The 122,924-nt window shown below is 38.8% G+C and overlaps 1 protein-coding gene, 2 long non-coding RNA genes and 4 pseudogenes across 9 annotated transcripts; 4 read left to right on the top strand and 3 right to left on the bottom strand.

Moving 5' to 3' along the window:
• The first annotated feature begins 25,574 nt into the window (after nt 1-25,574).
• ZFP30 (ZFP30 zinc finger protein) lies at nt 25,575-48,236 on the top strand. Of its 6 annotated transcripts, XM_029212592.1 has the most exons (7): nt 25,806-25,974; nt 26,415-26,485; nt 28,383-28,458; nt 31,298-31,385; nt 34,641-34,767; nt 35,767-35,865; nt 41,758-48,236. In XM_029212592.1, exons 4-7 carry the CDS (start codon nt 31,377-31,379, stop codon nt 43,125-43,127), a joined length of 1,605 nt encoding a protein of 534 aa, XP_029068425.1. In that variant the 5' UTR covers nt 25,806-25,974; nt 26,415-26,485; nt 28,383-28,458; nt 31,298-31,376; the 3' UTR covers nt 43,128-48,236. The 6 variants fall into 6 exon arrangements, with proteins under 6 accessions (XP_029068398.1, XP_029068425.1, XP_029068416.1 ...); XM_029212565.1 differs by lacking the exon at nt 25,806-25,974 and adding an exon at nt 25,575-25,616 and having other exon boundaries at nt 26,324-28,458; XM_029212583.1 differs by lacking the exon at nt 28,383-28,458.
• Nucleotides 48,237-51,088: 2,852 nt separating this feature from the next.
• On the bottom strand, nt 51,089-52,554 carry LOC114889474 (annotated as a pseudogene).
• Nucleotides 52,555-54,348: 1,794 nt separating this feature from the next.
• LOC114889488 lies at nt 54,349-57,402 on the top strand (annotated as a pseudogene).
• Nucleotides 57,403-57,573: 171 nt separating this feature from the next.
• On the top strand, nt 57,574-84,751 carry LOC114889546. The gene is made up of 3 exons (XR_003792055.1): nt 57,574-57,591; nt 58,597-58,705; nt 84,611-84,751. It is a non-coding gene; the product is annotated as an uncharacterized LOC114889546 (long non-coding RNA).
• LOC114889520 lies at nt 75,014-113,652 on the bottom strand. 2 transcript variants are annotated; one of them, XR_003792050.1, is made up of 4 exons: nt 111,913-113,652; nt 82,059-82,199; nt 81,316-81,503; nt 75,014-80,403 (listed from the first exon to the last, which is right to left on the bottom strand). It is a non-coding gene; the product is annotated as an uncharacterized LOC114889520 (long non-coding RNA). The 2 variants fall into 2 exon arrangements; XR_003792051.1 differs by lacking the exon at nt 111,913-113,652 and adding an exon at nt 83,319-83,940.
• Nucleotides 108,849-109,448, bottom strand: LOC114889458 (annotated as a pseudogene).
• Nucleotides 113,653-119,141: 5,489 nt separating the features above from the next.
• On the top strand, nt 119,142-119,694 carry LOC114889482 (annotated as a pseudogene).
• Nucleotides 119,695-122,924: the final 3,230 nt, after the last annotated feature.

Raw genomic sequence — 122,924 nt, 5'->3', positions numbered from 1 at the left:
TCATGGGGATGTAATATACAGAATGGTGATTATAGTTAATAATGCTGTATTACATACTTGAAAGTTGCTAAGAGAGATCTTTTTTTTTTTTTAACAAGTCATCTTTTATTGGGTGTTAGTTATCCATTAGGTTATGAAAGGATTCAGGGGTGCCCGGCAAAGGTCATGGTCAGGAATGCAGAGTGCACCCTCTTCAGTGGCACTCGCTTGGCCGATCATGTTCTGAAGTTAGAAAGGTAAAACGGCAAGTTTCTTCAAAGGTATGGTGAAAGCACAGGATGCCGCGGAAAGCAACCGGCTAAGATCCCATGAAGCCATCCTGAAAATTCCTTTCAGGAGATGATCCAGAACCCGCTTGAGGAATTAGGAGCTGATCTGCCACCTGGCCAGCTTCTTCCTTCCCTGAAGGAACACCCAACTCAGAAAAACAGCACCCAAGAGCCCATCTTTCATTGCTCTGGATGCAACAGACTAGCAAGGGGCTGAATGCTGTCAGAAAGGGCCCATGAAACCCAGCCAGTGGCCACCACTGAAACTGTTCCCAGCATCTCCCACCGGACAAACTCCCCTCAGGTCTCAGAACCAGGAATAGCCAGGCTTTTCCAGAGCACTATACAGACACCGGACTGTAGCACTGACCTATTTCCCTCTTCACACTGGCTGCTAGGAAGATAAAGCCAAGTTTTCCACCAACCTTTGATAGAGCCTACAGTATCTTATAGAATGCTTCCTAAGTATTACCTTTATCCCAGCTTCATCTTATTTTTCCTATCTTTGTCTTTGCCACAATTTTCTCACTTAAAATATGCTGTATTCTGATAAGTCCTTCCAATTCTTCAGTTGTCAGGAGAATGAAGGACTTGTAAATTTGACAGGGGAACCAATACCACCCTGTCAAGGGAAACCCCACCAAAGACAAAGCAACCCAAGAGACTCACTAAGTTCCTTGTAAGAATGGCAGTAGTTGAAAAGCACATAAGCTGCCGGCACCATAGAAAGCCCAGCAACGCTCCCTTTCTTCATGTTGAAATACTTGTTGTAATACCAGTAATAACCTGCAAACAAGAAAGAAGTCACTTCTCTGAGGGCACACTCTACACATTCTAATATGAGAGGGCAAAGCTGAGGAAAGGCCTCAGGGAAGGAGGAAACAGTATGCAAGAGAGAGCCACAGGGTGGCCAAAATTAGAAAGAAAAACACAGAAGGAGGGGGGCCCCTGAGGAGGCTGGCGACCACGCAGGCCCCTAAAGGATGATGACGTGGGTTCCACAGGACTGATCTGACTAGTCCTGCACTTTAAAATGCACAGAGCTGAAGGACAGACCATTTCAAATATTCATCTCAGTTTTGTCTGGCAGGGAGATAGAATGATGTCTCCTTATGTTTCAAACTCATTTTCCCCAAGTCTCATGACATTTCTTTAAGAGGGATGGAGGCAGTGGTACCGATTCCAAGCAACAGAAAACATTTCCTTGTCTGAAATACCTCAGAGCCAGCCTTTGATAGGACCCATCAAACATGGAAATTCAAGAGCTAACAATCTCACCCTGTCCTTCTCTACATAACTTACTGGTCTGAGAAGGCTTTTACTGGCCAGATTAATTCAGGGCAAAAAGAGACATGAAAGACCCAGAGATTTGCTTTTATTTACACATGCCCATAAGGCTCTGGCCTCTTTGAATGCTCCAGCAATGCCTTTAGGGATGAAATCCTGCATTAGTATCCAGCTTGGCAGCTCCCTTAATTTGACATCCTGGAGCTTCTTCAGTGGTACAACTGATGCCATCTTGGAGTCCTGGCTGTCTGCTCCTAAGAGAGATCTTAAAAGTTCTCATCACAAGAAAAAAAATTGTAACTATGAACGATGACCCATGTTAACTAGACTTATGGTGTTGATTGTTTCACAATGTACGCAAGAATCATTATGCTGTACACTTGGAACGAATATAGTGTTACATGTTAATTCTATCAGTTATAAAAAAAGAAAAAGAAAACAAATGGATTAAAAAATGGGCAAAACACCTGGAAACATTACCAAAGATATACAGATGCCAAATAAGCATATGTTAAGGTATTCACCATCATATGTCATTAGGGAAGTACAAATTAAAACATGGAAATACCACCACACACTTATTAGAATGGTCAAATTCCAAAATACTGACAACACCAAAAACTGGTGAGGAGGTGGATTACCAGGAACTGTCATCCACTGCTAATGGGAATGGAAAATGCTACAACTACTTTGGAAGACATTTTGAAGTTTCTTACAAAACTAAACATACTCTTTGCATACAGTCCAGCAATTGCACTCCTTGGTACTTACCCAAAATAGTTGAAAACTATGTCAACACAAAAACCTGCACACAAATGATTATACCAGCTTTAATCATAATTGCTCAAACTTGGATGCAACCAAGATGTCCTTCAGTAGGTGAATGGATAAATACATTGTGAAACATCCAGATAATGGAATATTATTCAGCACTAAGTAGAAATTATCTATCACACCATAAAAAGACATGGAGGAACCTTAAAGGCATATTGCTAAGTCAAAGAATCCAAGTTTTAAAAGCCATATACTGCTGTGATTTCAACTATGAGATATTCTGGAAAAGGACACAATAAAAAGATTAGTGGTTGCCAAAGAAGGAGACAGATGAATAGGGAAAGCACAAAGGATTTTTTAAAAAAATAAATTTATTTATTTTTGTCTGCTTTGGGTCTTCGTTGCTATGCACGGGCTTTCTCTAGTTGCGGCAAGCAGGGGCTACTCTTCATTGTGGTGCGTGGGCTTCTTGTTGTGGTGGCTTCTCTTGTTGCAGTGCATGGGCTCTAGGCATGTGGGCTTCAGTAGTTGTGGCTCGCAGGCTCAGTAGTTGTGGCTCACAGACACTAGAGCACAGGCTCAGTAGTTATGGCACACCAGCTTATTTGCTCCGCAACATGTGGGATCTTCCTGGACCAGGGATTGAACCCGTGTCCGCTGCATTGGCAGGCGGATTCTTAACCACTGCACCACCAAGGAAGTCCCAACACAAAGGATTTAGAAGGCAGTGACTATCCTCTGTATATTGTATTTGTGTGTGTATGTACACACACACACACACACACACACGTTAAACTTTTGTATTATAATATATGTATGTATAATGTATGTATATCGTTATGCATTTATTCAAATCCATAGAATGTGCAACACCAAGAGTGATCCCTAAGATAAGCTTATGGACTTTAGGTGATTATGATGTGTTCATCCTTGGTAAAAAATGTACTGCTCTGGTGAATGATGTTGATAATGTGTGAAGCCATGCATGTGTGGGGGCAGTGACTCTATGGGAAATCTCTGTACCTCCCACTCAAATTTGTTCTAAAACTTAAACTGCTTTTAAGAAATAAAATTAGGCAAAATAAAAAAAGATTAATAATGAATGTGGTTCCCATTTTTGGAACTTACCAAAAAAACAGTGCTGTGAACATTCTCGTGTATGTATCCTGGTTACTATCTTCAGCTTCACTAGATGTTGCTCTATTTCCCCCAAAGTACATAAATTATTCACAGTCCCAAAATATATCGTAATTCACAAAACATCACTTTCTTTTAACAGTTAATACTGTCAAATTTTAAAATTAGCCTCTGGTGTGTGTGGTGATGATTGAGGTATTAATTTGCCCAGGTTCTCCTTTTGTTTTTATTCCCTAAGTATGCCCCATGTCAGGATTTGTGAATGTGGAAGGGTAGGAGGCTGCCTCTCAATTCCAACAACTTACTCTACTCATAGTACTTGAGGCCACTGATTTGGTCAGGGCTTGGAACCACTTCTCAAGACCTCACAACCTAACCCTCTTACTTCCATTTGAGATATGCTCTTTCCTCAATATGACTGAACAACCTCATCTTCTTGTGAGAGAGCACAAAGTCCTCACTCTGCCTAACCATACGTCAGGTATTTCCAACTTATCGTTGTGCCTCCATGCTCATTACATTTGAAAACTGAAAGGAAGAGTTCAGATTTTGTTTTCTTTTTTGTTTAACCTGACTAAAGTATAATGGATACCTCCTGGACTGTTGCTAGGTGCAGGAGTTTCTTCATTAATGGGAAGAACTGAAGGGAAGCTTCATTGATAATTTATCATTTTACTGTCATCACACATATGGAATTCACTAAAGATGCTAATGAGGAGACTGCGTGACTTATTAAAAAGTATAGAGAATGTAGGCAATGTCTCAGCTGAGGAGAAAGAAGCTACAGAAAGTAATTATGAAAAACAATGAGGGACTTCCCTGGTGGCACAGTGGTTAAGAATCCGCCCGCCAATGCAGGGGACATGGGTTCGAGCCCTGGTCCGGGAAGATCCCACATGCCGCAGAGCAACTAAGCCCGTGCACCACAACTACTGAGCCTGCGCTCTAGAGCCTGCAAGCCACAACTACGGAGCCTGCCTGCCACAATTACTGAAGCCCACATGCCTAGAGCCCGTGCTCCACAACAAGAGAAGCCACCACAGTGAGAAGCCCACGCATTGCAATGAAGAGTAGCCCCCGCTCACCGCAACTAGAGAAAGCCCGCGCAACAACGAAGACCAAATGCAGCCAAGAATAAATAAATAAATTTATAAAATGCTCAAAAAAATAGAACATGAAAATTCATCTATTGATTCAGGAGCATGAAGTGAGTTGAGGAAAAAGAAGTCATTAACATTTTACAAGTTACTCATTATGGAGAGCAGGATGAACCTAAATGGTTAGTTTTGACACTGATATATACCTTGATAATTTGTATTTCTAGTGTTTTAAATAGTGAACTTATCCTCATTCCCTATTCTTAGACTATTCACCATTATCTCATTGCATGAAAAAAATTAAAATTATCTGTGTGTTCATTTTAATTGTTAAAAATAAGTATCAAATTTTGTCTAACATTTATGTTAAGTCAAATCACAATTTTTATTTTATTTATTTTTTATTGGAGTATAGTTGCTTTACATTATTGTGTTAGCTTATACTGTACAGCAAAGTAAATCATCTATACATATACATATATCCCCTCTTTTTTGGATTTCCTTCTCATTTAGGTCACCACAGAGCATTGAGTAGAGTTCCCTGTGCTATACAGTAGGTTCTCATTAGGTATCTATTTTATACATAATATCAATAGTGTATATATGTCGATTTCAATCTCCCAGTTCAACCCACCCCCACCCCCTGTTTCCCCATTGGTATCCATACATTTGTTCTCTACATCTGTCTCTATTTCTGCTTTGTAAATAAGATCGTCTATACCAATTATTTCAGATTCCACATATATGTGTTAATATGCTATATCAAATCACAATTTTTAAAGGCATTTCTCTCTCTGGTTATGCTTGGGAAATCAATCCCTAAATCGGTATTACAAAATATACACAAAATTTTCACCAGGCCACTTTTTTTTTTTTTTTGCGGTACGCAGGCCTCTCACTGTTGTGGCCTCTCCCGTTGTGGAGCACAGGCTCCGGACACGCAGGCTCAGTGGCCATGGCTCACGGGCCCAGCCGCTCCGCGGCATGTGGGATCTTCCCGGACCGGGGCACGAGCCCGCGTCCCCTGCATCGGCAGGCGGACTCTCAACCACTGTGCCACCAGGGAAGCCCCACCACCAGGCCACTTTTACATTTGTTCACTGTGTGTTGAACATATCTTAATGTGAAGTATTAATATTACTTCACTACTACAGTTATTAAATGTAGCCAATACAATTTACTGAATAAACCAGCTCATTCCCAGTGGTAAAAGTGACTTTTCCCATATATTATCACTAGGTCGCAGCTACCTTAGGGGACAGTAGCCTGGAGTCCCCGCTGTCAGGAGATCACACCCAGTCATGCCCCCTCAGCTACCCCAGTGACCCTACTGTGGGTCTTGAGGCTTGGTGAAGCCCCGACTTCTGGATTGCCCTTCTCAGTCTTCTTGGCACAGTGACCTCCTCTGGACGTGGAGGACACCAGCATCACTGGAGATAACCATCCCAGGAAGAAAGCATAGGCAGTAAGCCCATTGACATACATCTTGGCAATGATTTTTTGCCTGTGACACCAAAAGCAAAAGCAACAAAAGCAAAAATGAATAAGTGGGACTATTTTTTTTTGACTTTCAGGTGGTGCAAAAGTGATATGCAATCAGAAGTTGCAGCTCTCAGCCAGCCAGGAGATCACAAAGGTAAACAATTCATACTCTACAGTCAGTGTATGGTGTTACCAGCTTTGTTTGGTTGTTGTGTTTTGTGTTTTCGAATTCCCATCTGTGTCTCTTGCTCCTGTTGAGGAGGAGGAGGAGAATACTTTTTTTTTTTTTTTCAATTACTCTTGAGATGAAATCCACCATGAAGGAGGAAAGCCAGTAATGGCAAATGCCCATGAGTTAAAACTTTCACAATCAACAATCTTGACCACCTTAAAAAATAAGAAGCGCTAAGTGATGCAGTGAAATCGACAGCTTTGGTTAAGTTCACCATCATCACGAAGAAAAGAGCGGGCTGATTCATGGTATGGAGAAATTATTTCTCATATGGATGGAGGGCCAGGAAACAGAAGTGCATACCAGGTAGCCTGCTGATGATCCAGGCTAAGGCAAGCAGTCTTTTCCATTTGCTAAAAGATGGTGCCGATGATCCTACCTACATGTACGCAAATGTTTATAGCATCTTCTTTATCCATTCATCTGTCAACGGACAAAGAAGATGCTATAAACATTTGCATAAAGAAGATGTGGCACATATATACAATGGAATATTACTCAGCCATAAAAATAAACGAAACTGAGTTATTTGTAGTGAGGTGGATGGACCTGGAGTCTGTCATACAGAGTGAAGTAAGTCAGAAAGAGAAAAACAAATACTGTATGCTAACACATATATATGGAATCTTAAAAAAAAAAAAAAAGGTTCTCACGAACCTAGGGACAGGACAGGAATAAAGACGCAAACGTAGAGAATGGACTTGAGGACACAAGGAGGGGGAAGGGACTACCAAATGTAAAATAGATAGCTAGTGGGAAGCAGCTGCATAGCACAGGGAGATCAGCTCGGTGCTTTGTGACCCCCTAGAGGGCTGGGATAGGGGTGGGAGAGAGATGTAAGAGGGAGGAGATATGGAGATATATGTATATCTATAGCTGATTCACTTTGTTATATAACAAAAACTAGCACAGCATTGTAAAGCAATTATACTCCAATAAAGATATAAGAAAAAAATGTTTACAGAAAGTCATGGGTTCTTCCAACACTTCAAAAAGCATCATAATTTTCATAATGTGAAAGTCAGTGATGAGGCAGAAAGGGCCAATACTGAAGGTGCTAAAGCTTTTCAGGAAGTGTTGCTTAGGATAACTGTGGATGAAAATATTTGTCAGAACAAATATTTTTTTTTAAATTGGGGTATAGTTGTTTTACAATGTTGTGTTAGTTTCTACTGTACAGCGAAGTGAAGTAGGGTTCCCTGTGCTATATAGCAGGTTCTCATTAGTTATCTATTTTATACCAGAACAAATACTTAATGTCAATGAAACGAGCTTGTCCTGGAAGTGGATGCTGGAGCATAAACAAATTCATCAAGAGTCCAAGACAATGCCAAAACCAAAGGCAATCGAAGACTGTGTAATGATGCTTTGGGGTGGAAATGTTGCAGGGGTCAAATTAAAGCCTTTCCTAACCTACCTCTTGGAGAACCCCAGAGCATTCAAGAATATGAGCAAGCATAAGCTTCCCATTTATTATTGCCATAACAAGAAAGGCTGGATGACATTGGCATTGTCTGAAGACTGGTTTTTTAACTGTTTTATTCCACAGGCAAGAGAATACTGCAGGCAAAACAAGATCCTATTCAAGAGCCTTCTGATCTTAGACAGTTTTCCAGGGCATCCACAGCATCTTCTGTGACATGTATCCTGATGTAAAGGTTGTGTATTTGCTGCCAAACACAACTGCACTCATTCAACCAATGGACTAAGTTGCAGTAGCTATGTTCAAAGCATACTGTACCTCAAACATTGCCCATACTACTGAAGTGACTAGAAATGTGGCTGAAAGCTCCAAGAGTTTTGGAGAGGTTTTAACATGGGAATAAGTCACACAGCAATGCATGCATGAACAGCATTTGGAAGAAAGCTTAGAAGACATGTGGACACATTCAAAGGCTCTAACAAAGATTCTGCTGTCGATGAAACAGTTAAGTAAAAAGATATTAGTGCTTGGGAAGAAAGTGGAATGAGATTGTTGAAGAGGATATTCCTGAGTTGGTTCTCATTGAGGCTGAAGAGCTTTCCAATGAGGAACTCATCAAAGTGGAGAAAGAAAAATTAAAACGTTGAGGAAGAGGAAGAAGATGTTATACCCAAAGTATTATGATAACAGAGATGTACGTTGAGGGCATTATGGTCGGACAGAAAGATGAATGCTGCATGATCCAAAAAAGCCAAACTCATAGAAACAAGGCATTAGGTTGGACAGAAAGATAAATGCTGCATGATCCAAAAAAGCCAAACTCATAGAAACAGAGAGAAGGGTGGTTGCCATTGGATGGGGAATGGGGAAACAGATGTCAATCAAAGGGAACAAACCTCCAGTTTTAAGTTGAATAAGTTTTGGGGATGTAATGTACAATGGACTTATATACATGAAAGTTGCAAAGAGATTAGGTATAAAATGTTCTCACCACAGAAAAGAAACAGTAATTATGACAGGTGATGAAGGTGTTAACTAACCCTACTGTGGTAATCATTTTGCAAAATGTAAGAGTATACTCCTTAAGCTTACACGACATCATGTCAGTTTATATCTCTACAAAGCGGGAAAATAAGAAAAAAATTAAGTCAAATGATTCCATGACCTTCATGCAAGATGTAAAGCTAAAAAAATCTTAGAAGAGAACATGGGGCAAAAGATTCACTACATTGAATTTGGCAATGATTTTTTGGCAATGACATAAAAGACACAAAAAAGAAACAAAAGAAAACAGACAAATGGGACTTCATGAACATTAAGAAATTTTGTACATAAAAACAATATCAACACACCAAAATGGAGGATTTTGAGGATGTTAAATTGAGGATTTTCTCAACACACAATATCAGTCTACAAAATGGTAGAAATAATTGCAAGTATTTACATTTATAAATGTTTATCAAAGGGATTACTATCAAGAATATATATAGAAATCCAAAAAAGGTAACAATTAAAATTTTCAAACCCATTTAATGAATAAATGGGCAAAGGACTTTGGATAGATATGGCCAGTAAGTACATGAAAAGCTGTTTAACATCAAAAATCATTAGAAAAGTGTAAATCAAAACTATGAGGTATCATCTCATACCCGGTAGGATGGTTACTATTAAAACAAAACAAAAACAGAATAACAAGTATTGAGGAAGATGTGGAGAAACCATAACCCATCTGCACTGTTGGCGGGAGTGAAAGAAGGTACAGCTCCTATGGAAAACAGCATAGTTTTCTTCAAAAGAAGAAATGTGGTTCCTCAAAAATATTAAAGATAGACTGACATATGATCCAGCAATTCTACTTCTTGTTATATACTCAAAATACTTGAAAGAAGGCTCTTGAAGAGATATTTGTACGTCTGTGTACATAGCAGCTTTTTTCACAATAGCTAAAATATGGAAGCAACACAAGTGTCAATAGATGAATGAAAGGACAAGCAAAATGTGGTATACACATAGAATGGTCTATTATTATTCACCCTTCAAAAGAGGGAAACTCTGACATACACTACATGGATGAACCTTGAGAAAATTATGCTAAGGGAAATAAGCCAGTCACAAAAGGACAAATACTGTAGGATTCCATTAATATGATGTGTACTTCAGAGATGTCAAAATCATCAAGATGGAAAGTAGAATGATTGTTGCCAGGAGCCAGGGGGAAAGGGGAATGAATGGTGATTTATTGTGTAATGAATACTGAGTTTCAGTTTTATAAGATGAAAAAAGTTCTGGGCACAGATAGTGGTGATGGCTACACATAATATTAATGTACTTAATGCCACTGAACTGAACCACTTAAAAATAGTAAAGACAGTAAATTGTATTCTATTTGGTATTTCATCAAAGTTTTCAAAATTGAAGTAAAGGAAGGAGACAACTTAAAAGAAGCCAGTCATGAAAAACAGTAGACACGTGGTAAATGGCGAGTTGGCCAACTCTTTCATGACATGTCAGAGAGTAAATATTGTAGGTTTTTTTGGCCATACTTATGTGTCCCAACTCTTCAACTTCGTTATAGGAGCAAGAAAGCAGCTGTAGAAAACATAAACAGGGACTTCCCTGGTGGCGCAGTGGTTAAGAATCCTCCTGCCAATGCAGGGGACACGGGTTCGAGCCCTGGTCCAGGAAGATCCTACGTGCTGCAGAGCACTTAAGCCCATGCGCCACAACTACTGAGCCTGCACTCTAGAGCCCGTGAGCCACAACTACTGAGCCCATGTGCCACAAACACTGAAGCCCGTGCGCCTAGAGCCCGTGCTCCACAAGAGAAGCCACTGCAAGGAGAAGCCCGTGCACTGCAACGAAGAGTAGCCCCCACTCGCCGCAACTAGAGAAAGCCTGCACGCAGCAACAGAGACCCAATGCAGCCAAAAATAAATAAATTAATTAATTAAAAAAGAAAATGTAAACAAATGAGGGTAGCAGTGTTGCAATAAAACATTACAAAAAAGAGTGTGGGATGCGGTTTGTCATCCACTGTTCTACAATAAAAGCAAATAGTCACAATAATCTAATAAACCTAGACTGAATATAATTTTGGAAATTACTTATAAAAGACATACCTGGTGAAATTTTTAAAATTTGAATATGGATTAAATACTGGAAGAGAAAATTATTATTTTCTTATGTGTGATTGATTATATGGGGATTTGAGTAAGGAAATTGGATTTTTATGGGATGCATTGATATATTTAGGGATGAAACATCATAACGTTCATAACACTGAAATTATTCAGCCAGAATATAGGAAAGAAAATGATGCAATGCATTAAAATACATTTGCTTCAGTGTTCTTATAAAAATGTTTATATGCTTAAAATTATCCATAATTAAAAGATAGAGATGATTACAAAATGGATATCCTTTTTAAAATTCCTAATCAATTCTGATTTGTGCAAAAGGAATATAAATTCCTGTCTATTTTCAATATTCCACATTTTCTAAACCTATATGTCTGAATTTAATTCCAAGATTAAATGTTTGATGCACTTTAAGAGACCTGAATGAAGATCCTCTAATGTCTTTTTAATCACATTTTAACTTTATCCAGAATGAATTAAAATTCAATAAGGGATAAGTAGTTACATAGAGCTTTTCTTAATTCATTAAACCTCTGGGTCTTTATATCAAAGAAGTCACTAAGAATACTATAAATAATGATTACATTAGAAATAGTGCCTTATTTTTTTAATATAAAGTATATAGCAAATATTTTCCCAAGTTTTTTACATGTACTACTTCATGTAATTCTAAGAACAGCAGTATACTGGAGGTACTACCATCATCATTTAAAAATGAGGCCAAAGGGAATTCCCTGGTGGTCCAGTGGTTAGGGCTCCACGCTTTCACTGCTGAGGGCCCGGGTTCAATCCCTAGTTGGGGAACTAAGATCCCACAAGCCTTGATGCAGACACACACACACAAAAAGCTCAAAACGGAAAAGTACACCTTACTGAATGTCACACAGTTCATAAGAAGCACAAAAGCAATTGTGATCATTAAGATAGGTACAATGGCTAAAGGCTTTCCCACATCTGTTACATTAATAGATGTTTTGTGTATTACAACTTTTCCCAAATTTAATACTTGGTGCTAGAAAAGTTTTGTACATAAAGAGTAAAGAAAAAGGGTTTCCTACAGACACTAAATTTTCCTCAGTATGAATATTCCGATAACTCATAAATAGGGGAATGTCCAAAAAGACTTTCTTATGATATATACACTATAAGTTCTCTGAATTGAGCAACATATGGGTCAAAACAAACAAACAAAAAAATCAAGCATTATTTACATTCCAAGCTGTTCATACAAGTATAAATTGGTACCTTATAGGAATGGAACCCTATCTAAAAGCCTTCTATTGTCTTCATTCAAACTGTTTCTCAGTTATATAAATCCATCCATGTACAGTACATCATCTAGTGTGTATATATATATACCATAAAGTCTCTATCCACTATGAATTCTCTGATGTACTTCAAGGATTGAACTAAGCCTGAAGGACATATGTTACATTGAAAGTATGAAGTCTATTATGTACAGTAAGTTGATGGCTATTACTAAAAACTTGCCCACACTCTTGACATACATAGGATTTCTCACCAGTATGAATCTTCTCATGTGTAAGAAGATATGAAGCACAATGAAAGGCTTTCCAACATTTCTTCACATTCGTAGGGTTTATCACCAGTATGAATTCTCTCATGACTAACAAGATGTCTCACCAAAAGCCTCTCCACATTCATTATGATGATAGGACTTTTCACCAGTATGAATTCTGTCATGTGTTACAAGGGTTGAGGCTAGATGAAAGCTTTTTCCACATTCCTTACATTCATAGTGTTTCTCACCAGTGTGAATACTCTGATATTTTTTAAGGCTTGCAATGCATGTAAAAGCCTTCCCGCATTTGTTACATTCAAAGCGTTTCTTACAACTATGAGTAGTTTGATGCCTGGTGAGTCTTCCACACAGACCAAAGGTCTTCCCACATTCCTTACATTCATAAGATTTCTCACCACTATGAACTCCATAATGTATAGTAAGTTGATAGCTGTAACTAAAAGCTTTCCAAAGCTCCTGACACACAAAAGTTTTTTCACCAGAATGAATTCTCTTATATATAACAAGGTATGAGGCAGTGTGAAAGGCTTTCCCACATTCCTTACATTCATAAGGTTTCTCACAAGTATGAATCCTCTGAGGTACTTAAGGGTTGAACTGGCACTAAAGGACTTCCCACACTTGTTACATTTATAGGGCTTCTCACCAGTATGAACACTATTATGTCAAATAAGTCCTTCACACCTTCTAAAGACATTTCCACATTTCTTATGGTCATAGGGTTTCTCACCAGTATGAATCCTCTTATGTATTTTAACGGTTGAACTTGCACTAAAGAACTTCCCACACGTTTTACATTCATGGGGTTTCTCATCAGTACAAATACTAATGCTGAGTAAGTCCATATACACTGAAGGTCTTCCCACATTCCTTACATTCATAGGGTTGTCTCACCAGTATGAATTCTCAGGTGTGCTTTAAGGCTTGAAATGTACTTAAGATTTCCCACACTTGTCACATTCAAAAGGTTTCGCACCACTATGAATTCTATGATGTAATCTAAGAATTGGAGCATCACTAAAGGCCTTACCACATTCCTTACATACACAGGATTTCTCACCAATATGAACTCTTCCATGTTGAGCAAGGTTTGAGGCACAACTAAAGGCCTTCCCACATTCTTCATCTTCATAGGGCTTCTAACCACTATGAATTATCTGATACAGAAAAAGAGATGAATGTTTTTCATATATAAACGTTTTTCTATGGCTGATTATTATATAACTTGAATCCAAATCTAAACTAAATGAGAAAAAAAATATTACCATTCCATGGCAAGAAAAAGGAAATGTTCTATAGTACAATTAATAGAAATTTCAAAATCTTCCCCAGTAGAGATGGGTCAGAGAACAGTTATAAAATTTGAAATACTGAAAGGAGAGCTCAAAAAAAAACATGATTTTATGGAGTGAAGTGCTGTTAAGTATTTAACAACCAGCTCTACACACACAGAGAGAGACACCCCTGTTTTGTAGTGTTTACCAGTGTTCACAGTGTAAATACTCCTACCATGGCCAATAGCAATGTACTGATATAATTCAGTGAACATAGAGTTAGGGAGAGATGTGCATGGTTGGCCCTGGCATGACATTACTGCCCAGCTCTAACACACCACTCCCATATACAATGTAGGTATATACAAATGTATAAATAATAAAAGGTGAATATCTATGCCTGGTGATTCTATAATTACAATGCCACTAAAAATTACAAATGTCTCCCCCACTGTGGTTCACCCCCTCTTATGCACAGCCATGTGTTCTTTTCAAATGAGATACTGAGTTTTTATTTACTTAACTCCCCTTGAGAGTTCACATCAAATACAAAGGTTGAAATCTTTTTTCAAAGTTAATGATGGTCTTCCCTGGTGGTGCAGTGGTTAAGAATCCGCCTGCCAATGCAGGGGACATGGGTTCGAGCCCTGGTCTGGGAAGATCCCAAATGCCGTGGAGCAACTAAGCCCATGTGCCACAACTACTGAGCCTGTGCTCTAGAGCCCGCCAGCCACAACTACTGAAGCCCACGTGCCTAGACCCTGTGCTCTGCAACAAGAGAAGCCACCGCAATGAGAAGCCTGCACACTGCAACGAAGAGTAACCCCCCTCACCACAACTAGAGAAAGCTCACACACAGCAACAAAGACCCAAAGCAGTCAAAAATTTAAAAAATAATAAAATTAAAGGAAAAAAAAGAGAAGCTATTTAAAAAAAAAGAAACACTCTGTGGGAAGGCCTTTGTAAGGGTTAATTTCTTATTGAAGCATGGAAAAATATTTCCTGGTGAGAAATGATCACAAGAAGCACAAGAAGGCCTTTAAACTTAGTTCAAACCTTAATGCACATAAAATAATTCATGATGATATAAAACCTTGTAAATATAGGAAATGTGAAAAGAAATACAGAATGCATGAAAAACTTACCCAACACAAAAATTCATAGTGGTGTGAAAATCGAAACATGAGGAATGTAGGAAAGCATTACATATGCCTCTCAACCTGTTTGACATAGGTGAATTCATGTTGGTGGAAGACCCTATAAATTTAAGAAATGTGGAAAGGCTTTTATAAGTGACTGTCAAGTTCCTGAATATGAGAATATTCATACTGATCTGAAATATTTTGAATGTTGGAAGATTTTTGCATTTACTTCAACCCTTATTATACAAAAGAGAATTAAAATTATGTAAAATTCCAGAAATGTAAGGAATGTGGAAAGGTGCTTAGAGTACACGGGAGCCTTAACATCAAAAAGTTATACTGGTGGGAAACCCTATGAATGAAAGGAATGAAGGAAGGCCTTTCGTCATGTCTCATATCTTGTTCAACATGAGAAATTCATATTAGTGATAAAACCTATAGGTGAAGGAAATGTGGGTTGGCCATTAGAGATGGTTCAGCCCTTAAAGCACATCGAGTTATTCATATTGGTCTGAATTGATTAGAATATAAGGAATATAGGAATTCCTTTAAGCATAGCCAATCTCTGCTTAGCATCAGATAATTCCTACTACTGGGAAATTTCTGATTATGAATTATATTGATAGGCCTTCAGCAAATATTCCAACTCTTCTCTTAGCAAATACTCCAAATTTTCTTATATCAAAGAATTGATAATATAATCTACTCAACATAAAAGAGCTTTCAATTGTCACTCATGTATTAATTGAATATCAGACAATTTGAAATAGAGATAAATTCACAAAAGATAGGAATTCTTGCTTGTTTATGCCTGCAACATTCACACCATGAGATCTGTTGGATATTTTAATTTAATTAACACGTTCTGTAATATCTACTCCTGAGCAACACCGGTAACATTTGTTATCTCTCATCATTTTTACAGGTCAGAATTTTGGGAATAGGTGGCTGGGCAATTATGGCTTGGGGTTTCCCACGAGGCTGCAGTTTTCTCAAGTCTCGAGAGCAGCTGGATGGTCCTCTTTATGAGCCTAATAAGTTGATACTGTTGGAGTCCACTGTATGGAAAAAGGGGGGTGGCTTGGAATCTGGCGCCTGGTGAGGCGGGAAGCGGCATGAAGATTCCCCATGTTCCCGCTCAAAATGACGGTCACGTTGCCGGGAAATCCACTGACCTGGAGAGAGAGCGGTAACTTCCTCTAGACTTGGGCAGAGGCCGCCCGTGCCCTGCCATCACACTGGGCGGGTTCTCTGCCTCTTCCATTGCTTTGCAGGAAACTGTGGAAAGCCCCTTTTTTCCGCCATTCTTCCACACTAGGCCCCCAACCTCTCCCCGCCTCCTTCTCCCCTCCCATCCAGTCCCCTCTCTTCTCCCTGCCCCTTGCCGCCCCTCGGCAGGGCTTTCCTCCACTCTGCGAGGCCCCAACAGTCGGTCCGTATATTCCTCCAACCTTCCATTGAGCCGTGGATCCGTCCATCCTTTCTTCCGTCTATCGATCTGCTAGACCACTGGAAGACTTAGGCCCCAGGCCCTTCCTAGAGCACTGGACACGGCCCGAGCCAGCCAGCCAGCCGGCCCCAGGGCCAGCCAGCCAGTCAGCCTTCTTCCTTTCTTCCTTCCCTCTTCCCTCCCTCCCTTTCTTCCTTCCTCCCTCCCTCCCTCCCTTCCTTCCTTGCCTGCTTCCATCCGCTCATTTATCCTTGCTTCCATCCATGTGCCAAAGGCACAGGGGCCGCAGGCGGCGCCTGCTCCTAGGCCGGCCAGCCGCCAGAGGGCGCGCCCTTATCACGCAGAGCCCCGCCCCCGTTTACTGAGTAACCCGGCAGTGCAACAAACGGGAAACCCGGGGCAACGAAGGCGTTTGACTGCGCCTGCATGGTTCGAGGGCAGGCTTCCACCAGCAGAATGCTGGTTGTCAGAGCCCAGGGAGGGGAGAGAGGAGGACGGAGGGCAGCGAGGGATGCAGGGAGGGTGCGCCAGCCCTCCTGTCTTCAGGTTCTGGACATCCTAGATCTCTTGGTCTCTGCCACCGTCTCCGCCAGTGGCTGCCAAAGCTGGTGGGCAGACCAAAGCATGCCGGGTACCTCTGTGTATCCAAATCTGGATCGGCATGGGTGGGAATGGTGTCAAATGGGAAGAGGGTGTGTGATCTCATCTGGTGAGGCGGGGGCGAGGAACATCCCAGAGTCCCGGCTCGAAATGTGAACTGTGGTCGTGTCACCAGAAAATCCACTGACCCCGAAAGTGGTACCTCCCCTAGACGTGGGCAGAGGAGGCCCATGCCCTGGTGCCACACTGGTTTGGGGTGGCGGGTGAGACGGGGGTCCCTGCCTCTGCCTCTCCCAGTGCCTCGCAGGGATGTGATGCAAGGCCCTACTCCGCGCAGTTCTTCCCAACTAGCCCCCACCTTCTACGCCCCCCCGCGCCCCTCCCACTCCATCCTGCTTGGTAAGCCTGGGCTGGCCCTTGCCGGCCTTTCCTCCACTCTTGGGAGCCCCAACCATCCGTCCATCTACTCATCCGTCAGTCCTTCTTGCCTTGTGAACCATAGATCCATCTCATGATGATCATCATCAAGAAACAATCCATTATTGGAGCTAAACTCATTTGTTTGGAGCCAAAGTGAGCACACGATTTTCCTGGCACCTTCCTCTGTCAACAGGGGTTATAATCAATGCTTCATTTATTTATTCATTCATTCATTTACTTATTTATTTATGGCTCCGTTTGCTCTTCTTACTGCGAGGGTGTCTCTCTATTTGCATCAAGCTGGGGTACTCTTCTTTGTGGTGCACGGGTTTCTCATTGCAGTGGCTTCTCTTGTTGCGGAGCATGGGGTCTAGGTTCGCAGGTTCAGTATTTGTGGCTTCCAGGGCTCTACAGCGCAGTCTCAGTAGTTGTGTCATATGGGTTTTGTTGTTCCCCTGCATGTGAGATCTTCCCAGAGTAGGGTTCGTACCCGTTTCCCCTGCATTGGCAGGTGGATTCTTAACCATTGCACCACCAGGGAAGTCCCTCTATTTCTTTCTTAGATTGAGTATTAATTTATTTTTCATTGACAAAATATACTCTGAGAGAGTGGTAAGATGAAATTAATAGAGATGTAAGTGGAAATTAATGAAATGAATAAGGAAAGCAGTAGCTAAAAGAACAAATGTGGTATAAGAGAAAAAATTTCTAGTAAAAAAGCAAAATCTTTTTATTTAAGAAGAGTAAGAGAGGCTTCCCCATAAATAGGACAAGTGGATGCATTTATTTCCCATTTTTCCTTTACAAAAAAAAAAAAGGATTAAAGTGAGTTCATTTAGTTGAGAAATACAAAATGTATTAACATGTGAGAACCAAAGAAAATGAGGATGACAGCAAATGGGAACTGTTGAAGAACTCTGGTGTCAAAGGCCCTACACAGTTAGACATCTATTTGTAAGGCAATTTAACTATATAAAACCTCTGAAGGCTCAGGTATGAAAGTGATGCTGAGAGATCAGAGATTATGTTGCTTCTGTAAATAAAAATAGAAAGCTATGAAGAAGGAAAAATTAGGCACAACTCATGAAAAATTCTTCTAGCAAATACTAATTCCAGGAAGAGAACAAAAAACTTGAAATAGAGAAGACTGTCAAAAAGCAAAAATACAAGAAACACCCACAGAACTAGATCCTATAGACTGAAAGTGCTCACTTATACCTAGCATAAAAAATGTTTAAAAATCCACAACATAAATCATGAAATTTCAGTATATTGAGGATATAAATAGCAGTAAGTATTGGGAGGTGAACGAGAAGGAGTCATAAGATTACACACAAAGGAAGAGAAAACAATTGGCATTAGACTTGACAACATGAGCTACCAGAAAACTTTGAAGTAATGTTTCCAAATTGTGAATACTGGCGAAGTGTGAGGTAGAATAAAGACATTTTCAAACACGAAACACTCAAAAATTTATCTGTAACACACGCATCTTTTTTTTTTTTTTTTTTGGCAGCGTGGCTTGTGGGATCTTACTGTCCCGAAACTCGGGCCCTCGGAAGGGCAGAGTATTAACCACTGGACCACCAGAGAATTCCCTCTAACACATGCATCTTAAGGAAGCTGTTGGAAAAAGAACTTGAGCAGAAATGAAAAATTAGCAAAAATTAACTTAATTCCAGGAAACAGGAATCCAATTCAGGAAGACAATGGAAGTAAGTTTCATGGTAAGTGTACAGTCTTGAAATGAGAGCCACAGAATGGAAGCCTGAGAGATTCTAATTGGATATTTGAACAACTGAAAAAAAAATCAGTGGACACTTAACATATCCACTGGAACATCTCTAAAAACTAGCAACAGGTACAAAGGAAGCTAACTAAATCCTTAATAAACAAAAATGTATCTTTGAAAAAATATACTTGGTTTTGAATTTAAAATAATTTACATAATTAGTATATTGACATAACCAATAATTGAGATATAACCATATTTGAAGGTGATCAAGGAGAAACAAGAAGGTAGAAGTTGTTTTGCTTTAAATGAAGTACTGATTGTTACACTGTACATTTTTATTGCTAAGGTGGACAAAAAAATGTTGCCTGCCATTTCAGTAAACAGAAAATATTGCCCACCATCAAGCCATCTGCCATTGCAGCCACACCCGAAGGTGAGACCTGTGGAGAATTCAGGATACTGGCCCTAGATAGTTAAGATGCATATCAAAGGAATAATCTCAATGAACCCAGACTCTTGCATCTTCCCATACACAGAAAAGCACTAAAATCATTAACTTGAGATATCTGGTTTTTGTGATTAGCAGTAATATATATATATCTATTTTCTGCGGTACGCGGGCCTCTCACTGCTGTGGCCTCTCCCGTTGCGGAGCAGACTCCGGACGCGCAGGCTCAGCGGCCATGGCTCACGGGCCCAGCCGCTCCGCGGTATGTGGGATCTTCCCGGACCGGGCACGAACCCGTGTCCCCTGCATCGGCAGGCGGACTCTCAACCACTGCGCCACCAGAGAAGCCCTAGCAGTAATATTTTGATGTTTGACTCCTTTTATTGTTTTTGTTTTTTTGCTTTTTTTCAGCAAAAAACTCTTATACCTCCTGGCTCCTCCCTTACCTCTTTGGGACAATTCCTCAGAGCTACCTGAGAGGCTGTATCCCAGGCTATCTTCCTCAGTAATGTCCTGAATAAAATTCTCAACATTTAGGTTGTACATATTTTTTTTCAGTTGACACTAAGGATATTTTTAACTACTAAAATGAGACTGATCTTTTAACTTAAAACTGCTCAAAGAGGGCTTCCCTGGTGGCGCAGTGGTTGAGAGTCCGCCTGCCAACACGGCAGGGAACACGGGTTCGTGCCCCGGTCCGGGAAGATCCCACATGCCGCGGAATGGCTAGGCCCGTGAGCCATGACCACTGAGCTTGTGCGTTCGGAGCCTGTGCTCTGCAACGGGAGAGGCCACAACAGTGAGAGGCCTGCGTACCACAAACAAACAAACAAAAACTGTTCAAAGAAACTTTTATTATCCAATGAAGACATTGAATTCATCCAAGATTTCGTCTAGGAGCAGGGGGAAAAATACCCCTCAACCACAGAGGAATATTGTAAGTGCAATTATGAGAGAAAATAAAGTGCCCCTCTCTTTTGTTTTATGAAGTCCTATTAATTTCAACTTTACTTTCTGATTAATTGTCCACAAAAATGATGAATAAACTATAATAGGAACAGAAAAGAATTTTATTTGAGCCAAACTGAGGACTATATTCTTGAAGACAGCCTCTCAGATAACTTGGAGGAACTGCTCTGGAGAAGCATGGTTTTCAGCACAGTTTTATATCTTGTCAGAACAAAGAACACCAAACAAGTCAGGGATACATTCCTTCAAGGTTTCAAGAAAACAAAACAAAAACAGATCAGCATGTACACAGTGAGTCAGTATGGCCTTGGCACCAAGGAAGTGAGTCTTATTGTCAAAGAAGTACCAGCATTGGCGTCTCAGGAAGGGAGGCATTTAATATTTATCTTTAAAACAGACATTCTTCTGATCATTGCACCTTTTTCTTTAATAACTGAAGCAGATGTACAATGTATGTTTGATAGGCCACAAACAGCCTGTTTTAGTTAGCATAAAATTTGAGTTAAATCATGTATAAGCCAGAATAATTTCCCCATACCTCAATGTGTGAAAATCTCTTTCATCAGTATACTCCTACAATTCTAGGTCTCAGCAATAATGATAACCTTGCCTCTTCTTTTCCAATGTTGCCTGTGCTTGTAATTACTCATCCAACTGCCAAAGCACCACATTCCTGAGGGTACACTTAAGACACTGATCATCAAAAATCTAACACCCAGTAACACAGTGACCCTCAAACACAGTGCCCATGGAAAGCAAGAACCAGAAGTGCTGGCCTGTCAAAACCATCCCAGAAATAACACACAATAGGGCTATAAGAGAAGAAAAATCTTACCTCTAGCCATCTTACGTTCTCAGCAGGGGCCCTTTAAAAAAGATTAACAGGAGAAAAACAATTTATTAATTTGTGTTCACATGTCATATGGGAAAGCCTTAACAAGAGCAATTCAAAGTATGGCTTAGAACTCCATCTTTTATAGCATCTTCAACAAAGAACATAAATTTATAGAGAAATGACAGGATAAAGAAAAGCAGTTTTCAGCTTCCAAGGGTAGCAAACTGTGGGAGGAAACTAATGGAGTAAAGTTTATTTGTAGATTCCTTTGGTGCCATCTATGGGCTAAGAATCTAGAGTTGTCTCCAGTAAAGGAGAATTTATATCCTGCTTTTAGGCAGAAATGGGGGAGGGTAGAGAGAGCTTTTCCTGCATTTGACGCTTCTAAATTGCCCTTGGCTCAAAACTGTTCTTTTTTTAAATTTTTATTTATTAATTTATTTTTATTTTTGGCTGCGTTTGGTCTTCATTGCTGCGTGTGGGCTTTCTCTAGTTGAGGTGAGCGGGAGCTACTCTTCGTTGTGGTGCGTGGGCTTCTCATTGCGGTGGCTTCTCTTGTTGCAGAGCACGGGCTCTAGGCATGCGGGCTTCAGTAGTTGTGGCTCGCGGGCTCTAGAGCGCAGGCTCAGTAGTTGTGGCGCATGGGCTTAGTTGCTCTGTGGCATCTTCCTGGACCAGGGCTCGAACCCTTGTCTCCTGTATTGGCAGGCGGATCCTTAACCACTGCGCCACCAGGGAAGCCCTTAAAACTATTTTTATGTCAAAGAGGCATATGTTGGGGTGACATAATGTGGTTTCCTTCAGGGCACAGTCTTCATACATACACATAATCTCAGGCACTTCACAAGGAAGCAACTGTAGGGCAGCGAACTTTGCCACGCCAAAATGTGTATCTTTGGCATGAGGATTAATTTAGGCAGATTATTTTTAAGAAACAGAAGACTCGGGAAGTTTTTCTTTTTACCTCCTCCTGAGCTGCCTAAAGAGTTTAGATAAAGGGCTGTTCCCAGAATAGAGCAGATATCTCACGAGGTATCTGCAAAGAACAGGGGCTAAGTGTGGTGGGGAAACTCTTGGCAGGGGCTGGAGATGAGTCTACTACAAGTCCCATTGTTTCTGAGTAGCTCAGCAAACATTTGCTTACCAAATGTTTGCTTTTCCGTGTGAATTGCCTTCTTTCCCTTTGAAGTCCCAAACCACTACCCCCAACATCCTCTTTTGTCTTTAGCTGAAGGGCTTCAGCTATTTTGGCAAGTTACTTAGTTTTCCTGGATCTCTCCCAAGTATACATGTTATTAAAATTTTGTTTGATTTTATTCTGTTAACGTGTCTCATGTCAACTTAACTCTTAGACTGTAAGCAGATAGGGTAAGGGGTCCCTGGAGAAAGAGAACCAGGAATGGCTTTCTTGACATAAGAGGGGCAATTTTGGCCTAAGCCATTTTGTGATCTGAGCCTGGCCACAATACTTGCTCTTGAACAGGCTAAGTAATAAATGATCTTAAGGGAACAAAGGAATGTAGGAACAGAGAAAAGGCAGTCAAACAATAGTGTAGTGATAAAACAGAGTCCTAGTTCCTCCTCAAGGGATATGATATTGGAGAGGCAGCAGCAGTGAGCGGTGGCGTGAAGCAAGATCTTAGTTCCCTGCCCAGGAATTGAACCTGGGTAGCCTGGATGAAAACCAGGAATCCTAGCCACTAAACCAGCAAGGGCTAGAGGCTAGAAGCAAAATTTCCCTGGCTCTTACCTCCATTGAAAAATGCATTTCTCGAGGCAAAAACTGTAAAAACCGGTACAAAGTTTATTATTAGAGACACAGCACAACAAGTGGGACAGCACACAGAGAAACAGTTTGTTTAGCTAAGACAGAAGCAGGGCAGAGATACACACCCAGAGAGAAAGGATGTGGTCATCCTCTCTAATGAAGAGAGCAGTAAAGAGGCGGTTAAATCATTTATATATGGCACTTCTTCTGGGTCCTTGTTTACCTTTGGCCAACTATATGGTTTCTTTTTCCACACCTGACCTGCCCTAGGACCCTCCCCAACATATGTGTGCAACTTTTTTCCAAGATGGATTCCAGCCCAGAGGCCTGTGGGAGGCCTTGGCACCACCTATTCTGGGGTGGTGACCACTCCTTTTTGACCCTGAGGAGCCTTTCTGTGCATGTGCAATGTCTCTGTTGCCCCAAGGATGGGAGATCTATGACCTCTTGATCCTTTATTCAGACAGGGTTTAGCCCCTCTCTGTTCCTGCCATGACCGTTATCTTCAAGTGTCCTCAGGAGACAAAGCCTGGCTATTTACCCTGTTTCTGTTGTTGTTTCTATTTCGAAGTACAAACAGGAGACTGGGTGTAAGTATCTAACCTGGAGCCCATCTATCTCCGGTCTCAGGAAGTGCAAACAGAAGGCTAGTTCTAAGTGTCCAGTCTGAAGGCATCTTTTTCTGCCCCAAGAAATGTAAACAGGAGGTCAGTTGTAAATGCCTAGCCTGAAGCCCATCTGTCTCCTGCCTCAGATATGCATAATAACATATCTTTGAGTTCTGCAGGAATTAAGGCCCCACCACCTGAGGTGGGGGACAGAATGATGACGTTGACCAGTCAACTAAAGCTTGGACTTTGTTGACCTTTGCCCCAATTCTATGTTGAATTCTCCTCTGCTCATGCCTCTTCATGAATATGCATGTACCCTTAACTTAAAACTTCCCCAATTTTGCTGTTTAGGGAGACACTACATTGGAAAGATCCCAGTGTTCTCCTTACATGCTGCAAGTAAGAATTCCTTCCTTCTCCCGACCTTTGGCTTGGTTGTGTCTTTTGGCTCGACACCCACCAAGAGGCGAACCCAGTTTTCAGGTAACAAGACCAGACAGAACTTGGAAGCATGGAGGAAAATTTCCTCCTCCTCGACACAACCAGACACCCCTAAACTCGGCGTCACAGTCCAGCGTAATAGCATGCAACCTTCTGTCGTCCAACACAAGTTTGTGCACCCAAAGCACCGTGAGGCCAAACCGAAACGTCGGAACAAAGAAAGGTTTATTGCAGGGACAAGCAAGTAGAACAGGTGGCTCGTGCTCAGAAACCCCAAACTCCCTAATGGTTTTCTGGGAGAAGTTTTTATAGGCAAAATTTGGGGTGAGGGCTGCATGGTGTGTGACTTTCTTCTGATCGGTTGGTGGTGAGAGAACAGGACAGTGTCCCAGGACATTTGTGCTCAGCCTGAAGTTGCCATCCTCCAACTGGGTGGCGGGGGGGTGGGGGTGGGTTTAGTTCCTGCAGAAGAACTCAAAGATATATTATTATGTGTATTCCTCGAGGAAGGACTAGCACTCTGTTTTACTGCTGCACTTTTTAAAAAAATTTTATTTTATTTATTTTTCATCACATTGGGTCCTCGTTGCTGCGTGCGCCTTTCTCTAGTTGCGGCGAGCGGGGGCTACTCTTTGTTGTGGTGTGCAGGTTTCTCATTGCGGTAGCTGCTCCTATTGTGGGGCATGGGCTCTAGGCGTGCCGGCTTCAGTAGTTGTGGCACGTGGGCTCAGTAGTTGTGGCACACGGGCTTAGCTGCTCCGTGGCATGTGGGATCTTCCTGGAGCAGGGCTCAAACCCGTGTCCCCTGCATTGGCAGGAGGATTCTTAACCACTGTGCCACCAGGGAAGTCCCTGCACTGTCATTTCTTGATTTGCTTCTCCTTTGTTTCTGCATTGCCTCACTTTTCTGATTAGCAACTGTTTCAATCTGCCCTTTGGTACTCTGGAAAGTTGTAGGAGGCTGAAACTGAAAGGGTTTTGCAGCCAGGAGGGCCCCACAGGGTCCTGCTTAGTTTCATTTCTCTGTAGCACCATTTCAGTCCAGCATCCAATGAGTGGCACACACTCAGTAAACAACTCCATGCATGAAAACACAACCCCATCCATGATCACACACTCAGGCGCACGGGGCACCACGCCAACGCCAGTCCCTTGGCAAATATCACAGGGACCATGCTTGGGGCACTGGGATATCACAATCACTCTTAAAAGCCTAAAGATCTGGACACCCTAGACCAACTTGGAATCCTGGCCCCAACCTCTTCATACCGGCCCCCCTTACTCATCCCACCCTCCAGCCCTCAACGTGTGTCGCCGCAAGAGCATCCTCAGCCCCACGGAGAACCCCAGGTTCGAACGGGTCCACCCATGCGCTTGCGCACGCGGGACAGAAACAGCACCTCCCAGGAGCCTGAGCGCAGGACTCTCGTGGGTGGGGGCGGAGCTCCGGGCCTGCGCCCGTTGCAGAGCCAAGAACCAAGTGAGAAAAGGCGGGATATACAGTTGCTCTGATTTTGGACTACAGTTCCAATAGGGGAGCAGGTCAGCTCGACAGCATGGGTCACTCACAAGGTCACCTTTACAGGCGGGGAGCCGGCCTATTAGGAAACCCTGCTTCTCTGCCCGCCCCGCCCCACGGGGATCTGGCCCCATCCGTCTCTCCAAGCGCTAAGCAAGGAGCCTGGGGACTTGCCCCCGCCCCCTGCGCGCCTGCGCACCCGGGACTGAGAAGGAACTCCCCGGAGTTCCAGCGCCTACGTCTTGAGCGCTGGGCTGTCCTCCGAGGCAGGCGAGGCCTGAGGGCGGTGAGGCAGGCTCGGAGGCGGCCGCTTCTCTTCTGAAGGAAACGAGCGCGGGACAGGCCAGGTTCTGCGGACGAGATCGAGGGCCTCAGGCCACTGTGCGTTTCCTCCGGAGTGAGGGCTTGTAGTTCTGAGACCGGGCGCCGCGGGGTTAAGCTCTGGCGGCGGTAATCGGGCGCCTCCCCGGCCTATTCTGTAATGCGCGACCCGGAGGTCCTGCGCTTCACTTTCCTTGCCTCACCTACCCAGGCCCGGGCGTAGAGGAAAGGTCTGGGAGGGAAGTGGGAGGTGGAGCCTCTGGGTGAAAGTGCCCTGCAAAGACGCGGTGGGCAGCCCCGGGGGTGGGCGGTTGTGGTGTCGGAACTACAGCGGACCCAGAGCCGCGAACCCGGACAAGGGTTACCAAGGACCTTCTTCCGTCTCCCTGTTTCCATTTCCTGTATGCAGGTGGTGGGTAGCGAGGGTCAAGGGGACGTGGACGTTTGTTGACCGAGACAAGAAACGCCTGCGGTGTAATGAACCTTGTTTGCTTCCCCAGCCCGTCAGTCTCCAGAGGAGGCCTGTGAAGTGAACCGAATCGCCGCTGCAGCTCTAAAAGCCAGGTTCTTTGTGAGTTTGTGCTGCTTCTTTGTTTCCGTGAAATGCATTTGGTTTTCAGGACACGAGATTTTTTTATTTCCTTCCCTTGGAATATCCTGCTTAAAAGAATGATCTACTTATTGATTTGGGCCTGAGGATTTCTCTACCTCATTAAGGGCAGGGACCTAATTTGTAGATTCCCCATTCTAGTGCCCACTTAATTAAGTTCTGCAGTTAGTTAACCATGTGCTATAAATTAAGTTGCTCTGTGAGCACAGCTTTTCCAAGGATTCTAATGATGGAAATAGTCCTATTGGAAGTTAACGTTTATGTTTTCTTTTTTTTTGCGGTATGCGGGCCTCTCACTGTTGTGGCCTCTCCCGTTGCGGAGCACAGGCTGCGTACGCGCAGGCTCAGCGGCCATGGCTCACGGGCGCAGCCGCTCCGCGGCACGTGGGATCCTCCCAGACCGGGGCACGAACCCGTGTCCCCTGCATCGGCAGGCGGACTCTCAACCACTGCGCCACCAGGGAAGCCCTATGTTTTCTTTTTGACTGTGATTTGTTGAGTAGTAGTTTAGGGCTTTAGACATCTGTAATTATTACGGAGTAGGAGTGGGGATTTTTTTTTTTTCCCCAAGGGAATCCATGAGTGGAAATTTTTGGTACCAGTCTGATGTAGTTAGAGGTTTGATAGCATGAGTTTGTTTTATTTATTTTTGACAAATGAAAAATTGTATATATTTAAGGTGTACAACATGATGTTTTCATATATGTACACATTGTGGAATGGAATGCTAACCACACCGACTAGTTAACATATCCATTACCTCTCTTAGTTACCTTTTTTTGTGTGTGTGACACGAATACTTAAAATATACTCTCTTGACAAATGTCTAGTATATAATACATTATTATTATTATCTATGGTAACCATGCTGTGCATTAGGTCTTCAGAACTTATTTATCTTATAACTGAAAGTTTGTAGTTTGTTTTGGGTATGTCTTTGGATAGAGGAAGAGAGGTGTGTGTAGTGGTTGAAAATTTTGAACCTAGAGGGTTTTAATCCTGACAACCACTTAAATCTGAGTGAGTTTGGGCAGTCTTTCTGTGTTGCAGTTTCTTAATATGTAAAATCGGAATTATTACATACCTCACAGGGTTGTTTTGAAGATTACCTGAATTAGTATCCGTTAAACCTCTTAGAAGATTACCTGGCACATTAGAAGAGTGCTTAATTAATATTAGCTGTTGCCGTTAGTGATGATTCTTAGTCTTTCCCTATCGACTTTGTATATTCCCAAGAATAATGGAAACGTGAAGTTAATTAGGATGAATACTTGCAAGCAGGAAAATGAATCCCGCTCAGGTGGACCAGAACAGGGATTCTTAATATGAAGTCTTCAGACTCTGTTTATGAGTTTTCAGGACAAGAAAAATCTAAGATATATACAGAAATATTGTATATATTTGTCAATGGGTAATTTGGGGGAAGAAGTCTATCATTTCATATTATCAGAGTTGTATAAGACCCAACAAGATTGATTCTTACTGGTCTAGAATCAGAGTCTGGGATAACTGGGAATGACTTTTGGGATAATCTTAAAAAATTAGTATCTAGCAATTGTGATGGAATTGTGATGGAATGTTATGCGATAATAAAGATTATGTTTATAAAGTCACAAGAAAAAAACATATAATGTAATATTGGGAAGTACTTATTGTTCTGAATAAAAAAATTTTTAAGAGATTGTTAAGTTACATATGTGTCCTGAACGCTAAGGTAAGGATTAACAAGATCTTTTGCAAGGACTTAATAATTGGTTATTCGTTGGCATGCAGGAGGGGTTAACTCAAACGATTGAGCAGCTGCTGTGAAATAAGCATTTTTTTCTGTCTGCTGTGCATACTGTCTCTTAATCTTTAGAAATGTCACGAACCAGCTTTGTGATCCTTCACAGAAGGATCTCTGGGTGTTAATGAACTACAACATTGAAGAACTGGTAAGAATTATTTTTTCAGTGACATTGATTTCCCTGTTGTTACCACTTATGCAGGCCTATTTAATCAGTTTTTTTAATGACTATAAGGTATCCACCTTCCCAAATCATTAAAAAATTATTTTTAATGGGAATAGCTTTTTTTTTTTTTTTTTTTTTTGCGGTTCGCGGGCCTCTCACTGTTGTGGCCTCTCCCGTTGCGGAGCACAGGCTCCGGACGCGCAGGCTCAGCGGCCATGGCTCACCGGCCCAGCCTCTCCGCGGCATGTGGGATCTTCCTGAACCGGGGCACGAACCCGCGTCCCCTGCATCGGCAGGCGGACTCTCAACCACTGCGCCACCAGGGAAGCCCTATATATTTTTTAAACTGATTTTTTTTTTTATGTGTTTCTTGGATATTTTCCATTCCTTAACAGTTTCCTAAAACTTAGCATTTAATGATTATTTTGTGGATGTTTTATAAATTATTTAAGAAATCAGTTGTTGGGAAGTGATGTTCAAAACTAAGCAATTCCTTAAACAGCCTTTCTTAGGTCCTATTACTTAATCAGCTTTTCACTTCAAGGTCACGTGGGATTTCAGAGGTAGGAACATTTGGGAACATGGCATTGACTTTTGCCAAGTTGGGGTTCAGGTGATAACTCTGAAGTATTTGGCTGAATTTCTGAAAGTCTTAGAATATGAAATGGACAGTTCTGCTATTTTATGCCAGAAGCTTCATCCTCCTGATCCTTCATTTGAGTGAGAGTTTGAGAAATGAATTAATGATAATCTTACAAAAAACAAAATTATTTTAACCTCAGAGAAGACTTGGGAAAGGAAGGCGAAATAATCTAATTATACTGTATAGCTCAGTTGGAAATGGTATTTACATAGTCATAATAATGGAAATTGAATATCCATTTACGCTGTAATAGAACAAAACCATATTGGAAGGATAGGGAGATGGAGCTACGCATACGTGCAGTGGGAGATGGGTGGATAAAAGATAGCCAGAACTATGCTTTCCATAGTAGGAAGTCAGTAGATAATGGTTAAAACTGAAAATTCAGAAGTAGCAATATTAGCATGTTATTTGAATATATGGTGTTTAAGTAACAAAAGAAAAAGCTAAAAGAGGTGAAAATTGTTGCCTCTAGATTTGGAAGATGGGAGAAAGAAAGAGTAGCAGGGATGGAATTGTTGGGGCTTTTTGTGATATTCCTTGTAGGGCTGTTTTAAATTTATGGCCAGGTACAAGTGATACAAATTAAAAATTTTTTGATTAAAAAATTAAGAGACTCCAGAGGAGAACAAAATAAAGATCACCTGGGATACCATCCAGTAGAGGTAACATGATAAAATTTTATTCCAAGTCCATCCACAGACTTTCATGCACATGCATAATAAATACATGTATGCATATGTATGTAGTTTTCTTGCCAAAAATAGAATCACACACAATACTATTTTCTAAACTATCTTCTTCTCCCAACAATATGTAGTGACCACCTTTCCATGACATCAAATAAGAATTTTACCTTTGTATTTTTAGTGGGTGTTTAGTTTTCTGTTGTGTGAATGCATGATAATTTATTTAACCTTGTTGAAGGATATTTAGGTTCTTTCTGGCTTTTTGGGCCCCATTATAACCATTTTCCACATATCATTTCATTCTTTCTACTTCATACTACAAGTGTCCATTTCTCCACAGCCTTAGTGATACTCTGCAGTATTATCAGTTTTTAAAATCTGCTAATCAAATTCCTTTAAATTCAACTCCTTAGTTACTAGTCAGTTTCAACTAGTGGGTTATTTCTACTTTCTAGAGAATTATCTGTACTCACTTTTACAAATTCACTTTTCCCCAGCCTGGATACCAGGAGAATTGGGTTGGTAAATGAGATCATGTAGGCAGTATTGATGATTCTTAATAGGAAACTGGTGAACAGTGAGCTCTGAGGATTCTGGGAAAGATAGTTCAGCCTTGAGGATGGGATCCCAGTGTGCAAGTACAGTCTTGCCGTTATAAAAACTGCTAGGCATGATCTGTGCAAGTGATTCTCAAATTGTGGCATTTGGACCAGCAGCATCGGTATCAACTTAGGAATATTTTCGAAAGGCAAATTCTCAAGCCCAACCCCAGACCTAGTAAATGCCAACCTTGAGGAGTGGGGGCCTGCAAACTGTATTTTAATAAGCCTTTCAGGTGATCTGATGCATACAAAGTTTCGTTACCAAACCTGCCCATTATGATCACTTGGGGAAGGTTTAAAAATTCTGATTCCCGGGTCACACTCCCTGCTAATTAAATCAGAATGTTTGGGGGATGGGAGTTAGGCATCAGTATACTTTAAAGATCTGCTCGTGATTCCAGTGTGTGGCAAAGTTTGGGAAATTCTTGTCTGTACTGTTTTCTGCCTTCAGGATTAGGGAGGCAAGTCAGATTCCTGACTCTAAGAAGGAAGTTCTGGTTTAGATGATGTAGCCACTTCTCAGCTGGGGAAGGTGGGAACGAGGGGAGATGGCTCTGCTCAGGACAGGTCTGGACAGCCTATGCTCAGGTCCAGATGGGCCTCGCTGGGGTGGGGAAGTAACTGGAATCTCTCCTGCTAAAATGGCAGGATATGTCCTACCATGCAGGGGAGTCTGCCTTATGTCTATCCTTGTGCAACGATTTTCCTGTCATTTTGGGGAGGGCATGTATTTGTCTAAATTACCTCTTACCTTTCATCACTTGTTTGTGTGTTGGGAGGGGCGGGTAGAGGGGTGTTGCCTGTAGGAATGGAAAAGTGGTGTGAGTTTTTAAAATTTGGGAGCTGTGAGGCAATTTTGTTCTTATGGCTTCATATTCTTCCCCCAGCTCTTAGCTTCTGTGGACTCTGCTTCTCCAGCAAATGACCCTTGAGAAAAACTAACCAGTTTCTTGCAAATCTGAAATCATGGCTCATGTAAGTTGATATTTCTCTCTATTTGAAATGCTGTAATTGTTTTCAGGTTATGTAAGCATTTTCATTAATTATCCCAAAACTTCCTAACAGAGCCCCATCCGACAGCTTTTCCCTAGTTGCTCCCACTCTAGTGAAGGATGGAGCCAGACAGCCTGGCCCCTCCTGTGTGCCCCTGTCTGTGTGAATTGACCAAATTACTCAAGGTCTCCTGTGTGTTCATTCTTTGTCTAGAGCAGAGATAAAGCAGAAATGAAGTCCCTAGAGGGAGACAACTGATAGGAGACTCTCAGGACTGGAGAACACTTTAGAGCAGCACTGTCCAATATTAAAAATACGAAATTAGTGCCTTATTAGCACAGTAGGCCTCATGTCAGTCTCATAATAAGTAGAGAATAATATGCAAGGCACATATGTAATCTTTTGTGTCACGTTTTATTTATTATTAAAAATTTTTTTTAATTAATTAATTTTATTTTATTTGGCTGCCTTGGGTCTTCGTTGCTGCGCGCGGGCCTTTCTCTAGTGTTTTGGCGAGCAGGGACTACTCTTCCTTGTGGTGCGCAGGCTTCTCATTGCAGTGGCTTCTCTTGTTGCAGAGCACAGGCTCTAGGCGCGTGGGCTTCAGTAGTTGCTGCACATGGGCTCAGTAGTTGTGGCTCAAGGGTTCTAGAGTGCAGGCTCAGTAGTTGTGGCACATGGGCTTAGTTGCTCCGCTGCATGTAGGATCTTCCCAGACCAGGGCTGCAACCAGTGTCCCTTGCATTGGCAGGCAGATTCTTAACCAGTGTGCCACTAGGGAAGTCTCTAGAGTCATATTTTAAAAAGAAATGTGCAGTTAATTTTAATGCTTTATTTAACCCAATATAGCAGAATACTATCATTTCAAAATGAAATCAGTATAAAAATTATTGAGGTATTTTACATTCTTCTTTTTTTTCTCTAAAGTCTTCAATATCTGGTGTATATTTTATAGTTACAGCACATCTAAATTTGTACTAGCTACAGTTCAAGTGCTCAGTAACCACGTGTCTAAGGTAGCATATTGGACATTGTAGCTTTAGAAATTTTGTGTAACCTAAATTGTAAATATAATTTAATATGTTTAAGAGTATAGAAATAATCTAAATAGAATCATTATTAAGTCCAACATATCTATTAAATGGAGTATTTTATAATAAGTTTAAAATATTCAATAAAAGATTTGTTATAGGGCTTCCCTGGTGGCACAGTGGTTGAGAGTCCACCTGCCGATGCAGGGGACACGGGTTCGTGCCCCAGTCCGGGAAGATCCCACATGCCATGGAGCGGCTGGACCTGTGAGCCATGGCCGCTGAGCCTGCGCATCTGGAGCCTGTGCTCCGCAACGGGAGAGGCCACAGCAGTGAGAGGCCCGCGTACCGCAAAAAAAAAAAAAAAAAAAAAAAAGATTTGTTATAATAAGGGAAAGTGCTAATGATACATATAGTGATGAAATTGGGTCTGGAATAAATTCTTTAATTTTGTGCAAACTCTACTTTTTAAAAATAGAGATTTTATGGTTCATCTGGGGGGAAAAAATTCCATTGATTATTTTTTTCTAACCCTTAAAGGGAAAGAGGTTAGAGTAAATCACATTTCTGTTTTTGGCCGCACCTTGCAGCATGTGGGATCTTACCTCCCCAACCAGGTTTTGAACCCATGCCCCCTGCAGTGGGAGTGTGGAGTCTTAACCACTGGACCGCCAGGGAAGTCCCTATAGTAAATCACATTTATTTTTTTTAGGCCCGTTGCTAGCAGTATTTTTATGGACACTATTTCAATTAATTGTGAAATTCTTTTCTTTTTTATTTACAATATTGTGTTAGTTTAAGGTGTACAGCAAAGTGATTCAATTATTTTTTTCAGGTTATATTCTATTATAGGTTATTACAAGATAATGAATATAATTCCCTGTGATATATAGTAAATCCTGTTGCTTATCTATTTTATGTATATAGAGTAGTTTGTACCTGTTAGTACTCCTAATTTGTCTCTCCCTCCCTCCCCCTCCCCTTTGGTAACCATAAGTTTGTTTCTGTTTTGTATGTAATTCATTTGTATTATTTTTTTAGATTACACATATTAGTGATATCATATAGTATTTGTCTTTCTCTGATTTACTTCACTTAGCGTGATATTCTCTAGATTCATCCATGTTGCTGCAAATGACAGAATTTCAGTCTTTTTTATGGCTCGCATTCAGTTGTACATCTTAAGCCAGTCTTCTGTTGATCAGCACTTGAGTTGTTTTCCATGTTTCGGCTATTGTAAATAGTGCTGCTGTGAACATTGGGGTTCATGTATCTTTTCAGATTTTTGTATTTTCGAGTTTTTGTTTTCTCCAGATATATACCCAGGAGTGGGATTGCTAGATCATATGGTAGCTCTATTTTTAGTTTTTTAAGGAACCTCCATTCTGTTCTCCATAGTGGCTGCACCAATTTACATTCCCACCAACAGTGTAGGAGGGTTCCCTTTTCTCCACACCCTCTCTAGCATTTATTATTTGTAGACTTTTGGATGATAATCATTCTGACTGGTGTGAGGTGATACCTCATTCTGGTTTTGATTTGCATTTCTCTAATAATTGGTGATGTTGAGCATCTTTTCATGTGCCTATTGGCCATCTGGATGTCTTCTTTGGAGAAACGTCTATTTAGGTCTTCTGCCCATTTTTGATTTGGTTGTTTGTTTTTTTGGTACTGAGTTGTATGAGCTGTTTGTATTTTTTGTATATCAACTCCTTGTCGGTCACTTCGTTTGCAAATATTTTCTCCCATTTGGTAGGCTGTCTTTTTGTTTTGTTTCCTTTTGTGCCCATCAACAGAAGATTGATGGTTTCCTTTACTGTGCAAAAGCTTTTAAGTTTGATTAGGTCCCATTTGTTTGTTTTTGCTTCTATTTCTTTTGCTGTTGGAGACTGATCTAAGAAAATATTGCTACAATTTAGTGAAACTCTGATTAATTACCTGAACGTATCTGGAAATAAGTAAAATTAGGTATCCCACAGTTATATAGGAAGTTTCGTCTGTAGCAGTAGTAGGCAAACTACAGCTTGTGAGCCAGATTCAACCCATGGCCTGTTTTTGTACAATCTATGAGTTAATTACTTTTTGAAAGAATTGTTTTAAAAAAGTAGGGAAAGGAGAAGGATATACAAATAGTGACAATATGTGGCATGTGGCCCTATACAGAAATAAATAATTTTACAAATAAAACATGGGTTTGTCATTTCAGGATTTGGTGATGTTCAGAGATGTAACTGTAGACTTTTCTCAGGAAGAGTGGGAATGTCTGAACTCAAATCAGAGGAATTTGTACAGAGATGTGATATTAGAGAACTATAGCAACCTGGTGTCGCTGGGTAAGTTTATCTGTGTCAAGTAATGTAGAAATTCACATGACTGAATTTCAGGGCTATCCTTCTAAAAGCTAGCCAAATATCTGCTTTGTAGTTTTGGAATAGGCACCTTCAGCTGTTAAAGTATTAAATAGCACCTTTAACTTCCCCATAAATCAGTGACATTTTACATTTTCCTTTGCCTTTTCCATAATTGCTTCTCTTCAATGACAGTTTGATATAAATTCTTAGACGCTCAGAGCAAAACCATTTTCAAAGAAATCTGGTTTCGTACTGCTGTAGATGGTCTATTATCTATTAACTTACCTGCAATGTGAGTAGGAAGACAGAGGGGTCTGGCTCTACATACCTATTGAAAAAGCTTATACAGTGTATATGATACTGGGTTAAATCAGTAGTTTGTAAAAACTCAAGTGGACACATTCAATTTATTGCAACAAACATTATCTTTTAATTGATTTATGATTAAAAGTTTAAAATATATGAACTTTGCATTTAACATTGGATGAATATACTGGCAAGAAACTATATTCCTTTTAGCAAAGTATTTAAAGAAAAGCAAAAATAGTACCTAATAAACATGTATAGTGCTTACTATGTACTAGGCACTCATCCAAGCACTTTGTTTATTAAGTCAAACCTCACACAGTCCTATACATTATTATAATAATGGTATACATTATTATTTTATATATTTTTATGTATTATTTTATATATTATTATATATTATTTACATATGGATATATATTATTTTTCCAACTGAGAAAACTGAGGCCGTAAGTTGTTCAGGTGACAGAGGCAGGATTTGAAACCACTGCTGTCAGTGATTACTTTCTCAAGAGACAGAGGCTGTATGAATTGGCAATTAAAATAAGGCACTATTCCTATCTCTCTGTTCTTGTGATCCTGAAGTAGCTCTAATATCAGTGTTTTTCTGTTCCTTTACTCTTCTTTGTTCTGAAGGCTTAGTCAAGTATATCCTTTCTGTATTGTTTTCTCAAGGAGGATGTTCCGTTTCTAAACCAGATGTAATTACTCTGTTAGAGCAAGGGAAAGAACCCTGGATGGTTGTGAGGGATGAGAAAAGAAGACGGAGCCTAGGTGAGTAAGTGCTAATAAGGAAAGGTAAGCTATTGTGGCATGGCATATTCCTGCTTGTTGGGAAGGAGACACACCACTTAGATGTTGATTATGAAGGAGAGACCTGAAACCTGGGAAGAAAACTTAGATTTCAGCCTGAACCACCAAAGAAATTTCATCTTTACTTCCATTTACCTCTTCATTCTTCACTGTCATGTTTCTTTCTCATTTCAATGGGGGAAAGCTTTCTTCACCAAAGACCACCATTTTACCTGTATTTTGCATCTAATTTCTTTCTAGCTCATCTTTTGTATTTGGCTTTTATGTATGTATTTCTTCATTGCCTTCTTTTCATGGAGTTTACGTTGTAGTAGGGTAATCATACAATAAACAAGTGGATTACTAAATATCATGAAGTGATTAAGTATTATAAAGAAAAGTGAGTAGGATAAGAATATGGAGAATTATGGTGGGTTAATGGGGTAATTTTAGATAGCGTGGTCAGGGAAGAAGAACCAGTTAGCAGAGGCTCTTCAACTTGTCAAAGATGGAATCATTTGAGCATCTGTATACATAACTGCAGTGTATTGCAACCACATAAAATACCACATGCTTAATTCCATAAATTCTTAATGATGCTAACAGCAGATTGTTCACCATTGGAAACTACTAGAGAACTAACTTATTTGGAAAGCATAAATTTAAAGGAAAAAAGAAGCGTTTATCCTGTCTTCCTTGTAAGAACTGTACCAATAGGTAATAGATGGAGGGATGTTTTTCTTAATAAAAGTATTCAGTGAATAAATGAAGAATGATAGAATATTATCACTTTGGAACCCATAGTGAGCTATTGGATCTAGGCACTGAACATCAGTGCTGATAGCATCACAGAAATAGAGACAATGAATGAAGGGGTGAATGAAAGGATACAATATGACCTATGAAGTGGGCCTAAGTCTAATGGAGCTTCTAAAGCCACCAGTTTATTGGAGGAAGATAGAGGAGCATGTTCTATTACACCTTGGGAATATAGTCAGCAAAATTCAGAATATGAGAAATGCTATAGGGTCAAAAACAGTTCTTCAACAAATAAATTGTAAGGGAAATCAAAAGATAGTAGGACAGGGACTTCCCTGGCAGCGCAGTGATTAAGAATCTGCCTGCCAATGCGGGGGACATGGGTTCGATCCCTGGTCCGGGAAGATCCCACATGCCGCAGAGCAACTAAGCCCATGTGCCACAATTACTGAGCCTGCACGCCTACAGCCCATGCTCCGTGGCAAGAGAAGCCACTGAAATGAGAAGCCCGTGCACCACAACGAAGAGTAGCACCTGCTTGCGTGCAGCAACGAAGACCCAATGCAGCCGTAAATAAATAAATAAATATTTTTAAAAGATAGTAGGACAGTCTGTAGGTTTTAGACATGTAGAAGACATGTCAACCATTGAACATTATGGACTTAGGATCAGTTATTATTTTTAAATTGTTTAAAATTTTATGTATGAGATAATTGGAAGTGTGAACACTGATTTTTGATGTTCTTAAAGAATTGCTGTTCATTTTTTCAGGTTTGGATAATGGTATTATGATTATTTTTTTAAATCCTTTTAGAGATACATCCTGAAGTGATAACAAAAAACATTAGATTATGGGATTTGCTTCAGAAAATGTGAGGAGAGTGGATTAGGGTCTGCATAGGCCAGTACTGGGCTTGGTTGGTGGTTGCTGAGGCTGGCCATAGATACATGGACATTTATAATTACTCTTCTCCTTTTGTGTATGTCAGATATGCTCTGTAATAAAATTTTGTTTCTTTTAAAGTTATTGGGAGATGAAAAGAAAGTGAGAAGTGAGGCAGTGATGAAAATAAATATATATAACTCTTGGAGGAATTTTGCCATAAAAGCAGACACATGGGGTACAGGGAAAGTATCTTAAGATGTGATGAGGTATTAGAACATGTATATAGGCTGAAGGGAATGATTTCAAAGAGGGAAAATTGATGGAGTAGAGAAAGAGGGAATTCTGTAAGCAATGACTTTCAGTAAATGGGTAGGAGTCAATTTATGAAGGAAAACCAATGCATATGATAAGAATATGGACACAGGTTGGTTCGATAACATAGTGAAGGGGAGAATAACATTTTTCTTTAAATTGCTTCTGATTTCTTGATGAAATTAGCAGTAAAATTATCAGCAGGATGTGAAGGTTATTTGGAATTCAGTATGGATTATTTAATATTGAGTTGGCCAAAAAGTTCATTTGGGTTTTTCTGTAACATCTTATGGAAAAACCGGAATGAACCTTTAGGCCAACCCCATATTTGATCAGTTTTGATTTTCAGAAGTACAGTTCTGTGGTTATAGGGTTTTAACATCTCTGGTTGCATTTACCCTGGTGTTAATGTGCCTAAAACTGCCTCTGTCATAAATATTCTGTATCCATATCATCTTGTATCAGCAAAGGTTATTGAAGACATCATATCTCAGGAAACTAATTAACTCTATGAACAGGTAATTTACTTCATATTTTCTTTTTAATTAAAGCTAGTATCCTGCAAATGGAAATAATATTTCTCCTTTTACATTGCTTTAAGATGGGTTAATATTTTGCTTTCACATTAGCATTATTTACTAGAATAAAGTCCCCTTTGATTCAGTAGAATACAAACTAATATTTGGTTTATTAATTTTGAGTAGTTAAATATTTTATATATGTCTCTTGATGTTTAGTTTGGCCTTTTGTTTTAGAGTTGGTCCAGTCAGTTTTTTCTTGATTAAATCATACATATAATGCATAGGTTATTATTTCCAGTTTCAATTTATTTAAAGTAGAACAAGAATCTAAAGATACTTGTAAAGCAAACTGTGTGCACAATCCTTCATGACTTTTTACATTTCCCATCAATCTTTACTATTTTCTCACTCATGCCTATTTTGAGAACAATGCAATGTGCATCCGTAGCCAGAACTTGCAAAGCACTGAACCTAGTTTTCATAGATAGAAATGGTGGTCTTTCAGTTTCTTGAAGGGGAAAGAACTGGCATAAACAAATTTGGGAACAATTATGGCTGACTTTTAACAGAAATCTTAAGGTTACACTTCAGTTGTTTATACAGTTGACCCTTGAACAACATAGGTTTAAACTGCATGGGTCCATTTATACATGGGTTTAAAAAAATAAATGTGTATTACAGTATTGCATGACCTGGGGTTGGTTGAATCTGTGGATGCAGAACTGCAGATATGGAGGTCCAACTGTAAAGTTGCACACAGATTTTCAGTGGGGGGCGGGGGAGGGGGTGGTATTGTCCCCTCTAACCCCTATGTTCAAGGGTCAACTGTAGTATAGTCTCCTAGATGAGAATGTTCAGCGTGCCAAGGCCTTAATCTGACACGTCATTTAGGTGGGGAAGCCATATAAGTGCCTCTATATCCACACTGGGAATGTTTTGTTTGTTCTTTAAATTAAAACGTTCAACTTCTATAGGATAAGTTTGATAACTTCTACTTTGTTTTTTATGAGTGAATATGGACATTTTGCCCTAAGTTTGTTTATACTTTTATTTTGTGCATTTTCTACTCACTTCCTTTATTCCATTACTTTTTCCATTGTTTAATGTTTCTTATACAGTTTGTATGGGCTTTTCTGCTGTATACACTTTCTCATTTTTCTTTCAAATGTTTGGGCCTTCACTTTTGATTTTGACTGTGACTTTCCTTTAGATCACTGGTTTTTAATTTGCAAGGAAATCCTTTGAAATCACCATCTTAATAACAACTGTCATACTTTTGTACCTGCCTGCTTATTTACTACTGTTATGACTAGCTAATTACTGTTCATTTTATATATAATTTATATCTTATTTGTCTTAATGAGACCTTAAATTGTTTTTTTCCCCAAAATTTCTACAAAATTGTCATAGTTTTATATTGCTTTCTTGAATGGGGAGATAGAGACAGACAGACAGGTAGGAGAGAGAGGGAGGGGGAGAAAGAGAAAGAGAGGAGTAAAGGAAGGAGAACAGGAGAGAGGGAAGGGAGGGGGAAGCATGGAGAAAGACACTCAGATTTCATAGGAGTATTTTCTGTGCCATTCATTTTTTTGTCTCTGCTCACAAATTATCTACACTATTTAAATCATTGTTGCCTTTTAATGTCTTTTTAGTATATCCTTTTTAAAGTAAACTTATTGAAATATGAACAGATATAAAAAAATACAGAATTATAATGTGTGACTCACTGAATTTTCACAAAGTAATTACACATTGATTCAGAAATAGAGCTTTACTAGTATATCAGAAGCTCCCCCCTAACTTTCTCCAGTCATTCCTCCCTACCAAAGTTAACTACTAACCTGACTTCTAACAAGTCCATAGATTAGTTTTACTGTTTTCAAGCTTTATAAAAATGGAATAGTATAAATTCTTTTATGCCTGGCTTTGTTTACTCACCATTATGTTTGTGAGAATGATCCATGTTGTTGTGTGTACTTGTAGATTATTCATTCTCATTGCTGTTACAGTTTGTCTCGTTGCTCTTATTGCATTGTATCCACATATCTTAATTTTCTTTGTCATTCTTCTGTTGATGAACACTTAGATTCTTTCCAGTTTGGGTATATTAAAAATAATGTTGCTGTATAGTAGATTTTTTAAAATACCTTTTTCTTTTTGAAAAATATTGAAATCTTATTTCAAAAATTTTGAGAAAATATACATTTGAGAAAAATACGTCTCTGCTCAGAATTTCATTAGCATGTTGCTCTTTTATAAACCTGTTGCTGTGACTGAAAAATCACTAAAATATTTTTAGGCAGTACCTAAATGGCATTGGCTGTGAAGACTTCAGGGAGAATATAGGAAAGGGTATGAAGGAACAAAACAGGTTGAGTATTTGTAACATAGTGTGTATAGTTAATAAACTCAAATGAAGATAAATAAGTAGAACCTTTTATTACCTTGATCGTGAAAGTGAGGTTCACTCACAACTATGCAACGTAGAAAATGAACTGAAGTGGAGATATCTGCAAGTGAAAGTGGAGAGGCCATTGGAAGGATGATCAGGTGTAAAGAAATTTTTCCATGTATGTATTTGATTGAGATAGCTTAGATGTGCTTTTGTTTCCCATCTCTATAGGAAGTGATAAAAAAGAAGGTGTAAGATTGGAGGCAAGGCAAAATATACATTTTTACTATTAACTAATTATGGAAATTTAATAATTAATAGTTACTGTGTGCTATGGGTTTGTTATTCAGTGATGTGAAAGATTGTTTCTGCCCTTGGGGTAAGAAAATAGAATAAAAATTGGGAAAGTTAATGAATATACCACAGCAGAATTGAAAAAAGTGTTAAGCAAGGAACAAGTTATTGGGATAGAAAATAAAGGATATAAATTAGATGAAGTCAGCACAGGTAGTTTTTCTGACTTTTATCATGATACCTAAAGGGTGAAAGGAACCCAACCATGTGGAGAGCCCGCCAGCATTCCTGGGAGATTTAACAGCCAGTAAAAAGCTCTAAGAAATGGAAAGATTGTAACATATTTTAGCAACTGAAAGGAGGTAAGTGTGACAGATGTAGGGTGCAAAGGGGGCAGTAGCTTGAGATGACATCTTTTGGTAAACAAAGGCCATGTTATTCATAATAAGTGTTTCTACTGTATTCTTATTAAAAAGAGAAATCATTAAAAAGTTTAGGTAGAGATCTCAGACTTTGATTTGCTTCTGAATTATCTGGTCTTAACTCATTTTCTTTATTCCTCTTAGCTTTTTTCAAGCTACATGATTTTTAAAGAGTTTTTAAGCACATTTTCTTCAACTGGACTTTCCTATTATAAAATTTTTATTTGCTTATTTGTTTACTTTTTCTAGAATAAGAAAATAGCATGTGTTTATCTTATTTTCTTTCAGATTTGGAATCCAGATATGGCACTAAAAAGTTATTTGAAGTAAAGGATGTTTGTGAAATGAATGTATCTCAGTGGGAGATAATGGAAAGAATTAGAAGTTGTGGCCTTGAAGATTCCTTTTTCAGGAAAGATTGTGAATATAAAAAGTTTGAGGGACAAGAGGGTCCTCAGGAGGCGTATTTCAGGCAAGTGAAAAAAACCACCTCTGAAAAAATGCCCAAGAACAAAAAACGCACATCTCTTACTCTGTATCAGAGAATTCACAATAGAGAGAAACCCTATGAATGTGGGGATTGTGGGAAGGCTTTTAGAGTACGCCAGCAACTCACTTTCCATCAGAGAATTCATACTGGTGAGAAACCCTATGAATGTAAAGAATGTGGAAAAGCCTTTAGACAGTGTGCCCACCTTAGTCGACATCAGAGAATTCATGCTTCTGACAAACTCCTTGAATGTAAAAGATGTGGAAAAATCTTTACATGTGGTGCAGATCTTCGTGTACATCAGAGAATTCATGTTGGTGAGAAGCCCTATGACTGTAAGGAATGTGGGAAGGCCTTTAGAGTGCGAGGACAACTTAATCTCCATCAAAGGATTCATACTGGTGAGAAACCCTATGAATGTAAGGAATGTGGGAAGACCTTTAGACAATATGCACACCTTACTCGACATCAAAGACTTAATATTGCTGAGAAATGCTATGAATGTAGGGAATGTGGGCAGGCTTTTCTGTGTAGTACAGGCCTTAGAGTACATCACAAACTTCATACTGGTGAGAAACCCTATGACTGTAAGGAGTGTGGGAAGGCCTTTAGAGTGCGGCAACAACTTACTCTCCATCAGAGAATTCATACTGGCGAGAAACCCTATGATTGTAAGGAATGTGGGAAGACTTTTAGTCGTGCCTATCATCTAACTCTCCATCAGAGAATTCATACTGGTGAGAAACCTTATGAATGTAAGGAATGTCAGAAGTTCTTTCGTCGTTACTCAGAACTTATTTCACATCAGGGTATTCATATTGGAGAGAAACCCTATGATTGTAAGGAATGTGGGAAGGCCTTCAGACTGTTCTCACAACTTACTCAACATCAGAGTATTCATTTTGGTGAGAAACCTTATAAATGTAAGGAATGTGAGAAGACTTTTAGACTGCTCTCCCAACTTACTCAACATCAGAGTATTCATACTGGTGAGAAACCCTATGACTGTAAGGAATGTGGAAAGGCCTTTAGACTACATTCATCACTTATTCAACATCAGAGAATTCATTCTGGTGAGAAACCATACAAATGTAAGGAATGTAAGAAGGCATTTAGACAACATTCACATCTTACTTACCATCAGCGAGTTCATAAGGTCACTAAATAATTATTAGAAAGCCATCCATTGTGAATTTTGTGTTAAGGGGCAGTAGAAAATAAATTCTGGAGGAAAAGTGTTTGAATGTAGGAATCCCTTTTGCTTCATGCTCAAAATTAAAATAAGAGGTTTTAAAAGAATAGGTTAATTTAATTAATATATAGAAATATTTCATCACCATTCAAACCATGTTAAACTTTAGGAAGTTCTTCCTAGAAAGAAACTCTCTTAAAGGAGTGAATGTGGAAAAGCTTTTGATCTTACCTGTTATCACCTCTATTCTTTCATCTGTACAGTATACCTATGGAAGTTGCCAGGGCACCAACTCATTCTGGAAATTGATAAATAAAAGGAAGGAAATGTGATTTAGCCTGCATTTCCTGTATAAACTATATTTCAAGGCAACTAGAAATTGATGAGGTAAAGTTCTTTATTAGAGATTTTTATAGGACATAATGAAATAATGGATCTAGGCACAATTCTCAGTAGAGGTGTTAAGACCTTTAGGTGAATGGTTGATGTCAACTTCATAGTGAATAGATCAGGTTGACAACATCTGAACCCACTGATCAATTTTAATCTCATCAAAAATAGGACAAAACATTTTGTGCCTCCTGATATGATACAATAAGACATACCATTGACAAAAAATATTGAACCTGAATCTGATTAAAGCATCAAGATCTAACTCCCAGTTTAGAGAAAATTCAGGAAACAAGAACAAATTACATGATACAGCAAGAAGCAGACAAATCTAAAATGTGGGTAATTCTACAAGAGTAATGACAGCTTCTCAACCAATAAAATGGATTGAAAAAAGGGAGGTGGAACTCTTAGATATTAAGAGTCTTAAGAGATGTATCAATCAAATGCAATGAATGAGTGGTTCTCATTTAGATCACAAGTCGAACAAGTGTAAAAAAGACATTTTTATGAAAGTTGGGGAAATGGGACTATTGACAGTATTAGATAATATTAAGAATTATGTTCTTGTTAGATGTGCAAATAGCATTGTGTTTATGTAAAAGTGTCTTAGAGATAAATTAGCAAGTTTATACACATGAAATGATATGTCTAGAATTACCTTTAAAATGCTCATGCAAAAGAAAATTGAAGATGGATAACTTGTTTGTCAAAATCATGGTAAGATGAGTCAGGTGCGTGGCTTTTGCTTATTTTGTTTTTGCTCTTTTCTCTATTTTCATGTATTTTAAATTTTCCATAATTTTTTTAAAGATAAAGTATCTGTGAAATTATAACCCACTTAAAGTGAATGATGTTTGTAAATGGCTACATATCAGAACTTACGGATGTTGCTAAAGTTTTACACACAGGGATATTAAATGTGCTATAATGTATTGGGAAATTAAGATTGAGGATCCAGATTTTATCTAGTTCACCTAATGCTACATCTGTTGTAGTGCCTGTCCCATAGTACTTCGTATATTTCAAGAGTGAGTAAAAAGAGCAATTACAACTACTTGTGGAAATTAATGGAATAGAACTGTTTTATCTGATAAGGTAGCTGCTAGCAACATGTTGAACCCTTAAAATTGAGCTATTGAGAGCCTGAATTGTGGTTAGTACAAATTAAGATGGTGTTAAGTGTAAAAAACACACAATTTTTGAATACTTCTAAAAAAATATCTAACAGGTCAGTTTCTCACAGCATTTCTCTGCTGTTGTTGGGAAGCTGTGATATTCAGTGGATTGCATTACTGCATAATACAGAACCCAATTTAAGTATGTATCTGCTCCCAAGTAGCAGCATGTTTACACACTGAGGTCTCTTTGGTTCTACCCCGAGTCATGCTGAATTTTTTTTTCTTCTCTTCATAAAACGTTGCCTGTGTTTACAGCTGAGTAGTTTTCTCAGACTGTTTATAGCCTGTAGATGTTTTGGCATCCAAAGGCCCTTTTTTACTTTCTACTGTTTCCCACTAAGTTCAAGCTTGCAGTGCTTCATGTAGTACAATTCTCTTTAAGACTGTGTTTTCTATGATTTTTATTAGGGTTCATTCAATTAGACAAAAGATCAACAGGCTCTTCTCTGTATTGGGTTCCCTGTGAGGCTACTGTGGAAAAACGACTTTGAAATTCTTAGAAGCCACGCTGTTTCACAGAAAGGATGAAAGTTGGCTTTATCTTTATCCTGGGGTGACATTTTCAGGACAGCACCACATATTTGAGTTTTCCTCCCCTCTCAGGCCCATTATAACTTTGAGAACCCTTTGCTACCTGTAAACACTGTCATGAACCCTCTATTTCCTTGAAATTCTACTTGAAATATGCACCAATTGATATAATGAATAGAATGATTTTTTTTTTTTACTCTGTTAATATGATGGATTACCTTCATGGATTTTCAAATATTAAGCCTTATATCACTGGAGTAAACTCCATTTGTCTATAGTGTGTACTTTAAATATATATATATATATATATTGCTGTACTTGCTGTGATTGCTATGATTTACTAATGTTTTGTTGAGGATTTTTGCATCTATATTCATGAAGGATACTGGTCTATAGTTTTATTCTATTTTTGTCTCATTTGGTATCAGGTTGATGGTGTTCTCATAATGTGAGTTTGGAAATGTTGCTTCCTTTTAATTTCTGGAAGAGGTAGTGTAGAATTGGTGTTAATTATTCTTTGAATGGTAGAATATTCCAGTGAAACCGTTTGGGCCTTGCAATGGACTGAATGTGTCTCCTTAAAATGTGATGACATCCTAACCCCCAATGTGATGGTATTAGGAGGTGGGGCCTCTCAAGAGATAATTAGGTCATGAGGGTGGAGCCCTTCTGAATGAGATTAGTACCCTTATAAAAGTGACCCCAGAGAGTTCTCTCACCCTCTCCTGCCATGTGATGAGGATACAACAAGAAGATGACAGTTTTCAATCTGGAAGATGTTGCTCACCAAAACTAACTGTGCTAGCACCCTAATGTCAGACTTCCAGCCTCCAAACCTGTGAGAAATAAATTTGTTCACAAGCTACCCAGTCTGTGGTACCATGTTATAGCAGCCCAAGCTGAATAAGACAAGTTTGTACTAGAAGTGGGTACTAATGTAAAAGACATGGAAGTGGCTTTGGAACTGAATAGTGAGTGGATAAAGGCTGAAAAGAGTTTTGACGTGCATGCAAAAAATAACGGATATTAAGGGTGATTCTGGTGAAATCTCAGAAAAGAGGAGAGCTGAAGAGAAAGCCTCAGTCTTAGGAAATAATCATGAACAAAATGTTAGTAGAAATATGGACAGTAAAGACCATTCTGCCGCAGTCTTAGATGGAAATGAGGAACTTATTATTGGAAACTGGAGGAAAGGTCATTCTTTTTATAGTGGCAAAGAACAGGGCTAAATTGTGTTTGTGTTCTAGTATTTTGTGGAAAGTAGATCTTCTGAGCAATGAAATTTAATGTGTGGCTTTGCTCCTCCTGGCTGATTATAATGAAGTGCAAGGAGAGAGAAATGACTTAAAGATGGAGTTTTTGAAGCAGAATGTAAAGATTTGGAAAATTCTTAGCTGAGTAAATAGTGTTAAAATGAGGGCATAGATTGGGAAAAAATAGCATCCTATAAGTTGGTTGGGAGACATGTGGGATGAAGCTGGGGACACTGAGCTCCTGAGTTTAGAGTCTGCTTTACTAATGGAAGTGGCATCCCCACCCACAGTGGCAATGGCATTTCCACCTCCATTTGAGGGGATTAACCCCGCATTGCCTGAAGAAACCATGACCTCCCCTGAGGCAGTGGCCATGCAAGATGATGCTGATGGGCCTATCACTAGACTCAAATCCCAGCAGACTCCTAAAGGTGAAGTACAAAGTGTGACCCAGGAGGAGGTGTGCTACACTCCAAAAGAATTACTTGAGTTTTCTAATTTTTACAGGGAAGTCTAGGGAACAAGCATGGGAATGGATACTAAGGATGTGGAATAACGGTGGAAGGAACATGATTGGAAATTTGGTGACAGTGAAATGTGGGAAAGAGATGTGTGGATAGACCTCTCTGGGCAAAACATGTGAAGGTATTTGTGCCCTGTATAAATACCTACTAAAGGGTGACCTCAGCAGAGAGGACTTTAATAATCAAGTGGATAGGATGGCCTGTTCTGTGGATAACAGTTTCTTTTCCCAGCTACCCCCATTATCATCCAGTGGGCTTAGGAACATAGTGGTGGCAGGGATGGACATTATGCATGGGCTCAGAAACATGGACTTCCACCCACCAGGGCCCACCTGAGTGTGGCCACTGCTGGGTGCTCATTCTGCCAGTAGAGACAAGCACTGAATGCCTAATATAGCAGCATTCCCTGAGAGGTGTTCAACCAGCTACCTGGTGGCAGGTTGAGTACATTGTATCACTTACATTGTGGAAGAGGCAGCGCTTTGTCCTTACTAGAATAGAGACTTACTCTGGATACAGATTTGCCATCCCTGCATGCAGTGCTTCTGCCAAAACTGCCATCCCTGGATTACGTACATACAGTGCCTTATCCACCGTCATGGTATTCCACACAGCATCACCTCTGATCAAGGAACTCCTTTCACAGTAAAATAACTGCAGCAATGGGTCCATGCTCATGCAATTCACTGGTCTTAACGTGTTCTCCACCATCCTGAAGCAGCTCGCTTGATAGAATGGTGGCATGGCCTTTTGAAGACTCAGTTATAGATCCAGCTGGTGGCAGTACCTTGCAGGCTGAGTCTGGGTTCTCCAGAAGGCTGTATATGCTCTGAATCAGAATCCAATATGTGATAGTTTCTCTAGTAGCCAGGATTCATGGATACAGGAGTCGAGGAATAGTGTGAGATAACAAAATTCAGTTGCCCTTTGAACAGCCCAGGGTTTAGGGGTGCCGATACCCCGTGCTGTCAGAAATCTGCATACTGCTTTATAGTTGGCCCTCTGTATTTGTTTCTGCATCCGTGGATTCAACCAACCTTGGATTGTGTAGTACTGTGGTATTTATTGAAAAAAATCCATGTATAAGTGGACCCTCACAGTTCAAACCCATTCAAGGGTCAACTGTATATATGTTGGTCTCTGACTCTAGTTCCTGGCCCAGAGCTCCTAAAACTCTGGTCCAATTTCCTAAGTGATAAGAACACTAGGGGCATCTCTTACTCTAATATATTGTCCTTGACCTGGCTCCTGACAAAGGACTGTTGAAACCCTTATAATTTCCTAGGTGATAGGAGTATCTTCTGTTCTAATGAGGCAACTCTGGGTGGGCTCCTTGATGGTCCTTGGATGAGGGCTGGTCTCCAGAAAGACTAAGGAGGCATGATTAGAACGTTGGAATTTTCAACCCTGCTCACCTTTCTCTTGAGAAGGGAGAAGAGCTGGAAATGGGGTTAATGATCCGTCATGCCTCCATGATGAAACCTCCATAAAAATCCCCAAAATACAGGGTTCAAAGAACTTCCAGGTTGGTGGCCACATCCACACTGGGAGGGTGACACCCAAATTCCACAAGGACAGAGCTCCTGTGCTTGGGACCTCCCATACCTTACCCTGTGTTTCTCTTCATCTGGCCGTTCATCTGTATCCTTTTAACACATCCTTCAGTAAGCTGGTAAATGTAAGTGTTTTCTTGAGTTCCATGAGCTGCTCTAGCAAATTACTTGAACCTGAGGAGGGGGTCGTAGGAACCTTGAATTTGTAGCCAAATCAGACAGAAGTTGTAACATGGGGACCTACTACTTGCAGTTGGCATCTGAAGTGGTGAGCAGCCTTGTGGGACTGAGCCCTTAACCTGTGTGTCTGACACTAAATTGTAGGACACCCAGCTGACCCCCCCACCCCGCCATGCACCGCGGCCCCACCCCCGACATTTGGTGACCAGAAGTGTCAGAAGTGAAGTGTTCTGTGTGAATAGTAAAGAAGACGCACAAGGAAGAAACACAGGGAAGAACTGTGGGTTTTCCTTTACAGGTGGAAATGGTAGTGGTAAAACTATTACCCCTACTGATCCACTATCAAAATTTTTGCTTCCCATTCCCATGACTTTATGCCCTTCTGGGTTAGAGGTTTTAGTTCCAGAAGGAAGACTGCTTCCAGCAGGTGGCACAATAATGATTCCAGTGAACTGGAAGTTCAGACTGCCACCTGGCCACCTTGGTCTCATACCTCTGAATCAACGGGCAAAGGAGAGTTACGGTGTTGGCTAGGATGATCGATCCTGACTACTGAGGGGAAATTGGACTACTATCCCACGATGGAGGTAAGGAAGAATACATCTGGAATACAAGAGATCACTTAGGGCATCTCTTATCACCATGGCCCTGTGACTAAGGTCAGTGGAAAACAACAACCCAATCCAGGCAGGACTACCAATGATCCAGACCCTGCAGGAATGAAAATTTGTGTCACTCCACCAGGTAAAGAAGCATGATCATGTGACTAGTTACAGAAATGAGGACTGTAACTGTCATGAGTATTCCTCCTTGTTTTGTTATGAACCTGTGTGTTTATATTCTTTTCTTTCTTAATCCCATACCTTGTAACTTTACATCATAGTATTCAAGTATTGACTTTATATCATAGTATTTAATGTTGTTAATTTTACATCATCATATTTAAATTACAGGGTACCTAGAAGAAGTGTAAAGATCACCCAAGGACTTTGCATCCTCTTCTGGGAAAAATTTACTGAGTTTTCAGTTGTACCCAGAATAGCTGTATCATGTTAGGTGAAATTATGACCTTGTTATTGTTTTTATTTGGAGATTAAGTATGGTTTAAGGAGAGCAGTATGAGTGCCAATTTGACAGTGTGCATTTGTAATAGTTAAATTTATGTGTCAGCTTGGCTGGATCAGAGAATGCCCAGATACCTAGCTAAACATTATTTCTGGGTGTGTCTGTTAGGATGTTTCCGAATGAGATCAGCATCTGAATCAGTGAGTTTGGTAAAGTGAGTTTGCCCTCTTCTATGTGGGTGGGCATTATTCAATCCGTTGAGGGCCTGAATAGAACAAAAATGCAGAGGAAAGAAGAATTCTCCCCTCCCCTATTTTCTGAGCTGAGACATCTCACCTCATCTTCTGCCCTCAGACTGGGATTTATTTACATCATTGGCTCCTCTCATTCTCAGGCCTTTGGACTGTTGACTGAATTACACCACTGGCCTTTCTGGGTCTCCATTTTGCAGATGGCAGATCGTGGGATTTCTCAGCCTCCATAATCATATAAGCCAATTCCTTAAAACAAATCTCCTTTGATATCATATTGGTACTGGTTCTCTGAAGAACCCTAATACAGGCCTGGAGATTTCTGCTTCTGAAGTTGGTAAATTATGGATTTAATTAATAGTTACCAGACTATTCATCTTCGATGAGTTTTCATAGTTTAAAATCCATGTCAGATAATTCCAATATCTGTGTTAACTTCCTGTTGATTTATGTTGATTATGTTTTGTCATCCACTTTGAGATTTTCCCTAGTTCTTGATATGCGTGTGTGTGTGTGTGTGTGTAATTATTGTATCCTGGATATTTGGGGGTTTATTTTATGAGTCTCTATTTCACACTTAAATCAAGTTCCTAGTTACTGCAAGGTCAGGGTAGTAGACAGGCTCCATGTACACATAGCATTTGAAGTTGTCCACCAGCTGGGAGGAAGACATAGGCAGGTTATTCCTGGGACAGATTGGCAGTCAGGATTCTGCTCAAAGCTCACAGCCTTAGCAGATTTCCATAGACTGTGTCATGGAGCTGCCTCATTATTGCTGGCACAGGATGGTGACAGTTTCAGCTATCTGGCACATCTTCCACGAATGATAGCATCTGCTTGTATGAAAAAGTACAAAAGGTCTTTATCTTGTATATTGTGATTCTTTTTGGCTAGGAATGGAAAGTGAGAATTTCAATTTTATCGAAATACCAGTAAGATCTCTAAATTAGCATAACCCAATATTGATGGGAACCAAAATTTGTGGTGAGCCACAGAATATCTAGTCTGACTTCCTTCTACCCTTGCTACCTGAACCTATCCATGTATAAAAGTTTATTGGAGAAACAGTACCATGTACTGATCTCTGGTTCAAGTAAATACATTTTACAGGATAGTGCCCCAACATCACATGGTATTCCTCTTAGCTGACAACATAATTGACTCTTTAGTAGTTCTTTCCACCATTGTATAATATCAGTTAATTGAGGAGATGTATACCTAAACCTAGTGAATCCATGGATTTTAGCTCATTGATTCACTTTTTCTGTACAGTAAGTTCCATCGTCAAAATCAGTGTTGAGTGGGATAATATGATGAACAATACATTCAGTTTTGTGGAATTATAAGTGAGATAAGGCAAACCTATTTCAAGAATAAGTGCCCAGTCCACTTCTTTGAAGGCTGTTTTTATGTAGTATAGAATTCTGGTTTGACATTTATACAGCATATTGAAGACATCACTTAATTTTTTTTTTTTGGTTTTGTTTTGTTTTGTTTTTCTTGGTCCACACCCCGTGGCATGTGGAATCTTATTTCCCCTACCCAGGGATCGAACCTGTGCCCCCTGCAGTGGAAGCACAGTCTTAACCACTGGACTGCCAGGGAAGTCCCAGATTACTTAATTGTTATGGCTTTAGTTTTGTTGATTTGGAGAAGTCAGTTCTCAGTCTTACTGTTACTTCTCACTACTTTTTTTTTTTTTTTTTTTGGCTCTTTTCAGTTTATTGCATGAAGGAGTTACACTAGTCCAAGTTAAAAGCAGACCCCAGATGGTTACATTATACAAGCTGTGAGGTTTTTAAACTTGTGACAAGGGCCAGAAGGGAAATTCTACACATTGCAAGGAAATCCTCACTTAAGCTTCAGTGAGCCAAACGCACTTAAAACCCATGAACTGGTCGTCCGTAGCCAGTCCAATCTCTACGAGGAACTGGCATATGTTCTTGCACTTTTCACCCTGTAGCTGAATTCTCTATATTCTGGATGCTCAATTACAGTACCATTTCAGGCAAATTTCTTCCTAAATGCCTTCACTAATTTCTTTTTATCGTAATCAGCGATCCCTTGGACTGTAGTAAGGGTCTTCCTGCCGGTTCTCCGTTGAATTCTTTTATCAATATAATCCTCAGTGCCGGCAGGAAGCAGATCATCTCCCTTACTTGCATCAGCAAAGGGGTCGAAAGAGTGGAGGTTCTGGATAGCAGACATACGATACAATTCCTTTTCCTCTGTGGAAACGGCCTGCGGAAGGCCGCGGCTGGAGAAAGCGGGCGCGGAGGACCGAGCATCGGGAAGCGAGGGGGCTCGAGGGGGAGGCTGCTGAGTCCATGGCAGCGGCTTAGTGATTCCTTACTACTTTTTTTTTTAACTTATTTTATTTTTGGCTGCGTTGGGTCTTCGTTGCTGCGTGCCGGCTTTCTGTAGTTGCAGTGAGTGGGGGCTACTCTTCGTTGTGGTGTGCGGGCTTCTCATTGCGGTGGCTTCTCTTGTTGCGGAGCATGGGCTCTAGGTGCGCGGGCTTCAGTAGTTGTGGCTCACGGGCTCTAAAGTACAGGCTCAGTAGTTGTGGCGCAGGAGCTTAGTTGCTTCACGGCATGTGGGATCTTCCCGGATCAGGGCTTGAACCCGTGTCCCCTGCATTGGCAGGTGGATTCTTAGCCGCTGCACCACCAGGGAAGCCCCATTCACTACTTTTTATAATTTCCTTTTTCTTTGGTTTTTCAACAGAGTTTTCTTTGTATTTATTCTTCTTGGCCTTTTGACAGCTTTTTTGAACTATGGCCTGATGGATTTAGTTTGGGACATTTTTCAGCTAATATTTTTTCAAATATTCTTCTGCCCCTTTTCTCCCTCTGCATCTTCAATTGTGTGTGTTTAAAACCTGTTCATTGTATTTTACTTAGCCCTAAATTATTATCTCCATTTTAAAGTAAGATGATGAAATTGGCCCCCAAAACTAAATTGTCCAAGGGCACTTGGTTAGTTATTGTGATAGCTGAGATTCACATCTGCGAAGTTTGACAAAGCCCATTAAAAAAAATTATGATTGAATATCACCTCTCAATGTCATGCATTTTTTAATGCCTTCCATCTCAGTACTTCATCAGGAATATGATGAATTAACAGATCTGTGGAATATGCCATCACTATTGATGGCATAATATATCACCTTACTGGTGATAATAATTTATTTAATCTTTTATTAGGTATTTATGTTTCTAACTTGTGCTTATTGTACATCATTCTTTGATATACATCCTTGTGCATGTATCACTGTGCATTTTATAACTCTTTCCCAATGACAGTTTCCTAGAAGTTATATTTCTGAATGACTATCAGGTATTTAGTAATTGCTAACAATATGGCAGGCCCCGGGCTAGTGTTTGAAGATTAGCATTAAAAGTGTAGTTGCTATCCTTCAGATCTTTATAATTGAGCAAGAAAAATGTAATCCTTGTAGGAATAAATCTAAAGTAGGGGGTGATAAAGGCCTCTAGACTAAATTAAGATGATATACCTCTGAAGATACAGATGGAAGACATTCTAGCAAGCTGAAAATTATTTTGAATTCATGGAATCTCTGGAAATGAATGGATTCATGCAGCAAGCTACATGTCTTTTACATTTTGTATTACACTGATGTTATGTCTTTTACATTTTTTATTACACTGATGTTAGATGCAAAGTGAGATTATTAGTATAAGATGTTTCAGCAGCTTTTGAAGAACATTATGGCTAGAAGATCAGGAAGATATGAAGAAAAACAGCAATGAGACTTAATCAATACATTCATTACTCAGGAACTTCTAGCCATACTTTTCTACCCAGTAATCCAACATAGTTATACTTAGGAAACATAGATTTGTTCAGATATGTACTTGGAACACGAAGGGGTAAAGAAAAGTCATTCAGCCTAAATACACTAGCTCTTATAAGAGTATCTTTAACTTTTCTACGAAATCAAGAAAAAGATATACTATCCTATGACACTTACTGCCACTTCTTTTTTTTATATAATTTATATATTTATTTATTTTTGGCTGCATTGGGTCTTCATTGCTGTGCGCTGGCTTCCTCTAGTTGTGGCGAGTGGAGGCTATTCGTTGTGGTGCGTGGACTTCTCATTGTGGTGACTTCTCTTGTTGCAGAGCATAGGCTCTAGACACATGGGCTTCAGTAGTTGTGGCACGCAGGCTCAGTAGTTGTGGCACATGGGCTTAGTTGCTCCACAGCATGTGGGATCTTCCCAGGCCAGGGGTCGAACCCGTGTCCCCTGCATTGGCAGGCGGATTCTTAACCACTGCACCACGAGGGAAGTCCCAATGCCACTTCTAAGTATATATTCAAGAGAAATGATTACATTTATCCACAAAATTATATGGGTAAGGATGTTAATAGCAGCTTTGTTTATTTTAACCCAAAAATGTTACCAACCAAAATGCCCTAGCAGGATGCATAAGAAAATTGTACTACAAAACAATAAGAAAAAAAAAAGTACTGGTACATTTACATAGATGAGTCTTAAAGGTATCACGCTGAGTGAAAGAAGTCAGTCACAAGAGTATGTACTGTATGATTTCATTTATGTGAAGTTCAAAAGTAGGTAAAACTAACCAATTATGATAGAAGTCAGAATATTGGTCACCCAGGTGGTATAGACCGGGAAGGGGCATGACTGAAACTTGTATGTTAGAAAAACCCTGTATCTCAATCTGGGTGGTAGTCACCCTCCTATACACGTAAAATAATCAAGCTGTATACTTAAGATCAGTGTCTTTGACATACTTTATGTGTATTATACTTCAATTTAAATAATCAAGGGGAAGAAGGATGGGGCCATTTAATAATAGACTCTTGATGTCTCCCTAATGTAGATTAATGTGTGTGGCTCATGGACACCTGGCCCTTCAACAAAGCCTGCTAATTGATGGTTCTTAATCTCATAGCAGGGTCTGATGATTAGGACTAAAAGAGAAAAAAAGACAAAAATTTATTCATTTTTGGCTGGATACAGTGGGCATGATTTCATCCTTCCCAGTCTGGATACTAAATGAGAGTGATGAGCCATGAGAATCTGAGAGTTGTAATGTAGGCTTAGAAGAATGCATGGTCTGTGCAGTTTTCTCACTTCAGATGTGGAAGATCAACCAGGCTCCAGAAACCTTAAAGGAGGTTCTACATGGATGATATGGCCCCTCCTCTGGCCTGGAAGAGCAAGTTTGAGCAGTCTAGTCACAAGTGTAACTCAGCATCCCAGAATGCAGTACTGGTGGAAATCCTGTTAAAGTGCCCACACTTCTGTTTTAATGCAGGAGAACATCTGCTAGGAGTCCATCTGTTTACATCAGGGTTCCCTGGGGTTTGCAGAAAGAGGTCCCTAGACTCCACCTTATTTTCCCAATGTATATATGGGGGGAGGGTGGTTTGGAAGAAAAAAATGGAGGAGAAAAACCTTGACATTTTGTGAACTCCATGGCAAATCTGGTCTTATTGCCTTATTTTTTTCCTCCTCCCAGATAAGACTTCCCTGGATTCTAGGATTCTTGAGTAGATGAATTCCAAGGAAGACTGTCTAATTCTTGCAATTCTAAACTCATGGGTCATGTAAGTTGGTTTTCAGTGTTAAATTCTGTTATTTTTTAGGTTATGTGAAGACTTTAATTTTTTATTCTGAAACTTCCCCAGTTCCTCCTATTTTTGGAGGAATGCACTCCAGGTCCCTCCTCTGTGCCCCCATTTTCTCAAACCACTGTTCAAATGTGTACTGGAGAAATCAGCATCTCCTAGGTACTCAGTCTTCTGTCTAGACCAGAGGTGAAGCAAAAACAAAGTCCCTTCAGAGAGATACTTGACCATCTCTTGTCAGTTCTGCAATTTGATGATAAAGGATGATTTCATTTGCACATGGGAAAGTTCTGAACTTTTCCATAGACCCATGTCTGTAGATAAAATAGGACTTAGTGTTGATTGGCCTCAGCTACTGCTAAGGTGCTCAGTCCTTCTGAGGAAGCTGCAGGCCGCTTTAGGCTTAGGCCCTCACTTCATCCTGAGGCTAGCACTGCGCCCAGCATTCCCCGCTTAGCATTCGCCCACACCATGGCCTCCATCTCAGAGCTCACCTGCATCTACTGGGCCTTCATCCTGCACAACGATGAGGTTACGGTCATGGAGGATAAGATCAATGCCCTAATTATAGCAGCCGGTGTAAATGTTGAACCTTTCTGGCCAGGCTTGTTTGCAAAGGCTCTGGCATTGGGAGCCTCATCTGCAATATAAGGGCTCAGGGACCTGCCCCAGCAGCTGATCCTGCACGAGCAGGAGGTCCTCCCCCCTCCACCACTTCTGCCCCAGCTGAGGAGGAGAAAGTGGAAGCAAAGAAAGAAGAATTTGAGGAGTCTGATGTTGACATGGGCTTTGATCTCTTTGACTAAACCTCTTTTGTTACATGTTCAATAAAAAGCTGAACTCTCTAAAAGAAAACAAAACAAAAAAGGAATGTGGTGAAATCCCAGGCTTTGTGAGGCCTTTAGGGGTGGGCAAGGAAATGATTTAGAGCCTGCTTACAGATCCATGCTGGGAATTCCTGAGAGGTGAAAACCTATAGTAGGGTCCATTTTGTATCTGAAGAGCATGTACTGATTTCAGGTGATATATGTGTGACTCTGGATTAACATGTAACAGTATTCTCTGGCTCAGAAATGAGAAAACTGTCTGGGGGGGATGGGAGATGGAGTAGCAAGTAATAAGATACGATAGATAGGATGCTTCTAAAATGGCTCCCACTGATCCCTGCTTCCAGGTATTCACATCCTTCTGTAATCTCCTTTGCTTTAGTGTGGGTTAGATTTAGTGACTTGCTTCTAATGAATAAAATATGGCAAAAGTGATGGGAGCTCACTGTTGAGATTAGGTTATAAAAGTCTGTAACTTTGTCTTGCTCACAACACTCTGGTTCTTCTTGCTTTCTCTGATGAAGCAAGTTTCCACGCTGTGATCTAAGGATGATCTCTGGCCAACAGCCAGTGAGGAACCAAGGCTCACACTCCAAATTCTGTCAGCAACTATATGAGTGAGTTTTGAAGCAGATCCTTCCCCATTTGAGCCTTGAGATGACTGCTGCTCCAGCTGACACCTTGACTGCAGTCTGAGAGGGAGAGGACCAAGTTCAGCTGCAAACAGATTTCTGTCCCAAACTGATTTCTTATTCCTATGAAAGTGAACTTTAAAAATCTTTCTTGAAGCTTTCAGTATTTTATCTTTTTATTTCTCTTTGGAAATTTTGCTAAAATGTGCCTAGATGTAGGTACTTTTTTTTTTTCTCGGTACGCGGGCCTCTCACTGTTGTGGCCTCTCCCATTGCGGATCACAGGCTCCGGACGGGCAGGCTCAGCGGCCATGGCTCACGGGCCCAGCTGCTCCGCGGCATGTGGGATCCTCCCGGACCGGGACACAAACATGTGTCCCTTGCATCGGCAGGCGGATTCTCAACCACTGCGCCACCAGGGAAGCCTGGTACTTATTTTTTACTTAATTTTTTCATAGAAGTCACGTTTAGGACCACAGTTATTTTATGTACCATTGAAAAGGAAAGAAAACATTGAATTAAACTATGACATGTCTCTGATATAAAGATGCATTTCAGTTTCATAGATGTTAAAATGAAAAATATGTCAGAATAATTATTAAATAGAATTTTATTAACTTGGTAGGCCTCTCTCAAATTAAGGACATACATCCTTCTTTATTTTGAGGTAATTTTCATTGATTACTACTATCTCTCCTCAATTAGCTCTATTGTCTTCTGGGACTTATATTAAATGGTTGGAGGAAAATCAGTTTCTATCTTTTATGTCGTTTTGTTCCATATATTGCATCTCTTTGTTACCTTTGGTTTCTTCTGGATTGTATAGCAATTTAATCCCTGGCTTCCTAGTTCACAATTCAACTGTGTGCATTTTGCTTTTCAGCCCATTTATTGAAAGTTTTTTTTTTAACTTTTAAACTTTGAAATAATTATAGATACACAGGGAGTTGCAAGATAGTGCAGAGATAGTCCTGATTATACTTCACCCAGTTTTTAACCAATGCTTACATCTTACATAATTACAGTACAATATCAAAGCCCAGAATTAGACATTGGTACAATGTGTTTATATAGTTATGTCATTTCATCATGTGCATAGATTCATGTAATCACCACTGCAATCAACATACAGAACTATTCCACCCCCACAAAGATGTTTCTGTACCCCTTTATAAATCACACCTGCACCCCACCCCACCATCCCTAATCCCTGGAAACCATTAATCTGCTTCACATCTCTATAATTTCATCATTTCAAGGATGTTATATAAATGGAATTGTGTAGTACATGACCCGTTGAGATTGGCTTCCAGAACTAAACATAATGTTCTTGAGATCTATCTAAATTGTTACATGTATCAATAATTTATTCCTTTTTAATGCTAAGTAGTATTACATGGTATGGAGAACCATTTTTGTTGTTTCCATTTTAGGCTACTACAGATAAAGCTGCTATGAACAATCAGGCACACAATGCTGTGTGGGCAAATTCTTTCATTTCTCTGGGATAAATGTCCAGGAGTACAACTGCTGAGTTATATGGTAAGTTTATATATATATATATATATATATATATATATATATATATATATATATGTATTTTAAAATGAAGTATAGTTGATTTACAGTGCTGTGTTAGTTTCAGGTGTACACCAAAGTGATTCAGTTTGTGTGTGTACATATATATATTCTCTTTCAGATTCCTCTCCACTATGGGTTAGTACAAGATACTGAATATAGTTCCCTGTGCTATACAGTAGGTCCTTGTTTATCTGTTTCATATAGTGTGTATTTGTTAATCCCAAACTCCTAATTTACTCCCCACCCCCGCCATTTATTTTTTAAAGAATTGCCAAACTATTTTCCCAGAGTGGCTGTACCATATTACATTCCCACCAGGAATATGCAAGAGATCCGTTTCTCAACATCCTTGCCAGAATTTATAGTATTGTTGCTATTTTCAATTTTGGATTTTCTAATAGGCATGTGGTGGTTTCTCATTGTGGTTCTAATTTTGCTTTTAGCTAATAGCTGGTGACACCGAATATCATTTCATGTACTCATTTGCCATCCATGAATTCTCTTTGGTGAAATATCTCTTCATGCCTTTTGCCCATTTTCTAAATATAATGTTGTTGTTGTTTTTAACTGCTGAGTTTTGGGCGCATTATATATTCTATTTATGAATTCTCTGTTAGATTATTGTGATTTGTTGGATTTCTGGTTAGGTATGCAAATACTTTCTTCCAGTCTGTAGCCTGTCTTTTCATCTGCTTAACAAGGTTTTAGCCGAGCAAAAGTTTTATATTTTGATAAAGTCTAATTTACCCCTTATTTCTTTTATGATCATGCTTTTGGTGTCATGTGTAATGTGTCACCACCAATTAGGTCAGAAATATTTTCTGTTTTATCTTCTAAAAGTTTTATACTTTTACAATTTATTATCTATTGTAAGCTAAATTTTGTATATGGTGTAATTTTTAGGTAGATTATTTTGCCTATGGATATTCAATTGTTCCAGCACCATTTGTTGAAAAGACTATCCATCTTCCATTGTACTGAGTTACATCTTTGTCAAAAATCCGTTTTCCATACTTGTGTAGGGCTATTTCTTTATCCTCTGTTCTGTTGCATTGACTTTATACCCAACCCCTGCCAATATCATACAGTAGAGTACTATAGCTATGTAATTAGCCTTAAAACTGGGTAGAGGGAGTCTTACCACTTTATTCTTCTTTTTCAGAATTGTATTAGCTACTGCTGTTTGTCTCTCCACATAAATTTTAGAATATTGTATTAAAAACCTTGCTGAGATTTTGATAGGAATTGCATTAAACCTGTATGTCAGTTAGGGGAGAACTGACATTTGACTATGTTGAATTTCCAATCTCTTAACAAGGAATACCTATTTATTTAGATCTTAAATTTCTTATCAGTGTTTTGTACTTATCTGCTTATAAGTTCTGTACTTGTTTTGTTTGATTTGCATCTATGTATTTAATTCTTGACACAGTTGTAAATGGTATTGTATTTTTGTTTCCACATGTTCATTGCTAGTAATAGAAATACAACTGATTTTGCAAGTTGATCTAGTATCTTATGACATTGCTAAAATCACTTATTTCTAGAAGTTCATCTGTAGTAGATTCTGTGGGATTTTCTACATAAATCATCACATCATCTGCAAAAAGAGACAGTTTTAGGCACTCCTTTCTGAGCTGTAATGTTTAAATCCCTATTGTGCCTTATTTCACTGCGTAGGACTTACGGAGTTATGTTGAGTAGCAGTGGTGAGAGTGAACGTCCTTGCCTTGTTCCCAGTCTTATGGGTAAAGCATTCAGTCATTCACCATTACATATGATGGTAACTGTAGATTTCTTGTAGATACTCTTTATCAAGTTGAAGAAGCTACCCAATCATTCCTAGCTTCAGAAAGTTTTTTTTTTTTTAAATCATGAATGGGTTATGAATTTTGTCAAATACATTTTCTACATCAATTGATATGATCAAGTAATTTTCTAGTCTGTTAATATGGCAGATTACATTGATTTTCAAATATTGAACCAGCCTTGCATGTATTGAATGAACCCTACTTGTCATGGTTAATAGTAATTCTTTATATGCTGCTAAATTCTATTAGTATTTTGCTAAGGAGTTTGCAGCTATATTCATGAGAAATATTTGTTGGTAGCTTTCTTTTTTGGACTGTCTGGTTTTGGTGTCAAGTCAATACTGGCTTCATAGAATGAATACTGGCATTTGGTATAAAGTTCTTACTGGCTCCATAAGTGATCCTATGCTTCTCGAAGAGATTGTCTAGAATTGGAGTTGGTTCTTTAAATGTTTGGCAGTTCAACTGATCCTGTGGAAAGCTAAAAAGAAAGGGAAAAAAAAAAGTTCGGTAGAATTCTCTACCAAAATTATCTGAGCCTAGAGATTGTATTTTGGGGAGATTTTAAATTATGAATTCAATTTCCTTAATAGTTATATAGGGCTATTCAAATTATCTATTTCATAATGATTAGTATTCGTTTGTTTTTCATTAAATTGATCCATGTAATAGGATTCATTTATTGTTTTATTTATTATGCCTTGTTATTTATTTGTATAATTCATTCACAGTATCATACTCGTTTCAGGTGTACAGCATAGTGCTTCAGTATTTTTACAGATTATACTCCATTAAAGTTTATTACAAGATAATGGCTATAATCCCCTGTGTATACAATATATCCTTATTGCTTATCTATTTTATGCATAGTAGTTTGTATCTCTTAATCCCATACTCCTAATTTGCCCCTCCCTCTTTCCTCTCCCCTTTGGTACCCTCTAGGTTTTTTTTTGCTTTATCTGTGAGTCAGTCTCTGTTTTACATATACACTAGTTTCTCTTTTTTATTTTAGATTCCACATATAAGTGATATCATAGAGTATTTGTCTTTCACTCTCTGACATTTCACTAAGCATAATATTCCCTAGGTCCATCCATGTTGCTGCAAATGGCAGAATTTCATACATTTTTATGGCTGAATAGTATTCTATTGTGTATATGTAGCATAACTTTTTTTTTTATTAGAGTATAGTTGTTTTACAATGTTGTCTTAGTTTCTTCTGTACAGCGAAGTGGAGTTCCCTGTGCTATACAGCAGGTTTTTGGGTTTTTTTTAATTTTTGAATTTTATTTTATTTATTTTTCTATACAGCAGGCTCTTATGAGTTACCTATTTTATACATATTAATGTATATATGTGAATCCCAGTCTCCCAATTCATCTCCCCCCCACCCTTTCCCCTTGGTGTCCATACATTTTTTCTCTACATCTGTGTCTCTATTTTTGCCTTCAAACCGGTTCATCTGTACCATTTTTCTAGATTCCACATATATGTGTTAATATACAATATTTGGTTTTTTCTTTCTGACTTACTTCACTCTGTATGACAGTCTCCAGGTCCATCCACATCTGTACAAATGACCCAGTTTCATTCCTTTGTATGGCCGAGTAATAGTCCACTGTATATATGTACCACATCTTCTTTATCCATTCCTCTGTTGATGGACATCTTGGTTGTTTCCATGTCCTGGCTATCATAATAGTGCTGCAATAAATATTGGGGTGCATGTGTGTTTTTGAATTATGGTTTTCTCTGGGTATATCCCCAGTTGTGCAATTGCTGGGTCATACAGTAATTCTAGTTTTAGTTTTTTAAGGAACCTCCACAATGTTCTCCATAGTGGCTGTATCAATTTACATTCCCACCAACAGTGCAAGAGGGTTGCCTTTTCTCCACACTCTCTCCAGCATTTATTGTTTGTAGATTTTCTGATGATGCCCATTCTAACAGGTGTGAGGTGATACCTCATTGTAGTTTTGATTTGCTCTTCTCCAATAATTAGTGATGTTGAGCATTTTTTCATGTGTTTGTTGGCCATCTGTATGTCTTCTTTGGAGAAATGTCTACTTAGGTCTTCTGCCCATTTTTTGACTGGGTTGTTGTTGTGATATTGAGCTGCATGAGCTGTTTATATATTTTGGAGGTTAATCCTTTATCCGTTGACTCATTTGCAAATATTTTCTCCCTTTCTGAGGGTTGTCTTTTCATCTTGTTTATAGTTTCCTTTGCTGTGCAAAAGCTTTTACGTTTCATTAGGTCCCATTTGTTTATTTTTGTTTTTATTTCCATTCTAGGAGGTGGGTCAAAAAAGATCTTGCTGTGATTTATATCAAAGAGTGTTCTTCCTATGTTTTCCTCTAAGAGTTTTATAGTGTCCAGTCTTACATTTAGGTCTTTAATCCATTTTGAGGTTTTCTTTGTGTGTATGGTGTTAGGGAGTGTTCTAATTTCATTCTTTTACACGTAGCTGTCCAGTTTTCCAAGCACCACTTATTGAAGAGACTGTCTTTTCTCCATTGTATACCACTGCCTCGTTTGTCATAGATTAGTTCACCACAGGTACGTGGGTTTATCTCTGGGCTTTCTATCCTGTTCCATTGATCTGTATTTCTGTTTTTGTGCCAGTACCACACTGTCTTGATTATTGTAGCTTTGTAGTATAGTCTGAAGTTGGGGAGCCTGATTCCTCCAGGTCAGATTTTTTTTCTCAAGATTTCTTTGGCTGTTTGGGGTCTTTTGTGTCGCCATACAAAGTTTAAGATTTTTCTGTTGTAGTTCTGTGAAAAATACCATTGGTAATTTGATAGGGATTGCATTGAATCTGTAGATTGCTTTGGGTAGTATAGTCATTTTCACAATATTCTTCCAATCCAAGAACATGGTATATTTCTCCATTTGTTTGTATCATCTCTGATTTCTTTCATCAGTGTCTTATAGTTTTCTGAGTACAGGTCTTTTATCTCCTTAGGTAGGTTTATTCCTAGGTATTTTATTCTTTTTCTTGTGATAGTGAATGGGATTGTTTCCTTAATTTCTCTTTCTGATCTTTCATTGTTAGTGTATAGGAATGCAGGAGATTTCTGTGCATTAATTTTGTATCTTGCAACGTTACCAAATTCATTGATTACCTCTAGTAGTTTTCTGGTGGCATCTTTAGGATTCTCTATGTATAGTATCATGTCATCTGCAAACAGTGACAGTTTTACTTCTTCTTTTCTGATTTGGATTCCTTTTATTTCATTTCCTTTTCTGATTGCTATGGCTAGGACTTCCAAAACTATGCTGAATAATAGTGGTGAGAGTGGACATCCTTGTCTTGTTGCTGATCTTAGAGGAAATGCTTTCAGTTTTTTACCATAGAGAATGATGTTTGCTGTGGGTTTGTCATATATGGCCTTTATTATGTTCAGGTAGGTTCCCTCTATGCCCAATTTCTGGAGAGTCTTTTTTTAAATAAATAAAATTATTTGGTTATTTATTTATTTATTTATGGCTGCATTGGGTCTTCATTGCTGCGTGTGGGCTTTCTCTAGCTGTGGCAAGCAGGGGCTACTCTTTGTTGTGGTGCACGGGCTTCTCATTGCAGTGGCTTCTCTTGTTGCAGAGCACGGGCTCTAAGCACACAGGCTTCAGTAGTTGTGGCATTCAGGCTCAGTAGTTGTGGCACATGGGCTTAGTTGCTCCATGGTATGTGGGATCTTCCCGGATCGGGGCTCGGACCCATGTCCCTTTCATTGGCAGGCAGATTCTTAAGCACTGCACCACCAGTGAAGTCCCTCTGGAGAGTTTTTATCATAAATGTGTGTTGAATTTTGTGAAAAGCTTTTTCTGCATCTATTGAGATGATCATATGGTTTTTATTCTTCAATTTGTTAATATGGTGTATCATATTGATTGATTTGTGTATATTGCAGAATACTTGCATCCTTGGGATAAATCCCAATTGATCATGGTGTATGATCCTTTTAATGTGTTGTTGAATTCTGTTTGCTTGTATTTTGTTGAGGATTTTTGCATCTATATTCATCAGTGATATTGGTCTGTAATTTTCTTTTTTTGTAGTATCTTTGTCTGGTTTTGGTATCAGGGTGATGGTAGCCTCGTAGAATGAGTTTGGGAGTGTTCCTTCCTCTGCAGTTTTCTGGAAGAGTTTGAGAAGGATGGGTGTTAGCTCTTCTCTAAATGTGTTATAGAATTCACCTATGAAGCCATCTGGTCCTGGACTTCTGTTTGTTGGAAGATTTTTAATCACAGTTTCAGTTTCGTTACTTGTGATTGGTCTGTTCATATTTTCTATTTCTTCCTGATTCAGTCTTGGCAGGTTGTGCATTTCTAAGAATTTGTCCATTTCTTCCAGGTTGTCCATTTTATTGGCATAGAGTTGCTTGTAGTAGTCTCTTATGATGCTTTGTATTTCTGTGGTGTCCGTTGTAACTTCCTCTTATTCATTTCTAATTTTGTTGATTTGACTCCTCTCCCTCTTTTTCTTAATAAGCCTGGCTAAAATTTTATCAATTTTGTTTATCTTCTCAAAGAACCAGCTTTTAGTTTTATTGATCTTTGCTATTGTTTTGTTTCTATTTCATTTATTTCTGCTCTGATCTTTATGATTTCTTTCCTTCGACTAAGTTTGGGTTTTGTTTGTTCTTCTTTCTCTAGTTCCTTTAGGTGTAAGTTTAGATTGTTTATTTGAGGTGTTTCTTGTTTCTTGAGGTAGGATTGTATTGCTATAAACTTTCCTCTTGGAAATGCTTTTGCTGCATCCCATAGGTTTTGGATTGTCGTGTTTTCATTGTCATTTGTCTCTAGGTATTTATTTCCTCTTTGATTTCTTCAGTGATCTCTTGGATATTTAGTAGCGTATTGTGTAGCCTGCATGTGTTTGTGTTTTTACTTTCTTTTCTCTGTAATTTATTTCTAATCTCATAGCATTGTGGTCAGAAAAGATGCTTGATACAATTTCAATTTTCTTAAATTTACCAAGGCTTGATTTGTGACCCAAGATGTGATTTATCCTGGAGAATGTTCCGTGTGCACTTGAGAAGAAAGTGTAATCTGCTGTTTTCGGATAGAATGTCCCATAAATATCAATTAAATCTATCTGGTCTGTTATGTCATTTAAAGTTTGTGCTTCCTTATTAATTTTCTGTCTGGATGATCTGCCCATTGGTGTAAGTGAGGGTTAAAGTCCCCATTATTGTATTACTGTCGATTTCCTCTTTTATAGCTGTTAGCATTTGCCTTATGTATTGAGGTGCTCCTATGTTGGGTGCATATATATTTATAATTGTTATATCTTCTTCTTGGATTGATCCCTTGATCATTATGTAGCATCCTTTCTTGTCTTTTGTAACATTCTTTATTTTAAAGTCTATTTTATCTGATATGAGTATTGCTACTCCAGCTTTCTTTTGATTTCCATTTGCATGGAATATCTTTTTCCATCCCCTCACTTTCAGTCTGTATGTGTCCCTAGGTCTGAATTGAGTCTCTTGTAGACAGCATATATATGGGTCTTGTTTTTGTATCCATTCAGCAAGTCTGTGTCTTTTGGTTGGAGCATTTAATCCATTTACATTTAAGGTAATTATCGATATGTACCTATTACCATTTTCTTAATTGTTTTGGGTTTGTTTTTGTAGGTCCTTTTCTTCTCTTTGTGTTTCCCACTTAGAGAAATTCCTTTAGCATTTCTTGTAGAGCTGGTTTGGTAGTGCTGAATTCTCTTAGTTTTTGTTTGTAAAGCTTTTGATTTCTCTGCTGAATCTGAATGAGATCCTTGCAGGGTAATCTTGGTTGTAGGTTCTTCCCTTTCATCACTTTAAATATATCTTGCCACTCCCTTCTGGCTTATAGAGTTTCTGCTGAGAAATCAGCTGTTAACCTTATGGGAGTTCCCTTGTATGTTGTTTGTCGTTTTTCTCTTGTTGCTTTTAATAATTTTTCTTTGTCTTTTATTTATCAATTTGATTACTATGTGTCTTGGTGTGTTTCTCCTTGGTTTTATACTGTAGGGGACTCTCTGTGCTTCCTGGACTTGGGTGGCTATTTCCTTTGCCATGTTAGGGAAGTTTTTGACTATAATCTCTTCAAATATTTTCTTGGGTCCTTTCTCTCTCACTCCTCCTTCTGTGACCCCTATAATGTGAATGTTGGTGTGTTTAGTGTTGTCCCAGAGGTCTCTTAGGCTGTCTTCATTTCTTTTCATTGTTTTTTCTTTATTCTGTGGCAGTGATTTCCATTCTGTCTTCCAGGTCACTTATCCTTCTGCCTCAGTTATTCTGCTACTGATTCCTTCCAGTGTATTTTTCATTTCACTTATTGTATTGTTCATCTCTGTTTGTTCTTTAATTCTTCTTGGTCTTTGTGAACCGATTCCTGCATCTTCTCAATCTTTGCCTGCATTCTTTTTCTGAGGTCCTGGATCATCTTCACTATCATTATTCTGAATTTTTTTTCTGAAAGTTTGCCTATCTCCACTTCATTTAGTTGTTTTCTGGGGTTTTATCTTGTTCCTTCATCTGGAACATAGTCCTCTGCCTTTTCATTTTGTCTTTCTTTCTGTGATTATGGTTTTCATTCTGCAGGCTGCAGGATTGTAGTTCTTCTTGTTTCTCCTGTCTGCCTTCTGGTGGATGAGGCTAAGAGGCTTGTGCAAGCTCCCTGATGGGAGGGACTTGTTGGTGTGTAGACCTTGGTGTTGCTCTGGTGGGCAGAACTTAGTAACACTTGAAGCCACTTCTCTGCTGGTGGGTGGGGCTGAGTTCCCTCCCTTTTGGTTGTTTGCCCTGAGGCAACCCAGCACTGGAACCTACAGGCTGTTTGGTGGGGCTAATGGTGTGTGGACTCCACTCCGGGAGGGCTCCCGCCAATGAGTACTTCCCAGAACTTCTGCTGCCAGTGTCCTTGTTCCTGCGGTGAGCCACAGCCACCCCCTGCCTCTGCAGGAGACCCTCCAGCACTAGCACGTAGGTCTGGTTCAGTCTCCTATAGGGTCACTGATCCTTCCGCCAGGTCCTGCTTTGTGTGTGCCCTCCAAGAGTGGAGTCTCTGTTTCCCCCAGTCCTGTCGATGTCCTGCCATCAAATTCCACTGGCCTTCAGAGTCTGATTTCTGGGGATTCCTCCTCCCATTTCCAGACCCCCAGGTTAGGAAACCCTCCATAGGGCTCAGAACTTTCACTCCAGTGGGTGGACTTCTGTGGTATAATTGTTCTCCAGTTTGTGAGTCACCCACCCAGTAATTATGGGATTTCATTTTATTGTGATTGCACCCCTTGTACCATCTCATTGAGGCTTCTCCTTTGTCTTTGGATGTGGGGTATCTTTTATGGTGAGTTCCAGTGTTTTTCTTTTGATAACTGTTCAGCAGTTAGTTGTGATTCCAGTTCTCTCGCAAGAGGGAATGAGCACACGTCCTTCTACTACACCATCTTGAACCAATCTCTACCATAACGTTTTCTTTTTTTAAACATCTTTATTGGAGTATAATTGCTTTACAGTGTTGTGTTAGTTTCTGCTGTATAACAAAGTAAATCCGCTATATGCATATGTATATCCCCATATCCCCTCCCTCTTGCATCTCCCTCCCACCCTCCTTATCCCACCCCTCTAGGTGGTGGCAAAGCACCGAGCTGATCTCCCTGTGCCATGCAGCTGCTTCCACTAGCTATCTATTTTACATTTGGTAGTGTATATATGTCAGTGCTACTCTCTTACTTTGTCCCAGCTTACCCTTCCCCCTCCCCATGTCCTCAAGTCCATTCTCTATGTCTGTGTCTTTATTCCTGTCCTGCCCCTAGGTTCATCAGAACCATTTTTGTTTTTTAGATTCCTTATATATGTGTTAGCAGATGGTATTTGTTTTTCTCTTTCTGACTTACTTCACTCTGTATGACAGACTCTAGGTCCATCCACCTCACTACAAATAACTCAGTTTCGTTTCTTTTCATGGATGACCAATATTCCATTGTATATATGTGCTGCAACTTCTTTATCCATTCATCTGCTGATGGACACTTAGGTTGCTTCCATGTCCTGGCTATTGTAAATAGTGCTGCAATGAACATTGTGGTACATGTCTGTTTTTGAATTATGGTTTTCTCAGGGTATATGCCCAGTAGTGGTATTGCTGGGTCATATGGTAGTTCTATTTTTAGTTTTTTTAAGGAACCTCCATACTGTTCTCCATAGTGGCTGTACCAATTTACATTCCCACCAACAGTGCAAGAGGGTTCCCTTTTCTCCACACCCTCTCCAGCATTTGTTTTCTACCATAACTTCTTTATCCATTCATCTCTTCATGGGCAATTGGGTTGTTTCTATAGCTTGGCTGTTGTAAATAGTGCTGCAGTGAACATTGGGGTGCATGTACTTTTTCTGATTAGTGTTTTTAGTTTTTTCCAAATATATACCAGGGATAGAATTGCTGGATCAGACAGTAGTCTATTTTTAGTTTTTTGAGGAACCTCCATACTGTTCTCCATAGTGGCTGTACCAATTTACATTCCAACCAGCACTGTAGGAGGGTCCCCTTTTCTCCACACTCTCTCCAGCATTTATTTGTAGACTTTTGGATGATAACTATTCTGACCATTGTGAGGTGATATCTCGTTGTTTTTATTGGCATTTCTCTAAGAATTAGTGACGTTGAGCATCTTTTCATGTGCCTGTTGGCCATCTGTATGTCTTCTTGGAAGAAATGTCTATTTAGGTCTTTTGCCCATGTTTTGATTGGGTTGTTTGTTTTTTCATATTGATTTATATGAGCTGTTTGTGTATTTTGGAATATTAACCCCTTGTTGGTTGAATTGCTTGCAAATATTTTCACCCACTCTGTAGGTTGTCCTTTTGTGTTTTTGAAAGTTTCCTTTGCTGTACAAAAGCTTTTAAGTTTAACTAGGTCCCATTTGGTTTCTTTTGCTTTTATTTCTTTTGCCTTGGGAGTCTGATCTAAGAAAATATTGTGATGATTTATGTCAAAACATGTTTTGCCTAGGTTCTCTTCTAGGAGTTTATGGTTTCCGGTCTTACATTTAGGTTCTTGATCCGTTTTGAGTTTATTCTGTATATGTTGTGAGGTAAATGTTCTAATCTCATTGTCCTACATTTAGCTGTCCAGTTTTCCCAGCACAACTAGTTGAAGAGACTGTCTTTTCTCCATTGTATATTCTTGCCTCCTTTGTCATAGATTAATTGACCATAGGTGCATAGGTTTATTTCTGGACTCTCTTCTGCTCCATTGACCTGCATGACTATTTTTGTGCCAATACCATGCTGTTTTTGTTGTTGTTGTTGTTTCTTTTTTTTTTTTACTGACGAATTGTTGATTTACAATGTTGTTAGTTCCAGGTGTAGAGCAAAGTGATTCAGTTATACATATAACATCTTTCAGATTCTTTCCCCTTATAGGTTATTACAAAATATTAAGTATAGTTCCCTGTGCTATACAGTAGACCCGTGTTGGTTATCTGTTTTATATATAGTAGTGTGTACATGTTAATCCGAAACTCCTAATTTATCTCTCCCCCACTTCCCCTTTGGTAACTATAAGTTTTTTTTCTGTATCTGTGGGTATACTTCTGTTTTGTAAATAAGTTCATTTGTATCTTTTTAAAACAATATTTATCTATTTATTTATTGGCTGCCCTGGGTCTTAGTTGCAGTGTGCAGCATATTTGTTGCTGCATGCAAGGTCTTCATTGCAGCATGTGGGATCTTTTAGTTGTGGCATGCAGGGTCTAGTTCCCTGAGCAGGAGTTGAACCTGGACCCCCTGCACTGGGAGCATGGAGTCTTAACCACTGGACCACCAGGGAAGTCCCTGTATTATTTTTTTAATATTCCACATATAAGTGATATCATATGATACTTGCCTTTTCCTGTCTGGCTTACTTTTATTTAGTATGATAATCTCGAGGTCCATCCATTTTGCAGCAAATAGCATTATTTCATTCTTTTTTTATGGCTGAGTAATATTCCATCGTATATATATATCATATCTTCTTTATCCATTCCTCTCTCTCTTTTTAAAATTTATTTTTGGCTGCATTGGGTCTTCGTTGCTGCACACGGGCTTTCTCTAGCTGCAGCAAGTGGAGGCTACTCTTCGTTGTGGTATGCAGGCTTCTCATTGCGGTAGCTTCTCTTGTTGCGGAGCATGGGCTCTAGGTGCGGTGCATGGGTTTCAGGAGTTGTGGCATGCGGGCTCAGTAGTTGTGGCTCACAGGCTCTAGAGTACAGGCTCATTAGTTGTGGGCACACGAGCTTAGTTGCTCTGCAGCATGTGGGATCTTCCCAGACCAGGGCTTGGACCTGTGACCCCTGCATTGGCAGGTGGATTCCTAACCACTGTGCCACCAGGGAAGCCCCCTCCATTCATGTCTTGATGGACATTTAGGTTGCTTCCATGTCTTGGCTATTGCAAATAGTGCTACAGTGAATATCATGCTGTTTTGATTACTGGAGTTTTGTAGTATAGTCTGAAGTCAAGGAAGGTGACACGTCCAGCTTTGTTCTTTTTCTCAGGATTGCTTAGGCAATTCTGGGTCTTTTGTGGTTCCATTTGAATTTTAGGATTATTTGTCCTAGTTCTGTGGAAAATGTCATGGGTATTTTGACAGGGACTGCATTGAATCTGTAGATTGCTTTGGGAAGTATGGCCATTTTAACAATATTAATTCTTCCAAGAATGGTGGTATCTTTCCATTTCTTTGTATCATCTTCAAATTCCTTCATCAGTGTTTTATAGTTTTCAGTGTATAGGTCTTTCACCCCCTTGGTTAAGGTTATTCCTATTTTATTGTTTTTGACACTTTTAAATGGGATTTTTTTCCACTTATATTTCATTATTAAAGAAACACCATAGATTTCTGTATATTAATCTTGTATCCTGCAGCTTTGCTGAATTTATTTATTACTTTTTATATTTTTGGGGTGGGCACTTTGGCATTTTCTATCTAGATTAACATGTTATCTGCAAACGGTGAGTTTTACCTGTTCCTTTCCAATTTGGATACATTTTAGTTCTTCTTCTTATCTGATTGCAGTGGCTAAGATTTCCAACACTATATTAAATTGAAGTGGCAAGAGCGGGTGTCCTTTACTTGTTTCTGAATATTCAGAGGAAAGGTTTTCAGCTTTTCACATTGAGTATTATGTTAATTGTAGGTTTGTCATAAATGGCTTTATTTTACTGAGATATGTTCCATATACACTCTCATGCTTTGACAGGAATTTTTTATAATGAATGGATGTTGAATGCTGTCAAATGGATTTTCTGTGTCTGTTGAGATGATTATGTGATTTTTATTCTTCCTTTTGTTAATGTGGTGTATCATATTGATTGATTTGCTAATGTTGAACCATCCCTGTGACCCTGGAATAAATCAAACTTGATCATAGTGTATGATCCTTTTTATGTACTGTTGGATTTGGTTTGCTAATACGTTTAGGATTTTTGCATCTATATTCATCAAATATATTGACCTGTAATTTCTTTTTTTGTAGTGTCTTTGTCTGGTTTTGGTATCAGGGTAATGGTGGCCTTGTAAAAATGAATTTGGGAGTGTTCCTCTTAAATTTTTTGGAATAGTTTGAGGATAGGTATTAAATTTTCTTTACATGTTTTGTAGAATTCCCCAGTGAAGCCGTCCAGTCCTGGACTTCTGTTTGTAGGGAGTTTTTAAAATTACAGATTCTATTTCACTTCTAGTGATCAGTTTGTTCAAATTACGTTTCTTATTGACTCATTCTTGGCAGGCTCTCTGTTTCTAGAAACTTGACCCTTTCTTCTAGCTTGTCCAATTTGTTGGCATGTAACTGTTCATAGTATTCTGTCATGATTTCTTGTATTTCTGTGGTATTGGTTATTTCTCCTCTTTCACTTCTTATTTTATTTGGATCCTGTCTCTCTTCTTTTTGGTGAGTGTGGCTAAAGGTTTGTCCATTTTTAAAAACTTTACACAGAACCCGTTATTGGTTTTATTGATCTTTTCTATTTTTTTAAAATTTAATTATTTTTGGCTGCATTGGGTCTTCATTGCTGTGCGCAGGCTTTCTCTAGTTGTGGCGAATGGGGGCTACTCTTCATTGCGGTGCGTGGGCTTCTCACTGCGGTGGCTTCTCTTGTTGCAGAGCAAGGCTCCAGGCATGCAGGCTTCAGTAGTTATAGCATGTGGACTCAGTAGTTGTGGCTCACAGGCTCATTAGTTGTGGTGCACAGGCTGTTGCTCCATGGCATGTGGGATCTTCCCAGACCACAGCTCGAACCCATGTCCCCTGCAGGCGGATTCTTAACCACTGTGCCACCAGGGAAGCTTAAAAATCTCTTATTTATTTCCTCTCTGATCTTTATTACTTCCTTTCTTCTGCTGACTTTGGGCATTGTTTGTTCTTTTTCTAATTGTTTTAGGTGGTAGTTTAGGTTGGGTTCTTTTTTTAAGATTCATTTATTATTTATTTTATTTATTTTTGGCTGTGTCGGGTCTTAGTTGTGGCACACGGGATATTTGTCAAGGTATGTGGGATCTTTTGTTGCAGTGTGCGGGCTTCTCTCTAGGTGTGGCATGTGGGTTTTCTCTCTCTAGTTGTGGTGCGCAGGCTCCAGGGTGTGTAGGCCCAGTAGTTTGCGGCACACAGCCTCTGTAGTTGAAGCATGCAAGCTCAGTAGTTGTGGCGTGTGAGCTTAGTTGCCCCATGGCATGTGGGATCTTAGTTCCCTGACGAGGGATCGAACCCATGTCCCCTGCACTGTAAGGTGGATTCATTACCACTGGACCACCAGGGAAGTCCCTAGGTTGTTTTTTTGGGTTTTTATTTTTGAGATTTTGTTCTTATTTCTCGAGGAAGTCCTGTATCATTATGAACTTCCCTCCTAGAACTGTTTTTGGTGCATCATAGATTTGGTAATGTTGTGTTTTCATTTTCTTTTGCCACAAGTTTTCTGATTTCTTTGATTTCATCATTGATCCATTGGTTTTAAAGTAGCATGTTGTTTAGTCTCTATGTTTTCCTCCTTTTCCTGTTTTCTTTCTGTCGGTGATTTCTAGTTTCAAACGTTGTGGTCAGAAAAGATGCTTGAAATAATTTCTGTCCTCTTCTTTGCTAAGGCTTTGTGACCTAGTATGTGGTCTATCCTAGAAAACATTCCATGGGTGCTTGAAAAGAATGTGTATTCTGTTTGTTTTGGATGTAGTGTCCTGTAGATATCAATGAAGTACAACTGGTGTCATTTGGGATCTCTCTTGCCTTATTTATTTTCTGTCTGTATGATCCACCCATTGATGTTAGTGGGGTGTTAAAGTCTCATAATACTGCATTGTCAGTTTCTTCCTCTATGTCTGTATTTGCTGTATATATTTAGGTGTTCCTGTTTTGAGTATGTACATGTTAACAAATGTAATATCCTCCTCTTCTATTTATCCCTATATCATTATGTAATGCCTTTGTCTTTCTTTATGGCCTTTATTTTGTTTGATATGGGTATTGCTACCCCCTTTTTCTTTTCTATTTGCATGACATATCTTTATCCATCCCCTTACTTTCAGTCTGTGTCTTTTGCCAGCATATTGTCTTTAGGCAGCATATTGCAGGTTCTTTTTCTTTTTCCCCCAATCTGCCACTCTATGTCTTTTGATTGGAGCATTTAGTCCAATGATGTTTAAAGTAATTATTGATAGGTGTATATTTATTGCCATTTAATCCTTGTTTTGCAGTTGTTTTTGTAGTCCTTTTTTTTTTTCTGATGATTTTCTTTTGTGATATGCTTGAGTTCCTTTCTTTTTATATTTTGTGAATCTATTGTAGGTTTTTGCTTTGTAGTTACTGTGGAGTTCAAGTATGCTGACCCATAACTATATCTACTTGCTTTAAAATGATAATCATTCAAGTTAGTCATGTTCTAAAAGATATACATTTTTATATTTCCCTCCTCCTTTATTTTGATGTTCCCTTTTATATCTTCATGTTTATCCTTTTACTGTTTATTGTAGTTATCACTTTTACAATTCTAAAAATTTATTTTTAATCTACATACTGGGTTATTTAAGTAATCTTCAATCCTTAATATATATTTGCCTTTCCTATTGTGACTTCCCCTTTCCTATAGATTCTAGGTAGCAGTATTGGGAGTGTGGGCTGTTGTAGTCAAGACTGCTGCTGAGCTGGGGAATGAGGCATGGGACCAGGGTAAATTAAAATACCACAAAGCTCTGAGATTCACTTGGTTATTTTTTCTTTTCCATTATGGTTTATTACAGGATATTGAATATAGTTCTTTGTGCTATATAGTAGGAACTTGTTTATGCATTCTATATATAATAGTTTGCATGTGCTAATCCCAAACTCTCAATCCATCCCTCCCCCACCCCACCCCACCCCACCCACTTGGCAACCATAAGTCTGTTCTCTATATCTTTGAGTCTGTTTCTCTTTCATAGATAAGTTCATTTGTGTTATATTTTAGACTACATATGTAAGTGATATCATATGGTATTTGTCTTTCTTCACTTATTATGATAACACTTGTTTTTTTCTTGATTCAGAAGTTCTCTGAATGCTGTACGCTTTTGATTAGTTACCAGATTTTTGAAAAAGTTGATTCTGTTTTTGCCAGTCTATTAATTACTTTTGTGGTTGGATGGACTGTAGTTTCCTACTCTGCTATTTTTCTGTTTAGAGTATTTGTGGGGTCTCTTATATAGTTTTTTAAGAGTTGTTCTAGGCATGACATAATATATACAGTTGTCCCCTGGTACAGTGTATTAGTGCCTGGACCCACTGCATATACCAAAATCCACAGATGCCCAATTCCCTACTTACATAAAATGGTGTAGTACTTGCATATAAACTACACACATGCTTGTATACTGTAAATTATCTCTAGACTACCTATAATACTTAATAAAATATAAATGTTATGTAAATAGTTGGGAATACAATGTAAATGCTATGTAAATAGTTGCCAGCATGTGGCAAATTTAAGTTTACCTTTTTGGAACTTTCTGGAATTTTTTTTTCAACCTGTGGATATGGAACCCACAGACATGGAGGGCCAGCTGTACATACTGAAGTATAATGGTTCAACATTTATCCACTGTAAGTGTAGAAACCTTACTTTCCTTTCTTCTCTCTCATTTCTAATTGACTTGAAGATTTCTTGAAGACCATATTAGACAGTGTTATGATTTTTGTTTAAACTGTCAAACATAATTAAGGAAAGGAAAGTCTATTTTACCCACAGTTTTGCTCTTATGGTGTTCTGTCTACCTTCCTTGTTTTCCACGATTCTTTAATGTTTCATTTTTGTTTACAGGTATTTCTTTAGGCATTCTTTGGGGACAGTTTTGTTGGCAACAAATCCTGGAAGTCATTCTTTGAGGGTATGCCTGTTGTTAAAAATCATTTTCATCTGAGGCTGTTCTTGATTTCTCATTTCCTGAACAATATTTTCATTGGTTATGGAAGGTCAGGCTCCCGATTTAGGCACCATTGACATTGTACTGGTAGTGGAGGGGCCCATTAAATGCTGGACTTCATACTCAACTTTTTCTGACACAATCTGGTAGGGACATTGGGGATACTTTTTTGCAACCAAATAAAGGTCAGAGGGCTAGAGTCTCCATTTGGCGTCTGGTGTCAGTGGTGGGGATAGGGCCACAGATTTTTTGGTGGTGTTTGCCTGAAGTAGAGCAGTTGTTTAAAAGTTTCATGTTGTTATGCTGTCCTTTCCTGTTTCTCTGGTTGGAGAGAACAGGCTTTTCTTGAGACTTGTTTTCAGTCTCTGCACATTAGCATTTCAATTACCAGCTTCTTTAGCTCCAAGTTTGGGATAAAAATGAAACCTGTGGAACTCACCCCATGTTGCTCCTTAGGTCCTGTGGTCCCTAGCTTCTCTTCATCTTTGAGAGTCATCTTGTATGTTTTATATATAATGTCCAGAGTTTTGAGTTGTATTTAGCAGGAAGAACAGGGAAAAGGACATGTATTCCATCTTTTTAGAAACAGAAGTCCCTCTACTGAGTTACTTTCACAAAAACATTTAAATAACTTGTGTAATCTCTAGTAGATCCTGTTTTGGGGATATAGTATATATGTTCACATCATTTTGAGGATGCTATTCATACTTAAAAGTCCTGTTCTGTTTATTCTACTGGTAGTATTTCCAGTTGGTTAGCTTTGTTTCTCTATTATATGAGAATCTACTTTTATCAAATGTTTGGTATTCTGACATATACTCAGTTTTACACTTGAGGATCCTTTTGATGTAATCTGCCTCAGGGCAGGACTAGGATGTGCTGCCTTGATTTGTACTCTGATTTGTTTTTAGAGAGAGACAGGCTAGCAGGAGGGCTACTGTGGTACAAAATTCCTTGCCAGCTAGTCCTAAGTATAGGGATGCTCCTGTTTTTTCCAGAATAATACCAATCAGTAGCCTCTCACATTCTCCCAGAAGCACACAATAGTACTTACTAACTAGTTTAAGAAAGGGTGATATGCTAGGTGAAATTACTTCTCCCAGCAATCTCACTGTTGCCATTGTCTCCACTCATGCTCCTTGTGACAAACCCTAGACATAGATCACATTATGCCACACTTACTTTTTAAATTGTGGTGTATATTCTCTCGTGTTCTGGTCTTAGATCATCTGGTTTCCTTAGATGATCTAATGCCAAGTACTTCAGGTATTCTCTGATATTCACCAGAAGTTATTTAGATTTTCAGGAGCTGCCTGTATGTGGTATGTATTGTATGTATAATAGTCCCAGCACCATTTATTAAAATCTAAACAAAAACATTGAAGTGCCTTTGTTTTGGCGGTTGTTTTCAAGAAACTCTTATAAAGAATTAAATTTAAATCCTTATGTCTAGAGTGTGTATAGGCATGTGTATATACATACAATACATTCCATCAAATATAAAATGTTTTGATACTGGAACACTGTTGATCTTACCAGAAAATACCAATGAAAGCTTTTCATACACATAAAAATCTTGGTTGGTATTTACTTGAAAGTAATTACAGGATGCCACTGATTGTTAAATTGTATCACCTTCAAAATGTTAAAATGAGAGAGCACTTTTTCATTTTGAGAAATCAGGACAATATCAGTGATAGTAAGGCTAAGAGAATGAATCTAGAAAATAAAAGAGAATTAATCAAGTTCTGTTTTCAATCATTTAAGCTAGATATGTACATAATTAGAAATTTCCAATGCTGGTTTATTTCAAATAAATGAGAATTTACTGCATAATGCTTTTATATCATTTTGCTGACAAATATTCTATTTAGCTTTTTGCCTTTTCTGTTTAATTAGAACTCATCTAGATTTTGCCTTTTAATAACTACTCTCTAGTTTTGTCATCTGGATTACATCAGTCATGCAGCATGAACTGGGAAAATTCTGTTAAGGATTATTGAAATTTTTATCCAAGGAGCTAACAGATTGTAAGTGCTGGCTTATAAAAAGGAGCTTTTTTGCTAAATTTAACTTTCCCACTCATTAATGGTCTTTTCAGGCTTGATTATGTTTTATCAATTTCAATAAAGTTCACTTTCTAGACAATAATTAACTGGAATTTTGTATATATTGAAATAAATTTACATAGTATTTCCTCACAAAGAACAACATCAGTATCTGTGTTAATAATATCCCTCTTGTTATTCATGCTGCTATAATTGTGTCATTTTTCTTTTCTTTTATCAAATTTGGAAAAATTGGGTAAGTCTATGAGTGTTTTTTAAAATTAATTTCTAGTTTAAATTGTATTAACTACTTCCTTCTGTTAGCATTCGTTTTATTTTGTAATTTAAAAAATTTTTCACTTGACTGCTTATTTTTTTCAAGTTTTATCAAGTGCCTAATATATGAGAAAGACACTAGAATAGGTGCTGAGGTGGGAGATAACAAAAAGTCCCATCCCTTAATTTTAGTTTCCTGTATGCATCGAAGGATGTTAATTTCACACTGAGTAGAGGTTTGGCTACATCTCACAAATTTTGAAATACAAACATTTCAGTACCAGTCCTCTCTGAATGGGTTATAATTTAAAATTTGACTTTCAGTTTAATCTATTACTTGTTTTATACATATAGATTTATACATATACATTTCCAAGAGGAGGTGCAAATTATTACCCAATTACTTACTAATTGCAAAAAAATAAGCTAGTTTTATAATGAGAGATCTGGCAGTCACAGATACCTGTGAAGTGTTCTTGCTAAAAATGTTTAACAAGAGGCAAATCAAGCTTCTACTTAAGTTCCAATTTAGAAACAGTGTAACAAGATGAACAACATTATGAGGAAATAAATTTGACAAACCAAGAACTTAAGACATTCTAAGACAACTGTGATGGATTCTTCAAAAAAACCTAACCATGAAACAAAGATGGGGGAGTGCTGTTCAGTTTAAAAGTGACACAACCACTAACAAGTATGAGTCTGGAGAGTGAATCCTTGTTAAAAGATATTCTTGAGAATATTAGGGAAAATTAAATATGGACTGAATATTAGAATGTATAGAATTAATTTTTAAGGTATGATTATAATATTTTGGTAATATCCTAACTTCTAGGATACAAACTGATTTATTGAGGGTAAAGTGATACAATGTTTACAATTTATTCTTAAATGCTACAGCAAAAATTATATTTTATAGAAAAATGAAGCAAATATACAAAGTGTAAATTTTCAAATCTAGGTGAAGGGTAAATGGATGTTCATTACAGAATGCGTTCTATGTTTTTGTCAGAAATTTTTCATAATAAAGTTAGTAAATATTTTCTAGGCAGTTTGCTCTTTGTTATCCTTTTAACTTCTATATTATTGGTAAAATCCTTCACACCATTCCCTGATGTTTCACCAGCTATATTCTTAATATTCTCACACTCATTAAATCCTTAGGGTTACTTTTCAGCTCTAATTTTCTGGTAGAACTTAAGCAATGAAGTCTGCATTTGATCTTTACATGTTCTTTATATTCTTATGGATTTTATCAAAGATGAATTTCCTGAAATACAATAAGTGATGAATGGCTTTCTAAATTTGTTACCTTCATTATGTCTTTATATTAAGAAACTCACTAAGTATAATGTTGATAATAATAAAAATTATCATATCTATTTTTCATTCAAAGGAGTTTTTTGGCCAGGTAGTTTTTGCAAAATTGTACATGTTATAAACTATCAACCACACTTTTAGGTGGGTACCATTTTATAAATGACACCCAGAAGGGTAAATGTGTTGCCCACTATCACACAGATAGATAGTAAAGGCAATGATGATAAGTATATGTCATTGATTAAAAACTTCCCCACAATTATTTTGATGACAAATTGAAATTATAATAGAGTATTCATAGTTCAGGCATACAAAAATGTAATCTGGCAGACACTGAGGATCTGGTCTGAGACACATTCATGCATCACTGAGAACTTGAATTTTCTCTGAATTGTATTAAACTCAAGGACAGCACCAGCTGTTTTCAAAACAGTATTTGCTAGCAGCTGCTAGTTGCAACCTTGTAGTTTAAAAGTCTCCCACCCCCGACACAATTATGTAATCATTGTGAACCCCAAAGCATCCTTGTTTAACAAGCACCCTTACCTCTTGCCAGCTCACATCCTAATTCTTGACAATTTATGTAACTTTGCAGTTTTTTACCTTTTTAAGCCTACGCCATTTTATAGTCCAGCAGAACACAATTCGAGTGGGTTGTGTTTCTTGGGCTGCAGTTCTAACAAACCCCAAATAAAAGCGCTTTTTTCCTTTTTTTCTTCAACCAGGTCTCTGTTCTTGGAATTCTTGGTTAACAGTTACATTAACAGGTTTATTTCCTAATACGAACTTCCTAAAATTTAAGAAGGATTGAGAGGTATTAGAAGGCTGTTACACACTTATTAAATTAACATGTCTGGAAAGAGTCACATTCACAGAATTTCTTTCTGGCATGAATATTTTGCTATTCTGTAAACAGAAAATGACATGGAAAGGCTCTCCTATATTCCGTTACATTATGAATTCTCTGATGCCAATAAAGATGTGAATGTTGTCTAAAGACCTTCCTACATAACTTAGAGGGTTTCTCAACAGTATGAAAACTCTGATGTTCAGTAAAGTATGAATTAAGTCTAAAGGCCTTCCCACATTCTTTACACTCACAGGATTTCTCACCAATATGAATTCTTTGATATGGTCTAAGGTCTCCACTATGACTAAAGGCCTTTCCACATTCCTTACATTCATAGGGTTTTATAGCCGTATGAATTTTCTGCTGTTGAGTCAACTGTCCACATCAACTAAAGGCCTTATCACATTCTTTACATACATAGAGTTTTAAACCAGAATGAATTCTCAGATGTTCTTTTAGATCTGTTCTATGAATAAAGGCCTTTCCACGTTCTTTACATTCATAGGGCTTTTCACCAGTGTGAATTATCTGATGCTCAGTAAAATAGAAACTAAATTTAAAGGCCTTCCCGCATTCTATACATTTGTAGGGTTTCACATCAGTATGAATTTTCTTATGTACACTAGCTTGAGAATATACTCCCACAAGTCTTCCCACATTCCTTACATTCATATGATTTCTTACCAGTATGCATTCTATGACGTACTCTAAGGTTGTCATTACAACTAAAAGCCTTCCCACATACCTTACAGTGGAAAGGTTTTATACCAGTATGAACTGTTTTATGTCAATTAAACTGTTCACACACACTAAAGGTTTTTTCATATTGCTTACATTCATAAGGTTTCTTACCTGTATGTATTCTTCTCTGTTCAGTGAGGTAAAAATCAAGTCTAAAGGCCTTCCCACATGCCTTAACATTCACAGGGCTTCTTGCCTGTATGAATTTTCTCCTGACAGGTAAGTTGACCACATGCACTAAAAGTTTTCCCACATTCCTTACATTCAGAGGGTTTCTTGCCTGTATGAATTTTCTGATGCTGTGTAAGGAAAAAAACAAGTAGAAAAGCTTTTCCACAATCTTGACATTCATAGGGTTTCTCACCAGTATGAAATCTCTGGTGCAGAGTAAGCTGATAGCTACAACTAAAGACCTTCCCATATACATTACATTCATAGTTTCTCACCAGTAAGAATTTTCTGATGTACACTTAGACACTTTTTTTTTTGGCCACACTGCGTGGCTTGCGGGATCCTAGTTCCCCGACCAGGGATTGAACCTGGGCCGACGGCAGTGAAAGCACCAAGTCCTAACCACTGGACAGCTAGGGAACTCCCGATAGACACTATTAAAGGTATTCTCACATTCTTTACAATCAAAAGTTTATCACCAGAATGAATTTTCTCATGTTGAACAAAATTTGAGCCACAACTAAAGGGTTTTCCACATTCCCTATATTCATAAAGTTTCTGACTATTATGAATTCTCTGATTCAGAGTAAAAGATGAATGTTTTCTACATGTTGGCATGTTATAGATGATTTTCATTTAACTGAAATATCTATCTCGAGGTCCCTGTTGACCCTCAAACTCACTTTTGCTCTGCCACTCATTTCTCAAAATAGATCCTTTAAGACAAGGAGTTTTACTTCCTCCTATTATCTTCCATCGGGATAAACTGATTTCATAAATATCCTCTGGAGATAACTTCTTGGTCTTATACCTGGAGAGTAAACCTAAAAGAAAACAAAAAAGCAAACAAAGATAACTTTCTAGCAGCCAGCAAAACATACAGTTTCTATCTTAAAAATAGGATACAAAATGAAAACAATTCTTGAAAAGAAATAAATGGCTTAAAGAACTTTCAATATAATAAGGTAGTTTTAAGTCAAAACAATATGAGCTGAGAGAATAATGAGAGATTATGTAAGATTTTGGTGTCAATCAGAATAATCTGGAGAGCTTCTTACAAGTACAGCTGTTTGGGTACCACCCCAGACCAAGGTGAATCAAATCTAAAGGAGTAATTGGGCATCTACATGTTTAATAACTTCACAAGATGATTCCAATATAAATCAAAGTTTAGGAGTTCCCATTTAATAATATTAATCATTTCCTTTACTCTTAGAATAAAATCCAAACATGTTACCATAGAATATAATATGGCCTTTGCTTACCTAAAGACTTCTCTGGAAGAAACTGTCCTCTTTACTCTCTTAGGACACTTGCTACTGTTCAGCTCCTAGATTATGCCCACAACCTTTCCATTTCATACAGCTTTTTACAGGCTATTTCATCTCCTAAGGATCACCTCTCCTGGGCTCAATGAAAGGCTGACTATTCATCCTTTCATCTTAGGTTAAACATTTCTTGCAAAGAAATGCTTGCCCTGCTGACTGTAAGTAGATCCACGTTTATTCTCAATCACAACATCATGATTCTTTTCTTCATGTCACAGTTTTCAACATATATACATTAATTTTCGCTTTGCTTTGCTGTTTCTGATTCCCAAACCATCCCAAAGGAAGATATAATTCCTATTTCATTCAAAATAAATAAATTCACCGGGACATAGCAGGTGTTAAATGATTAACTTTAGAATAAAATGATAACTGTCAAACTATGATACTAGAAGAGAATATTACAAAGTCACTGTAATGCAGTTGAATATCATAATTATCACTTAAATAATTTCACAACACTCAAAAGACATTTCTCCCTACCTCTAATCTCTCATACCTTACTGCAGTGATTAAGTGCACTTTTTCCTACTTTACTTCCTATATATATAGGAACTAAAGGAAATTCAAGGTAGCTCAGCCAAATGTGTAAAAGGAAAAAGGTCCTTGTTTTACCTAATAATTCTTTAAGCAGTTATCCAATCAAACAGAGATGTCTCCACCAATACTGTTCATTCCCTGCTGTGCATAGAGATGTGTATAATTAACATATATTCAGTTGAGTTTCACTATTATTCAACCCTCCTAGATGCTCAGTCTGCTTACTTCATAACATTTCACAGATTTTCCTTCTATCCCCTTACATCTAGAACCAACCATTCTTATTCTTTATGGAAAAGTATCTGAATGATTTTTAGATATTATAACAGTTATGTATCATATTGAACAGTTATTTAAAAACTGAACAAGGAGACTATAATTTTGGAGAGAGCAGAGTAAGTGAATGGTATGAGGAAATTGGGGAAACTAGGAGTGTCAGGGAATCTATTAAAAAGGATATTTGGGATAAAACCTAGAGGGTGGCAATCTAGATAAGAGCCTACGAAAAATCTAAATAGTGGATGTAAGGTTCAATTTGAAATGAATGGAGAAGAAATTTTCTGTGATTACAATATAAGTATAAAAATGGAGGGAGTTTGAAACAATCTCTGAATATAACACAATAAAAATTTAAATAATAACAGCAAAAAATTAAAAGCTTTTCTATTTGTAAACAATGTACTTAACTAAGCAACTGTTGTTTCAATGAGGAAATACAAATTAAAATATCACGGACTTCCCTGGTGGTCCAGTGGGTAAGACTCTGTGATCCCAATGCAGGGGGCCTGGGTTCGATCCCTGGTTGGGGAACTAGATCCTGCATGCATGCCACAACTAAGAGTTTGCATGCCGCAACGAAGATCCTGTGTGCCACAACTAAGACCCGGCACAGCCTAAATAAATAAATATTAAAAACAATTAAAATATCAGACTTTCTAGAAAATTTTGATGACAAAAATAACATCAGAATGGATGGCATACCAATTTAGTGCTCAGAAAAAAAGTCAAAGACTTAAATGGTTATATTAACCTAAATATAAGACTGAACTAAGCACCCTACAAAAAGATAAAAAAGGAATGTAAGCTGAAGTAAAGCAAAAGAAAGGAATAAAGACAAAATGTAATGAGTCAAAAAATACAAAAAGATGGGGTAAACAAATAAAATAGCTGATTCTTAAAAACAAATCAGTAAGAGAAATAAATTCTTGGCCTACCTAATAAAGAAAAAAGAGGAAGAGAAAACTTTTAAATGACAAAGGGGAAATGTCTAAAAGAATATATTTTTTTAATTATGCAAGATTATTTTGTAAATAAATTTTAATCTATATGTGAAAGAGTTTTATTTTTGTTTTTTGTTTTTTTTTTAGAAAAAGAACTGATCAAAACCAACTCTAAAAAAGATAAAGTGTTGGGCTTCCCTGGTGGCACAGTGGTTGAGAGTCCACCTGCCGATGCAGGGGACACGGGTTCGTGCCCCGGTTCGGGAAGATCCCACATGCTGCGGAGCAGCTAGGCCCGTGAGCCATGGCTGCTGAGCCTGCACGTCCAGAGCCTGTGCTCCGCAACGGGAGAGGCCACAACAGTGAGAGGCCCACGTACCGCAAAAAAAAAATAATAATAAAGTGTAAATAGACCAACTTCTCTTGAAGAAACAGAGAAGCCTGTCAACGAATTATTCCCCAGGAAAGGTAACAGTAATGCACATTCCTATCATCCAAACTGTGGTCTTTAAGTATTATTCCCTACTAACATCAACCTGAGCTCTTTGGAGAATTTGCAGATTCCTAATCTAAAGCAAGGAAGGTATGTGTGTCCATGATTTCCTGTGCCAAAAAGTAAGGAAGATTGCACAGATTAGTGAGTGATGTCAAAATAACATAGGAAACAGCTTAGGAAGCAAGCCAGGCTAACAGTGAGACAACAGGAGAGAGCAAGAGTGAGGGAGGGAGATGGATGATCATTCATTGAAATGCATTTAATCAATGAATATATATATATGTGAAAGAGCATTTCCAATGTCAGCAAGGTGGCTATTTAAATAACTACTTGGAAAGTTGATAGTTCAAAAGGAAAAAACAAGCACATTTTCTGCTTTTCTAAATTAAGAAGTACTGTTCATCAAAGTCATCAATAAGAGAGTAAAAGGTAAGCCATCATATGCAAGATATTATATATGAAATACACACATACACCGCAACCCTAGTTTCTTTGGAGTACTTGTGGATTTCTGATCTGAAGCAGAGAAGGTATGAGTTGAGTCCAGGATTTCCTGTACCAAAAAAGCAAGGAAGATTTCAAAGATTAATGGGTGATGGTTAGATTAATGTGTGGAGGTATAGGTATATACAGATAGGGATAGCTATACATAGATATTTAGCTATATAGATACAGATATATCTCAAGTTGTATTCAGAATAAAAATCAACTCCTAAAAACCAGTAAGAAAAAACCCAGCTAACCAAATAGAACACTGTGTGGAAGACTTCAATGGGCATTTATTAAAAGAGGGTATCCAAATCGTCAACAAAAATAAAGCAGTACTGCAATTTTCAGGGAAATGTGAATTAAAACACAATGCTACCAACTACTCAACAGAATGGCTAAAATGAAAAGATGGGAGAGAAACAATATCAAATGCCTTTAAGGTTGCATAACAAGAAGAATTCTCTTGTACACTAATAGTGGGAATGCAAGCTAGCAAAACTGCTTAGGAAAATTGAAAGTATCACAGTTCAACATATATATCCAGTGTCACCAAATTCCATTCCTAAGTAGACACTTAACAAAAATTTGCAAATATACTCCTTGTTACTCAAATGTGATCTCAACAGATTTCCAGTTTGTGCACTTTCCATCCAGTATGAGACAGGACACCCAGGAAAGGTCCTTCCTAGCACTGAGGGAGAAAAGGCTGCTGAACCAGGAAAAACCTGACTCTTGATCAGCGATGCTTTCAGAGAAAGATGTTTTATTTTTTTAACTGAAGTACAGTTGATTTACAATGCTGTGTTAGTTTCAGGTGTCAGAGAGAGATCATGATCAAAAGGGGAAAATGTGAAAATTAACAAACAAACTAATTTAAAAAGGAGTTGGGAGGCCAGCAGGCGGAGTTCTTAAAACCAACCACTCATGTCAATTGCATACCCAATAGGAAGAGAGGTACTTTGCATCTCCAACAGGAAGAAGGATACTACTTTACTACCAAGTAGGAGGAAGAATTTTTCCTTTCCTGGCAACAGCCCAGCCAGTGAGCAACTGTCACAACTCAGCCAATAAAATGCCACTCACTTCAAACTCCTGGTTTCCTCCAATGAACTCTTCGTAATAGCCACTCCCACTCCCTCTTCTCCTCTATAAAACAAAACAAAACAAAAAAACTCTCTCCTTTGGACTTGCCTGTGGTTTGCCATAGATTGCATGTCCTGAATCGCAATTCTTTGCTGTTCCCAAATAAACCCACTTTGCTGGTAAAATAACTGGCTGATATATTGTTTTAGGTAAACAATTGGAAGACTAAACATCATAAAGACGTTCGTTCATTAAGAAATGTAATGTAAGGCCAATTAGAATATAACGAGGAGGAGCTTCAAGATGGCAGAAGAGTAAGACATGGACATCATCTTCCTCCCCACAAATACATCAGAAATACATCTACATGTGGAACAATTCCTACAGAACACCTACTGAACGCTGGCAGAAGACCTCAGACTGCCCAAAAGGCAAGAAATACAAATACATCAGAAATACATCTACATGTGGAACAATTCCTACAGAACACCTACTGAACGCTGGCAGAAGACCTCAGACTGCCCAAAAGGCAAGAAACTCCCCACATACATGGGTAGGGCAAAATAAAAAAAACAGAGACAAAAGAATAGGGACGGGACCTGCACCAGTGGGAGGGAGCCGTGAAGGAGGAAAGGTTTCCACACATTAGGAAGCCCCTTCGTGGGCAGAGACTGCGGGTGGGGGAAGGGGGAAGCTTCAGAGCCACAGAGAATAGCACAGCAACAGGGGTTCGGAGGGCAAAGTGGAGAGATTCCTGCACAGAGGATCAGTGCTGACCAGCACTCACCAGCCCGAGAGGCTTGTCTGCTCACCCGCCGGAATGGGTTGCGGCTGGGAGCTGAGGCTCTGGCTTCAGTGGGATCCCAGGGAGAGGACTGGTGTTGGCCGCGTGAACACAGCCTGAAGGGGCTAGTGCGCCACAGCTAACCGGGAGGGAGTCTGGGAAAATGTCTGGAGCTGCCAAAGAGGCAAGAGACTTTTTCTTGCCTCTTTGTTTCCTGTTGCGCGAGAAGAGGGGATTAAGAGCGCCACTTAACGGAGCTCCAGAGACTGGCGCGAGGCACAGCTATCAGCGCAGACACCAGAGATGGGCATGAGACGCTAAGGCTGCTGCTGCCGCCACCAAGAAGCCTGTGTGCGAGCACAGGTCACTATCCACACGCACCTTCTGGGGAGCCCGTGCAGCCCGCCACTGCCAGGGTCCCGTGATCCAGGGACAACTTCCCTGGAAGAACACATGGCACACCTCAGGCTGCTGCAACGTCATGCCTGCCTCTGCCGCCGCAGGCTTGCCCTGCTCTCCGTACCCCTCCCTCTCCCTGGTCTGAGTGAGCCAGAGCCCCCGAATCAGCTGCTCCTTTAACCCCATCCTGTCTGAGCAAAGAACAGACGCCCTCAGGCGACCTACATGCAGAGGCGGGTCCAAATCCAAAGCTGAACCCCAGGAGCTGTGCGAACAAAGAACAGAAAGGGAAATTTCTCCCAGCAGCCTCAGGAGCAGCGGATTAAATCTCCACAATCAACTTGATGTACCCTACATCTGTGGAATACCTGAATAGACAAAGAATCATCCCAAATTGAGGAGGTGGACTTTGGGAGCAATGACATATATATTGTTTTCCCTTTTCCTCATTTTGTGAGTGTGTATGTGTATGCTTCTGTGTGTGATTTTCTCTGTATAGCTTTGCTTTTACCATTTATCCTAGGGTTCTGTCCGTCCTTTTTTTTTGGTTTGTATTTGTTTTTAGTATAATGGTTAGCACTTGTTATCATTGGTGGATTTGTTTTTTGGTTTGGTTGCTCTCTTCTTTCTTGCTTTCTTTTTTTTAATTACTTAAAATTTTTTTTTTAATACTTATCTTTTTTAATAACTTTTTTATTTTATCTTCTTCTTTCCTTCTTTCTTTTTTTTTCTCCCTCTTATTCTGAGTCGTGTGGGTGACAGGCTCTTGGTGCTCCAGCCAGGTGACGGGGCTATGCCTCTGAGGTGGGAGAGCCAACTTCATGACACTGGTCCACAAGAGACCTCCCAGCTCCACATAATATCAAACGGTGAAAATCTCCCAGAGATCTCCATCTCAACACCAAGACCCAGCTCCACTCAATGACCAGCAAGCTACAGTGCAGGACACCCTATGCCAAACAACTAGCAAGACAGGAACACAACCCCATCCATTAGCATAAAATCATAATAAGGCCACACACACCCGAAAATCATAAAATCATATGATAAAATTATATGGTCATAATAAGGCCACACACACTCCAAAACACACCACCAGACATGGACCTGCCCACCAGAAAGACAAGATCTAGCCTCATCCACCAGAACACAGGCACTAATCCCCTCCACCAGGAAGCCTGCACAACCCACTGAAGCAACTTTAGCCACTGGGGACAGACACCAAAAACAACGGAAACTACGAACCTGCAGCCTGTGAAAAGGAGACCCCAAACACAGTAAGTTAAGCAAAATGAGAAGACAGAGAAACACACAGCAGATGAAGGAACAAGGCAGAAACCCACCAGACCTAACAAATGAAGAGGAAATAGGCAGTCTACCTGAAAAAGAATTCAGAATAATGATAGTAAAGATGATCCAAAATCTTCTAAATAGAATGGAGAAAATACAAGAAACGTTTAACAAGGACCTAGAAGAACTAAAGAGCAAACAAACAGTGACGAACAACACAATAAATGAAATTAAAAATTCTCTAGAAGGGGTCATAGCAGAATAACTGAGGCAGAAGAACGGATAAGTGACCTGGAAGATAAAATAGTGGAAATAACTACTGCAGAGCAGAATAAAGAATAAAGAGAATTGAGGATAGTCTCAGAGACCTCTGGGACAACATTAAACGCAGCAACATTCAAATTATAGGGGTCCCAGAAGAAAAAGAGAAAAAGAAAGGGACTGAGAAAATATTTGAAGAGATTATAGTTGAAAACTTACCTAATATGGGAAAGGAAATAGTTAATCAAGTCCAGGAAGCACAGAGAGTCCCATACAGGATAAATCCAAGGATAAACACACCAAGACACATATTAATCAAACTATCAAAAATTAAATACAAAGAAAAAATATTAAAAGCAGCATGGGAAAAACAACAAATAACACAAAAGGGAATCCCCATAAGGTTAACAGCTGATCTTTCAGCAGAAACTCTGCAAGCCAGAAGGGAGTGGCAGGACATATTTAAAGTGATGAAGGAGGAAAACCTGCAACCAAGATTACTCTACCCAGCAAGGATCTCATTCAGATTTGATGGAGAAATTAAAACCTTTACAGACAAGCAAAAGCTAAGAGAATTCAGCACCACCAAACCAGCTTTTAGAACAAATGCTAAAGGAACTTCTCTAGGCAAGAAACACAACAGAAGGAAAAGACCTACAAAACAAACCCAAAACAATTAAGAAAATGGTAATAGGAACATATATATCAATAATTACCTTAAATGTAAATGGATTAAATGCTCCAACCAAAAGACACATACTGGCTGAATGGATACAAAAACAAGACCCATATATATGTTGTCTACAAGAGACCCACTTGAGACCTAGGGACACATACAAACTGAAAGTGAGGGGACGGAAAAAGATATTCCATCCAAATGGAAATGAAAAGAAAGCTGGAGTAGCAATTCTCATATCAGACAAAATAGACTTTAAAACAAAGACTATTATAAGAGACATAAAAGGACACTACATAATGATCAAGGGATCAATCCAAGAAGAAGATATAACAATTGTAAATATTTATGCACCCAACATAGGAGCACCTCAATACATAAGGCAAATACTAACAGCCATAAAAGGGGAAATCGATGGGAACACAATCATAGTAGGGGACTTTAACAACCCACTTTCACCAATGGATAGATCATCCAAAATGAAAATAAAAAAGGAAACACAAGCTTTAAATGATACATTAAATAAGATGGGCTTAATTGATATTTATAGGACATTCCATCCAAAGACAACAGAATACACTATCTTCTCAAGTGCTCATGGAACATTCTCCAGGATAAATCATATCTTGGGTCACAAACCAAGCCTTGGTAAATTTAAGAAAATTGAAATCGTATCAAGTATCTTTTCTGACCACAATGCTATGATACTAGATGTCAATTACAGGAAAAAATCTGTAAAAAATACAAACACATGGAGACTAAACAATACAGTACTTAATAACCAAGAGATCACTGAAGGAATCAAAGAGGAAATTAAAAAATACCTAGAAACAAATGACAATGAAAACACGATGACCCAAAACCTATGGGACACAGCAAAAGCAGTTCTAAGAGGGAAGTTTATAGCAATACAATCCTACCTCAAGAAACAAGAAACATCTCAAATAAACAACTTAACCTTACACCTAAAGCAATTAGAGAGAGAAGAACAAAAAAACCCCAAAGTTAGCAGAAGGAAAGAAATCATAAAGATCAGATCAGAAATAAATGTAAAAGAAATGAAGGAAACGATAGCAAAGATCAATAAAACTAAAAGCTGGTTCTTTGAGAAAATAAACAACATTGATAAACCATTAGCCAGACTCATCAAGAAAAAATGGGAGAAGACTCAAATCAATAGAATTCGAAATGAAAAAGAAGTAACAACTGACACTGCAGAAATACAAAGGATCATGAGAGATTACTACAAGCAACTATATGCCAAAAAAATGGACAACCTGGAAGAAATGGACAAATTCTTAGAAATGCACAACCTTGAGAGACTGAAACAGGAAGAAATAGAAAATATAAACAGACAAATCACAAGCACTGAAATTGAAACTGTGATTAAAAATCTTCTAAAACACAAAAGCCCAGGCCCAGAGGGCTTCACAGGTGAATTCTATCAAACATTTAGAGAAGAGCTAACACTTGTCCTTTTCAAACTCTTCCAAAATAGAGCAGAGGGAGGAAGACTTCCAAACTCATTGTACGAGGCCAGCATCACTCTGATACCAAAACCAGACAAAGATGTCACAAAGAAAGAAAACTACAGGTCAATATCACTGATGAACATAGATGCAAAATTCCTCAACAAAAAACTAGCAAACAGAATCTAATAGCACATTAAAAAGATCACACAACATGATCAAGTTGAGTTTATCCCAGGAATGCAAGGATTCTTCAATATATGCAAATCAATCAATGTGATACACCATATTAACAAATTGAAGGAGAAAAACCATATGATCATCTTAATAGATGCAGAGAAAGCTTTTCACAAAATTCAACACCCATTTATGATGAAAACCCTCCAGAAAGTAGGCATAGAGGGAACTTTCCTCAACATAATAAAGGCCATATATGACAAACCCACAGCCAACATCGTCCTCAATGGTGAAAAACTGAAACCATTTCCACTAAGATCAGGAACACTCACCACTAATAGTCAACATAGTTTTGGAAGTTTTAGCCACAGCAATCAGAGAAGAAATAAAAGGAATCCAAATCAGAAAAGAAGAAGTAAAGTTGTCACTGTTTGCAAATGACATGATACTATACATAGAGAATCCTAAAGGTGGCACCAGAAAACTACTAGAGCTAATCAATGAATTTGGTAAAGTAGCAGGATACAAAATTAATGTACAGAAATCTTGCATTCCTATAAACTAATGATGAAAAATCTGAAAGTGAAATTAAGACAACACTCCCATTTACCACTGCAACAAAAAGAATAAAATATCTATGAATAAACCTACCTAAGGCCACAAAAGACCTGTATGCAGAAAATTATAAGACACTGATGAAAGAAATTAAAGGTGATACAAATAGATGCAGAGATATACCATGTTCTTGGATTGGAAGAATCAACATTGTGAAAATGACTCTACTACCCAAAGCAATCTACAGATTCAATGCAATCCCTATCAAACACACCACTGGCACAGAACTAGAACAAAAAATTTCACAATCTGTATGGAAATACAAAAGATCCCGAATAGCCAAAGCAATCTTGAGAAAGAAAAATGGAGCTGGAGGAATCAGGCTCCCTGATTTCAGACAAAGCCACATGTAATCAAGACAGTATGGTACTGGCACAAAAACAAAAATACAGATCAATGGAACAGGATAGAAAGCCCAGAGATAAACCCACACACATATGGTCACCTTACCTTTGATAAAGGAGGCAGAATATACAGTGGAAAAAAGACAGCCTCTTCAATAAGTGGTGCTGGGAAAACAGGACAGCTACATGTAAAAGAATGAAATTAGAATACTCCCTAACATCATACACAAAAATAAACTCAAAATAGAGACCTAAATGTAAGACCAGACACTATAAAACTCTTAGAGGAAAACATAGGAAGAACATTCTGACATAAATCACAGCAAGATCTTTTTTGATCCACCTCCTAGAGTAATGGAAATAAAAACAAAAATAAACAAATGGGACCTAACGAAACTTAAAAGCTTTTGCACAGCAAAGGAAACCATAAACAAGATGAAAAGAGAACCCTCAGAATGGGAGAAAATATTTGCAAATGAATCAACAAAGGATTAATCTCCAAAATATATAAACAGCTCATGCAGCTCAATATTAAAAAACCAAACCACCCAATCCAAAAATGGGCAGAAGAACTAAATAGACATTTCTCCAAAAAAGACATACAGATGGCCAAGAAGCACGTGAAAAGCTGCTCAATATCACTAATTATTAGAGAAATGCAAATCAAAACTGCAATGAGGTTATCACCTCACACCAGTTAGAATGGGCATCATCAGAAAATCTACAAACAGCAAATGCTGGAGAGGGTGTGGAGAAAAGGGAACCCTCTTGCACTGTTGGTGGGAATGTAAATTGATACAGCCACTATGCAGAATAGTATGGAGGTTCCTTAAAAAACTAAAAATAGAATTACCATATGATCCAGCAATCCCAGTACTGGGCATATACCCAGAGAAAACCATAATTCAAAAAGACACATGTACCCCAGTGTTCACTGCAGCACTATTTACAATAGCCAGGTCATGGAAGTAACCTAAATGCCCATCAACAGACGAATGGATAAAGATGTGGTACATATATACAGTGGAATATTACTCAGCCATAAAAAGGAACGAAATTGGGTCATTTGTTGAGACGTGGATGGATATAGAGACTGTCATACAGAGTGAAGTAAGTCAGAAAGAGAAAGACAAATATCATATATTAATGCATATATGTGGAACCTAGAAAAATGGTACAGATGAACCAGTTTTCAGGGCAGAAATTGAGACATAGATGTAGAGAACAAATGTATGGACACCAAGCGGGGAAGGCGGCAGGGTGGTGCGAGTGGTGGTGTGATGAATTGTGCAATTGGGATAGACACGTATCCACTGACGTGTATAAAATTGATGACTAATAAGAACCTGCTGTATAAAAAATAAATTAAATTAAAAAATTAAAAAAAAATAGGTTGTCCTGAAGAGGTTAAAAAATCTCATTGTTTCCATAGGATTCAAAAGTCATGTGCTACTCCAAAGGCATAGTGACTGTCAGTATAAATAATTGCTATCTGGTCTTAGTTGGCAAGCTCTGGTTAAGGCAATTAATAGAGGTTATTCTGCTGACTTTCTTTTTGGTATATAAGAGCTTTCATTTATGTCCACTGTGGGCATTATTACATATCCAACTTGGTAATGTACCTGCTCATCCTTTAAGTAGGACACATCTGTAATTCAAATTAGATCAGCATTACCAATAGGAGCTTTTTGTAATTCATTCCTGGGAGCAAGATGATAATCAGTTAACAAAATGCAGTCATGTGTTTTCTTTCTGTGGTTCTGGAAGCAAAGTTGCAAGGTTAAGGTTATTACATTGAACCAAAGTAATATTAGGTGCAGAAAGCAACAATATTTCATAAGAAGTTAGTCAGCTTACAGAATAGTGCTGAGTGTGGTAAGAGTTTAGAAGACACTCAACTGAGTGTGGGACATATAATAAATAGCTAAAGGAGACCCCATTTCTATTTCTTCAGTAACCTTACACAAGAAAGCCAGTGTTGAAACAGCCCTCATAAAAAGTGGAAGTCCTTTCGCTTCTGGGTCTAATTTTGCTTTGGAGCATAAAGGCAATTCATCTACAAGCATTTTTGCAAAAGCATAAGAGTAAGACAGCAAATGCCTATAAATTAAAAGACTTAAAAGCATGGTTAGTGACTTCCCTGGTGGTCCAGTGGTTAGGATGCCATGCTCCCAATGCAGGGGGCTTGGGTTCAATCCCTGGTCAGGGAACTAGATCCCACATACATGTCACAACTAAGAGTCCACATGCCACAAATAAAATATCCTGCATGAAGCAACTGAAGGATCTTGCATGCCGCAGTGAAGATCCTGCACATGGCAACAAAGATCCCACATGCTGCAACTAAGACCCAGCGCAGACTAATAAATATTAAAAAAACACAAAACATGGTTGAAGACCTGATTACAATGCCACTGTCATGGAAATTTCACTATTTCTGTGACATACAACATTTTAAGATAATAACTAGAATTATGACTGACTACACACCAGGACATTTCAAATTTTAGGAACTTTGTATAATTTCTAGAATATTTATATTAACAACCCATACAATATAATCTAAGAAGGTTTATCATTACTCATTTCACCACGTTTCCCAGGTAATTTAACATACCAGATAAATCTAATTAGTTTAATATTTCCCTTTGAGATGTCAGAGGCCCTCTGAAGCATCCCAAAGTTAGCTAGAGATCAGAAGAACTTCATTTAGAATTTGATTTGAGGAAGTCTTTCAAAGATATCAAAAGGTTTTAAACACGTGACCAAGTAAGATCATAAGTCACTGTGAAACAATACTTATTCATTTAACCAAAGTGACAATAAAAGATTTCAAGGGCAAATTCAGAAAGATACAACAGACTTCCTAAGAGGTAAAGAAACTGTACAATATGCTATCAAAATCAGATCAATAGTACAAGAAATTTTTATCCTCTTTACAGAGAAAAACACAAATTCTAGTTTTGTACCATTTTATTTTCAATATTAAAATTCATCCCTTTAATTAAATTCAATCTAATCTTAGCCCTGACCATGCCTAAAACTCTTTTCTCACAGTTCCCTTTTTATTATTTAAAAAATTAAAAAATTTTTTTTTGGCTGCATTGGATCTTTATTGCTGACCGTGGGCTTTCTCTAGCTGTGGAGAGCGTGGGCTACTCCTCGTGGTGATGCGTAGGCTTCTCATTGCAGTGGCTTCTCTTCTTGCAGAGCACAGGCTCTAGGTGCATGGGCTTCAGTAGTTGCAGCACACAGGCTCAGCAGTTGTGGCTCGTGGGCTCTAGAGCACAGGTTCAGTAGTTGTGGTGCACAGGCTTAGTTGCTCCGTGGCATGTGGGATCTTCCTGGACCAGGGATCGAACCCATGTGCCCTGCATTGGCAGGTGGATTCTTAACCACTGTGCCACCAGGGAAGTCCTGAAGTATTTTTATTTTTAATATTTATTTATTTGGCTGTGCCGGATCTTAGCTGCGGCACGCAGGATCCTTTAGTTGCGGCATGCGGGATCTAGTTTCCTGACAAGGGATCGAACCCAGGCCTCCTGCACTGAGAGCATGGAGTCTTACTTAACCACTGGATCACCAGGGAAGTCCCTCACAGTTCCCTTTTTAAAATAATTCCTAGAAGTATATGCCACTTCATAGTACAATATTTCAATAATAATGCAAAAGATACATGTACAAAAATAATGCAGAAGATTATTAATAATCTCAAACATATTTAGCCTCTCTGTAATAAGAGGTCTAAAGTAAGTCAATATAGATTTCTTTAGCAATAGATGTTTCAGTATTTTATCTTATTAAAAGTGATCTAAGGCTTCCCTGGTGGCGCAGTGGTTGAGAGTCCGCCTGCCAATGCAGGGGACACGGGTTCGTGCCCCGGTCCGGGAAGATCCCACATGCCACGGAACGGCTGGACCCGTGAGCCATGGCCACTGAGCCTGCGCGTCCAGAGGCTGTGCTCCATAATGGGAGAGAAAAGTGATCTAGACAGTCAATGAATTGCCATCATTTAACTTAATGTAGCAGAACTGTGAAGTTTCAACTTAACAAAAATCTGGAGAAATTGTTTTCAGGTAGACACATCATAAAACGTAATCATTCTTAAAGAGTTCACCCAAATACTTTGATCCCATTTATCTCTATTTCATTACTTATGAAAATATCATACCAAGTTAATTATCTTGTTGACAAATTTTATAACAGAGGTAACATGAGCTTATTGGCATTTAGTAAACCTAGGTACAATAAAAGTATTATATTTAATGTTGATGACTTTAAAGATGTGTCTATATTAATTAAACCATCAACTAAAACTTGTTTTCACTTATTAAAGATTAATCTTAGATCATATGAACACTTAAAAATTTGGGATAGCTTGAGTTACATTCAGAAGTATTTGATTTCTAAGTACTTACTTTTAAGTCAATTAAATACAGCTCTTTTACAAATTCTTTTTGGTAATATCATCTGGAGGTAGGGACATATCATATTTATAATGTACACACAGACATACATATATCCAAATAGACACAGAGGTCTCATAGTTTTCCTGCTCGAGTTTTAAAAGGCCTCTTTTCCCTTTTTTTTTCTTTTTTTAGTTTTAGTTTCTACTAGTTGAGCTAAGACTGTAGTCTCAGGAAATGTAGGATGTGTTTACATTTCAAGGACATGATAAGAGTTACAACTTCAAACTTTCTCCCAAAATTACTTTTGTTCTCTCAGGGTCAGAATTTTGAAAAGATGTTTTATTAAGCCCACTTTCTCTAATTAGGCATGCAAGAATCAGTTTTGGAATGTCAAAAAGTTCCACCCTGGCCATGTTAAGAGTTAAGATACACAGACTGAGAAGATATGAGAAATGTTTAATAAACAGCTGTAAGATCTAAAGAACAGAGATGAACAATAGAATAACTGAAATGAAAACTACACTATAAGGAATCAACAGCAGAATAAAGAGGCAGAAGTATGGATAAGTGATCTGGAAGACAGAATGGTGGAAATCACTGCTGTGGAACAGGATGAAGAAAAAAGAATGAAAAGAAATGAGGACAGTCTAAGAGACTTCTGGGAAAACATTAAACGCACCAACATTCTCATTATAGGGGTCCAGAAGGAGAAGAGAGAGAGAAAGTACCTGAGAAAATATCTGAAGAGATAATAGCTGAAAATGTCTCTAACATGGGAAACAGTCACTCAAGTCCAGGAAGCACAGAGTACCAGGCAGGATAAACCCAAGGAGGAACATGCTGAGACACATATTAATCAAATTGACAAAAATTAAAGACAAGGGCTTCCTTGGTGGTGCAGTGGTTAAGAACCCACCTGCCAATGCAGGGGACACGGGTTTGAGCCCTGGTCTGGGAAGATCCCACATGCTGCAGAACAAATAAGCCCATGCACCACAACTACTGAGCCTGTGCTCTAGAGCCCATGAACCACAACTACTGAGCCCACGTGCCACAACTACTGAAGCCTGTGTGCCTAGAACGCATGCTCCACAACAAGAGAAGCCACCGCAATGAGAAGTCCATGCACTGCAACAAAGAGTAGCCCCCGCTTGCCACAACTAGAGAAAGCCCACGCACAGCAATGAAGCCCCAACACAGCCAAAAATAAATAAATGAATTTATTTTTAAAAATTAAAGAGAAAGAGAAAATATTAAAAAGCAACAAGGGAAAAGCAACAAATAACATGCAAGGAAATTCCCATAAAATTATCAGCTGATTTTTCAGCAGAAACTCTGCAGGCCAGAAGGCAGTTGCACAATATATTTAGAAGTGATGAAAGGGAAGAACTTACAGCCAAGAACACTCTATCCAGCAAGGCTCTCATTCAGATTCAACAGAGAAATCAAAAACTTTACAAACAAGAAAAAACTAAGAGAATTTAGCACCACCAGACCAGCTTTGCAACAAATGCTAAAGGCACTTCTCTAGGCAGGAAAGAGACCAGCAACTTAAAACAATCTTGTATCAATACATTTATAGACTGCTACATCAAAACCTCATGGGAACAGCAAATCCCAAAACTATAATAGATACACACACAAAAAAGAAAAAGCAATCCAAACGTAGCACTAAAGATGGTCATCAAATCACAGAGAACAAAAGAGGAAGGGGAGCAAAAAGATGTACAAAAATAAATCCAAAGCAGTTAACAAAATGGCAGTAAGAACATACACATCGATAATTACCTTAAATGTAAATGGACTAAATGCTCCAACCAAAAGGCATAAACTCACTGAATGGATACAAAAACAATACCCATATATATGGGTAAAAGAGACCCACTTCAGATCTAGGGACACATACAGACTGAAAGCAAGGGGATGGAAAGAGGTATTCCATGCAAATGGGAATCAAAAGAAAGCTGGAGTAGCAATACTTTTATCAGACATAATAGACTTTAAAATAAAGACTGTTACAAGAGACAAAGAAGAACACTACGAAACGGTCAAGGGATCAATCCAAGAAGAAGATATAATGATTTTAAATAAATATGTACCCAACACAGGAGCATTTCAATATATAAGGCAAATACTAACAGCCATAAAAGGAGAAATTGACAGTAACACAATAATAGTGGGGGATTTTAACACCCCACTTTCATCAATGGACAGATTATCCAGACATAAAATCAGTAAGGAAACACAGGCCTTAAATGACACATTAGAGCAGATGTTCTTAACTGGTATTTATAGAGCATTCCATCCAAAAGCAGCAGAATACATATTTTTTTTAAGTGCACATGGAACTTTCTCCAGGATTGACCATACGCTGGGCACATGAAAAGATGTTCAATGTCACTATTAGAGAAATGCAAATGAAAACTACAACGAGATATCAACTCACATCAGTAAGAATGGTTATCATCAAAAAATCCACAAACAGGACTTCCCTGGCAGTCCAGTGGTTAAGACTCTGCGCTCCCAATGCAGGGGGCATGGCTTTGATGCCTGGTCAGGGAACTAAGATCCCACGTGCCGTGTGGCATGGCCAAAAATTAACAAATAAAATCCACAAATAATAAATGCTGGAGAGGGTGTGGAGAGAAGTGAACCCTCCTATACTGTTGGTTGGAATGTAAACTGGTACAGCCACTGTAGAGAACAGTATGGAGGTTCCTTAAAAAACTAAAAATAGAGCTACCATATGATCCTGCAATCCCACTCCTGGGCATATATCTGGAGAAAACCATAATTCGAAAAGATACATGCACCCCAATGTTCATAGCAACACTGCTTACAATAGCTAAGACATGGAAGCAACCTAAACGTCCATCGACAGATGAATGGATAAAGGTGTGGTACATATATACAATGGAATACTACTTAGGCATTAACAAGAATGAAATAATGCTATCTGCAGCAACATGGATGGACCTGGAGATTATCATACTAAGTGAAGTAAGTCAGAGAAAGACAAATACCATATGATACCACTTATATGTGGAATCTAAAAAAAAAAAAAAAGATACAAATGAACTTATTTACAAAACAGAAACAGACTCACAGATTTATAAAACTTACAATTACCAAAAGGGAAAGGTTGTGGGGAGGGATAAATTGGGAGTTTGGGATTTACATATATGCACCACTATATTTAAAATAGATAACTAGGGAATTCCCTGGCAGTCCAGTGGTTAGGACTCCGTGCTTCCACTTCAGGGGGCATGAATTTGATCCCTGGTTAGGGAACTAGACCCCTCATGCCATGCGGCCCATTGTCTGGATGTTCCACACTTCATTTATCCATTCACTTACTGAAGGACATCTTGGTTACTTCCAAGTTTTGGCAATCATGAATAAAGCTGCTATAAACTTCCCTATACTAGTTTTTTTTAAAAAAATAGATAACCAACAAGGACCTACTGTAAAGCACAGGGAACTCTACTCAATGTTCTGTAATAACTTAAATGGGAAAAGAATTTGAAAAAGAATAGATATATGTACATGTATAACTAAATCACTTTGTTGTACACCTGAAATTAACACAGCATTGTAAATCAACTATACTCCAATATAAAATAAAAATTAAGAGAAAAATAGAATAGCTCCCAAAGGCTAAAGGAACAACTTGACCCCCCACCCCAAATAACAATGTTGGATTGTGTATCTGTCTGTATGTGTATTATAATAAATATTTATGGACCCATACACATATAAATGACGTACACACATACAAATGAGGTAGGAACAACAGTTCCTTATAGAAGAATTCTTATTAGTAAATATAGAAGAAATAAGGAAGGTAAAAAAAATCATCATTAGCTAATCACAATTTTAATTGTTGCAGGCAAGATCCACTAATGAATGTTAAAATCAGTGAATGAAAGTTTAATGAGAAACAAGATAGTGATGTAGCTTCAAAGTATCTCCCCAAATTTATTAACTCCAAAGAGAAAAACAGTAAATTTACAATGGAAAATCTGACAGACCTTACCGTAACCAAGTGATCAAGGCTAACATCACCAGTAATAGCACATATTGTATCCCTTGATGTAATGTGAAGAGGGTACATCGCCACTGAGGTATTCTTCCCTCCAAAATCTATCAATTCAATCTAATCATGAGAAAACATTAGATAAATCCAAACTGATGAATATCCTACAAATACCTGACTTACTGCTAAACCTAAAGCCATGCAGAATTTTTCCTATTTTCTAAGTTTTATAGCATTTTATATGTGGGTCTATAATTCATTTTGAGTTAATTTTTTATTAAGGGATAAGGTCTCTGTCAGGGTTACTTTTTTTTATCCTTTTGCATATGGACATTCAATTATTCCAGCATCATGTTTTGAAATGACTTATCCTTTCTCTGTTGAACTGCCTTCGTGCTATACTGAAAAAAAAATCAATTGACCGTATACATATGAGTCTATTTCTAGAGTCTCTATTCTATTCCCTTGATCTATATGTCTATTCTTTCACTAATAATATGCTGCTTTGATTATCGTAGCTTTACATTAAGTCTTGAAATCAGATAATGTGAATCCTACAACATTTTTTCCAGAATTGTATTGGCTACTTCTGTTCCTTTGCCTTTCCATAAAATTTTAGCATCAACTTGTTGATATCTACAAAAAAGACTTCTGGTATTCTGATTTGAATTGACTTAAATCTATAGCTCAAACTGGAAAGAACTGACACCTTAACAATATTGAGTGATCCAATACATGAATAAAAATCTATATGTGGTGGGGGAGGGATAAACTGGGAGTTTGGAATTGACATACACACACTACTATATTTAAAATAGATAACCAACAAAGATCTACTGTATAGCACAGGGAACTCAGCTCAATATTCTGTAATAACCTGCATGGGAAAAGAATTTGAAAAAGAAGAGATACATATGTATGTATAACTGAATCACTTTGCTGTACACCTGAAACTAACACAACATTGTTAATCAACTATACTCCAGTATAAAATAAAAATTTTAAATAGGGCTTTCCTGGTGGCACAGTGGTTAAGAATCCACCTGCCAATGCAGGGGACATGGGTTCGAGCCCTGGTCTGGGAAGATCCCACATACCGTGGAGCCACTAAGCCCGTGTGCCACAATTACTGAGCCTGCACTCCAGAGCCCACGTGTCACAACTACTGAAGCCCACGCGCCTAGAGCCCATGCTCTGTAACAAGAAGCCACTGCAATGAGAAGCCCGCGTGCTGCAACGAAGAGAAGCCCCCACTCACCACAACTAGAGAAAAGCCTGTGCACAGCAACAAAGACCCAACACAGCCAAAAGAAAAAAAAAAATTAAGTGTAGTCTGTTGTGTTTTTACATGTGTATATACCTGCAGAAATATCAAGATAATGGACGTATTCATCACCTGCAAAAGTTTCTTGGTACATTTTTGTATATAGCCTCCTTTCTATTCCTTATCCCCAAGCAAGAACTGATCTTTGTGACTACATATTAGTATACATTTTCGACAATTTTATATAAGTGGTATTTTGTTTGTTACATTTAGCATAATTATTTTGACATTCATCCCTTTTATGTTGCTGTTTTGTATTCCATTTTGTGGATGTACAAAAATGTCTTTACCCTTTTTTTGTGTGTGTGTGGTAGGCGGGCCTCTCACTGCCGTGGCCTCCCTCGCTGCGGAGCACAGGCTCCAGACACGCAGGCTCAGCGGCCATGGCTCACGGGCCCAGCCGCTCCACGGCACGTGGGATCCTCCCGGACTGGGGCACGAACCTGCATCCCCTGCATCGGCAGGCGGACCCTCAACCACTGCACCACCAGGGAAGCCCTATCCATTTACTTTTTGATGGACATTTGAGTTATAGTTTTTGTCCAGTGATAATAAAACTGCTTTGAATATTCACGAACAAAAAAATCTATATGTGAAAACATAAATAAATATATTTATTTAGGTATTTGAATTCTATCATTCTTTTGTAGTTCTCCACATAGATTCTGTAAATATTTTGTTAGATTTATACCTAAGCATTTCACTTTCTGGGTTGCTATTGAAAATGGTATTTTTTTTAAACTTATATTTTATTGAATATAAATATTTAATATTTTCAAGACATGAACAGAATCTACATTTAACACAAATAACTGGAGTATGAGGTTTTAGTTGTGCAAAATGAAGAAATTCTAGAGAGATAATGTGCAGCATGTCAACTATAGTTAACCATACTGTATCAAATACTTGAAATTTCCTAAGTATGTCTTTTTAAAAATGTTTATATTTTTAAAATTTTTATTGGAGTATAGTTGATTTACAATGTTGTGTTAGTTTCAGGTGTACAGCAGAGTAAATCAGTTATATATACACATATAGGTATTGTTTTTTAAAATTCAACTTCTAGGTGTTCATTGCTAATATAGCAAAAATTACTTTTTAAAATTTTTTATTATTTTTAAAAAATTTTGGCCACACTGCACGGCATGTGGGATCTTAGTTCCCCAACAAGGGATTGAACCCCTGCTCCCAGCATTGGAAGGTGGACTCTTAACCACTGGACCACCGGGGAGGTCCCAAAGGTGATTGACTTTTTCTTAAATTAAAAAAAATTTTTTTTCATTTAAAAAAAAATTTTTTTTTTTTTTGGTTGCATTGGGTCTTCATTATTGTGCACGGGCTTTGTCTAGTTGCAGCAAGTGGGGGATACTCTTTGCTGCAGTGCACAGGCTTCTCATTGCGGTGGATTCTCTTGTTGCAGAGCACAGGCTCAGTAGTTGCAGCATGCGGGCCCTAGAGTGCGCAAGCTTCAGTAGTTGTTGCACATGGGCTCAGTAGCTGTGGCACACAGGCTCTAGGGTGCATGGACTCAACAGTTGTGGCTTGTGGGCTCTAGAGCGCAGGCTCAGTAGTTGTGGTGCACGGGCTTAGTTGCTCCGCAGCATGTGGGATCTTCCTGGACCAGGTATCAAACCCGTGTCCGCTGCATTGGCAGGCAGATTCTTAACTATTGTGCCACAAGGGAAGTCCATGACTGACTTCTGTACACTGATTTTGTACTCTGTGATCCTGCTAAAATTACTATTAGTTCCAAGAATTCTTTTTGTAGGTTCTGTGGGATTTGATAGCCATGTCTAATAATACTAATGAATAAATTTCAGAGATCTGTTCCGAGAATGCAAATCTATTTAATTAACAATATTAGCAAAAAATTTCTCGGAAGAAAAAGGTGATGTCCCCTCCCCAACCTTAGAATTTACAATGAAAGAGATATCATTCTTACCTTATAAAAATTCTGATGTGATAAAATGACAAATAGAGAATATTAACAAAGGCTTAGCTTTGTTACCCTGTCCAATACAGAGCACGTGAATATTTATAACTATAAGCACGTTACTATGTTTTCTAATATTATTAAAAATATATCCTTGGAATTGTTGTTCCTATCATGGAATCTTGTAAGATACCTGGACTTCAGAGATTATTGCTAAAATCTATGAGAATAACCTCACATCTCTAAAAAAGTAAGAAATTCTGAATAACTATCTTGGTGATTTGCTATTCCAGTGACATCTCTATAATCTTCAAGGTGTAAATACGTATATGGCTTGTCAGATCAGATGAGGATTACTAGTATTTCCTTCTAACACACACAGAGGTTTAATTGACTAGTTGGAAGTCCTGGTCTCCTATAAATTAATAAGTATGCTCCTTTCTGCATATTATTCATTAAGAGAACTGAGCAAGTGGGATGCAGCAAAAGCAATTCTAAGAGGGAAGTTTATAGTGATAAATGCCTACATTAAGAAAAAAGAAAGATCCAAAATAATTAACCTAACTTTACATCTCAAGGAACTAGAAAAAGAACAAAGTAGGACTAAAGTAGCAGACAGAAGAGCAAAATCTTATCAAAAGAGCAGAAGTGAAATAGGCACTAGAAAGGCAAACAGAAAAACAAATCAATGAGACTAAGAATTGGTTGTTAGAAAAGATGAGCCAAATTAAGAAACCTGTAGCTATATTCAACAAGAGAGGACTCAAACAAAATTATAAATGAAAGAGGAGACATTACAACTGATATCAAAGATAAGAGACTATTATGAACAATTATACAGAAACAACTGTATAACCTAGAAGAGATAAATCCTAGAAACATACACCTACCCGTACTAAATCATGAAGAAATAGGAAATGTAAATAGACCACTAACAAGTAAGGAGATTGAATCAGTTATCAAAAACTTCCCAATACTGGGACTTCCCTGGTGGTGCAGTGGTTAACACTCTGCACTCCCAATGCAGGAGGTCTGGGTTCAATCCCTGGTCTGGGAACTAGATCCCACATGCATGCCACAACTAAGAGTTCACATGCCACAACTAAGGAGCCCGTGTGCCACAACTGAAAAGCCCGCCTGCTGCAACTAAGACCCAATGCAACAAATAAATATTTTAAAAAACACCAAAAACAAAAAACTTCCCAATACTGAAAAGCTCAGGATCAGATGGTTTCAGTAGTGAATTCCACCAAACATTTATAGAAGAGTTAATGTCATGCCTTCTCAAACCCTTCCAAAAATGGAAAAGGAAAAGACACTTCCAAACTCATTTTACAAGGCCAGCATTACTCTTGAGACCAAAGCCAGATAAGGACACTACAAGAAAAGAAAACGACAGGCCAATATCCTTGATGAATATAAATGCAAATATTCTAAACAAAATACTAATAAGCCCAATTCAACAGTACATTAAGAGGATCATAGTGGGATTGATCAAGTGGGATTTATCCCTGGAATGCAAGAATAAACCCCTGGGATGCAAATCAATAAATGTGGTATACCACATTAATAGACTGAAGGATAAAAATCATAGGATCACCTTATTAGATGCAGAAAAAGCATTGACAAAATTAAAATTCCTTTCATGATAAGAGCTCTCATAAAACTGGGTATAGGGCTTCCCTGGTGGCGCAGTGGTTAAGAGTCCGCCTGCCGATGCAGGGGACACGGGTTTATGCCCCGGTCCAGGAAGATCTCACATGCCGCGGAGCAGCTGGGCCCGTGAGCCATGGCCGCTAAGCCTGCACGTCCGGAGCCTGTGCTCCGCAACGGAAGAGGCCATAACAGTGAGAGGCCCGCGTACTGCAAAAAAAAACCCAAAAAAACAAAAAACAAAAAAAAGCTGGGTATAGAAGGAATATATCTCAAAATAATAAAGGCCATATACAACAAACTCACAGCCAATATCATACTCAGTAGTGAAAGGTTGAAAGCTTTTCCTCTAAGATCAGGAAAAATGTAAGGGTGCCCTCTCTCACCAATCCTATTCAACATAGTACTGGAAGTGCTAGAGCAATCAGGCAAGAAAAATAAATAAAAAGCATCCTAATCAAAAATGAAGAAGTAAAATTTGTCTGTTGATGACATGAACTTATATGTAGAAAATCCTAAAGACTCCACCAAAAACTGATAGAACTAATACACAAATTGAGTAAAACTGCAGAATATAAAACCAACATACAAAAATCAGTTGTATTTCTATACATTAACACTGAAGTATCTGAAAAAGAAATAAAGAAAACAATTCCATTTAAAATAGCATCAAAAAGAAGAAAATATTGGGAATAAATTTTACCAGGGAAATGAGAGATCTGTATAGTGAAAACTATGACACTGATGAAAGAAACTGAAGAAGACACAAATTAATGAAAGATATTCTGTGTTCATGGATCAGGAGAATTAATATTGTTAAAATGTCCATACTACCCAAAGCTATCTATAGATTCAATGCAATCCCTATCAAAATTCCACTGGCATTTTCACAGAAATAGAAAAAACAATTCTAAAATAGGTATGGAACCCAAAAGACCTTGAATAGCCAAAACAATCTTGAAAAAGAAGAACAAAGCTGGAGACATCACATGTCCTGATTTCAAACTATACTACATAGCTAGTCAAAACAGTTTAATACTGACATAAAAACAGACACATAGACCAACAGAATAGAATTAAGAGCTCTGAAATAAACTCACAAATATTCAGTCAACTGATAGTTGACAAAGGAGCCAAAAATACACAATAGGGAAAGGAGAGCCTCCTCAATAAATGGTGCTGGGAAAACTGGATATATTCACATGCAAGAGGATGAAACTGGACCCTTATCTTACACCACTAACAAAAATTAAGTCTCTAATTCATTGAATTAGAGACTTAAATGTAAGACCTGAAAACATAAAACTACTAGGAGAAAACACTGGGAAAACTGGTGTTGGCAATGATACACACACACACACACACACACATATACACACACATGCACACATACATATAGGCTGCACTGCACAGCTTGCAGGATCTTAGTTCCCCAACCAGGAATCGAACCCAGGCCCCCAGGAGTGGAAGTGGAGAGTCCTAACCACTGGACCACCAGGGAATTCCCTTGGCAATGATATTTTGGACATGACACCAAAAGCACAGGCCACAGCAGAAAAAATAAACAAGTAGGACTCCATCAGACTAAAAAACTTCTGCACAGCAAAAGAAACAATTAACAAAATAAAAAGGCAGGCTTCAGAATGGAAGAAAATATTTGCAAACCAATACATGTGATAAGGGATTAATAACTCAAACATATAAGAAGCACATACAACTCAAGAGAAAAAAATCTGATTAAAAAATGGACAGAAGGGACTCCCCTTCCAGTGGTTAAGACTCTGTGCTTCCACTGCAGGGGGCATGGGTTCAACCCCTGGCTGGGGAACTAAGATTCCCACATGCTGCACAGCACAGCCAAAAAAATAAATAAATAAAAGGCAGAAGACCTAAATTGACATTTTCCCAAAGACATACAAATGGTCAACAGGTATGTGAAAAGATGCTTGACATCACTAATCAGGGAAATGCAAATCAAAACCACAATGAGATATCACCTCACACCTGTTAGAATGTCTATCCCTAGGAAGACAAGATAACAAGTGTTGTCAAGGATATGGAGAAAAGGATGCCCTTGTACACTGTTGGTAGAAATGTAAATTTGTGCAGCCATTAGAGAAAACTATGGCAGTTCCTCAAAAACTCAGAACAATCAAATGATCCAGCAATCCCACTTCTGGGTATATACACAAAGGAAATGAAATCACTATCTCAAAGAGATTTATTTGTACCCCCACGTTCACTGCAGCATTATTTTTTTTATTAAGAAGTTGAATATTTTATTAAACTGTTTCTTATTTTCCTGCAAGGCTGTTGCTTCACTGTATAGAAGTAGCACAAGCAAACACAGTATACTGCAAAATTAAGATAGTAATGTTCTTCACTGGACACTATACAACTAACAAACTTTTCTCCACTGCCATTTATTTCCAGTGGGAAGTTCATTGAGTATTTTGACCCAAATCCAGGGATGGCTATAAGCAAGTTACAATATTATACAAGGTTAAGATAACAATGTTATCCTTGAATTACATAATTTTTATAACTAGTTTTACCACAGATAATTTCAGGAATTCTAAATATTATAACTGGAGATTAGCCTAAAAATTATAGGGTGTTGAGGGGCTTCCCTGGTGGTGCAGTGGTTGAGAGTCCGCCTGCCGATGCAGGGGACACCGGTTCGTGCCCCGGTCTGGGTGGATCCCACGTGCTGTGGAGCGGCTGGGCCCGTGAGCCATGGCCGCTGAGCCTGCGCGTCCGCAGCCTGTGCTCCGCAACGGAAGAGACCACAGCTGTGAGAGGCCCGCGTACCGCAAAAAAAAAAATTAAAAAAAATTATAGGGTGTTGTGAAAAAGATGTGGTGTTTATCTGAAGTCATCAGGCAGTTAAGGGGTATTTTCTTCAGGCAACATTGTTGCAAGTAGTTTCTTTTGCTAAAAGGTTCTTTTTAAAAATCTATCCACCATTAATTTAAGACAACTATGCTAGATTAAGTTGTTTCAAACTAGTTTATTTAGGGGTTCCATTTTCACTCCTCAATAGATTTTATGTATTGCTCATATGCTTCTTCACTCATTAGTTCATCTAGTTCTGAAGGGTTACTGAGTGTCATCTTGATCTGCCAACCATCTTCATAACAAGATTTGTTGACAAGTCCTGGATTTTCTGCTAGAGCTTCATTAATTTCAGTTGCTTCTTCTGATAGAGGAGAATAGTTCGCTAGCAGCTTTCACACTTTCCAAAGCACCGAATTCCTCGTTTGTTCAATTTTGTCCCAACTTCAGGCAGACTACAGTAAACAACATCTCCCAAAGCTTCCTGTGCAAAATTGCTGATTCCCACTGTTCCAACACCTTTTTCCATTATTACCCATTCATGTTTGTCTGTGAATTTACGACCCGACAGCAGAGCGGGTCCAGTGCGCAGCGCCCTGATGGCGCCCGCCCGCAGTCCCCAGGGCCGCGGCGGGCAGGGCGCGTTGGGCGCAGAGACGGCGCACAGGCTGTAGACCACGGACCGCACGCTCCGCACCGCTCGCGGTGCCATGTTCGCAGGGGTGCTCACTGTAGCATTATTTACAATAGCCAAAACATGCAACCAGCTTGTCTGTCCACCAATAAATGGATAAAGAAAATGGGTTAAATGTACATGTGATATGTGCATACAACACATTTTCTTTATATATAGATATAAACACACACAATGGAATATTAGCCCCAAAAAAGAAGGAAATCCTGTCATTTGGGACAACATGAATGAACCTTGAAAGCATTACAGTAAGTGAAATAAGTCAGAAAAAGACAAATACTGTATGACCTCACTTATATGTGGAGTCTAAGAAAACCAAACTCGTTGAAACAAAAAGTTGATGGAGTTTGCCAGGTGCTAGGGCACTGGAGAAATGGGAAGATGTTGGTTAAAGGGTACAGACTTCCAGTTAGAAGATCTAACTGGGGATCTAATGTCCAGCTTGGTGACTATAGTTAACAATTCTGTATTGTACACTTGAAAGTTGCTAAAAGAGTAGATTTTAAACCTTCTCACCACACATACATGCACAGAGCTAATTATGTAGTAATCATTTCACCATCTATACATTTACCAAATCTTCACACTGTACACCATAAACTTACACAATGTTATATGCCAAGTATATCTCAATAAATGTGTGTGGGGGGGAAATCAAGGATTCAGTTTTTGCCTGGAATCCCATAAAGGAAGGTAAATAGCATAGAGTTAAATGCCATTCTACAGGACTTTGGCATTTGCTTCATTTTCTTACCTACAAGTGCCAAGAAATTTAAGTTTACACTGTCATTGTTCCTGATCTGCAGAAAGCTGAGGGGGAACGACCCAGAATTACCACATCATAACAGGCAATGTTTTCTGAGCTTTTAGTATGTGCCAGGGGCTATTCTAAGGACTTTACACTATTAACTCATCTAACCCTCATAATAATGCTACACGGTAGGTATTTTCCAGTTAAGAAACTATGGCATAGCCACCCTGGAAGAAAGTTTGGTGGTTTTTTACAAAACTAAACATACTCTTTCTTACCATACAGCCCAGTAATAAAGATCTTTGGTATTTACCCTAAGTAGATGGAAACATATTCACACAAACACCTGCACACAGATGTTTACAGCAGCTTTATTATAATTGCCAAAACTTAGAAACAACCAAGATGACTTTCAGTAGGTGAATGGATAAACGGTGGTCCCTCCAGACAATGGACTATTATTCAGCGCTAAAAAAGAAATAAGCCATCAAGCCATGAAAACACATGAAGGAGACTTAAATGCACAGTACTAAGTGAAAGAAGCTGATCTGAAGAGGTTACATACTGTCTGCTTCCAACTATATGACATTCTGGAAAAAGGAAATCCATGGAGACAATAAAAAGATCAGTGTTTGTGGGGGGTGGGTGGAGATGAATCAGCAGAGCACAGAGGACTTTTCAGGTAATGAAAACACTCTGTGACATTGGAATGATGGATATATGTCATTATACATTTGTCCCAAACCACAGAATGTACAACACTAAGGTACAACAGTAAGGTAAATTATGGACTTTGGGTGACTTATGCATTGATGTAGGTTCATCCTTGGTTAAAAAAAAAAAAAAAAGGTACCACTCTGGTGGGGGTTATTAATAATGGGGTAAGCTATGTATGTATTGGGACGGGGGATATATAGGAAATGTCGGTACTTTCCTCTCAATTTTGTTGTAAACCTAAAACTGCTCTTAAAAAAAAAATAGTCTTTACAAAATATTTTGGAAAAAAAAAAGAAACTATGGCAAGGAGAGGTTGAATAAACTACCCAAGCAGCTCACACACCTAGCAAGTGTTAGAGCTAGGATTTTAACCCACACTCTTAGCCATTATACCATACTGCTCACACATCACACAAAAATGTGGCCTGAAACAAAGTTATGCTGACAAACCAGGAAGCAGACCTGGCCAGTACTACAAAAAATACCATTAGGTATTCTGGAGTAGAGTGGTGGTGGGATCTACACCCTAGTTGAAACAGACCTCTCAAACCACCAATTACATTTGTACTCTTAAAAGTTTCACAAAGCAAAGTCCTTGTCACTGATTGAAATGAGTCAAACCATCTCCTACCCTATTTGCTTTTGATCTCAAGCCTTTGTAGAAGATTAAGAATATCCAGTGTGTGATTCCAAGCAGGTATATTCTCTTCATTAATAAATCACTGTCTAAAATAATAGTCTATTATCCTCCAGAGTTGCATTTCTACAGCCTAAGAAATGTTTAATAAAAGAGAGTCAACAGGAAGAATAAATTATTTGCAAAATACAAATAATTAACCAGAAGGACATCTGGGTGCACTGGGGAATGGGATCTATCCCCAGGACCTGTGACTTTCCCTGTGGAAGGAAGACTTAAGGGTAAATCAATGAAAATGTTTCAGGAGGACACCAGATGTTTCCACATACTGAAAAACGAAATGCATTTCATGGAACAAAGAGGAAGCACAAACTCACCTTGAATTTGATTTTTTGATGTACAGCAGCAATTCTCTCCTCACATGACTTCTGTGGAGAATGGCAGTAGCCAGGGAAAGGGGTGCCTGAGATATCTGGTCTTTTTGAAGATTGGTCAAAACCCAGTCTCCACTACCATCTCTGACCCTCACTTTCACATGCACGCAAAGAAAGTAGAAGACTAGAATGTCTGGGTTCACAGCTCTGGATACGCTGCAGTTCTGACACTGCAGCTGGTCACCCCTGAGGCCGTTCACTGCCTTCGTTTCTCCAGAAATGTCCTATGGGTCCTTCTGAGATAGTCTGGGACCTGGGACCGTCTACCAGAGTGCGTGCACCTGAACAGACATCTCCTTGAGCAACGGAATACAATGAAACTATAAGGGACTAAAAATAACTGCACACACACGCAGTTGGGGCAATTATGAACAAAAATACAAAAAGCCACAAACCAACTGCCGTTTCTGAGGGGCTGGGAGCAAAAGCGTGGTACACAGCACCACCAAGGGGGTGGGCTGACCACCTAGGCTACGCCTCCTACCCAACCCATGGATCTGCTCCCATTGTTACCCCATTTAAGGACCAAAGCAGCTCCTCTCAGGGAGTGAGCAAGGGTGCCTGTTCCTCTCTTTGCTCCCTTGTGCTACAGCACGAGCCCCAATGATTTGACCTCCTCTCTACTGCGCTTCTCCTCATTAGGGAGGACACCCACACCCTTTCTCTCCGGGTGCGTATCTCTATCTTGCTTCTGTCTTAAATAAACAAACTGTTTCTCCGTGTACTCTCCCACTTGTTGTGTTGTGTCTCTAACAATAAACTTTGTACCTGTTTTTGCAGTTTCTGCCTCCTTGAGAAATTCATTTTTCAAATGAGGCAAGAGCCAGGCGAACTTTGCTTCTAGCCCCTAGCCTTTTGTGGTCTAGCAGCTAGGATTCCTGGTTTTCTTTTGGGCTACCCAGGTCCAAATCCTGGGCAGGGAACTAAAATCTCACTTCAAGCCACTGCTCACTGCTGTCTGAGATCAAGACCAGAATGGCTACACCATGCTAGTTTATCAAGGGGCAACACCTGCCCCAGTGATGGCTGTTAACCAAAGGGGCAATGAGGGACACACTCTTCTACTGGTTTCCCTGGAAACTAATAAGCCCACCTGACATCAATTCCTCAATAATTGGTAACCTCCTCCTCCTTCTCCTCTCCCAGAGGAAGACTACTGCCTGTGTCCTGCCTGATGTCTGCCATACACAGTGGGGTATCACCCCAGGGCCTTTGCTTCAGAGCTGAAAGATTTCCTATCCAATAAACCCTTGATGTCTCTACCGCTGTCTCCATGCTCTTTCTTGCAACCCGCTGCTGGGCAACTACAAGGCTTGCAGACCTGCAGGGTGCAGCCTAACACGAGGTCAACCTGCACCAACCTGGTGGAACCCTGGGGGGAAACATAGAGCGGCAGAAGACTCTAGACCCCAAATGCCCTAAACCCTCTGCTTCCCATGCGCAGTCGGGTCTCCAGAGTGCCGCCTGTCCCCTCCCAAACATTAGGTGTCCGAGAAAAGCTGCGGCTGCACGGGTTCCCATCTCACCACACTCCAATGGAACAGGCATAGGAGAACAGCTCTTTCCCAAGGCTGTGACGCCGGGGCTCTGGGAAGTGCCTGTCTCTGTCAGACGCAAGTCCCACGCCTCCTCCAAGCGTGTAGGAGGCGGTGAAAGGCCGAGGAGGCTCCAGGAAACCTCAGACCCCTGAACACGAACCCTCGAATTACAGGCTGAGACTGACTCCTGCCTGCTACCCTGCGGGAAGTATCTTGGCCTCTGGCTTTTTTTTCATTGGTTATCGTCTCCGCGACCCGCCCCTCCCGGAGATTGCCGGGAATTCTCCGCACAGTCACTAGTGCGCAGGCGCAAAGAGGAGTGGGTGTGCTCCTTCGCTTCTTCTAGAGGGAGCTGTTGGGTTTGGAACGCGGCGGTAAAACCTGCTAGGGGCCAGGATTCCGGAGCCGGCTGGATGCCTGTGTGCCTGAGTGTGTAATCTGGACAGCGTTGTTTCTGTGCGTGGGGCTGTTCTTGCGTGTAATTATTTGGATGGGGTACTGCGATGACTCCGCAGAGAATGGACGATTATGCCCAGCTCTGAAGCCGGAAGTCTGCGCGGTTGGTTAGCGAAGTGCGTGAGATTGTGTGTATCCGTGAATGTGGCTGTGCTCCACAGTGTATTATTTCTGGAATGGTTTTGATAGGCCAACGCCTCTGGTTATGGTTTTCCACAGGGTCTGCGCTTGTGCATCGCTGTTTCTGTGTATGAGGCTGGATGTGTGGCATTTTGATTAATTACATGGTGGTTAGGTGTGCCTTCAGAATTATGACTGGCACTTAATTAAGTAAAATAATTTCAGGCATAAATACTGGGGGGGAAAGGAGACAAAATTATCTCCTTTATTATGATAGGATCATAATAATGTATTCCTGGACCCATACCAAAATGTAGAAATGAGGACTACATAGTAACATGAAGGGGAGTAAAAATTATATATTTGTATAGGAGCCCAATAACGTCCTTAGTCACTCTTAGGTAATAAAAAATTCCTTTTACCACTGTTCGTTAAAAGGTCAGTCTTGGGCTTCCCTGGTGGCGCAGTGGTTAAGAATCCACCTGACAATGTAGGCGACCTGGGTTTGAGCCCTGGTCCGGGAAGATCCCACATGCTGCGTAGCAACTAAGCCTGTGTGCCGTAACTACTGAGCCCACATGCCACAACTACTGAAGCTCACGAGGCTAGAGCCTGAGTTCCGCAACAAGAGAATCTACTGCAATGAGAAGCCCATGTACCCCAACGAAGAGTAGCCTCCACTCGCTGCAACTAGAGAAAGACGCGCACAGCAACGAAGACCCAATGCAGCCAAAAATAAGTAAATAAATTTATTTTAAAAAATCAGTCTCATTTTAGTGGTTAAAATAATTTAAATGTCCTGTTTAATGATCAAAACTTCAAACCTCATTTAAAACAAGACCCTCCCACCCTGTCCTCTCCCTTTACCACTTCCAAATATGACTATATCACAGTTATTGGTTAAAGCAATATTTGGTATTTATATACTGATTATATATTTTTGTGCTTCAGAGCCAAGTATATTTTTTACACAATTTTTTTTATTGTGGATTTAGCTGACTTGGTTTATATGTATATGTACTTGCTCCTATTGCTACCCTTTTCTAAATGTTCCCCCCACCCCTCCAAGGTGTCAAACTCTAAGCAATGATTTTTCCAAATGTTCAAACTTATCTGATACTTCTTCTCCCCCTTGCCAAATCTCTTTCACAGCCATCATCTTGTAGCTCCAGTCTGGACTGCAGGGTTTCTGTAAGACTTCCCTTCTCCCGTTTCCGGAATTGAATTCCTATGTTCCAAGTCTTGTTAATTTTGTATGTTTCTCATTTTAGCTGATTGCCTCTCTCCAACAACTTCGTTCAAATGCATGCCTTTGAGGTAAATGTTTAAGTTCTTACTGTCTGGAAATACCTTTATTGCAATCTCACTTATTGCCTGTGGTGAGAGTTCTACTATAAATTAGAATTTGAAGGCATAACATCAGATAAAATCTTACAGTAGCTAATGTTGCTTTTGTAAAGGCCTGTCATCTGTTTTCTATTTCTTTGTGCATAATCTGTGTTCCCAACCCTCCTGGAACGTTTAGGGTGATATATATCACACAATGTACTAAAATTTTGTAATTTTGTTCCTTGGTGTGGATCTTTAAATTTATTTTTAAATTTATTTTTGTCTGTGTCGGGTCTTAGTTGCAACATGCAGGATCTTTCCATGCGGCGTATGGGCTTCTCTCTAGTTGTGGCACGTGGGCTCCAGAGCATGCGGGCTCTCTAGCTGAGGCGCATGGGCTCAGTAGTTGTGGCATGCGGTCTTAGTTGCCCCGCAGCATGTGGGATCTTAGTTCGCTGACCAGGGATCGAACCAGCGTCCTGCTGCATTGGAAGGCGGATTCTTTACCACTGGACCACCAGGGAAATCCCTCTTTAAAATTTTTTAATGCTGGATGTCAGGTGAATATTTTCATTCTAGAGACTCATGTACTTCTGGGCTGGAAAATTTTTGTGTATTTTCTTTCTTTCCTTCTTTCCTCGCTCTCACTGGAATTACATGGCTTAAGCTTCTAAATGTTTTCTTCCTATTTTCTCTGTCTTTTTACTCAACTCTAGGAATTTTATCTTCTACTTCTATTTAATTTTTAATAAGTCATATTTTTAATTTCCTAGAGCTCTCTCATGGTTTTTTTCTATATAGTATACTGTTCTTTAGGAATGCAATATCTTCTCTGATATCTGTGAAATTATATATTAATGTTATATATAGTATATATATTATATTCATTATATTTGATTCATAATTATATGAATAATATATAATTATATTATGCATGTGATAGGTAGGATAGTCAATTATGTAAATATTATTTATTTAAAGTTCTCTTAGCTACATGTATTGTCTTTTTTATGACCAAATTCCCTTTTCCTGTTTGAATTGTTCTCTGTCTTTCATTTTAGGTACTTTTCTCAACCACGTGGTAATCCTTACTTTCAGTCATGAGTTAGAGCCTGCCGACTGATGGATTTCAGAAGCAATCTTTTCTCTGGGACACCCCCAGATTTCTATTCTCTTTGCTCTTTAGTTTCTCCTTAGAGGACTCCTCCAGTTTCCTGCCTGTGAAGGTTATGTGTTGAGTTGCTGGAGACTGGTACCAGGATAGGGAAAGAAGCTTAAGAAGATTTCAGACTGTGGTTATTACTCATTCTAACTGTGTCTGTCTGCCCTTCTTTGTGCATCCTCTACATCTTCTCAAAATCAATTTATCCAGAGATCAAATGTATTTTTTAGACAAGGGAGAAAAGTTAACTGTAGAGGGGGAAGATCAGGGCAATGAGTTTGTGTATAAATTTTCAACCAGTCCTCTACTTCCAGATCCATAGCTCACCAAGGTCCTTTTCTGTGGAAACTGGGCCCTTCAGGGAAGTTGTAAATTGGTCATAATCTCTTTCATACCAGAGTTCCTTGAATTTTCTTATTTTTTGTAGTTTTGTCTTCACATTTGTTGTTGTCATTGTTATTTTCATCTCTTTTTGGATAGTGATGGGAAATAAATGCATGTGACCTACTCACTGTATGTAAGCAAAAGTCTACCCTTGCTCTTTTCAAATGACAAGATTTTGGTCATTTTTTTAAAAACTAGTTTTGGTTGTACAGTTGACCCTTGAAATACACTGGGGTTGGGGCCCTGACCCTCTGTGCAATTGAAAATTTGTGTATAACTTTACAGTTGGTCTTCCATATTCACATCCTAGGTCCCACATCTGAGGATTCAATCAACTGCAAATAATGTAGTACTATAGCACGTATTTATTGAAAAAATCCATGTATAAGTGGACCTGCACTGTTCAAATCTGTGTTGTTCAAGGGTCAACTGTATTTTTTTAAAATTTTCTATGTCATTATTTTCTAGTTTTATCTTCATCAAGTTCTCCTGAATACATTCTCTGGGTTTATATTCTTGCTTCTTGTATTCCTTTAATTCTTTGGGTTGTGTCAGAGAATTCCTTGGCTTGAATTCAGTAATACAATTGTTCAGCTATTTCATATTGTCATCCTGTTTCATTTTGAGCTTATTTATTAACTTAGAATTCCACACACAAGCATATATATATATATATATATATATATATATATATGAACATAAGTACAGTTGAATGAATGAAAATAAATTCTGTGGGCCTACCACTCAGCTTAAGAAAAAGTTATTATCAATTCCTTTGAAGTATCCTAAATATTTATTTATTTATTATTTAGGCTGCTCTGGGTCTTAGTTGCGGCACGTGGGATCTTCGTTGCCACGTGCATGATCTTTAGTAGTGGCATGTGGGATCTTTTAGTTGTGGCATGTGGACTTCTTAGTTGTGGCATGCAGACTCTCAGTTGCAGCATGCAGTCTCTTAGTTGTGGCATGCATGCAGGATCTGTTCCCCCAACGACTGATCGCACCTGGGCCCCCTGCATTGGGAACTCAAAGTCTTACCCACTGGAGCACCAGGGAAGTCCCTGAAGTGTCCTAGATGCTCCTCCCCCATCTCCCATAAAGTTAACCATCACCTGAATTTAGTCATTCCCATGGTTTTCTTTATAGATTTGCCATATATGTACATATCCCCAAATAACATATTGTTTAGATTTGCGTGTGTTTTGAAATTTAGTGAAACGACATTCTATGTATTGTCACTTAAAAAAAACCTCAACATTATGTTCTGGGAATTTGTTCATTTTCTCAATGTTGGGCAGCACTCTACTGTGTACATCTGCCAAATTTTATTTATATAGCCTCTTGATGGATATTTGAGTTGTTTCCAGATTTTTCCCTCCTATTTCAAGTGGCGCTGTTTTGAACATTTCTGTAGACCTTTAAAACTCTGTGTAAGAATAACTCTAAAGTATAATACTTACAGGTGGACTTGCTTTGTTCTAGGGCATGTGCTTCCCAGCTTCTCTAGGTGATGTCAAAGAGTTTCCAGAATCATTTCAATTGACACTTACTGCCACATAGTTGAGAGTTGTTCCACATCCTTGACAACACTTGTAACACTTTAAAACTTTTTTTGCCAGTCAGCTACTGAGATAATATCTCATTGTGGGAGAATTTTTAGAATTCTACTCTGAAAACAAAGATTGACAGAACTAAAAGGGAGAAAAAGATACAGCCACTTTAATAAATAAATGATTTTAACACACAAGTCCTATTAACTCATATATAAGTAGTCCCAAAACAATCAGTAACAATATGAGAATGACACAATTAGCCAACTTAACAAATACAGAATACAACACCTAGCAATGACAGAATATATATTCATTTCAAGTGAACATGGATCATTTAGCAAAATAGTCTATACACTGGGCCATAAAGCAGATTTAATACATTTCATAGGATTGAAATCATGTACAGTATGTTGTGTGACCACAATGGAATTAAACTAAAAATCAACAACAATAACAAAACAAAATATTGAAAAATTCCCAAGTTATCTGAACTTAAGCAATATAATTCTATAAAATCAATGGGTCAAATAATAAGGCAGAATAGAAATTTTAAAATATTTTGACCTTAATAATAATGAAAAAAACCCAAAACACTTGGGCTTTTTCAACCATCTTGGACCCTGTGGAGGTGTGTGGAGCTCCCTCAGCTGAACTTTGGGGGCAAATAAGTGGGGCCTAGAGGACTTCTAAAATGACAGATATGTCTGAAAGGCTATGGTCCAAGGCCACTTTTGCTGGCTATCGGTGGGGTCTGTGGAACCAGAGGGAGCACACAGCTCTCCTGAAAGTTGAAGGTATATATGCTCAAGATGAAACTGAATTCTATCTAGGCAAGAGATGTACTTATGTGTACAAAGCAAAGAACAACACAGTAACTACTGATGGAAAACCTAACAAAACCAGAGTAATCTGGGGAAAGATAACGGGTGTTCATGGAAACAGTGGCATGGTTCATGCCAAATTCCAAAGCAATCTTCTTGCTAAGGCCATTGGACACAGAATCCGTGTGATGCTGTACCTTTCAAGGATTTAAACTTATTGAAAAGTAAATAAATAAAAGTGTAGGATTTGTTCTCTTGTAAAAAAAAAAAACACTTGGGTTGTAGTAAAAGCAGTAATTTGAGGCATGTTTCTAGCTCTAAATGCATATATCAAAAAGTAAAAAATATTGAATATGAATGGTATAAGCCTCCACTGTAAGAAACTAGAAGAAAGAACATCAATTTAAACCCAAAGAAGGTATTTAAAAGGAAGTAATAAAGATAAGTTTGATATCACTAAAATAGAAAGCAAAGTAGTAATAGAGAAAATAAACTAAGCCAAAAACCAGTTCTTTGAAAGTTTAACAAAATTGATAAGCCTTAGCAAGACTGACCAAGAAAGAGGAAAATAACCCTACAAATATCAGGTATGGAAAAAGATTTTATAGGTTTTGAAGGATAAATAAGAAGGCATTAGGGACAACTTTATACCAATAAATTTGACAACTTCAAATAATGGAAAATTCCTCTAAAAATATAACTTACCAAAATGACATGAGAAAAAATATAAAATTTGAGTGATTCTGTTAAGAAAAATAAATGTTTAATTATAAATTTCCCCACAAGGAAAACTCTACTCCTGAACATTTTCACTGGTGAATTCTTCCAAATATTTGATGGAATACAAAATATCAATCATGTACAAATTCATAAAAACTCTCAACAAAAGTGGTATAAAAGAAGATTGCCTTTTATCAATCTGATAAAGAGCATCTTTAAATAACCTACAGACAACATACTTGCTGGATTCTTCAAGAGAGCAAAACAAGGAAATCTACTACCAATACTCACATTCAACGTCATACTGGAGGCCCAAGCTAGTGCAATAAACAGGAAAGAAGGAAAAGGTATAAAGATTGGAAAAGAAGAAATATAACAATATTTGTAGATGACATAATTTGTATGTAGAAAATTCAAAAGAATTATAAAAGTAGTTGAATAAATAAATTTAGCATGATTACTGGATATGTGACTATAAAAACATAAATTGTGTCCATGTATACTAGCTTCAAGTAATTAAACAGTAAAATTTTAAAACAAAATATTTACCATAGCAAACAACAACACAAAAGTAACAAAAAGGCACAAAAATCCTCAACAAAATACTAACAAACTGAATCCAGTAGAAAATTTTTTTAAAAAATTTATACACCATGACCAAATGGTATTTATGCCAGGAATGTAAGGTTGGTTTAACATGCAAAAATCAGGGACTTCCCTGGTGGCACAGTGGTTAAGAATCTGCCTGCCAACACAGGGGACACAGGTTCAATCCCTGTTCCAGGAAGATCCCATATGCGTTGGAGCAACTAAGCCCGTGCACCACAACTACTGAGCCTATGCTCTAGAGCACACAAGCCACAACTACTGAAGCCCACCCTAGAGCCCGCGCCACAGCTACTGAAGCCTGTGCACCGCAGCTACTGGGCACGCGTGCTGCAACTACTAAAGCCTGCGCACCTAGAGCCCGTGCTCTGCAACAAGATAAGCCACTGCAATGAGAAGCCCGTGCACCACAACAAAGAGTAGCCCCCACTCGCCGCAACTGGAGAAAGCCCACACGCGGCAATGAAGACCGAATGCAGCCAAAAAAACCCAAAAAGGGCTTTCCTGGTGGCTCAGTGTTTGAGAGTCTGCCTGCCGATGCAGGGGACACAGGTTCATGCCCCGGTCTGGGAGGGTCCCACATGCCGCGGAGCGGCTGGGCCTGTACTGGCACAAAAACAGAAATATAAATCAATGGAACAGGATAGAAAGCCCAGAGATAAATGCACACACATATGGTCATCTTATTTTTGATAAAGGAGGCAATAATATAACAATGGAGAAAAGACAGCCTCTTCAATAAGTGGTGCTGGGAAAACTGGACAGCTACATGTAAAAGAATGAAATTAGAACACTCCCTAACACCATACACAAAAATAAACTCAAAATGGATTAAACACCTAAATGTAAGGCCAGACACTATAAAACTCTTAGAGGAAAACATAGGCAGAACACTCTATGACATAAATCACAGCAACATCCTTTTTGACCCACCTCCTAGAGAAATGGAAATAAAAACAAAAATAAACAAATGGGACCTAATGAAACTTAAAAGCTTTTGCACAACAAAGGAAACCATAAACAAGACGAAACACTGAGAATGGGAGAAAATATTTGCAAATGAAGCAACTGAAAGGATCAACCTCCAAAATTTACAAGCAGCTCATGCAACTCAATATCAAAAAAAGAAACAACCCAATCCAAAAATGGGCAGAAGACCTAAATAGACAACTCTTCAAAGAAGGTATACAGATTACCAACAAACACATGACGCTCAACATCACTAATCATTAGAGAAACGCAAATCAAAACTACAATGAGGTATCCCCTCATACCAGTCAGAATGGCCATCATCAAAAAATCTAGAAACAATAAATGCTGGATAGGGTGTGGAGAAAAGGGAACCCTCTTGCACTGTTGGTGGGAATGTAAATTGATACAGCCACTATGGAGAACAGTATGGAGTTTCCTTAAAAAACTACAAATAGAACTACCATATGACCCAGCAATCCCACTACTGGACATACACCCTGAGAGAACCATAATTCAAAAAGAGTCATGTACCCCAATGTTCACTGCAGCACTAAAATAGCCAGGACATGGAAGCAACCTAAGTGTCCATCGACAGATGAATAGATAAAGAAGATGTGGCACATATATACAATGGAATATTAGTCATCCATAAAAAGAAACGTAATTGGGTTATTTGTAGTGAGGTGGATGGACCTAGTCTGTCATACAGACTGAAGTAAGTCAGAAAGAGAAAAACAAATACCGTATGCTAACACATATATGTGGAATCTAAAAAAAAAAAAATGGTTGAAGAACCTAGGGGCAGGACAGGAATAAAGATGCACACGTAGAGAATGGACTTGAGGACACAGGGAGGGGGAAGGGTAAGCTGGGATGAAGTGAGAGAGTGGCATGGACTTATAAATACTACCAAATGTAAAATAGATAGCTAGTGGGAAGCAGCTGCATAGCACAGGAAGATCAGCTTGGTGCTCTGTGGCCACCTAGAGGGGTGGGATAGGTAGGGTGAGAGGGAGATGCAAGAGGGAGGAGATATGGGGATATATGTATATGTATAGCTGATTTACTTTGTTATAAAGCAGAAACTAACACACCATTGTAAAGCAATTATACTCCAATAAAGATGTTAAAAAAAAAGATTTCATTATCAGAGTGAAAGGCAAGCCATATCCTGGGAAAGATATCTACAATAAATATATCCTACAAAAGGCCTCATATCCCAGCATATACAAATAGCTATAAATAAATAGAAAAAAAACCCCACAAACTGACTTTAATGAAATGGTCAAGAGTT

This window comes from Monodon monoceros, unplaced genomic scaffold, assembly GCF_005190385.1.
Source record: "Monodon monoceros isolate NGI ecotype Baffin Bay Population unplaced genomic scaffold, NGI_Narwhal_1 Super_Scaffold_10, whole genome shotgun sequence".
Classification (NCBI taxonomy): Eukaryota; Metazoa; Chordata; class Mammalia; order Artiodactyla; family Monodontidae; genus Monodon; species Monodon monoceros.
This window is presented reverse-complemented; position numbering and strand designations above follow the sequence as displayed.

Excerpts from the sequence above, each read along its gene's own strand:
- ZFP30 (XM_029212546.1), top strand. The coding sequence starts at position 34,623 with ATGGGTTTGTCATTTCAGGATTTGGTGATGTTCAGAGATGTAACTGTA. Across the intron at positions 34,768-35,766 it reads TAGCAACCTGGTGTCGCTGG|GAGGATGTTCCGTTTCTAAA; the intron begins GTAAGTTTATCT and ends TGTTTTCTCAAG. Across the intron at positions 35,866-41,757 it reads GAAAAGAAGACGGAGCCTAG|ATTTGGAATCCAGATATGGC; the intron begins GTGAGTAAGTGC and ends ATTTTCTTTCAG.